This window comes from Gavia stellata, chromosome 2 (assembly GCF_030936135.1).
Source record: "Gavia stellata isolate bGavSte3 chromosome 2, bGavSte3.hap2, whole genome shotgun sequence".
In the NCBI taxonomy this organism is placed as follows: Eukaryota; Metazoa; Chordata; class Aves; order Gaviiformes; family Gaviidae; genus Gavia; species Gavia stellata.
The window spans coordinates 95619073-95740968 of NC_082595.1; the positions used below are offsets into that span (position 1 = coordinate 95619073).

At 39.1% G+C, this 121896-nt stretch overlaps 2 protein-coding genes across 2 annotated transcripts; one reads left to right on the forward strand and one right to left on the reverse strand.

Moving 5' to 3' along the window:
* Positions 1–5713: 5713 nt before the first annotated feature.
* ID2 (inhibitor of DNA binding 2) lies at positions 5714–7769 on the forward strand. Its single transcript, XM_059835001.1, has 3 exons — positions 5714–6118; positions 6390–6454; positions 7131–7769. Exons 1-2 carry the CDS (start codon positions 5771–5773, stop codon positions 6444–6446), a joined length of 405 nt encoding a protein of 134 aa, XP_059690984.1. The 5' UTR covers positions 5714–5770; the 3' UTR covers positions 6447–6454; positions 7131–7769.
* Positions 7770–30394: 22625 nt separating this feature from the next.
* Positions 30395–113591, reverse strand: KIDINS220 (kinase D interacting substrate 220). Its single transcript, XM_059828102.1, has 31 exons — positions 113551–113591; positions 105621–105768; positions 99891–99989; positions 98374–98472; positions 96435–96533; positions 95347–95448; positions 94779–94877; positions 93650–93847; positions 91444–91542; positions 88863–88961; positions 88132–88230; positions 87051–87228; positions 86351–86515; positions 84767–84946; positions 84242–84407; positions 81352–81503; positions 78461–78750; positions 76845–76985; positions 75886–76129; positions 75629–75717; positions 74491–74635; positions 70287–70449; positions 52684–52862; positions 51137–51363; positions 46409–46519; positions 45479–45535; positions 42020–42052; positions 38963–39109; positions 37641–37739; positions 36233–36481; positions 30395–32798 (listed from the first exon to the last, which is right to left on the reverse strand). Exons 2-31 carry the CDS (start codon positions 105726–105728, stop codon positions 31527–31529), a joined length of 5388 nt encoding a protein of 1795 aa, XP_059684085.1. The 5' UTR covers positions 105729–105768; positions 113551–113591; the 3' UTR covers positions 30395–31526.
* Between the last annotated feature and the right edge of the window lie 8305 nt (positions 113592–121896).

The window sequence follows — 121896 nt, forward strand, 5'->3', positions numbered from 1 at the left end:
CTTTTGGCCGAAAAGCAGACGTCTAGGAGAAATGAGGAAACATACATGTTTCCTCTCAATACTTCCCCAGCCTTCAACAACACGCAGCTTGGGAATGTAACAGCAGCAGATGAGGGATGTTTAGAAGCGGGGATGAAGGGAATGATATGGTGCAAAAGCAACATTATTCAAAAGCATAGTGGGGCGGAAAGGAAGAGAGATCTTACAGTTGGCATTTGCAAATACGGCCCAGAAAAGAAGGGAATTTGGAAACGGGACTCGGAGAAGGTGCATCCCTACGTTCCTTGAAGAAGAACAGAGAGGGGTTCAGAGCGGGGCGGGTGGCAGCAATGCGCCCTGCAGCCTCACGCCCAAGTGAGGTACCTGGAAGCAGGGGGGAGCAGTGCCGCCCTGAGAGGTGCTGCCGGCGGGACGTGCAGAGCCCTGCCGCGGGCAGCACGGGGGTGCCGGGAAGCAGGACTCGGGCTCTCCGCAGCGCGGCTGTTCACAGACCGCCGCGGGAGCAGGGAGATGGATGACACCCCGCTGCCCTTCCGGGGCTGCCCGGGCAGACGGGGCGCGCCAGGGCCCCGCTCCCCAGCCGGGGGTGCACAGCAGCGGCGTCCCACGGGCAGTTCCCCTCCCGCGGGACCGGGCCGGGGCCCGGAGAGCCACCGGCCGCCTTCGCACGCAGCAGCACGCGACGGGCGCGTGGCGGAGGGCTCGGGGCCGCGTCCCGGCGAGACGGCACTGCGGCGCTGGGGACGGGGGGGGGACAAGGAGGGCCTGCTGCTTGCCTGGCCCGGAGGTGAGCACTGAAGCAGGGGAGAGTAGAAATAAAATTAAAAAAAAAAAAAAAAATCCCTTCCCCCAAGGCAGCTGCAGAGCGCGATGAAACCCCCTTCTAGGCACAATCGGCCCCGAGCATCTGGGCAAGGATGAGGTGGGTGCAAAGTGCACGGGGAGGAAATGTGTCAGCTGCAGCAGCATCTGAGAGCAGCAGAGCAAACTCAAGACGGGAAATGAGCTTGCAAAGTGCACCCAACAAGATGATCGGGGGGATAAGTTGCTTCTATGGAAACTGCAGCCCGATGAACTAAAAAACAGTTTGATGGCAAAGTTTTCGCAGGAGCTGGCTCACGCCTGGTTTCGGCTACATTCCCCACCCCCTAAAGAAAAAAAAAAAAAAAAGCTGCACAATGTGTTTCTTGTTATGGACGAAAAAAAAAAAAAAAGAAATGGGGACACAGGTTTTTTCCTGTATGGGCTACATCATATTAAGCTGTAAGTTTAGTTCTGGACAAACAATCTCTTGTTGCATCTCTGGGATGGAGGTTAATGAATTCCCACAGATGATGTTGGCCAAACAGTGGTCGGCTTGTGACTTGATTTCCAGCATCATGATGTGAGGGGATCAGTATAGAAAAGCACTTTGAAGGGAAGAGGCTGCCTACAGCAGGATTGTTTCTACAAGCTAATTGTACTGAGTGCAGCTGCACAAAGCTGGATCAACAGTAATAGAAGGCGGCGCAGACTTCCTGACGCCAGCCCCGCAGAGCTCCCACCAACAGCCTGGCAATTCCAGATTGTTTTCCAGACCTTATCTCTCCCCCAAGTGTTTTTTTTTTTCCTTTCGCCTTTCTTTTTTTTTTTTTTTTTTTAAATTTTGTGACCGGAACAAAAGTAACAGGAAAATCCTTTGTGAAAGTAGAAAATGCTGTTACAGATCGGTGCCTTTCGCAGAAGTTGTAACTAAATATTTTGCATGCATTACTCTCTCCCTCCCGCTCAAAAGAAAAAAAGAAAAAAAAAAAAAGTCAAACCCCAAACTTCTAAAACTTCTTTCTTTGAATGAACTGGAAACGTGAGGCAAACAAAAGGGAGCGGGTAGTTAAAAGCAGCCGGGTTTAGCGAGATGTTTCACCTGGTACATTGAAAACTCCTGTATCAAAACCTATTTGGACGCCCCGCTTGGGTCGGCTGGATGGTGTCAATGACTTGGAAACGGGCCAGTTTTAACAGATTTTTTTTTTAGTCTGGTTTGATGGCTTAAATACGCGGCAATTAAAACCATTTACATTATTACTAGATGTTTTCGATAAATAAATTTCATTGGCGGTACGGGGCAGGGCGCGCGCAGGAACTTGCCGGTCCCTGACGGGGGGGGGGGGGGGGGGCAGCCCCACGGGCCCTGCCCGGCGCCCCCTCCGCCCTTCACACGCACCGGGAGCCCCGGCCCGAGGGATCGCGGCCTGACCCGGGGGCTGGCCTCAGGAGACCTTAAAAAGCGGGAGGAGAGGCAGCCTTCCTAAAAGGCGTGATTTTTCCTCATAGGAAATACATTGGGGGGGGCAGGACAGAATTTCCCCCCTCTCCCCCGCCACCCGCACCGCAGCCGGGGCAGCCCGGCGCGCTCCTTCCCGCCCGGGTCGCGGCGGGCCGGCCCCGCGGGGGGCGAGCGGCGCCGGGACCTCTCCCGCGGCCGCGCCCCCCCCGTCCGTGCGCGACTTTGCCCGGTTTACTCTTCTCTCTCCCCTTTCTGCGGCGTCCCCCCCCCCCCCCCAAACACGCTCCCCCGCCCCCCGCGGCATGGCGGGGCGTCCGGCGGCGGCCCCCGCTGCAGGTGCGCCCGGGAGGGGGAAGCGGGGCCGGGCCGCCGCCTGCCGCCGCCGCGGGCGCAGCCCCGGTCGCCATGGCAGCCGCCTGAGCGGCGCCGCCGGGCCCGGGCGGCGCGGGCGGGGGGGGCGGCGGCGAGAGGCTGATGTCACGGGGCTGGCGCCGCGCAGTCCGAGCCGGCCCCGGGCGCGGGGCGGCGGGGCGGGGCGGGGCGCGGCGCCCGGGGCCCGGGGCGGGGGGGGAGGGCGCCCCCGGGGGCGGTCGCGCAACCGCCGCCGCGCACCCCAGCGCCGCCGCGGGCTGGCGCCGGGGGCCCCCCACGGCGGGGCGGTCCGCGCCCTCCCCCCCCGAGCGGAGCCCCGGGTTTGCCCCTCCCGGGGGGTGGGGGGGGGGCGCGGGGGAGAAAGCGGCGCTTTGTGCGTTGCGAGCGGCGGCGGTTTCCTACCAGTGGTCTGCAGCAGCCTTCCGGGGCCGGGAACCGGCCGTAAAAACCCCGGCTGAACACGGGGGGCGGAGGCGGCTCCCGAGGCACCCGCCGCCACACGCGGGGCCCGTCCCCGCCTGGGCCGCGCCCTGAGGCCCTGGGGAAGAGCCCGCGAGGAGCAGCTCGCAGCCCCGCTGACTTCGGAGAGTCCCTCCGGAGCGTCGGTGTGTCCCGTCCCCCCCCCCGCCTCCCCGCCGGGGCACGGGTAGCGGGACTGCCGCAGCTGCTGAGAGCGCTCGTGTGACATGTGCGAGCGAGCAGGGAGCTTTCAGAGCCGGCCAGCCGCTGCCGGAGCTTTCAGGGTGGGAAGAGCAGAATTAAGGGAACGAAACGCTACGAACGGACGCCTCGGCCGCTTGCCTGGGGGAAGCGGGGCTTGCCGGCTCGCAGGCTCGACTTTCCGTGCGGAAAGCGCACATGACAGTCGTTTGATGACAGAGAGAATAACCAGGTTAGCCTCTCTCCGCACAACTTCTCAGTGTTTCGAAAAGCGTGCCAAGCCCTTAGTATGGAAAACCGAAACCACTTGCAAAGGGATCCTCTGCGGAGCCCGGACGGAGGTTACTGTAACACCGCTGCGCTGTCCAAGAATGACAAATAATGATGGGAGAAGCATGAACGTGCTTGTTTACGTTGGCTATTATTATACCAAAAATAGTGTCAAAATTTCTTCCACTGGTGCATTCATGAGACAGAAACACAAGCACGGTGAAGGGCTAAAACCTGTGGCCGCAGATCAAGTACCAGATACGCTCGAAATCGAGATTTGAGTGATGCAAAGGATTGAAGTCGCTCTAAGTGGCGATTTTAATCGAGTGGTTAACTGACGGGGTGTTTTTTATTACTATTTACTCTCTTTATCTGCGCTTGAACAACGTATTTGTCCTCCCATCAGATTGAATGTCGCGATTGACTTTCGCCCCTCGCATTTCAGAACGCGTTGAGCTGCGTTCCTGCCAGCCTCAGCACCGCCCGCAGCAAGCCCCGGGGCAGACACCCGGCCGCGACAGTCACCAAAACGTCCTGCTAGAGAATAGCCAACCACCAGCTCAGGAATGCCACGTTAATTGGAAAAAATACCGATCCAGCTCGCCGCAGCCTTGTCTCCAAGCGTCCGTAAGGCTCCTGCCCCGCAGCCCCAGCCCCTCCGGGGCAGCCCTGCGGCAGCAGCGCGGGGGAACCCGGCGCTCCGCCGCCTTTAACCGTTCCGACCGACAGCACAGCCCTCCCCGGTTCTGGGGATGGATGCCGCCGCTTCGGTTGTGTTCGCAATGAACGCCAACGTACTTTAAGCATCCGGGTGGTTATTGCAGAATTGCTGCGTTTTTTGTAGAGTTTCATCTCTATTAATTGGATATGTATGTCCCCGCTTTCCTAAGTTTAACTTCCCTCAGGTAGTACGTGAACAGGCGAGTGGAAGCTACGTCGGTATGTTATACAGCCGTTAGCGCAAGCAAAAAATAGAAAAATACAATGGAGCTAAACTTGATTAAAAAAAAAAAATCTAAGCCACTTCTCCAGCTAAACAAAAAACCCCCAACTTTTTCCTCTGGAATGTTTCTGGAAGATGTTTCATTGGCTGCAACCAAAAGCCGCAAAAAGTGCAGCGCCTAGTTAAGTATTTGCATTTGTCACCAGAAACAATCTATGCATTATTAATGACAGTACCGTGTCACAAGCACTGATAGGGTGCAGATAAGCAGCCTTTCAAGGGCAATACATGTAAATGCACTTCCAATATGCACATTTGCTTAATGATCTCCAATTAATAGCATCGTCTAAAATAGCCCTGTCCTCAGGAAGCAGCGAGCGAACAGTGCCGCCTGACTCTTCTCAGGGCTCTCGGTGTCCTGTTCTCATCAGGGCAGAAGCTGCAGTTGGCTTTATGGGTTTATTTATCTTTATTCTTGATGCTTACACCTCCTGCTTACAGCTGCAGCCTGCAGGGCTCTGCTGCTGACCCGACCCGTTGATCTACGCTGCCGTATTTTAGATAGGCACTTTCAAACACCGCTCGATGCTCTAAGGCACGGTGACTTTCGGGAAGGCTCACCCTGCGCCAGCCCCTCGCTACAGCGTGATCCGGTCGTCCCACGCTCCGCGCCCCCCGCTCCGGCACCGCCAGCCCTCACAGCTGCTGCGCGCTCACCCCCCACCTCAGTACCGGTCTTTCGACCCGCCGCGCTCCGTGCCCTTAGAGAGGGGAGCAGCGGGGGGGGGGCGCCCGCCACCGCCCCCAGGGGAGGGGGGGCGAGGACAGGAGCGCCAGGATGGCGCTCGGGCCTCCACCCAGCGCTGCCCACCCCCGAGGGCTGCGGGCCCCGCGCCTCTGCAGCAGGCCGGGCGCCAGCGGGACGGCTGCGGGCCGCGCACTATTTACTCCCTCAGCTGTGCGGCGCGGCCACGCCCCCTCCCGGGATTGGCTCTCCAGGCGGAAGGCCCGCGCAGCCCCCGCGCTGCCCGCCCCACCAGTGAGGGCGCCCCAGGGTGATGGACGTGCCGGCGGCCGCCAATGGCAGCGAGCGCGGGCTGGGCTCGGCGGCCGCGGCGGCGGCGGCGGTATAAGACGAGGCCGCGCAACCCCGCGCTTCAGTGCGAGCTCCGGCAGCGCGCAGAGCGGGAGGGCAGCGGCAGCGCTCCGCAGGCTTCCCCACCGTCCGCTGGAACCGCTCTCTCCGCCCGCCTTCCAGCATGAAAGCCTTCAGCCCGGTGCGGTCCGTCAGGAAAAACGGCCTCTCGGAGCACAACCTGGGCATCTCCCGGAGCAAAACCCCCGTGGATGACCCCATGAGCCTGCTGTACAACATGAACGACTGCTACTCCAAGCTGAAAGAGCTGGTGCCCAGCATCCCGCAGAACAAGAAAGTGAGCAAGATGGAAATCCTGCAGCACGTTATCGACTACATCCTGGACCTGCAGATCGCCTTGGACTCGCACCCCACCATCGTCAGCCTCCACCACCAGAGACCCGGGCAAAACCCTTCCTCCAGAACTCCTCTGACCACCCTAAACACAGACATCAGCATCCTCTCGCTACAGGTAAATGCCTTCCCCCGAGCGCCCCTCTGCCCGCCGGCTCCCCGCTGACCTAGATCGGGGCGCTGGAGTCGGCGTTAGAAACGCCGCTCGTGCGGGGCGCGGTGGTGGCCGAGGGGACGGTGCGGGGTGGCGGGGCCACCCCTCCCCGCTGGCGGGCTCGGTGGGCAGCGGCGCCGCGGCTGAGGCGCTTCGTCATGCCGGACAGCCTTCTCCCGCTTCCCCGAGTGCTCGGGCACCTCGCCCTTACCCTTGTGGTGTTTTCTCCTCGCAGGCGTCCGAGTTCCCCTCAGAGCTCATGTCGAGCGACAGCAAAGCACTTTGTGGCTGAATCAAACGGTGAGTGCAGCGCATCCTGTTTCTAAACTTCAGGTAAAAAGTGCCTCCCTGGGGAATGGGAGGTGCCATGGCGATTTCTGAACATCGGTCCTGAAAGTTGGTCGGGAGATGCCTTTATAATAATCAGTAAGAAATTAGACTAAAAACTGAGTCTTACAGTCCAAAGTGTATTTTGTTGCTAAGGTTCATTAAGCAGCACAGGCTGCTCTGATTCTACTTGCTGCTTAATGCAAATTCTCTCCTTATCTGTTCTGGGAGTCTTAACTTCCTGGGCCAAAGTGACTGATTAAGTTGGGAATCTTGGCACAATTCCTTAAATTCTGTGATGTGGGATTGTCTGCGCTATCAGTTAAATAAATGACTGCTTTTAATCAAATAATTGCTGTAAGAGGCAGACTGGCGCCTCTGAGCACTGCATTTACAGAGATCTAAATAGAGATTGGACTGAGAATCCTTTCTACGCTTTCCCTTGAGTGTATGTTATTTTAATGTTCAATTTGTGCTCTTGAGAGCGAGTGTGTGAGCGTGTATGTGTTGCATCTGGACGCCAGGGTTTGCCCAATCTCTGAGTGTTTGGTTAAATGTTCAAACTGTGGCTTCCTCTCTGGCGCCAGTCTGTCCGGATCTCTGCCCTGTTAGCATTCTCCTAAATATGCCTCTTTTCAATCTCTTGCAGGTGTTCCACTGATGAGATTTTTTTTTTTGCACAAGAAAATGTCTACAGGTTTTTTTTTTTGAGGTGCTGAATTTATTTTTCAGCTGTATCTGGAGGGGAAAAATCCACATCTAACTAAAAGGACCTTTTAAAATTAATAAAGAAGAAAAAGAAAAAATCAAGATTGATCTTTATCCCCACCCCATTCTTCAACTTGGACTGAACCTAGTTATTTATGAAGAGACTCTTAAATACCCTTTCCCTAGTTGGAAGGCTTCCTTTATATACTATTCCCAACGTGGGGAGCGAAACAAAAATCTCACAAGGAGTTGCCCATCTTAAAGCAGACTTTGCCTTTTTTTTCCAAAGGTGGAGCGTGAGTACCAGAAGGATCCAGTGTTCAGTTTTTTAGGAAAGTCTGTGGTCAGAAATTACCTTTTTGACACAAACCTAGGACTGAATGCTGTGTATATATTTATATATAAATATATATGAGTGAAAACTTGTGAACTCTTTAATTAGAGTTTTCTTGTATAGTGGCAGAAATTTACATTTCTGCAAAAAGTGTAATGATGTACTTAATCATGCTAAACTTTTTATAAAAGTTTAGTTGTAAACTTAACCCTTTTTATACAAAATAAATCAAGTGTGTTTATTGAACTGATTGCTTGCTTTATTCTTTGGGGACCAACTGTTTGCTGGCTTTGATTTGTGTTGTATTTTTGGGTTTTTTAAATACTTACACATTCTGTTATGACTTTACCAAGTAAAAATACAAATATGTAGAGAATATAAAGAATAAAATTACCTGAAGTGAATAATAATTCTTGTAACTTGGAAAATCTTATTTGAGTGTATATTCCAAACTTCTAAGTGATCTGCCTGTAAACAGTGTGAAAGGAACTAAAAAGGAATTTATTACAGAGGGGATGCTATTGACAAAGTGTTTAGAAACATTACAAAAGCAGTTAATCCTGAGACATTCCCATGGAGTATTGCCCCTCTTTTTTTTTTTTTCTCCCCCCCTATTGACGATTCCATTCTCAGTGGTAATGGCCCAGATCTGTTAATTTGTGTTTAGAATAATCACTCAGAATTAAGGGTTGTGGGTGGTTATTAGTCCCCCACCTATTAAATTTCTCTAAAATGGCTTTGAATGTGAGAGTTGGTGATGCGTTAACATGGGATCTAAAATGATGAAGTGACTGTTGCCTTTCCACACTGGAATTTTCATGCTTCCATGCAATATTTCAATGAAATGGGGTTTCTAATCAGTTGCAGCAGCTTCTCCGTATGACTAAGATACTGAGAATTGAGCTAAATCGCTGTTGTGGTACTGATTAAACTTTGGCTGCTCCTAAAGGGACTCTTTTCTCCATAAGAATTAAATTAAGTTTGAAATAGGAGTCTAAATTCTTGAAAGCCAGTAACAGTTTATTTCTTCTTTCTCTTTTGCCCTCAGAAGCTATGCAACATCCCTTACTTATTCAAAGGACAGTTATCATACCCTATGAATCCACTGTAACTATCACTGTTCAGTTGTTGTAAGACAGTGGATGTGGTAACTGTGCCTTAGCAGATGATTATCAGATGACATTCTAATTTAAGCTCACTTATAAACTTGCCTGAAATGGGAAGTTAAGTTTTGAGTCCTACAAATGAATTGAAGAGAATCACTCACAATAGGAATGAAGGGAACTTCACTGTGCTTGGGATAAGTACAGCGCTCTGGTAGGCACTGCATTTTGGGCCTGAGGAGGCATGTTTAGGGTTTCTGTGCTGTGGGGACTCTTAGAGTGAAAGGCAGGAGCCTCACCTGGGGCCAGTGACACTTTCACCGCTGAACGGGTGGGTGGTGCTCCGGGCTGCAGCAGCAGCTGCCTTTCCTTGCCCTTGACACTAAATCCATTCACGTAGGCTGGGAGAAAGCCAGCTCTGATCTCTTAATACAGAAGCTGCCCTGCCCAAGCAGAAGTGCACCCTCTCAGAGGATCAATGCAATCAGAAGACAAGAAGGGTTAGCAAAAGCTGGGACGGGGGGGCGAGGGGGGGACACACGGGACACACGAGCTGATCTACCGCTTCTCACCATGCCCCCCAAGCCAGCAGAGATTAAGGCTATCTATCTCCCCACGCAGCACACACCGGCTGTGCCTCCTGCGGCCAAACCTCGCTGCTGTCTCAACACCCAGAGCACACGGGTTGTTCCAACTTCGTGCAATGAACGTTCAACCCTGACAGCCCAGTAGTAAAACATTTCATCACCGCAAATCAGCATGCTTCAGTCCCTAAAATACTCCTTTTTGTGTATATTTTACCTAACTCTGAACAGTAGCAGATTAATCGCAGTATTCAGATCTTCGTCCTTCCAAACCAGTAACAATCATCTAAGGTAATCGCCACCCAACTTCTCCCTCAAAACTCATTTTTCACCCTATTGTTCACTGTAGGGTGAGATCACAGTAAGAGTCACTTTAAATCCACAGTTCAGTTTATGAAATTAAAAAGCTGCAACAGTCAGATCATTCTAATTATTTTAAGATCAACCCCTTTAGAAGCTAAGGCATTTGCACTTCGATATTTTTAAGCTACAGGATGATGAACACACTTGTAGGATGAAACCAATTTCCTTATCATGCATAGCCAAAAGAGAAATTCACAATTTACAAGGCGTGGGGAGCTGAGCAGGAAAACAAACAAACATGTTTTTAAAAATGTAAATTAAGGAAGGAAAAAAATTTTCCTCTTTCAGGATTAACTAATTCATCATCTTGACAATGCATTCCTGTGATCAGAACTAGGGGCTTAAGTTAGGTGCTCTACTTAGAGCGAGACCACTCATTGGTTTTGTTCATAAGATTTTGTCGTTCAAAGATAAACAGCAAGGTCAAAGCTGAGCACACAAAGCCTTAACATTAATTCTTGAAGTTTCCTTGAAGATGTGGGATTTCTTTGTTCTATAGCATTGTCATTGTCTCTGCAGAATACATTATAAAAATCTGTGACATTTTCAGCACTTTCCCTGGCCCATTTACTCTGTCTCTGAACACAGTTGTTGCCAACTGTCCCGTTAACCGACCAGCTGAACGCAGTAGAGCGAGAAGACCCATACTCAGCTATGTGACAGCAAAATAGTCACAGTCAGTCATATTTAAACTGTAAAATCTTTTTGATTAGGCCATGCCTGAAAGTTGCAAATGCACTATAGACACTGCCCTACAGGGAAAAAAAAAAAAAAGGATCCAACAAGAGATTGAAGAGGACTCTCCCCTCCAGAAGAGAGGTTTCCAGACCTGGCTTTGCTTGTGTATTGCCCTTAATAACACACGGACCAGCTCCTGATCTCGTCCCAAGCCACGAGCGTGCACCGAAATGTCTCATTTGGATTCTCAGGGAACATCTTTGTCTTATAAAGCATGTAACCCACTGCTGGTGATGTGTATTAGAGTGGTTGAGAAACGGCCCGTCTCGCACTCACGGGTGGTAGGAGTCCCTCCAGCCTGTCACCAGGTGAGGGAAACGCAGAGGGCTGGGTTTTGTTCGCTCTCCCCTGGGAAAAACCAGCATGGTGTCTACTGCACCAGAAATATTCGTGAGCCACCTAAAGAACCCGTTTTGACAAAGATGTCCGAGATGTCAAAGATGCCCGAGCGGGCAGAGCAGGTCCCCCTGAGCTGCCGCCCCGCAGGCCGGCCAGCCCGCGCGGGGCCGGGGCCGGGGCCGGGGCCGGGGCCACGCGTGGAGGGCCACTGCCACCCTCTGGCCCGGGCGGGGGCAGCAGGCGCCGCGCCGGCGCCCCGCTCCCGGCTGCTGCACGCCGAGCAGAGCCGGGTTTTTAACCGGGCAAAGCGCTCCGTTCTTCGCATCTTATGAACGACAGTCAGAGCACGCGTCTTCCACGGGTTATTTAAAAATCACGTTTCAGCACCTGGGACGTGACGTTTTAGCTAAGTCAGCTCTGCTAGCTGGGAATTTCACTCCGAAGAAGGAAAGTGGTTTGTAAAAATATGAAGAAAAAGTTGCATTAAAATAAGAAATACTCTGCTTACACTGTTACGGGAGAAGCACCATCTGATTAGCACTAGCTTGCATTCCACTCTGGAAAGTAAAACACGTTCTCTAAACAATCATCTTGTATGCGTTAAGGATTCTCCTATACAACAGCTTACAGTCTGGATCCATTCATGCGATGTGCAAAAGATATAAAATAATTTGCTAGTGAGAATTATGGTATTTGTGAGTAAGCATCCCTTCCTGTTTACTACTGTCCTTGCTTACTTACATGCAACAAGAAATTATTTACACTGGTTTTACTGGAAGCTGTAAGGAAGAGGGATAACAGAACGCAACTGTCGTGTGACAAAAGACTGAGTAAACTACATAAACGCGGGTATTGAATTTTGTTCAGAAAAAGGTTTTCACAAATGTACTCTTTAAAACTACTGTTTTGCAAAAGAATCAGTCTTCTCTGATTCTACAGATAAACAAAAATGTTTGATCTTTGAAAACCAATTTGTTTTATCCACATTCCCATTTTCCTCTCTAGAACAGCCATCTAAGTTACCATAATTCTAAAGTGTAAGAGCCAAATGCAAACACTATTTCAATAAAACAAAGCTTATATTGCATAGCAATAGTCACTGATTGTGTGAGCCGCTTGCTAAAGTAAATCACAGGAGGAAACACAAGAGGAAACAAGCAAATGCAATTACTTTTGGAGTCAATCATAGTAATGGAGAGGAATTCATATTTCAATTGGTTACTTGCCTTGAAAAAACATTAAAAATGAGGGGACATGGGGCAAAGACTGTAAATAGGGGCAAAATGAGAAAAATTAATTGTACAGAAAGTGCTGCAGTGGACTTACTGCTGCTAGCTGCCCTAGAAGATGGCCCTTTACTTGCTGTCCATCCTCACAAGAATGTGATGAATGAATAGATAATACATTATATGAAGTTACAGGACCTGCCCTTATTTGAAACAATGAAACTAACTACATTACTTGCCCAAAAGAGTACGTCGTTAGAATTTCCAGTAAATATCCCCACAAATTACACCATGTCTGTGGAGAACAGTTTTATGAATAGATCAGGTATTTCTACTTAAAACTAAGAGCTTGAGCCAGCTCTTAAGTTTTACTGCTGATGGCAGAACTTCAAAAGCTCGCACAAAGCTATTTTTTATTTTTTATTTTTAAACAGAACTGAACTGTAAATCTGCTGAATTTCTCTTTCATTTGGAAGAGAACAAATTATTTTGATACTTACCATCTTGCATTTGACCAGACACAGGACCAGCAGTATTGCCTCACTGAAGCCCACCTCGTGCAGCCCTCGCTGACAGCTGCAGCAGCCGATGCCTAGGGAAGAGCGTCAGACCAGTGTTAAGTGATACTTCCTCCATGTACTCTCAGCATCTTGTGTTCTCTGAGAACAGCCTTCCTGATATTTCTGGCATGCAGATTCACTCTGTTGTACTGTTTGTCAATACAGAACTTGAATATCCTACCTGAGTTACACCTGTCAGCTTATTTTTCCTCATCCTGAGAAGAGGCGTAGTGCTCTGAAGGGAAGAAGAGAGGGCAGGAAGAAAAGGGGAGGACAGAGATAATGTAAGACTAAGTATCTCCCGCCTATTAGACTGGGCAAGATCAAAGCAGCATATCTTGCCTTAAAAAAGCAATGAATGAGGTTGAGGTTTCAGTTGTGTTTTCAGTCTTGTGCAAGTTTCTTCCACCAGGACTACAGAGCCCAGCCTCCTGCCCAGACCGACCGTGTCACTCAAGCAGAGTTTCTTATACCACACAGAACTGAGTTGGTTTAGCTCAATCTGATACCAGCACCCCAGGGAAATGCAATGTACTAGACAACTTCTGCAAGTGTCTTTCAGCCATATTTCTGTAAACCTCACGCTCATCCACAAGCTCTATGATGTGATCTTTTAGAAATTTGTGCAGTACCTGAAGTGAAGGAATGTGATTACAATCTACTGGAAACCAATGTAGAGAGCAGAGAATACAGGAAATCTTGTGCTCACAAGGGACACTTGTGCCGAGATTTCTGCTATGTTCAGCTCCATACCCAGCTGTAACATATTAATGCACTCTAGAAAAGACATAAACTCATACAGCATGAGAAAGGCACAGCGACTTACCTCATTGGAAACGGAAGAAAATGTTACTCATGGACATCGTTATGCAGGAGGTTAACTACAAGAGATGTGGAAGATGACAGAAGATACCTATCTTCCATTTGTTAAGGGTAGAAGAGATCTGCTCCCAGAGCAAGAGTATGCAAAAAAAGACCAAGAATACAAACATGTAAGTATTTTTTTAAGTTCAGATTCAGTGTCAACATGAGTTAATATAAAGGAATAAAGTGATGTGAAGGCTATTTCAGAAAAACTGGTTAAGCTACATTTGACAGCTTCTTGGAAAAAGTATCCCACTTGTGCTTTTGTATTTCTGCTCATAAGTATATGAAAAAACTGTGCCACTGCTAGGGGTTTGCTTTTTTTAATTAAAAAGTTTGTGTAAAACACATTAAGTAAACCTCCCATTAGCACTTTTCAAAAGACGTAACAGTTAGAAGGCTGAGTAAATTACATGCCAAATCTATAAACTCAGTCTAGCTCTTGTTAAAAAGCTGTTTTACTGCACCCAATAGATTTTTGTTTCCACCCAATAGATTTGAAGTAAGGTGCTACACATGTGGACACATGCTGTTTACTAATCCTTACTGATTCCCATTTTGCTCAGATTATCCCATCATTGCTTTTACCACTCTTACAGAAAAAGCTGGAAGTGTTGGTTGGACCTCATCCTGTAAGTATTAAAACTTCAGAGTACCTGTAAAATTAAATTTCTCAATTCCACTGGAAATGTGCTTCGTCAGTCATTCAAAAATTGTAAGAGTTCCTTGGAGATTGAACTTTTCGACTGAATTCGTTTGATACATGCACCTACCTAAGGATCTTTCTATCCTTCCAATAGAAGTCTAATTTAGAAAAAAAGCCATGCTTAGAGGAAAAAAAGCTTAATTGTTTAGAAGTTTGGCCCTTTGTAAGAAATATATACATAAAAACTGCATATGTTATGTACACACCACATCCAACATGCAATTAGTTTATTGACAGCATGACAAAAATTCTCATCATCTGAAAATCTGAAACAGATTGTCACTAATATTGAATGGTACGTTATTTGTTGGCAGCTTTGAGTACTTACTATTATTTTTATTACTATTTTAGGGGGCTCTAAGGTCAGCAATATTGTCCAAAAAGATAAAACAAAGGTGGATGAACAGGACTTGCCAGGGAGAGATATCCAAAGGCAGAAACATATGTCTGGACTATGACAGACCTGGAGGAAAGCAGATTTGAGAGTTATGAGCCCAAAAATAACCAAAATTTTTCAAATGGAAAAAGAAACTCAGAAGCCAGGCATCAGAGTGAGAAAATGAAGCAGACACTTCAAGATTTATTGGAGGTCACTGGAAAATGTGAAGTGGCAACAACCTGTCACGAAACAATGGAAATGTGACTAAAAGTGGAAGAACGAGACAAGAGGGATGCACAGGACAGAAAGAATGAGTGATACTGTATTCCCCCCCACTCCATCCCCTGCCCAAAGAAAATCACCGTGACTCTGCCAGGGGAAGGGAAGAAAACCAGGTTGTATTGCAAAGAATCACAGGTAATGAAAAAGTGGAAAATACAATGAACGAGACAAAGAAGAACTGTCCAGTTAAGAAAGAGGCAGAACAGAAGAAAGTATTTTTACAATGTAGAAAGTGAGTGCAGTCACAAATTCTACAAGAAAAAAAATCAGAGATATTAGAACAAAGGTATGGAAAACTTACTTGCCCTATGAACTAAGGAAGGGGGTGGACAGATTTACCCACCAGCCTCACTGAAGAGTTTTAACAAAGAGCTAAAAAAAACTATTGTAATTCCACAGTATTTACAAATATAAAATGCTAGTTCCAGCTGGCCTTGAACCTCAATCAGAATGTAAATGATTTTTTTTTTTTCCATTTTGTAGATTAGTCACACTACATAACCTATGGAAGATAAACTGCGATTTTAGCCCTAGATTCTTATGCCTGCCATAACTGACCAAATTTAACATTTTTTAAAGGAAAAATAAGATAATTACCTGTAAAAGTATTTCTTAAAAACTTCCTTTTGCAGGTTCATTTGCTAGGAAAATTATGAATGAATCATCTTCAGTAACTCAATTCCTGCCAAGCATACTGTAACAACAAAATATTATCGTAGGAAGCATGTAATTTGCTTAAAATAGGGAGAGGAAAAAATAGGTCAACTTTGACAACTTATTTTTTTAGATTCCATACTCAGGTTCATTGAATAGAGTTATTTCTGATGAAATCATATGTATTTATAACATCCATGACCTCAGATATGATTTCAGGGGTTTACCAATAAATGTGTAAGTAAATAAGTAATCAGGAGATTTTTTTAATATTGTTTACATAAGGAATAAAAAGTGGGGGTTTTTTTCCCTTCAGATCTATATGCAGCAAAAGATAAAAAGGACTGTTATTATACCAAAAATAATAGACATGATAAGCAGAAGTCAGTAAATGACAGAGAGGAAAGGAGGACTGACACTAAAACCCAGAGTCCTGTGATCTAATTTTCTCCATCAATCAGATTTGCCAATGAAAGTCATTTACTAAGAAACAGTAACAGCAGGTTCTTTTGACATATAATTTTCAGGTTTACAAAGGAAAACCAACTCTATAAATGCTATTTTTGGGGGCATTAATTCATGCAGCAACCCAAAGGTTAGAGAGGGAGTGGATGTGAAGATGCAGCATTTTTCCAAAACTGAAAAAGGATACATCTGTTGTACAACTGGGAAGCATGACTGCAGTATGTGAAGATGAGCCTAAGCAAGCTTTCATCCTGTGAGGGTGGGTACCAACACCAGAGAAGATTGTCCAGTACAGACATCACTGTAGGAGACAGCCATGGAAAATATATAAGGCTGTACTGACATCTAAATCTTTGCAACCTGACTGCTCTTGATGCTTCAGACAGCTGGTTCAGTCATACTCATCTGTGTGAGCTGACCTAACACCATCAGACTACAATATAGACATACCCAAAAGCAAATGCCGGAGGGCTTCAGTGGTGGTATACTTGGAACTATTACTTCACATAATCAATTACTGGGTATCTGTCCTTATCTTTGAGACACTGTCACACTGAAATGTAGGATCTAAAGGTAAATGTAAGGTAACTGTGTGGCAATTTGATGTGAGTCATAACAGAAAAAGGTCTCAAAAACGAACACTTGCAAAGAGACCTTCAGATGGAGACGCTTCTTTAAGTACCTTTCACCAAGCAGGCATTTATAGACATTCTTCAGTTTCCTGGAGAGAAAAAAAAGCTTTATAAGTGTATTCAATTTCAAGTTTTAAAAGTACTAGTTTACTATCTCTTAAGTCTCTGAACTATTGCTGAAATGTATTTTTAAGTTTTTTGATCGACTGATGGCTTCCACACATTTCTTAAGCACTTAATTACAAGTCAGGAAAGAAAGTACATTTCATTTGATGCCTATAAAGTTGGTGAATGATTCAAAGTGTCCATGAAAACACTTAAAAGCTACAAACACTTCTTACCTTTCCCTTCAAAGTTCTGCTGTTTAAGCAGCTCAAACAAGTAATTTGTCACCTGTTGAAAGTGATGAAACAGGGCTTCACTGATGTGGGGGAAAATAACCATCTCATGGTTAAGACTTTGAACTGGGAATTATGAGACATAGCTCTTAGCCCCAGTTTCCCACAGACTTTGTATGTGACCGCTGCAAGTCATTGCACTCCTTCATGTTTTTATGCATCTGTGAAATTTAGGGGAATTCTTATGAACCAGCATGTCCGAAATGGTACAATACTGGGTTACCTTTGTAATACTAAACAATGGCAGCAACATTCTTGGGTATGAAAATCGGGCATTTATCACGTGAAATTGTACCTGCCACACGCTCAAACAATTGCCAGTCATGACTTGGAAGTTACATGGCCTAGAAGCCCCCCCAGAGTAGCCACTGCTTTGAGTATTATGTTTTAAAGAGAGAGTATCAGTATCAATAGGAAAGATTCCATCGCAACAGGCCAAAGAATGGTCCTTGTCCTGTTGGAAGAGTTAATGCAGATTCAAGCCCTAGTTTTGCTTATGTTACTAAGTAAAAAAGAGCCAGGGAGAAAGCATAAGCACTGGGCACCCACACATGTCCGTGTAAGAAAAAAGCTGTTTCTTTGGGCCCGAATATAGATCAGGTAGCATGACTTTATGTAGATTGCATTTTGTTTAAACAAGCACATTAGACAGACATTGTCTCTCCTTTTTTACCATCCTATAATAGTATAAAGATGATTTAAATTTAGCAGACCCTTGAGGAATGAAACAACATAATGTAAACAGTGAAGAGACAATTAAAACAAGAGCCTGAATGATACTGTGACAAAGGAGAGACAGGGCACTGAAGGACAAAATTGCTTAAGAAGTTAAAAAGTAAACAGCAAACCATTTTACTTGGATTCTTCCAAGATGCACACATTTAAATATCGATGTTAGTAACATGGTAACATGGAAGCAAAAACCCAACATGAAGATAGGTAAGGTCACTGTGCAAAATACAGGAATTACACTTGTGACTGGAAGCCTGGCCATCAAGGGGGTGATCAAGAAGCTGTTAATCCGATATGCAAAATACACTGGTTTCCTCCTCTGTTTGAGCTGGCAGCCACTGTATCCCATACAACTGGAATGGTCTGAGGTTTCCCCTGTTACTGTTGCCACTGCCTCTTTGCCTCCAACCAGCTTTGTGTCCCCTGGCACTTTCTATTTCACAGTACAGATTTAAAGTGTGACCATTTGCATTTGAACTTCTATTTCTGCCCTTCTGAGGGGGAATTTTGCAACTCTTGCTCCTTCACAGGTATTTACACCCAGGCCTAGTCCATCAGTGAATTTCCCAGGAAAACAAATGGTTTGGCACATGCTGTTTTTCCTTTGGGAGTCACATCAGTGGTGAAAGCAGTGACAGCTACTGCCTGAAACAAATTTCTGTGCATTATGCTACATAAAACCAACAAGTGCAAACCAGAGTGGCAGGAGGTCATCTTCTGATTCTTCTCGTTCACTTACATCACTCTCAAGCGCTCCCAGTGAATGAAATTCCACAACTTCCCTCGGTAACACTGATACTACTTTATTAGAAAGCTTTTATTTTCAGAATATTGGGTTTTTACACCACAAATTAAAAGCTGATAACTTTGTGCTCCACTGATAGAGCTTCTTATAATTTTTCTGTAACAATATTTTACATATCAAGAAATTATGTCCATTCAGCCTTCCTTCTTTTAAACTCAAGAAATCCAACCCTTTCAATATTACATAGCTGTAAGTCATGTTTTCTAACTGTTTTTGCTGTTCTCCTCCAGTTGCTTATTAAAGGTGCTCAGGTCTGGACACAGTACACCTTCAGTGACAGGGCATAACTCTCCTGGATTGTATGATATTCCTATTAATACACCCCTCAGAGATTTCCTTTTCTTCCCTCTACCTTCAACAGTATCACTTGTTAGCTTAGTACTGGTTTACTAGCCATGCTAAAAATCCATTGTCTTCTCCAGTATTTCAGTGGGTTATATTCCATTTTATATTTCTGCATTTGATTTCACTTTTGTAAGTGCCATACTTTATACTTGCCTTATTGAAAGACATGTTAATTTACAGTCCTCTATATATCAAGTAATTCTGTCCTTCAGGATAAGGCAGGATCGGAACATGAGTAAACTTTGAAATTCCACCAATAAGGTTGCTAATAAAAATACTGAATGAAAATGGACCAAACAGACCCTCACATGATCCTACTTTGACGTGAGAGAATTATGTGCTGGTTTTGGCTGGGGTAGAGTTAATTTTCTTCATAGTAGCTAGTATGGGTCTGTGTTTTGTATTTGTGCTGAAAACAGTGTTGATAGCACAGGGATGTTTTAGTTACTGCTGAGCAGTGCTTACACAGAGTCAAGGCCTTTTCTGCTTCTCACACAGTCCCACCAGCGAGTAGGCTGGGGGTGCACAAGAAGATGGGAGGGGACACAGCCGGGACAGCTGACCCCAACTGACCAAAGGGATATTCCATACCATACGACGTCATGCTCGGTATACAAACTGGGGGGAAAGCTGGCTGGGGGACCGCTGCTTGGGCTGGGCATCGGTCGGAGGGTGGTGAGCAATTGTTTTCATTTGCATCACTTGCCTTTCTTCTTTGTTGTTGCTGTTGTTGTTATTTTCATTTTCATTACAATTTTTATTATTATTTTATTTCATTTCACTTATTAAACTGTTCTTATCTCAACCCACAGGCTTTCTCACTTTCACTTTTCTGATTCTCTCCCCCATCCCACTGGGGCAGGGGGGGAGTAAGCGAGGGGCTGTGTGGTGCTTAGTTGCCAACTGGGCTTAAACCGCAACTGACAATCATTCCAAGTCTACCTTTTCAAGCAGTCTGCTTTCACTTTCATTGCATGATTTGCTTAAACTTCGATGATAAAAGTCTTACTGAAGTAAGGCTGTATCCATCTTCTGCAGGCCAGTTACTCAGCCAAAAGAGGAAATTAGAGCAATTTGATAAGGGTCATTCCTGAAAACTCCATATTGGCTTTCACATTTGAAGTTTAAACACCTGATGAATAATAAAAGCTTGATAAATAAAGTTCTTGCAGATATCAAAGTAAAAATGACTTGTAATTCCCCACGCCCTCCCTCTCCCTTTTTCCCGTAAATATGGTTCCAGGTAGACCTCTCCTGTCTTCTAATAGCTGTATCTCCATGATACAGCTGTGTTTCCTTTTCTGCAAGAAAACTGATCATGGTTTATGGATTATTTTGACTGGATCCTTAGCTTCAACAGGAAGCAGAGCCAGGCCATACTGACTTGAGCCAGTCAATGAAAGAAAAACAAATACGCCTAAATTACTATCTGGACAAAAAACTGTCGTTATGCTGGACAGGTCTAAGTGTTCAGAACCTCCTGTTTCTGATCTCAGAAGTTTCCTTTTTTTAGTAATTGTTCATTCCTTAGGATTACACAATTCCCCTGCATAATTTAGCTTTGTAAGATAATTGGAGAGAAGAAAAATATATTCAAAGGTAACCCCCTGGCGCTGTCCTTAAGCCAAATATTTATGTGGAGTCAGCTTATCTTGAATTATTTTTCTGTTTCTGCCTGGTTTTCTTCAGAGAGCATTAAACAGAAAACCTTACCATAGCTAAATGTGAATGCATTTTGATGGTGTTTTCTTAAGAGTACTTTCAAATCCAAATAATTCTAAGACATCTGAATCGAATAAATTTCAGTGCTTCATAGCATCAATTTGGAAGATTTTAATGACTACCTTCAGTAATTTTTTTTTCTGAAATCTCTTTTCTTTAGCAGTGCTTTACTTTCTTAGAAGTGTTGTTCATTTACATATTTATATTGTAATTGCACATGTTCCCAGGCAGTTTTATTTTCAACCTTTGCACTATCCATGGCATGTGTTCACACCATGTCCTCAGCTCATACTTGAGATATAGGTGCTGTGTCATCTCTGTCCTGGCTCCACTACAGAATTCCAGAGTTCCCAGAAAGATTTAACCTTCAGGGTAACCTATTGTGCTGGTTTTGGCTGGGATAGAGTTAATTTTCTTCAGGGTAGCTAGTATGGGGCTATGTTTTGGATTTGTGCTGGAAACAGTGTTGATAGCACAGGGATGTTTTAGTTACTGCTGAGCAGTGCTTACACAGAGTCAAGGCCTTTTCTGCTTCTCACCCCACCCCACCAGTGAGTAGGCTGGGGGTGCACAAGAAGTTGGGAGGGGACACAACCGGGACAGCTGACCCCAACTGACCAAAGGGATATTCCATACCATATGATGTCATGCTCAGCATATAAAAGCTGGGGGAAGAAGAAGGAAAGGGGGGACATTCAGAGTAACGGCGTTTGTCTTCCCAAGTAGCCCTTACGCGTGATGGAACCCTGCTTTCCTGGAGATGGCTGAACACCTGCCTGCCAATGGGAAGCGGTGAATGAATTCCTTGTTTTGCTTTGCTTGCCTGCGCGGCTTTTGCTTTACCTATTAAACTGTCTTTATCTCAACCCACGAGCTTTCTCACTTTTACTCTTCTGATTCTCTCCCCCATCCCACCTGGGGGGAGTGAGCGAGTGGCTGTGTGGTGCTTAGTTGCCAGCTGGGGTTAAACCACGACACCTATGAATAGTTTTCTTCTCCATTTTCAAATGCGTATTTAAACATCTGCATGCATTATTCTCAGTGACCTGGAAAGGTGTGTCCAAGTCCTCATACTAAGACTGCTAGATCAATCTTACAAGCTTAGTGTTAACTCCTAGATATCTGTGTGACAGCATAACTCTTGCTGGATGTCGGCTCAAAGTCTGCTGGCTCCGCTCTAAGCAGAGAAGAGCTTGACAACTATCTACATGGAGACTCTCCTCAAGGGTTGCCAGAGTTTTAATTAAGTGTGCCACTATAACTGTGCAGGTTCCACTGCAGACATGTCATATATCATGATTCTGTTTAGCAGTCTTTTCAGATAGCTTTGCTCAACTATTAACATGACCCTGACTTGATTCTGTGAAGACAAAAACACCCCCTCTTAACATCCTGCTCATGGAAGAATGGCCTAGGTATGGGAGGCTACATGAAAATTACATTCCCTAGTTAAAATAGAATCGCTTAGGAAGAGGGGAAGTTATAGGACTTCACGGACGCTTGATCCAAAAAAGTGGAAGCGGCAGAGAGCGCCCAAAGTGTGGATTTCACCTGCTCTCCTGAACAATGTTACAACCTGAAAAGAAACATGATCATGAAAGGCAATGTTGTAAAACTCCACTGAGGTTCTGTCCTGCAGTCCTAGTCCTGATCACTAGCCAGTTTGTTTCCGTTGGTCTTCCAAACTACAGTTTAATTAAACCTAGAGAACTTTTGAGAATACTGAATGAACACTGCGGTTGGTGCACCAAGATAACTTTGCCAAGTGAATGTGGAGCAACCTGTGGGATGGCTGAGATTCTTCAGCTCCAACAGAAAGTCCAAAGACTGGACCTTCAGCCAAGAGAAAGAACAGATAGAAGACTACATAGATAACTCTCACATAGAGCCCTTTCTGCTCTTAGTAAAGACCTCTCCCATAGCACAGGAACATCAGTACTCTAACATTGACAGACATCCAGTATTCACATCGAAATAGGAAGGTTGAGTGGACTAGGATAGGTAAAGAATTTTTCATCAGATCAGAGATCAGGAAGAGATGCTATTTTGAGATTTGTTACTGACAGAGAAAAAAATTCTGACAATGTGATGTGAGAAATCCCAGAAATGTGCATACTGAACTTCTGATCATAGACCTGGGAACATACTGAACAGGGATAAAGGTTAAGGACATCCTAGGAACAGAAAACTCTGCTTCTTACATTAAAGACAAAAAATATGTATTGAAATAAATCAGGATATATATATACACACATGCACACAAAATCGGGACAGAGAAATCAGGATCCTGTTCCCAATCATGACTCAAGTCATCTACCACATATTTAAAGCACTCAGGAGACGAATGGGCAGATGAATATAGTGCTTAACATATCAAAACCAAGGACTTCTGGACTGTGAGGAGTAGACCTTGTACCACGCTATACGTTGATACACTATGGTGTTGTCAATTGTCACCTGAACATGCCATCTCTGAATGTGAAAGAGAAATGCCCAGCATGTTTTTCAGACACAAGTTTTGAGACACTGATGAGCAGAACTTCCTCCTCTTCAGTCTGAGCAAGTCTCCAAGAAGTGATATGTTATGATCTTGTAAGGAAAACATGTAGAAAGAGACATCTTTTTGCATAAAGCGGCTGAGTTTTACGGTCATAGTCAGGGATTTCTCAACTTCTAGAAGTATGCCATGAGATTACACAGTTCACAGCTAGACCTCAAAATAGGTGCCAATAAGATATATTAAAAAAATAAAACAAAAAGCCCTAAGGTTGTTTTTCCAGGTATTACAGAAAGACTAGAAAGGAGCTTATCATACTAGGAAGATTAGTGTCCAACTACTTTATCCAACTTCTCACAGCCTGAAATGAATCCCGAGGAGAGAAAACTCTGACAGCTTTCTTCTCTCCCTGCCCTCCCTTGAACTCCGGGGGCTATTTAAACACAGGTGATTTTTTTTTTTTTTTGTCTACTGGCCCTTAAATAAAAAAAAAAATTAAAAAAATCGAAGAACAAGTAGTTCATAGATCCTGAGCAAACTGATCTTACAGTATGTTTTTAGAAGCCAGTCATTCAGGCAAAGGAGTCCTTCTCCATATCAGATAAGCCATCATCCCTGCTGGGCCTTTGCTAAAAGACAACTAGTCCAAATAAATGTAATTTGCATTTTTTTTTCTGAAAGTCCAAATATTTTCAAGGATAAGAATAACAGTCCCCTTCATATACTGGAAAAAACAGAAGTGGGACTACTTTCCTGAACTTGAATTTTAAGCCTAAATGCCTTCTCTTGCAAATCTAGGATGAATCACCATTGTACTTTCTGCTTGGTAGTAAAGTGTGTACTGTAAATGCAGAAAAATTAGTTCTGTGGGTCCCAGTATTGCAAAGAACCTACCAGGTGCTTAAAGAAATTACTGTACAGAAAGCCCTGAAAACTGAGGTGAAGACTATGGGACAAAAAAAAAAAAAGATTATTATTGAACACTGTAGCCATGGACTACAAAATTAGACTCTGGTTCATATCAGCATATAAAAAGATCTGATGAAGCTGAGCTAGTCTGCCATCAGATGGAAGAGAGGCAGAAGGTAGCACAGATGGTGAAGACAGAGGAAATTATTCATGGTTCCTCGCCACACCTTGAAAGGAGCTACTGAAAAGATGATGTTGAAAATTGAGACCAGAAGGCATTTAGAAACAACAAAATCTCTAAACCCTCCTTTATATTCCAAAGGCGTAAATATGTCCTGAAGTTAAATAGGCTTATGGTTTGAGGATTTGCCTTTTATAGAAAATGAAAAAAATCAAGATTTCTTTTTATCTTTCAGAGTAAAAATACCTGAACACCAAAGGCTGGCTCTTGAGTCTTTAAACAAATGTACAAGCTCATAAATACTGGCATACTAGATCAGCACTCATGGGCATAAGTCTTCAAAGTTTGTCTTTCTTCAGATTACTTCAAAGCAAGAGCTAAAATGTCTTGTACCTTACATTATTTGCAGTGCCATTCAGACCTGCAGCATCAAGCATAACTTACAGAAGTCCATGAGGAAAATTAATCTTTCCTGAGTGCAGCCCTAAAGTTCTTCTAGAATCTTAACAGACTACTTACAAAGCAGATGAGCTGACAACTGTACTTATCTTATGAGCAAGCTTTTCCTGATTATTTATCAGCAATAGTTGTAAGGAAACCAAGAAGCAGATTTTCCCCCTACTTCATAAAGTCTGAAGGTTCTTTCCATTGACAGATATAAACTAGTACACTTTTTTTTGATGTGTCCATTACTGTCCATGACAAAGATAACAGATAAAATATATTTTAAAACCAGTTTTGTGGACTGTGGGTATGTATATCCTGTGAATTTCCCAGGACATGAGGAAGAGGATGAAGAGAAGTGAGGAAAAAATTGATTGTAGAACCTAGACCCTACCTAGGTTGTAAAACCTTCCTAGGGTAAAAAACCTCAAACAAACAAAACATACCATCCAAACAAAAAACACTACCACCACTGCAGTAAAACAGGATTTTCTGCCATTGCTGAAGTGGGAAAAATTGCAGTGTACAGCAGTTCTGAGGTTAAGATGAAAAAGTTGAAGAGAAGGTAAGTTACACTGTCAGCAACTAAGCCCCAACTGTCAGTCAGGTGGTGAGGCAGAACTGAAACAGTTTCAAGTGTTCTACACGATGCACTCACGCACTGAACATGGTGAGCAGGCGCAAGACAGGGCATAAGCATGTCCGGTAAGAACATGGGAAAGCAAATTTACTTAGTCCCAAATGCCTGACATGCCAAAGACGTTCAGAGTTAGAATCTTAACTTTTTGCCAAAAGGAGAGGACCACAAACAGGCTGCAAGGTTTACAGTCAAATAGGAAACATAAAGAGGATGGAAAACAAAAAAGCTGAGTGATGACAGAAAGCTAACTTTATAGTAATCTTCAGTTTAGATTTCAGGAATTCTCATGGTTTAAATGAACATAAAATAAAGGGGGCCTCTGATATCAATAAAAATCCAATTTGACTGGCAGATGAAAGCTCAGGAGTCAATTCTTGACGCTCCTAGAAAATATATGTATTCTACCATTGCTGAAGTGGGAAAGGATTTTTCTGGCGTCCAAAATGAAGCTAGTAAAATTTTGCTGCCTCTCAAAGTACTATGACAAATTCAGAAAGATTTGAAGGTGCCGGGATATGTAAACAGATTCAACGGTATGTACTGTCTTTAGCCAAGCACAAACCATCACATTATTTCAGAGGAAAGAAATATTAAAAAACAAAAGTTAAATCTCTGCTGATTGCTTCCCTGTAGTTTAATTAGTGAGGAAAGGCAGTAAGGCATCACAGAATTTCCATTTTAGTTTTACTGTTCCCCACAGCCAGTATTTTATGCCTGCGTTTTTATTTCTAGGTTCCAGGGACACATACAAACCATTTAAACTTTGTTCTTTTATTTTCTATCATGAGAAATCCTGGACACAAATAAAATCTTATAATGGACCACTATTATTCCTCTCCTCCCCTTCTCTTTCATAAACAATAAACAGGTTGTACTGAAGTAATGATATACAGACACTCTGGTTTACTTACAAAGGTAATTCTGCAACCCAGGTTACTTCTGCAAGAAGCAATGAGGATACACGGTATCAGTACTCAGAAAGGAGACTTGAAATATGAAAGAACCCTGTACACTGTGCTATATAGTGGCAACACTGAGCATTCACATAACAAGAAGTATGCTTTGTTGCTAGAATCCCATCTTGAAATATACACTACCTCTCAAATACAACCTTTTGTTACACAAAACCTCACGGAACCTCTCACCTATTTTTTTTTTCCTCCAAAAGACCATGTTCTTCTAAAATATTCAAAAGGGTTTTTTTTCCTTCCACTTCAGAAGAAGGTGACCCTAAGATATGATAAACTAAGAGAAGGAAATTGGCCAACAACATTTCTTTTAGAAGTTTATCCAGTGTCACTATCGTAACAAAACATGCTTTGGGGAAAAAAAGAACACCTTTTAATGCTTTTTAAAGCCCAAACATTTGGTGTTGCAAGTATCAGTTTTATTAAGGAACTACAATCACTTATGACTGAGAAAACATTACTAAAAAACCTGTAGCTCTGAGTCTTTCTGGAAGACGGGGCATAAATCTCTAAACCAAAACTTAACTAAAATACTAAGTGCATCCCAGGAGTCAGACCCGCAAATGCAAATACAAATGTTAGACTCAAAGCTCAATAAAAGAAGAAAACCTCCTGTATCATTAGTCTGACGTTTTACCACAAAAGAACTGAATCATTACAGTGCCAGAAGCTGTGCTAAGCTGCAATGAATACACGCCTCCAACAGAAAATTCCATGTGAAAACTTTAACAAAGTAATCATAAGCAACACAAGCGTAAGTTCAATGAAATAAAACAAGAAACAAACTACAGCCAAAAAAAAAATATCAGCTTTTCATCAGCTTTAAATTGCATTTTGACTTCTATAACCTGCTTCCATTTGTTAACCAGAGGGCAGAACATACTGCATACTCAGCTTGCATGACAGACATCTTTAATGACACAGTTATCTGGATGTTAAATAGCTAAAATAATCTTTTTAACACAGTTTGATAGGTGTCCATGTGCCAATTACGCTTTAGAAAATTTTAGTTCTGTTGGAAACATGTTTTGATATTATACTTCATATTAAGCACCCACTTCCCTATTTTTTCTCCTTTTTGTTGAAATTCAGAAACCTGTGAGAACACATCAAACTCATGAAACTGTTCTGTATTCCCATGGAGAAAGATTCTAAGTAAAATTATCCCTACCCCACCCTTACACTGATGAAATGGGCCTTAATAAAAGATAACCAAATCTAGAAAATATAAAGCACAAGGCTAACAAAAAACAGTGCGTCAGGTTAGCACAGTCTTTCCAGTCTTCTCTGCTTAACTGGAATTTGAATTTTGCTTCAAGTTCTCTCCACTACAGCTATTATTTGGCACAGAAAAGACCAAAATCCGAACAGCAGGTTTTATCTTACACTAATTAGCACATTGTATTTCTCTCACATGTCTGAAAATTCATTACTAGGTATTAACACTTGTATTTTACCACAATTGTGGCTTTCAGTTAAGAGACCTCAAATATCCAGGTATTATTTTCTTTGGCAATTTCTTAGTAATGTATTTAGAAACTTAAATCTGTCACAGATGATAAAGCTATCTAGCGTCAAGGCCACAGGGAGCAATGTGCTGGACTACAGAGAGCAGATGCTATTGGGATTCTCTGCCTGTGTGTCTCGTGGCCATTCAAAGAACTTCCCATATTCTTGCTGTGAGGTCCAGAAAGCTTCCCACCAGAGCTGCAAAGGTAAAAGCAGGCTTTGAGGATTCTGTGGACAGAAGTGAACAGCCAAACCCCAGACCACAAGAGAAACCACCTATTTTCAGCGTACTGCATAAACCCATGCTAAGTGTGTCCCAGGAAAGTTTCCCAAAGATCATATAAAGAAAAAAATAAGAGAAGAAACAAAGTAACAGTATTTGGAAAGAAAACTTAAGAAAGCTAAGGACTGAAAACTTACTAACAGCACCTATCTATTCTGCTGCATGGGCAAAGTCATAGCGGGTGATCAGATATCCCAGACTGACTAGGACAGGCACAAAATGGAAACCTTTTTCCAGAATCGTGAATAATTTTACTAGATCATTATTTTGTTGCAAGTTTTACAACTGGGAGGTAAGAATTTCCCTCTCCTCCTTCCTCATAAACTGCAACCCTGGAAAAAGCTGGCAAATAGCCATAAGAGTCTCATATTAATCCCGGAACGTTACTTGCATCCAATTTTTCCTTTCAAAACCGATTTATTTTCACACTACCATGCAAACATATCCAGGCATCAGAACAAGAGGACAAGCCAAACTGTGCTCTTCAGATTCAGTTAGGCAAAGAAGTCATGGTTTCAAGTTCCTGTAGTGTTCAGTCATCCAAAATTAGAGTGGATACATAAACTATCATTACAAGAGTTCTGGAAAGTGGTGAGTACCAGAAATAAGTTTGCAGTTGTCTTATTGTTTTATACTCTTCATTCATTTCTATTCTCCATGGAACTCTTGGTTCCATGATTCCCACAAGTCACAGAGCTAACATTTAATATTTCAACACTGGAAATTGTTTATGGTTTCTTAACTCCAAGAACTGTGCAACAAACTAAGCAAGCTAGTAACCATAGCAACTGTGGTAGAGAAAAAACAAGTTTCAGCTATGAAAATGCAGTGTATTTTTAATTCTTGCAAATGCTATTCTTTCATATTCTACATGTGAAAAATTCATTAAATATGTACAGTAACTAACGTATGTATCTATTATGTACTAAAAGACACTGCTTACTACTGTGCTGTATTAAGTACTCCATTTCTCTCTCCTCTCTCTTTTCCTCTCTCCCTTTATCAGAGCACTCCACTTTCTTCTGCTTGCTTATGAACACCTGTATAAAAAAATTTAAAAGACACGTCAATGGTTAAGAAAAATGCACTCTGTCTAGTTATTTTTATGCAAGTAGATTCTAAGTGTCAGTTATCTCTCGTGTCCTATTAACAAACAGCTTTTGTAGCATGGTGTCCTTGAATTGGCCATGAAGCACTCATATTCTGCCCATTCTAGGAACTTTGCTCAGAAGGCATTAAATAACAAGCCCATGAACACATCTGATTATATAGTGTGCCTTACTATACAATGCAGTTAAAGGAAGCAGGACTGAACCACTGTTTGGAACTGAAATTATTTTAGGTACCCGCATCCCATGCGGGATATGGATCTACATACCCAAAGAGAGTATTACATTAAGCCCTGTACAATCTTACACAGACACTTCGCTTGCAACTATTGGTTCTTAGTGACGGCAAGCAATTACACTGGTATTAATGAATACAAGATAGAAACACTGAAAAGTTTTCCACTCAGCTATCTGTTCCATCTCAATTTTGGTATTTTATGAAGACTTGAGGGATAGAACTTTCAGGAAGAAAAAGATCTCAAAAAATTCATGAAAAAAATTCATGAAAATTTAAAATTCTTCCGTTTGGATTATTTGAGGACTTTAACAGACAAAATGATTTGAACTAACTGATATCTTTCATCAATACTTAGAATATGTCTAAATGAAGAAGACTAAACTTCTTGTCCTCTCTTACAAAACAATGCTTATAAGTATCTGCCTGTAAAAAGCTTTTACATCCCCAAAATTTCAGAAAGCAGAGTGATGCACTTTTTTTTTTTTTTAATAGGAAGAACCTAAACCAAAAAACTGTTCCCAAAGATTCGGCAAAATATCAGGAAGCTACACAGGTTTTGGGGGCTTCTTATTCTGTTTTAGGAGGCTTTTTGGTTAAACTAATAATCTTTCTAATAAAGATGTGTGCACACAAGTTTCCAGTACTTCAGTAACACTCTGGTAAGTAAATTTTAATTTACTAAAATAACACACCAATTTAACAGAATCCAAAAACATACAGATCACGCCTCCAGTTCTGTAAGCATGAGACATCCATGGAATGAAAAAATAAAGAGCCTAGATAAAGCCAGTTTTTCCTCTGTTGACTCTGTGATTTGGATAACAAAGGCCAGGACCACATGGTCCTGCTGGAGGCATCTGGTTGGAGATGCACGAGGACAGAAACAAAGCTGCGCAGAACTTCCAGCACATGCTAACTGCCACAAACAGCAGGATTACTGTTTTGGACTAGCGGGAGGTGGCCGCATCTCCACAACTCACAGCACTTCCTTTAGAAACGTCTGCTTTGGCAACTCCATTTATCAAATCTATTTTTGTACTTGATGTTTATTTAGTATTGTATTAATAACAATATTGTTTTAATGCATTCTTTTTCATTAAATCCGTGAAGTACTTTAACCAAAACAACATGGACGTAACATTTTTATCAAGTGAAGGAACAAAATACCACAATAAATAGAAATTTGGACACAAACCTAACATGCCAATTTATTTTTTATTCTCTTTGTACTACCAGAGCCTATTCTGAACAATTCTTCCTCAAAAACATGCAGATTTCACTGGACAGTACAAGTATTTGCTACAATAACATTCAGGTACATTACTTAGATGACATAAAAATCTTCAAACACTGTACTTCAGAAATAAAGAAACTGACATACAGCTTTGATGAGATTGCAAAATTATGCATTATTTTTAAAATGGCAAACACTGCTTATTTTTCTTTCCATAACCAAATGATAAACACTGTACCAAGGAAAGATCACGCACAGCAAGAGATACTCTGTAAGTTCAGACATCACATTCATACTTCATCCTTACAATATTTTAACGTAGTTCAGGAGGTTGCATCTATTTAGACCAGTGACTTGTAATATCCTGTACCTATAATAAATAATGGATCCACTAAATCAATGATAAGGTATTACCTTATAAATAACTGCCAATTCCAATGACACATCAAGACAATGTTCCTTACAAACCTTACCACCACTCTACCCAAAGTTCACAAAGTCAACAGCAATTACTGAACATACAGAGAGTAAAAGTGTACATACAGTCAAACAGGTATCTTAACACTCAAATTTCAACATATGTAATATATGTCGCACACATTAATCCACTAATTAACGCAAAGTTTGATAAGGGTGTCACAGGTTGTGATATTTAATCTTCTGGCATCTCTTAAATCAAATGGCGAAGATGCACAGTCTTAACTTTACTTGCAAGTATGCAGACTTAACTGGAATGTTTAGAAGGGATAAGCAATACATATCCCAACAGAAAAGTAAAATCACATCATAATTTTAATAATTAAACCGTATTTACTTCTGTAATATCTGCCCTGACCAAACCTTTGCACAGTGTCTTAAGAAATAACGGGTTTTCCATGCTGACAAGTACTGCTTTTATATGTGAGGAAGGTCTGAAGTAATTTGCTTCTTGCAAAAATTACTTCTTCTCTCCAAGAAAATGACTGAAAATACTCTAGACCTTCTATTACAATATTGAAAGCTTAAACTACAGAGCTTAATGTAACCACACACTGACAAAGAATTCCAAGCAAGCTACAATTCATGGGCATACTCTGTTTTAACCTGGCTGCTTTTTACAGGATACTCTCTCTTTCTTCTCCAAAACCAGCCCCTTCTGAGGCTGTAACAGTGTGGAGCTCTGATGAATCTTTTGAAAGCCTGGTATAACTTGAACGCTGGCTCCGCTTGTGAGCAACACTCTTCAGGTTCTCATTCTGAACTGCAGTTGAATTGGATCCTGAGCCAGGGTGCAGGATAATTGGAGGTGAATCTCTGATACCTTGTATTTCTTCAAAATTTTGATTAGCTCGATTATTTGGAGCACTGTTGTTATTTAAGGTTACTGTACTAGGGGTTCTATTTAAATTATAGACCTTCTGGCAAGCTGGCCAGTTCTCTTCTGGGCTACTTGCTATCAAGCTGCTTTCAGAAGGGCTTTTCTTATCTTCTGAGCAAATCGACATGCGAACCACAGCTGGATCTTGAAGGCCACTAAGGCTGTGTGGAATTCCTCTCTTTCCACTGTGACTGTCATCTTCAAGCTCGATGAGATTTGCCTTTTCAAGCTGTGAATCATCTGCTCCTTCATTATGGAGGGAATGATTTGGAGAACTTTCGTTGGATCTTACGCCGGAGTCAGACGAATCTTTTTTATCCAAAAGGGCATCTGTCAAATACTCCTTTGCTTTGATGAAGGTTCTAATAGGTTCAGATCCATGTTCTGGAGATTTGGGCTGCTTCTCTATTTTGCCATCTGTTTTCTTATCTTTACCTTCCTTAAGAAGTGGAGTATTATCTGATTCCTCAGTTCCTGACTCATCTTCATCACTTGGAAGTTTCTGATACCGGAGAGTAACTCCCTTAAGTTTTAAATCTGCAGCCTGGAAAATACTTGTTCTTTCCAAAGACTTCTTTCCTGGGAGAAGCTTGGAACCAGACTGATCAGATTTTTCATCTTCTTCAGTAATAGGATCCAAAGGAGATGCATCATTAGTAGAAACGCCTGAAGTACTGTAATCAGCAACATCATTCCTCTTCAGCAAGAAGGACTTTCTTCCATCATCTTGTTTCTGTTCACCATCTTTTCCTTTTTCCTGTTCTGCACTGGAATGCAAGGAACCCCCTGATGTACTCTGCCCCATATAGAAAGCACTTGAGCTGTGAGGGGAGGACCTACCACTTACTGTGGTAGAATTGGCACCTCCTTCTAACTGTGACATTTGAGCAATATACTCTCTATATGCATCTCTGTATTCTGCCTGTACCTTGTCAGTAAGCTTTGATATTTCAATACTAGAATCTTGAGAGTTAAGACTTGAAAGACTTGGAGTTCTACGAGTTTGTGACTGGGGAAAAAAAACAGAAAGAGAGAGAGATAACAGTTAAATGAACTATTTATTTTTACTTTTACTGATCTTTTTAAATTAAATCACTCATAGCATCAAGTATGTGCTTAAATGGGTTTTTTGTTGTTGTTGTTGCTATGAATAGATTATGCAAGTGGAATTGTCAACGCTATAATTAAAATATGCTTATTGTAATCATATATATGCAATCACACACATGTTCACTAAACTTACAAGTGTTCTTATTGTTGGTCCCCATAATAGAATATTTCGACAAAACAAGCATTTTATCCAGTGCATTTGAGGCTAACTCTTTTGAGTATATAACAATTGAATTTGTATGTAAAGATGGGCTTTTCTAATACATTTTTGTACATCTACAAAATTAGCATTTTGTATTAGAAAGACAGCAAGAGTTCATCTAAATGCTGAACATCTCTTAAAAACATTTTTAAAAGACCCCCATCCTGTGTACTTCAATATATCCTGGCAAAATTCCATTGCATATAGCTGATTTCAGAAAAATCAGTTCTTGGACAAACATATTCCTCTTTGCCCCTACCTCTGCTCTCTTCTAGTGTGCAGACAGAGCACTCCATAGGCATAGGATACCAGGCCATCTATTAAATGCTAGAACCAAGATCTAGCATAGAGCTGAACAAAGCAAAGGAGTGGATTGTGGCTGAACATACGGCTTTGTGTCGTGCATATAACGGGCTGCTTACTACCACCAAGAGGCCGCACCTCGAATACTGTGTTCAGTTTTGGGCCCCTCACTACAAGAAGGACATTGAGGTGCTGGAGCGTGTCCAGAGAAGGGCTACGAAGCTGGTGAGGGGTCTGGAACACAAGTCTTATGAGGAGCGGCTGAGGGAGCTGGGGTTGTTTAGCCTGGAGAAGAGGAGGCTGAGGGGAGACCTTATCGCTCTCTACAACTACCTGAAAGGGGGTTGCAGAGAGGTGGGTGTTGGTCTCTTCTCCCAAGTGACTAGTGACAGGACTAGAGGAAATGGCCTCAAGTTGCGACAGGGGAGGTTCAGGCTAGACATTAGGAAAAAGTTCTTCACTGAGAGAGTGGTGAAACACTGGAATAGGCTGCCCAGGGAGGTGGTAGAGTCACCCTCCCTGGAGGTATTCAAGGAGCGTGTGGATGTGGCATTGTGGGATGTAGCTTGATGGACATGGTGCTGTGTGGTGTTGGGTGGGTTGTGGCTTGTTATTGTTGTTGTGTGGCGTGGGTTTTGTGGTTGTTTTTTTTTTTTTTTTTTTGTGGGTTTTTTGATGTTGTGTGTGTTTTTTTTCTTTTTTTTTTTTTTTTTTTTTTTTCCCCAGGTTGGACTCGATGATCTTACAGGTCTTTTCCAACCGTACTGATTCTGTGATTCTGTGATTCTATGTATGGTGCCCAGTGCACTGGAGCTGAGGCACTGGCTTAAGCCGTAAGTACTTTAGGAAACCTACTCAACTTTGCAGTGCAAAGAGGTGAGATTTTGAAAGACTGTTGAGGTATTATGTCTTATTTGGGGCAACACTGAAAATTAACCACATTTCAAAAACCTACCTTTTACCAGAAAACACTATCAAAAAAAACCCTAAAAGGGCTTGGGTAATTTTAACAAGCTAAATATAAACAGGAAAACTAATGTGTGGATTCAAACACATGAATGAATTTAAGATTTAGAACAGAATTGCTTAATCATGTAGATACACCCTCTTGGTCCATCCTTCTCTTTCTCACCCTCTGTTTTTCTTTTCTCCTTCCCCCCACCTTCTTCCTGCTCTTAAATGCATCCTTCTTATCTTTCTTGTTTCTGTTCATCATCTTTTCCTTTTTCTTGTTCTGCACTGGAATGCAATGCAAACCAACATGTTTCTTTCCTTCTCAAAAGATGCTCATAATCCCCCCAGCAAGCAACATACACAATACCTGAAGGTTACCATTCCATTATTCTCCTCTACATTACTAAACAAGTATTACTGACAGCTTTTCATAAGATCAATAATGTTGTATATACACCAGAATACTGGGGAATAGCTAAACATGATTTACTAAAGGAAAATGGTGTTTAAATGACTTCTATCTGCCATGACTCCTAAGCAATTCAATGCCCAAAGCAGAATGCAAGAATCTCAGAAATGTTAATTCTTGATTTTTTTATGCATATTCACTACTATTCATCCATACTCACAGCAGCTACGGTTTCTCACCAAAAAGAGAAATATTGTATTTTGTTGTGCATTTCCAGCAGTACTCTTTCTTTTACAGAGAAGCAGCAATATTTTTAATCAGTATCAACTTTAAAAATTCCAACAGGTGAATTCTAATACCTTTCTCATTCTTTTGATTCAACTTCAGGTAATTATATGGGCATCAGAAGCACTATTTATTTAAACTCGAATTTTAAAGAGTGTTTTAAAAAAGATTTCCTTGTACTTCTTTCTGTGCTTCTGACACAAAAACAACATAACAAATGTAAGTCATGACACTTTGGTTTGGAAAAAACATACATTGATACTCCCTTGCCGGAAACAGGCAGTAAGGGTAATCAGGATCCTACAAACACACACAAGCGCATACGCGCACACACACACACAGAGAGGTATCTGGCATAGAAATCTATCTCTGGGATATATATCCCAAACCTCTTTTCAATGACAATTCTGAATATTAAAAATATCACCTATAGCTAGTAATTTGGGGTGTCATCCTATTTGATGCACCTTCAAGATTTTATAATTTAGACTTCCAGAGATGAAAAGGCTGCTAAATGTTTTGGTTTAGGGTTTGTTTTTCTTTTGTTTTTTAATTCTAATCACTATTTAGATACCAACTCATTTGTCTTATTTCTTAAAAAGGACAGAGGAAAATCACACACTTTGGGTGATTTTATAAGATACAGAAGAAAATTGACCATAACCTATGGCAGAAACTGTAGCTAGAGAAGGTTGTCAGCTCTGGAGTCTATGAATAGATTATGCATTGTCAGGACAAGGCTCTGATGTCACGGAGCACTGTAGTTGTCTGTTTAAAAAAAACCTAACAAATGTATCTGTAATCCTTTGAGTTGCGTAACATCTGGCTAGGACATAGCTAAAATATTTCATACACAAAGCCTGAATACTACGATAAACAGAAATTGTGCAGGATGCTGCCCTAAGCTAGATGAGAAAAGCACGATAGCTTTGATTTTTTTTTCTTGAAGAGTGATTACTGGAACAGTTGAATAGTTTTCAGATGGCAAAGAGTAAAGACTTTGACGCAGAGAGTGTGGTTAGAGTTTACATCTCTGCAAAACTGGTCTTTGCCAAGACGGAGAACTGAAAGTACCTGAACTGTCACAGTAGACTTATTTCTTGACCTGTCTATATCCAAGAATGGAAAAAACCCTTTACCATACAGGTAAGCAAGGAGAATACATTCCTCTATTAAATACCTGCCAACTTAAGTTACTATGGCGTGGAGGAGCTTCATCAAGACCAATTGTGTTGAGTTCTTCAAAGCTGAAGTTAAGTGTGTAGGGAGCTTGACCAGAAAGACCTGTAAGCTCAGTGTGAGGCAACTCAGTGTTATGCCCAGGACGACGAGTAAGTTCACTGTGAGGAATTGCAGTGGTAACATGCTCAGTTGTTCCACGAGGATCTTCCTGAACAGCCTGATTTTCTGAATTTCTCATTTCAAGTATCTTAACACACAAAAAGAGACAATATAAATGTAATTATATAATTAGAAGTTGTTCTCAAAATTGTTAAAGAAGTATTCTATTAAAAATAGGAACAAGGAATTCACAACTGTAAAACTGTACTTGCGTATGTGGTTGTGATCAGGGAAAAGTATGAAGAAAAATCTGTTCACAGATCTAGTGCATTTGTTGTCTTTACTGCAAATCACATTTTAATATTTAAGAATTTTTTTGTATTCACAAATTATTCTTATTACTGCTCAGACCCTTAAAAGAACTCATATGCTCCAAAACACTAAAGTTCTTGTAAAACTATGTAAGTGATAAATTACAGATTTAAAGCAAAACCAAACACTTCCATTTTATAGCTTAATCAACCTGAATCTAACAATAAATCTCCTCTTGTAATTCTCAGTGTTTTCAAGACTGATTTAGCAGTTGAGAGACATACTGTTTGTTATTTTCAGAAAGAAAACTGGCAATATACTAAAAATACTTAAGAGAAAACACAGTTCTCTCTGATGCATAACCCTCACTGTAAAACTGTCATTTACTCTCAGACCGGGAGGAGGGAAATGGGAGAAATTAGATATCTATATATATGCTTCAATAATAGTACGCAATACAGCATTCTCGCGTTATACAAGTATATGTCAATTGAATATTGTACATTTATCTCATTGGCTTGATTTTTAGCTTAAGTTTCTTTAAAAATTATGCTTACAGAATTGTGTGCCATGCATCTCTAACAGCCTGGCTGTCCAATTCCTCGCATTAGTATACTTTGAACTCCCTGATTAACTTTTAACGGAAGGACAGAGGCTTCAAAGAGAATTAAGTTCTGACAAGTTCATTAAACTAGGCAAATTTAAAACGGGAAAAGGGAACCCATACAGGAAAAACAGATCTTACAAAAAGAGGAGGCAAAGCTTCAGAGTTCACAATCAATTAAGATGCAAATCCATAGGCAACCAGTTCTTCATTAAAGTGCTCAAGACAAAAAGACAAAGTAACAAAATAGTAAATGCATGCATGTTTTAAGATGATACTGATCATCCTAAAGATGATGCTAACAAGAAAGCAACAGGAAAGAAAAAAAGATAAGGTTCACAATGAAAAAGACTAATTTATGATGACCTGAATACTGAAGAGAAAGTCCTACCATGCTCCTGAACAGGTGCCAGTCACCAAAATTCATATTCATTTCTTTTTTCAGTTCATCAATGTTGCACTGAGCCAAGACACGGCCATTTATATTTGCCTAAAACAATAAAACTAAATAATGTAAATTACCAATACAAGATTTACAGCATGGCAGTAACAGACTAAAAAGGTAATTAAAATTTGATATATTGATGGGGACTACTGGTGAAATTCCCCAACATCACTCTTAAGTCCAATCCTATATAATAAACACATGTTTTAATAAAAGAATATTTATTGATGATTGCTGATGAACAAGAACCACCTATGAGCCATGAAAAAAATGAAAATATTAAACCTATCAAAAATGCGCATATGAAAGGCAATATGATTGTGTTCTATAAACAGACATAAGGAAACAACACATCAGTGGTAGAAAATTTCACAGACAATAAACCACATTTATCTGCCTAGATTTCTCAGACTCAGAACACAAACAGACTGCAGACACCCGAGTATCTGAAGATAATCAGACAATTAAGTCCCAGGCATCATCTGACCCTTGGCTTGAGGCATCTAAGATCAAGCACTATGTCCATCAAGTTGCCTCCCTGCATAAATATAGGCTTATATTCCTCCCATCATCAGAAATATCCAGGGATAGAAGACTAGACTTCTTTCTAATTTTCATCATCATTCAGAGATCAACACAAAAGTGCATAAACACCATCTATATTCCAAGAAGGTGATTCCTTACGTTAGGCATGTTTATACTGTGCTTATCTTCCAACAGCACCAAATTCAAGAAATGGAACCATCTTCACCACTCACAACAGAAGAGATGTGCCAATTGAATTGTTCAAGGAACATGTGGACGTGGCATTGCGGAACATGGTTTAGTGGGCATCGTGGTGTTTGTTGGTTGATGGTTGGACTTGATGATCTTAAGGTCTTTTCCAACCTTAGTGATTCTGTGATTCTCGGGGTGGGGGGTAAAAAGGATGTTGCCACCTGGATATAGAACACATTTGCAAACCTATATATCTACACATGGCAATTTTGAAAACGTTTTTCTTGCTTCTTTTCTCAAAATAACCAGTCTCATCAGCATTTATATTTCTCAGTCTGTTTTTCCTTTTTGAGAGAGAGCATTTTCTCTGAAAAATATATGTTTGTATTAAAATGTCCTCCAAACTTGGCACACATAGAAGTTAGGATGTTGTTTTGACATTTGATGTGTTTCAATAAACATTTTCAAGAAAAGAAGCAACTAAGTATTTCCCTTTCCTTGTGTATCTCCATGTTTAGATACTAAATACATTAATGAAATTCAGCTGATACCTTTCTTATAGTTGCAGAGTACTGAGATAGCATGCTCTGGTCCAGACCATCTATCTGCTTTAGCTTCTCACATACAGCTTCCACACTCATTGTGCTCAGAGACACATGTGATACTCCTGTGGTCGATCCTGAGCCTGCTCCTGCTCCCTGTAAGAAGTGAGAAAATGTGCACATCAGATTTGTTCAAACACTCAAGTACACCCAGAATTCCACAATATACATTAACACAAATCAAGCTGTGTTCAACTACATTTTAAAATTAACAGATGAGAATAAGAATGCACGGGCATTTTTAATTACTGTCAGAATATCTATATATTGGGAAACATTTATTACAGGTATTTATATGAGAAAAAGCACAGCATCTTGAGTCCTGCCTATGTGAGAAAATAACTCTCTTAAATGTTGTTATTTAAGAAAAGCAACATAAAAATCAGAAGTATTAAGTAAGGGTTAATCAATTTCAAATGCACTTTTACTCAGAGTTTCCCCCTGATTCTAGCAGTCAGCTTGGTTTTAGGGTTGGTTTGTTGTTTTGTTTTAAATAACAGAGACACAACTTAGATTCTCCTGTCTTAAAAGCTCCTGATTTAGTATCAAAGATGACCTAAAATATAACTCCTCAATTACTTGGATTCATTGGGCAATTTTAGCAACATCTGTCCATTTTCCAGAGGTTCCTTCAGCTCCACGTATGCAAGATCAGCCAAGGGGCTGCATACCACAGTATGTCACTGCCCTCCAAGATACTATGAATCTGCTTCATGTATCTCCAACTTTGGCAAGACTTAGGTAGAAATTACTCACAACTCAGATCTGTAACATACTGTTAACGTTGCCAGCTTCTGGGAATTTCAAAGAAAGAGTGGAAAACCAAAACAAGTGCATCTGCAAGTAGTCAGTATACTAAGACACAGTATGTTCTCAAAAAAACCCACGTTCTCCCTGGATGGGGACCTATGCATTAAGTAGGAGCAAAGTGGAAAGCTCTAAACAGTTAGGCTAGTGATTCCAAATTCCTAAAAGCAAAATCAGAAGCAGTTCTATCAGCTATGAAATACCTGTATGCCCTCCTTCTGGGAGGGAGGCTGCACCCTCCCCATTTTTATGAATGCAAAGTTTTGGTTTCAGCACTGTAGATCATGCACCAAATGAAGCTCATTTTGGGAGGATGTAAAAGAGCTTCCAAAGTTTCAGAACTCATCATCACATGCATAAACCCTGGCATGTAAAAGTGCATTTTGACTATCCAGAGTTCAGTTAATCAAGTTTGACTATATTCCTCAAATTACCAATGAAGGCTGTTTTTATCGTCACAATACTTTTTTTCCCCATTTTTATTTAATTACATCAAAGTTATTTAATCTTTCAGAATTAATATAAATTAATAGATCCAAATATATTGGTTATGAAAACCAAGGATTATCACACAGAATGGCATTAACCACATCTGAATTATCTAAACCAAGATATTTAAGAAGAATTTATTCAACTATTAATTCCAAGGCAGCAATCCAAAACCCCATTATCTACTACCATTTAACCTCAGAGTTATTTCTAACTTACTGTTATCAAAGATACCCTGATCTGGGGAGGTAGGCACGCTCCCCACCTAAACTACTCTGAGTTTCAAAGTTTAGATGCTATTACATGTAATTCCCCCAAAGTTCTCTGCCAGATGTGCTTGAAATGGACTTAAAATTGGCGAACTATCAACTTCACTCAAGAACACTACAGGAGGTTACAGGGAATCTAAGCCCAGCAGTTCACACACTTGCCTGAAAAAAGAGCTGGGGCACTAATCTTTGTTCCTTTGACCATTTATAATTTTTTTTTGTGATGTCAAGTGGACACTAAACAAACAAAAGATATACACCAATTTCTGGATAGGTAGTCTACCTAAATTATTGCATAACAATTAAACATTGTAATTCCACTACAGTCTAGACACCTAATTTAGGGACTTGGTATTTCTTCTGAGGACAAGACAATTTTCAGATTCTGCAATGTCTCCTTAATCAGGTGCCTACAATACCTAATTAGTTATCATATTAGGCATCTAGAGGAGGAAACTCAGGTCTTAATCTAGTCTGATTTTTAGAACAGCTAAGAGCTTTATCACATTAAGGATATAAGCCAACCATTAAACTGATGAAGATGACAGGAAGAAGCTTCATCCATAAACTGTTTATCATATACTTCTTTTATGTACACCTCTATTTTTCCTCTTTAAAAAAATCACTTTGAGTTTTTCTTCAGAATACCAGTTTTGTCTATTATTTCCCCATAAACATACTATTTACTATTGGTATGAGTTAGATAATACATCAGTAAAGAAAAGGTATTAAGTTAATTCAAATCTTAAAATTTTTTTTGAAAGAAAGCTTATCAATTAAAATAAAAGAAACTGTTATAGCCAAAATTACATTGTGGCACTACTAAAATAAATGATCCCTTAGCAATGTGTGTAAGCAATTGCCTTTGTTCTCTGAATCTATTAAATACATTGTCTATCATATATCTACAAATAAATGAACTTTTAAACACTTCTAATTTAACAGTTCTCCTTCAGATCAAAATATTTTTTTTAACAATCAAGAACAAGTCATTCTTTCTGCATGCATTAAGAGTTAGTTTAGAAACTCTTTTTTCTGTGTATAAAAAAAATATGGAAAAGCGCCAAAACATTTATATTATTTTTGTTCAAGTGTGAACTGTTTGAAATAGATGCACATTAATCCAAATCACTCTTTATAAAAAGCACTCTCCAAAGAGTAAGTAATGTAATAGCTTTAGGGATACTGTCATCATGTAAGTGAATTAAAACTGTACTTAAACTGACACATTTTTCAGCCTTAGTGGTTTTGTTAGAGATGCTTAAAGAACATTAGTCTGAAAAGTATTTGCCATGCAAAAGCTAAAAGCAGCTTGTCAAAACAAACCTCAAGGCTAGTAATGAGCATTAGTTTACAGACAGCCCAGCATGAAGTGCCAGTATGATAGCTTCTGAAATGACTCTGAAATAAGTGAACAATAATTCACAGAAGGTGGCTGTACCTGTCTGTTTTTGTTTAACCCAGACTTACATGGCTTCGAGAAAAGGACAAAAAACAGAATGAAAACAAACAACAGCTTAAAGCGACATCAGAAAGGTTGAACATACAGATGACATGCTTTGAAGTAAACAGGAAATCAGTGTTAGGACAGAAACGGGATTATTTTCATAGTGTGATGAAACTTCTAAGATACACCTTCAGAATATACATTTAGTATATGCTATACAAATACTCTTTTCCTATGAGCAGACTACTCCATTTTGCACTTGTAAAAAAGTGACACTTGCTGTATTTTGTTTGCATAGAAGTTTTACATTATGTTTCTGATGGAGAATCCTGCTTTTAACCATTCTCCTGCCATTTCAAGATCACATTATACCACCAATGCATATCAAATAACTTTGAAAACTTGTATCTAAGCACACACACACCCCACACCCCCCAAAAAACCCAAACCACCACCCACAGAACTGAAAAGGTACTTCTTTTAAGAACAAATATTCAAAGTGCAAAAATGCCATATAAAAGCACCTGGAAAATCCATATAAGAAAACTCCCATGCCACACATTTTCATTCATGCTCAAACTTTTGAAAAGTACTTCCAGTTTCTTAAAGAATATTGTATGTTTATCTACACTACATGCTCCGGGCCATGTTAGTTCTCATTCAAAGCACACATACTACTTCTTAAGGTATTATATAGTCAATGCAGTATAAAAAAATGTATTTAAATAAAGTAATTATATTGCAACAAGCTGCATCCTAATTACAATTCACAATGCAAATTAAAGCACACAATTAAGTTTATGACATATAACCACTGCTAATGCTAGTTTGATTTCTAACATAACAGGGGATACTACGAACAGATATTGGTAACACTACAATCCAACGATGAACTCTTCAGAAGAGCACTCTAGAAGTTTTTGCAGTTCCTGTCACAAATAACCATTTGTATAGTAAAGTCAGCAGAAATGCATGTTTGCCTGCCATCATCGATGTGCGAAGGCTGACATCTTAAGTCAAGCCTATTTTCATTAGCGATTTAAGATGACACACTAAAATTTGCAAAGCACCTTCATGTTGATACAACTACATAGATGGTAATGGTAAACTTACCGTTTTGACATCTATGTTTGGTCCACTCAGTAAAGAATAGTAAACTACAGTCCGAGATAAACAAGTTTTTAGACAAGTTTTATCATCAGCAACAGAATCCGAACATAGAAGGTGGCAGAAGTCGAACTATTTATACAGGATGACTGCTGTCAAAATATTTCTGATTTCCGCTAAGCTCAGCTAACCTAGACTTACACTGATTTTACAAGACTAATGATTAGGATCTGAAATTTCAGAACTCTGTCAACTCCAGTGTCAGACTGACAACAATGGCAGGACATTAACTAGATCACGTAACATCCTTAACACGAGGAGCTCTGCCAACTCAGGCAGTGAGTAGCAATGATGATCTGTGTAAAAAAAATTGATACTGCCAAAGAAACTGGTTTTTACCCTGTAAGACTTAAAACATTCAAAATCATGATTATTCTCTATTTTACACAGAAGTAAAATTGCAACATTTCTGGCTCCTTGCCAGGTTTGCATGAAAGACAATTTTTATTCTACACGCTCCTCTTGTTTTCAGTCATCAAACCAGTTACACACCTTGGTGTCCATTAACTACTTTGTACAGTTTTTTAGTTTATTTCATTACTTTGCATGCACCATTCCATTTAATAAGTAAAAGCTGTATCATTTATATAGTGGCAATCAATTAAGAGCTACCTAAATAAATGGATGAAATTATTGCACCCATCACCTCTGGGTAATTGCAGTACCTAAACCAAGTATAATACTGTTTCCCTTCAAAGAAATTTCAATAGTCTACCAAAGACGTGTTTTTAGAATAGATGAAACCCTGATGAGGCATCCTGTCAGGCACACAGAATACCATACCCTGACTAAAAACAGTCTCGTAAACTACCCAAGAGATTGTCAAAAATTGAAAATTTTAGATTTACACTGTAGGTTAGATATTGCTAAGTCTTAAAAAGTGTATGATCTGATGCGCTGTACTACACAGATTCACAGTAGTATAAATTAAACTCAGAAATAGATCTAATAAACTCCTCCATTATTGTTATTTCAAACAAAGTTTCTTTTCAATATTCTAACTCCTGTATTTTCTTACCTACAGCCAATAGACAACATAACTTACACGAGCCTTTTAAATTGCTGTTTGAAACTGCAGCCTATGTGTGCTTAAGATACACACTCAGAGCAGCAAGCAGAAGAGCAACCAAGGTTTGCTGGTTTGCTGCTGGAGCTCATTCACTACTTTGCCCTGAGACTATATGCCACTTTTCCAGGCCTGTGTCCCTTCTCACAGTCATGGATACACAAATACTTCAGCCATCACTCTATTACTTCCTCAAAAGTCCTTAGTTTTTCTTCTTGCACTGACAAGCTGCAAAGGACTGGGAAGAGAACAGGATACTGACATAAGGAATCAAACACAGAGAAGGCATCGGTATCTCCAAAAATATACTACAAGAAAAACTTACCCCAAAGTCATCCTTCACACAAGGTAGCTAATGACCTGGGAGAGAGAACTTTAGGGTACATTTGCCATTGCGCCACCCATACATGGGTGCTCAGTGAAGGTTAATTGCAGTTAAACACAGTTCTGGAATTTGTGTGGGTTTTTTTTTCATTGCACAACAATGGAAAGACATTTTTGCAATGATTTACTAGAAGAAAAAATAACCGAGATCAAACTGTAACTGTTGGCAACAACTATCAGCAGCAAGTATTAAGAGAATGATGACAATCATATTAACCTCTTTGCTTTGGTAATAAATCACGATTTTCCATCGATTCCCACAATTAAGAGTTAAAACAGATACCCATAAAGACAACATCTTTGTGTGGATACTTAGGATAAAACAAAACAAGTCATGGAAAAGGTAGATGTTAGCATTCTGACTCAAAAATAAGCTTATGACCCACGATTTTTTTTTTTTTTTTAATTTCTATTGAAAGTTGCTTTATGCTGTGTTAGCTGCAATAGCTTTATGCCACCAACTAAAGAAGTAGGGATCAGGTGAGAGAGCTGACTAAAGCAGAAAAAACACAGTTACTTAATTCTAAAATCTAAGCGCTGAATGACCAGCTGTCCTTCACTCTGTTTAGCTACCACAACACTCTTTTTACTGGAAGCTCACCATAGCTACTAAGAAAGGCAGGGGGACAACTACAGGGGAAAAAATAATACATCTTATAAGTGAAATATTAGCCTTAAATTCATTCACGAACTACATTAGTTTTCAACTACTCTATTTGCCCACCAAAGCCACTGATGCAGTGTTAGTGAACTGCCATTATGATTAATGCAGACTCATTACTGCTGAAAAAGCAATGAGATGCCAAAATTTCCACACCACATGACTACTCATTTACCATTGAGGGGTCTGTGGGTGAAGGAAGCCCCTCATCAGCATCCTCCTTGATAACATCCTAACAACAACAAAATATGGTTTGGGTAAAATGATCAAGGGCTTAACAAAAAATATGAAGCAAACAGTAATGAGAATGATCTCATAATAATACACAATTCAACAGCAACACATTTGTTTTCCTTAAGTGATTAAAGATTTTACCACCTTTTAACAGTTTTGCTCATTGTATCAGTATCCTAGAAATAAACTGATTGACAAGTGAGGCTTTTACTTTTTTAGCTTTCCTTAGTTCTTAATTCCATTTGAACAGCCATCTGTCAGTAAAATAAATACTGTTAAATAGGAATTCTATTATTCTATAGGAAGCTAGAAAAGTCTGCTCGTTTTTCCTTTTCAATGGGTAAATAAAGTTGAATTATATGTACTTACAAAACTAAGCTACAACTGATGCATACTTAAGATAAAATGTATTTTGTTTTACTTAAATATTTAAAACATTCCTTTCAACTTTTTACTTTGGCCTTCCAATTTCTAGTATTCTCTACAATATTACAGGATGTCATTTTATCTTACAAAATTTGAAGATAAATTTACAAGTTCCACTCTTTTTTGTACAATATTACACTGTATCAATTTCTTTATTGTAGTACAGCTGGCATTTTCATTAAAATATCTTCCTGTCAATATTACAGATCATGCTACTCTAATATTTATACCTGGATGTCAGAACTGGTTTTCCTCTCTAAGTAATTTCTAAAGTTAAAACAAAATACATTTCACATTACATGTTAATAACACCTTTGCATAAACTATTTGTAATATAGAGCTTGTACTTTGTCTAATAGTGAATCATCATTAATAACCTTCATTTTCATTACTCACTATATTTATTGTCTAGGTTAGTATTTGAATTATCCTTCAAAATACTTACTAGGCCATTGTTCTGATCTCTGGACAAACTCGTTTTTAGTGGTGGACGTGAGATGAGATGAGAACTGCCAGGGTAATACCTTGGCATGTAAAGATATGGGGCAAAGAATGGCTATGGAAAAAAAAAATGTAACAAAAAAGGGACAAACAATTACACAAATCAAAATGTAATAATAAAATAAAACTTATTTCAACAAAACACATCCTCTAGTTGAGTTTAATAAAGTGAAAAATAGCAATTACTAATAGCTGTCTTTACTTTTTGCATTGAACAGAATTCAGTCAAAAGCTCTGGAGGAAGTTCTTCAAAACCCCCAGTGCCAATGGGTGCTCTGGCATGGTTTTCTGGAGGAACAGAGTTAGAGTAGTTTTAGTAGCTAGACTCTAACATCTGTTCGGAGTATGGGAAAAGGATCATTTAAGGATAATTCTGATAATTTCACTCTCTCAGACCTGCTAAGCTCAAAATTAGATGCTCTGTAAAACATATAGTGTTTCATAATACTGAAGACAACTGTACCAAAAGAAAAAAGTGAGATACATAATAGCATCACTAGAACTTCCCATATTTGTGGTAACCAATCTGAAGGCTTCCACAAATGCTAGATTTTATAAATCTATAAATAGATTTTTATAGCAGACAATATTTGAGCTTTGTTTTGTTGGAAATACGTCAATGCATGTTGTTCAATACAAATACCATTTTAAAGGACAATGTTAATTATCAAAAAACAAATATCATAAAAGTTTTTTTTTTAATAGAAATACTTTTTTTTTCCCCCTCCACAAATATCAGTTAACCCTAATCATGATTTTTATAACCAGGTTCCTTTTATTCCTTTTTACTAGCAAATTTCAAGAAAATAAACAGTATCCAAGTTTCAAAAAGTCTTCTCAGCACATCAGTGTAAAGGGTCCAAATGAGAACTCAGGCTTTTAATAAAGTAATTTCTAGAAGATATAGATATCTCAGAATTACAAATATACTTCCAACAGAGGACTCCATATGCTCCAATCTTTCAAGTTTTAAAATCAACTCTATAAACATGTTCCATGAAATTCACATGCTACCCACTGGCGTGCAACAAAACCTGTGTGTATGTATGCACGAGCTTGCATTTGAGAGCTATGAACCTTACAATTGGAAATGCAGCTAGGAAATACAAACTGCTTTTCCAGTATTGTCAAATTTTGTTTTGACCTACCTGTGAATTTCAGCTAGGTTTTGAAATAGAGTTTAATCTCCTTATCAATTCTCTTTTTAGGCAATGTAATGGAAAGCAATAGAGCCTTTAGACTTTAGGAAAGCAGAATTACAGTGCTCATTGCTTTCGATTCATTACCCAGTTCTTAAAAAAAATATACAGAAAACTCAAAATAATGGCTGTATTACAGATTTCTGATGTTTCTACACATAGCATTTAAAAAACTGTATTACCCAGCTATTTAACAAAACAGAACATACTATTTGGTTTGTGTTTCTGCACATGACAAGATTCTGACTAGTCTACTGCACCAAATTCAGCATACAGTAAACCATTTTATGACTCAATGGCCAATATATGAGGGAGGAGTAAAATTTGTTGAAGTATTCCACTTTGGATTTGTCTATAAAGACTAAAAAACCTCTGCATTCAGAAGCAGCTGTAAATGAACAGAGAAATTAAAGTTTAATTCCTGCATACATCAATTACTTAGATTGCACATGCTACAACTTTGAGTAATTTCTGGAAAATACAAATGGTTCCATATTCTTAGCTGCCAGAGGTAGCCTTTGCACACTCTTTCACACAATTACCACAAAAAGTTCATATGCTCTTCCAAAATATGAAGTGACATAATAGGCATTGTAACCATTTGCCTACATGTGGAAGTTTGCTTTGTTTAAATAGGCAGCAGAACCAATACCTAGCCTTTGCCGTACGTTTATTGGTTAGTGTAGGGTGATTCAGAAAATTCACTGATTTAAAATTATTTCACTGTCATAAGGCACAGATTCTATGGTATTTTCTGGAAATTAAACTCTCTTCAAAAAAAGTTCATGTTATTTCTAGAGTAATTAAATGCCTCAGTTTTCCATTAACAGCCTAAACCACACGGAAACTGCCCAAGCATGAAACGCTTAGTGATCACACCGCATTCAAGTGCCTAGGTCTCACTGCACAGACTATCCTCTGAAACACATAGTGAGCACCTGTTTGTTGGTTGTGAGTCATCAAACTACAAAGCAATGAAAAAAATGTGTCCAATAAGGCAATTATCCCACAATTCTTCCATAATTTCTAATTATGCCTTGAGCCCACTTCAGCTACTCCACTGCTTCCCAACCGTGGGAATAATTCTCCATTATAGGCTTGAACTCTACAGACTCAATCTTCATTTGAAGTATGGTGATACAGATACCGTGAAAACATGAGATGAATATAAATACATGTTGGGCATAAACCAGTGTCGAGCTGTTCTCCAAGTTTGCAAATAGCCTAGAAAGCATAAGTGTGGTGTTTATTGTTTTTCCAAGATATCAAAGAATTTGCTCCTCTTTTGCAAAAAAAGTCTTCACATACCATCATTTCTAGTTGCTACCCAGGAAATCCCAATTAGACTTGCCTACTGCTCTGACCTTCCCCATAAGAAACATGATCTCCACAATCTGATCCATGACAGCAGCGACTTTGAGAAGCTGAACTTGAATCCAACTTGTAGCCAGGCCATTAGACAGTGGAAAAATGCACACATCCAGCATAGTCCTATACTGAGAGCCAAAGTGCCAAATTGAAGAGCTGCTAAATGGGAATATAATCTTTCCTTTACGGCTACACAAAGGGAGAATGGGGTTTTAAACCGAAAATAAATAGATTATGTCACTGAAAGTTCAAGGTCCATAACACAGGAGCATCTAAAGAACAAAGCAGAAACATACATAATTAAAAAAAATTGTATTTCCTAAAAACAAACAGAGGTTTTTCCCCAACAGCTCAAAGGCTTTTTTCTTAAGCACAAATCAATGCTTAAAGACAGGAGGACAGGAACCATATACTGGTCAGAATAAGGCATCTATCCCCAGACCTTAGGGCGTTTTTGCATAAAATTCAGGCATTTCCACAGAAGCATCTGAACCCACTGTGTTGTGTCATTCAGGTATCCAAGACCTCTCTCAGAAACTTCTGCTGGAGAGAGCCTATTCTTCAGTTGCTGTTCTTTTTTTAAACATCATTCTTACAAAAACTTCTTGAGAAGTGAAATACGACTGAAAATGTTGAAGGAATGAGCCTTTCAGTCTAATTTTTCCACTATCATAAGGTCCTCATCACTTAACTCAGTATATGGTGTTCATGACAGCACCATTATGACTCCAAAGTAATGAATATAGCTCTTTGTCAATATCTGAAAGTGTGAAACACTAAAAACAATTATACCTTAGAAGAGCAGTATAAAATTCCAGAGGGAAAGGCCAAAACAGAAGTATTTTAGTCTTCAGCAGGCAAAAAAGTAAGCATGCCTGTAAGCATGTATATGCATTTAAAACAAATGAACAAATAAACTGATTGTAAGAACAGCTTATGACTCACCAATAATTGTTTTTGCAATGCTTATTAGAGCCAAAAAACCATACAAGTTTCAACTGTGTATCACCCCATCCTTTAAACCTTGTCATGTACAGTAACACAGACACAAAAACAGAGCTTCCAATTAAACACCTACTTTAACAAAGCTGAGCTAGTATCAGCACTAAGATTAATGTTAAGAAGCATTTATCAGTGTTGGACTGCTTCAAAGTATATGTCACCTTAAGTTATTTTCAACAAAACAGTGTATTGTCACTGTATTGAGGGTATACAAGAACAATTTTAGAACAGATAACTTAAAAAGTTTTGTGCTACATGTATTTTTTCTGCCTTGGTTAACAAACACTGATTTAGGAATAACTCAATTTTCTTTCCAGCTTATCAGCTTCACCATTTACCTATGGTCAAATCTACTTAAAGTTGAGGCCATTTCCTGTATACAGAAGTAAGCTATGACTTAAATCAGCTTTCTACTTTTTTTTTTCCTGATAGTACTGCAGAAAAAAAAGTAAAAAATAAAGTTTAAAAATACTGAATACATCCCACAAAAATAGAAAGTTTAGACTCGATCCAACTATACAGTAAAGCACTTCATTCAATTTTTAAGTGAGCCATGCCCAGGGCTATGTCTTCTGAGGCCCACAAATAGCTCAGAAATGTAGATTTTATGCAATTTATGTTGACTCCTTTAAACTAGTGCAACACCAGTTTAGGGAAAAGATCCCAGAATAACTTTTTAAAAGAGACAAAAGGGAAGACAGACATACATTCTTGTGATGTAGCTCCCCACTTGAGTTTCTGTATGTTTTAACCAAAGTCACCAAGAAAAAGCCGGGATCCCTTCCAATGTCTGTGAGCAAGTATGTGAACGATTGAGTGCAGTTTACCACACAAAAATAAAAAAACCCTGCAATATTGTCAATTGAGCAGTGTCTCAAAATGGTTTGACCTTTTTTCCCCTTGTGTAATTTATTTTTCTGATGCAATTTACCACTTTTCTCCCCCAGACTACTGTGACTGAATATTACTGTGAAGTTTACCAACTTTTGGACTTTTTTCCATTCCTAAATAAAACTTGCATGGGTCTTCTGATATTATCTAGACGACATCTGCAATATTACCAGATTAAATCAGAACAACGTAATTGGTTCTCGATTATTTACCCGATTGTAAAATGGATGCTGAGGTCCTGTCATACCACTATAGTAACTGCTATGAGGTTGTGGTGATAAAACTCCGCTATTGAAAGGTCCATTGAAAGAGGTTGTAGAAGAGCAAGCTGATGAAGGCTGACTGAACAGAGATGTTGCTCTAGCAGGTGCCTCATGTAAAGGCAATGTGGGATAAGGAAGTCCTCCAATATTCATTTGATCTCTTGCAGCACGAACATCTGAAATATAAAAAGAGATTTTGCTTGAAATATTTGAAAAAGTTTTGATTTGTTTGCCAATTCATTACAGTACATTTTTGTGTATTTAACTCCAATCAGAACTCATCAAGTAGAACATCAAAAGTCACTTTCAGCTGCATTCGGTTGATTTCTCTTGAGGATCACATATACACAGGAGTCTTTAGGAGAGTTAGAACAATTTATTGCATACATTTACACAGAATATTAAATGCCTCTCAACATTCTCTCTCAGAGAGAACAAGTTACAAATCCCAACCCAAATGGGAAGAAATGTAGGAATACATCATGCCAAGTATGTCTCTCATAGTCAGACCTATACTGTTTCTGAAGTGACTGTTTCTAATGAGACAGAGCTTGTGAACAAAGTTAGGCCAACCCACTGCAGCTATCAAGTGCAGACAAGGAAGTTGGAAAAAAGTAAGAACAAAAAGGATTCCAGTTGAAGACTGAAGAAAAGTGCCATGACAGAAAAGACAGGCAAAGAGAACTATTAATACCTGAATTCAGTTCCCACATAGACTACTGACTGTCATACCGAAGACTCCTAAGGATCCTATTTTCAATTTAAAGTTCTGGTTTTCTTCAAAGCTTTAGCATCTCTTAGCAGGTGGAAATGTTAGGATGCCTTAGCCTTACTCCAGAGCCAATGGCAATCCCTAAAACTGGACAAGAAGTGCCATACCACGCATCACATCAATCCACAGCAGCAGTGAGCAGTCAGAACATTTAATGCTGAGCAAAGTGGTTTTTTGTTAAACGGCAGAACATACCTGAACCTGACTGCATTTTTTGAGACTACAAGCAAGTAAAGATAACTGCTTAACAACCACTGCACAATAAACAACACTTACCCTAGGTTGAATATAAATATCATAGTGTAGCAGACTAAAAAGTAACTCACAGGTGCCAACTGCACAGGTATCTAGTGGGGTATACAAATGGAGACGTTTCACTTTGTTTCACTGGCTTCAGTTCTACAGGATCTTACTGATACTATTAAAAATCGTTAACAAAGATCGAGAAGTCAAATTGCATCTCTACTACTTAAATATCATTGTGTGTATTGGTTTCCTCCATCTGCTAAAGCAGTCTTCAAACCAAGAACAGTGGATTCCCCTTTCCAAAAGAGATGCTTTAGTCTAGTATGATCTAGCCTTTACAGCAAAACTACTAAGTGAAACTGAATGGCCTGTTACTGAAGAACAAATCAGGATTCTGCATAACATGCAAAGCAGTTCTACCTAAAATGAAAAGAAATAAAACAATTGTCATTTTCCAATTATTTGAAAGCATACTCACCTGCAATGATTTCTCGTAGCTTGGGATCTAAGTTTACAGTACATGGCAAAAAGGTTCTTACATCCCGTGCAACAAGAACAGGTGTTCGTGAAGATAAAAATACTTCAAAGTTCCGTATATCTCCATCAATTTCAAGTAGAGGTTCAACATCTTTAGTTGTAGGAATATTCTTTGAAATTCTGGGGGAAAAATAATTAGATAAATCATAAACCATGTTTATCACAGTATGACACCCATTTGCATAGTGATATTCTAGGGCGAAATACTAGTACACTTGCATCCATTCTCCCTGTTCTCCGGAAAATGAAAAGAACCCATAAAGCTGCACTGTCTGCAGAAAGAACAATCTAACATTTTATAATATGCAAAAAATCTCAAACTGCTAAGTAATCTGATCTAATTGTATGCTTCAGAGAAATCTCAAAGCCGCCATACAGAAGACTAAAATCAGGTCAGGAATTTATAGATCAGTAACATCAAACCTAAAGTAAGGGGAAGTTAACACAGAATCACAGAATTGTTTAGGTTGGAAAAGACCTTTAAGATCATCAAGTCCAACCATAAACCTAACACTGCCAAGTCCACCACTAAACCATGTCCCTAAGTGATTCATCCAGACACCTCTTAAAAACCTCCAGGGATGGTGACTCAACCACCTCCCTGGGCAGCCTGTTCCAATGCTTAATAACTCTTTCAGTGAAGAAGTTTTTCCTAATATCCAATCTAAACCTCCCCTGGTGCACCTTGAGGCTATTTCCTCTTGTCCTGTCACTCGTCACTTGGGAGAAGAGACCAACACCCACCTCTCTGCAACCCCCTTTCAGGTAGTTGTAGAGAGCGATAAGGTCTCCCCTCAGCCTCCTCTTCTCCAGACTGAACAACCCCAGTTGCCTCAGCCGCTCCTCATCAGACTTGTGCTCCAGACCCCTCACCAGCTTCGTCGCCCTTCTCTGGACACACTCCAGCACCTCAATGTCCTTCTTGTAGTGAGGGGCCCAAAACTGAACACAGCATTCAAGGTGCGGCCTCACCAGTGCCGAGTACAGACGGACAATCACTTCCCTAGTCCTGCTGGCCACAGTGTTTCTGATACAGGCCAGGATGCCTTCTTGGCCACCTGGGCACACTGCTGGTTCATATTCAGCCAGCTGTTGATCAAACATTTGTCAACATTAACCTCAAACATCCCTTCAAATTCTGGTACTCCAGTCAGAATTTCCATGGTTAAAAATCTCATTTTTAAACTAACATGTCTTGTAACAGGAACACTCAGGCATCTTAGACATTGATCAAAACCCAATTGTGCATGATTTCGTGATAGAAAGTGGAAAAATAACTGCCTGCTTTTGAGTAATTCACCTCCTAAGGCAAGAAGCCACAAACAGAAGAGAACAACAAAACAATGAGACATGATAAATGTAAGGGACTGTTGATGCATTATGACTATTGTCAAGCAATGGTAGGGGGTTTTTTTGTAAGCACTAGTACAAAGGACAGTTTTAGGAAGGAAGAAGGAGAAGGATTAAACGTTAGCCTTGTGAAGGTTTATGAAAAGCTCCTACAAATGCAAGCAAGTGATGGGGGCTGACATGATGGATCAGATGGACCTATCTTATTTGACATCTCATCTCATAGTATCACGACTGGTATCTCATCTGATACCAAATGAGAAATTATAATCTAAATTAAAGATTACTAAACTGAAAAAAATGTTTCTCACACCCAGTAAAAGAAGAATGGAAACAGTGAAAGAATGCACTGAGAATGGTTGATATGGTTATAGTAATGACTATAAAGTGACTGTGACATCACTCTATACGGATACCAGTAAAGTAACCACACTGTATTTAAAGTAAAAATAGAAAAAAGCTATGAGAAAAAAATATAAAGAAAGAACTGTATATAAATATAAAATTAATGATGCACCTCACTAGTTAATGGCTTTTCCCAAAGACATATTATGATCACAGTTCCATGAAAAGGAATTACTTAGCAAAGACATGTTGACTGCTCTGTGAGCTGCTGTAACTTGCTAAAAAGAAGTTAGCATAGCACCAAGAAAGCGTAAGAGTTTTCTCTGATTACTGGACAAGTAAACAGCTAAGGCAACTCCCAGTGCTGTCATGGGGGAAAGGAGGGCACTGATGCATGGATGGAAAGGGAGGAAGGAGCCCTCGTGTACACTCAGTAACCTATCAAAGTGCAACCAAGAATCTCTTACATTAAATTAATGCACACTCATGTGTCTATGAAGATGAAAGGAACATAACACCTTTAAAAAAAATCAGGTTGTAATTGAACTGTATTTTTAATACAGCTAATGAACTAAACCTATCATTAACTGAACAATCTTACCTTATTTCACAATTTGTTAGCTTTTTAAAAGCAATGATCTTCTTTTATCTTTTAGATCCTCCATAAAAAGTAGAATTTTATGTATCATGGGATTATTCCAGAGACAACAGTGGCAGATTTACACAGAATATTTAGCATTTAATGTTAAGAGAAATAAAAGAATTAAGGATACATGCTAGATGCTTGAAGTAAGTGCAACTCTTCTACATTAAGAATGTATTTTACCTGTGTGGTAATCTTTCAATCTGCTCTTTCAGGCTAGTCTTGCCCTATAGTAAAAGTAGAATTAACAAATTCCTATAGATTTTACCAGAAAACATCTGAATGGACCATGTACCTAACAGATGGAGGATACTGCCATACCGTGCTGTCATAAGCAGTGTCTACGAATAACTTTATTCACAGTGAGATGTTACTTCTACAGCAACAAGGAAAATGTAACAAATATAAAGCATAAAAGCAAGTGTAGCCTATTTTAACAAAGGTTCTGATCCTGTAAATCACTATGAGCAGTCGCCTGGATGGCAGTGGGATTATCCACTTCAGGGAAGTTCAATGCATGTAAGGCTTCATAGGCTCCAGCCTTAAGAGAGTAAAAAGTGGTGCTTCTGTAAGAGGAGAAACTTGGTTAGTTACAGTTTCAAAGAATGGAAACAGTTCATTCTGCAACAGTGTTTAAAGAAATCTAATAGGAGCTAAAAGCGGTCCTCACCTCAAGCAGTGAATGGTCAAAAGAAAAAAAAAGAACGTTGGCAGTATCAAAGCAAAACTTCTATACTCAACAGAATCTAAGAAGTGCGTATTTTACACTAATATTTAACTACCACCTTAGGTTCCTCTATTTTGCCTTATACAAAACTACGACTAAACTGACTGTAACTGTGTATGTTTTTATTCAAACATCAGAAATGTAAAAAAAATCAAAACCACCAATGCACCCTTTAGTTATACATATTTACTGTGAGTATTCTAGACAAGAGTTGAACACTGGCAAAATGAAAATTAAGTCACTTTTTAAGTCAGGGACTGAAGAGTTAAAGAGTGGCCTACTTCAATACTTAAATCTACAAACTAAAAAGTCAAAAGAGAATGTGACATAGATTTAAATAAAACACACAGCTGATGAATCACATGAAACAAATTAGCTGAATTTTAATGCCAGCTCTACTTAAGTCTGAATGTGAACAGTGTTCTGAATATGATGAACAAAGCTACTGTTCAGAAGCCAATAGCCCACTGCTGGTGTGCAGATTGAAGTCTCTATTCTAACCTCCTGAGCTCAGTGTCTTATACTACGCCTTTGAAAGAAATATTTATGTAAATGATAATCTTTTGGCAAAGAGCCACAGAAATCGCATGTGCCTGTGCTTCTCAGATAAAAAATAAAAGGTTAGCATGTAAAGCACTTTAGGAGTTACTTTTTCTAAAATATAAGCACACATATCTAAAAATAAAGCACTGTGAAAACCCTATGCTCATTTTGGGGGCTGGGTTTTCCTGAGGCAGAATTCTTCTTTAAATCAGAAACATCAAAAACTGTCAGTGTTAGAAAATGTCTGTTTCCACAAGAAACTACTTGAATTTAAAAGGAATGAGCCCAAAACAGAACATTACATTGATGAAAGAGAACCTTAAAAATTCATTCCACTGTTCCGCACGTGTCCTTTCCACGCACAGCTAGAATTAAAAGTGTGGATTAAGTTATATTCCAGCAATGATGGATTATCTCTGGCTTTTTCCTCAAATAAAAAATAATTTACTACAAGTACATATAGGTACGTCATCTCATCTTCCATTCAAGAGACTGTGAATTTGCTCCAAACTTTTTCTAGTTTATGTGCACCTTGCACTTCCATGACTGACTTGGAAAATAACCACATGGTCCAACAGTGGGTCCAGCACTGAATGTTGCCAGCATAGAATATATGCTAAGCTGTTGGGCTATGCATGACACAGCCTACCTATTCACCACCTACTGCAGGAGATGGTCACCACCACAGGATGTGGTCCCTTCACCACCCAACCAGGTGGTGGTAAAATGGCAGCAGCATCAACTACCTTCACCCACCCTGAAGGGTGTGCTGTGCCTACTTCCCTCTTTGGTTGGTTATGTCAGGCCCTGCAGTACGCCAACAGGCTCTACCACCTCTTCCCCCCCTCGCTCTGGCCAGGGGTTTCGCTGCCTGTGCTCAAGGCCAGCTCTGTGCAGCTGAGTAACCTGGGATCAGATTGCTGTGATAATAGCTGCAAGAAGCCTTATGGGAGGCCTCTCTTGTGCAATTCAAGAACTGCCTTCAAGCTCAGGCCTTTGCCCTTAGTCCTTGCCTGAGCTACATCTATATACCTTACTGGTCTTGACCTTGACTCACTGACTGGACTTCTGGCTTGACCTAAAACATGCCTCGTGGCTACAAACCACTGGGCTGTTTGCTGTCCCTGGTTACTGCCACTGATCTTCCTGTTTGGCTACTGTGGGACTGCACCCCTTGCTCATGAGGACAATGCCCTGCCTGCCTGTCTTGCTGTCCTCCTCAGCTCCCAGCTTGCCTTCTCTCGTGGAGCAGCTTGCCCTGCTCCTCCCAGACAGGTGGCAGGTTGACTTCTCTGCAAGCCCTCATACTCTGAAGGGCCATTCTCCCTGCTCTTTCCAAACCTCTCTCCCTGAAGGTGAAAACAAAGAAATTCTACAAGTTACTCTTTGCACACCTGAATTTTTTTTTTCTTCATATCTTTTAAAGGAGCAAGTAACTACATGGACAAGTGTCATTTAACTCCTGCACTCCATAAAAAACAACAGACCTAATTAATTGTTATTAAATAATAAATAGAGCAACAGAAGGCATGAGCATGAAGGCATGCCATGTTATCTATCATGTGCCTTTTAAATTTTTCTCTCAATACAGTTTAAGACAAAAATGTTGCTTAAAATAATGAAATAACTTCTCATTAAAAACGACAAAACCATATTTTTTCTAAAGGTTTGATACTGAGAAACAAGTGGGCCACTTTGGAACGCAATGTGAAATTTTGATGCTTAACAGTCTGCTAATTAGACATCTGATCTCTAATACCTAATAATATAATGGTTTGCTCTGAAGTTATTTATCCTATTCTTCTCATGTCTGGTCAGTATAGTGACAGTGTATCTTTATGCCTAAGGGTACATTTTTTGTGGATTAAGAGCTCTCACACAAAATGCTCCAGAAAATTTGCAGTACTATCAACATTTCAAGAATAGTGCTGCAAATACTGTTTCAAACTGAAATTTGCAACAGGTTATTTGGACACTGAAAAAACAGCATTTGCTCATATATACACTTGTATAAAGGCAGAAATAAAAAGTCATCACACACTCAATACTCAAACATAAGGGAATCAATGTTTTATCTTAATAAAGACCAAAAAAAGAAAGCTATAGTTTGATATATCATCTAGACAAAAATTATAAACCCCTCAGTGCATATTAAGCAGTACAGAGGCTTCACTGAACAGATGCAATAGCTATTTAAGAACTCCTATTACCATAGGTATTCAGGAAAGCTTGCTTTGCAAAACCAACTCTAACTATCCAATTCAACTAACAGTAGATAAAGCACCTCTTCTGAGTGTTCCTGCTTTTCATCATTTCAGAAAGAAAAAACATTTTGATCCTTAAAAGACTGATATTTATTAAACTAATCTCCCACAGCCAGTATCATGCACTGTCACTGAACCATATTAAAAAGGTCCATTTTTAATGTAACTTTCCAGAATACACCCTACACCGGCATTCTTTATAATTAAAAAAACTGTTAATACAGTTACAAATGCCGGGATGGATTCACAGCTTTGCATTGCTATTTGAATTCCTGAAGGCAAAAGAATTTTTAACAAATCAATATATTTATTACACAGATGGAAAAGCAGTGAAACAGAGTAGCACAGAAGAATCGTAAGACTGCTGAAAGCTGCTCTGTAAAGAAAAAAGTAGTTATGTCTCACTAACTGACAAGTCCAACAAGATCACTTACACAAGTGAAATACAAGAACACTGTATTAATCTGGTTTTGGTATTTTCATTACTGAACATCAGTTACAAAGCTACTTTATGGCTTTATGCAGGGATTCTCTTATTCAATACCTCCACCTGTAGGACTTCAGAAATTCAGCAAATATGTGCAGGTCCTCTAGCGTTAGAAATGGCCATAGTTCATCCTAGTCTCCAGCACAACATTCTTTTCTGGGGCTACGTTATGGTATACAGTTAAATCTCAGGACCAGGCAAAAGGATACTCCTCCTCCAGAAGTTCATGGCAAACACTTCACTCACAGAAGCATGAGTTCCACTTCTCAGAATAAGTCAAAGACTAATTCATCAATCTGTTGCAAATGATACCCAGAAATGGAAGGCAAAAAGGTACAATTGCTATACTACATTAATAGGTTAATAACCAAAATTCAAGTCAACCAGGACCAAAGACATTAATTCCTTTATACAGCATTTGGATTACCTGATCTGTTCCTTATCTTGCCCTTCTGAGGCAGCTTCTTATGACAGACTTTATCTAATGAGGCAAATTTATTCTATGGGCATATGAGCAAGTTGTTGCAAGGAATACTAGAGCGTCAGCTTCCAAAGAACTTGATATTCCATGCTATTGCTCAGTGGCATGCTTTTATAGCAATATGAGACACAAGTCTTTTCTGAATATGAAGCAAGTATTTTATCTCGTCTTTTTTCCTGAGAGATAGATTACATCACATTTATCGTGGGGTCAGAGCCAGGATATGGGCCACTAGCAGTATGTAGCTAAGAGATGCATCTCCAGCTTATCATCTGACCTCATAGTGTTTTCCCACATTCTCAGGTTTTGAATAAATATTCTACTTTTGACAAAATATTCAGCAGACACAAAAAGCCATCATCTCCCATTTTATTTCCCAACTTTACCAATTCCCCAAAAAGTATAGAAGTGTCATGAACTGAATTACACAGGTTAAAAATAGAAGTTTTCTTTCCTGGAATTGTTTATAGTGTTGCTAAAACTAAGGTTTCTGTGTTCTACCCTAAACTAGTATCAATCAGTGGTGCTTGGAGGGATTTGAAATATACACAGAAGCATTTTTGAGAGATGTCATTAATGCACATTAACTATACCGTAAAATTATCTGGAAAGTATTTTAGAAATATGACTTACTACTCTATATTACAAAGATAACTAAAAAAAAAAAAGCTAAAAATACTGCTCCGTCTTGTTCTGATTAGCTTTTGCTCCGAAATTTTTTCTCTCGGTATTACCTTTTCATCTAAACTTCCTTCTTACTTGTCATGTCCTCTGGTACTCTCTTTACTTCTCTTTTATGCCGTGCCTCATGAAGGTCTATTTAGTAGACAGTCTGGGCAACAACCACCTACTACTCAACTGGTATGTTGCCTTTTAACACTGAGACCACATTATTAGCACAGTAAGAAACAATAACTTTATGTGCCCTGTATTTTAAGTAGGAGGCAATAAAACGAAACTGAAAAAAAAAAAAGCAGGTTAAATATTTAGAAGTAATGCCTCACTGTGAGGTCTACAAGAATATTAAATTGTCTACTTAAAGGAAATTATTTATTTAAACCTGGCCTGGGTAAAAGACAATTGCAGAGAACATTATAACCAGGGTGATGAATTTGGCACCTTCCATAGCTTTTTCATTTTTTATTTCTATAACTGCTAAAAAGCTACACTTAAATTAATACATCAATAGATTTTACACAACTCGCAAATCCCTCAAAAGTTAATTTCACCCTTTTTATTAAAAAGTATTTAAACAGTGTCAAAACTGGAATTAACATAATAACCTTCCAGAAAAGTTACATTTCAAATGATCTTGCTCAATTTTAACATTGCTAGAGATTTGCTGAAAACATGTAACATACTTTTTTAAAAGAGTAATTTAATAGATACTTGTCTAAAGCACTGTAATGAAAAAGTAGACAGATAATGCTTATCTTCAGTTTTTATTTTACTTCTTTTCTTCTTACTTATGTATATTAACAAAAAACCCTCAAATGATTTAGACAAAAGCTTTTGGCTCAACACATAATTGCAACAAAATTACAATAATTGTACCAATTAAAATAATCCTGAATGAACAGTTTGTCATCTTAATGTTCCAATGGTTTATAGAAGGATCTACTTAATTAGCTGAAATTGCTTTCCAATGTTAGTATCAAATGTCGTTTGTTAAAAGTTGAACGATTTCGAAAATAATTTAACAAAGCAATTTTACAAACCACCAAGAACCAACATTTTCTTTTCAGCTGAATAAAGCAAGCAGATGTGTCATCAAATTGCTATAAAAATAAATGAGCCTTTATATGGGGAAAAATAAATTTTACTACTAGTGCTACAGAACACTATTTTCTGATTTTTTATGAAATCAATTTCTTTAATAAAATAATTTCATATCATTTGTATCTTGATGGTATTTTTAGTATGCTGTAAATACACTTTCTTAAATTGAAGTAGTAAACAATGAAGTAGAAATATTCAACTGTATGTGAAACAGAAAAATGTTTTAACCTGCCTAAGTGATTTCCTAATTTGATTCACATGGGCATATCACACAAAAGAGCTGAACTTATCAGTAAAACACAGCACCAATGAAACCACACTATAGAACTCCAAACCTACAGTAATCAACTGCTGTTCCACTTATAACTAGATTAGTTTTTACCAGTTTAATCTGAAGAAAAAAGGAAAAAAAGAGAAACAGAGGATGAGTTTTCTAATAACCTGAAATTAAGCATTTCTCTGTTTACCGTTACTAGAGGTAACTATTCCTGTGGTTGCCTCCAAAAAGAGGTAACATCAGCAAAAAAGGCTGGGAAAAAAGCAAGCAAAATCATGTACCAGTGCTGAAACTGGAAAGACAACATCTAGGACTGAAGAAATGAAGAAACACCAACACTTTCCATTACTGTTAAATCAGACAGAGCAGATGTCTTCCACAAATTATTCCTTAGAATGGTGTAAGAGTTGCAAAAGCATTAAAAGAAGTAATACATAAGCTATGGCTGGCTTAGGTCCTTTAGTACTACACACAAAAAAGAATCCTGAATAGAAGAAAGCTATTACGTTATTCTTCTAAATTTGGTGTGCTCTGCTTTAGCACATCAGTTTGCCATCCAATTTGACATCCATCATAGGTAGGCACGCATACATATGTGCACAAATACTTTATTGCAGAAGTTAAATGCAGCCCAAGTGATGGATGACTTATATGTTGCTAAGTTTTAAATAATAGTTAGTTACAACTCTGAGGAAAACACAACCATTTTCTCATCCTGGAAGATATGTATCTTTTTTCAAAATCAAACATTTAAGATTCTTGATTTCCATAGTTCCCTTCAGCTTCCCAAAAAGCGTGTTTTCAAGGAGATTAAGCAAGGGTGGAGATCCTAATCTGAACAGATGGCTCCTGAGAGCTGCTTCTATCCTGAGCCAAGCTCTCATGTTCTAATATTTTGAACGAATATATAAGAATAGTCACGTCACAGAAATTCAGGGACCAGCAACTATTTGCTGATATCCTCACAAAGAACTGATAAGCCCTGTCTTAATACCCCAGTTTGAGCAAAGCCTGGGCAAAGAACGATAGGTAGGACTGTCCCTCATGACATCAAGCACAACAAGCAGAGTAACATCAAAACCAGCCAGTAGGAAGTGCTTGAATGGAAGGTTGTGTAAATACCTGAACTCTGTATCATTAAACAAACTGTAAATTCAGTTCTGAGGACAAGCACTCTCTTCTCCCCAGTGAGTATCTTTAAGCACTGAGACAGTGAGTCATGGTCCCTCTTAGGACTATCTCCCTAGATACACCAGCCTTACATTTCTCACAGTTTCACCAGGTGATGGCTAGAACTATATTCAGAAAGATACGGAATCTAGATCCTAATCCCATGTGAGACAGGACAATATTTACCATGGATCTACCAAATTCCTGGGTGAATGTTCTACCCCAATGGTATCCAGACATGACCATAAGGAAATTCTCATGGATTATTATCGACTTTATACTGACTTGTTTTTCCAAGAGGCGCTCTGTAACAGGTAGGTCATTAAATTGTTCTGGTAGCCTGCAGTGTGTTCCTTACCATTTTCTTTTCAAGGGCCAACTGGAACTTTACTACAGTGCCCACGCCTGGTTGGACAACTCATCATGTTCACCAGGAACAGAAGGTTCCTGCAACTTGTCATACAGCCTGCCCCAGCACTTGGTATAACTAATTTAAACACATCTATCTTCAAATTAAAGTAGCCTTTGCTGCTGTGTTTTGTGCTAAACCTAATCTTTTCCTCCTGCTGCAGATATGCTCAGACCACATTTATTTGTCCAGGCTTTTTAAGGGCTTCAGCTACTGACTCTCAAGGATCCTGAATAGGCTCTAGATCTAAGGTAAGCACCACAAGACTCAGCTTAGGCCTTGCATTAATAATTCTGGTCATTCACACTAGCAGAACTGTAGATGTTGCAGGAACTTCAGGGGTAAAAATTCAGAGAGCCGTAGTTTTTCAAGTGTTTACAAGTTTAGTCAGTCACTTTCTGAATTGCATTCTTGAACTCAAGGAGCATATACATGCCTGAAGTTTTACTTTCAACTGTATAAACCTTAACACACAGAACAGACTTTATCAGCGAAGACAGCCCAGCTACTAATAGCTTTAAGTGGCAGGCTGGTAAATCTGCCGTATCTAAAAGAGAACTGGTTAGCTCATAGATGCAGAAACTCTCCCTAACACCTTCAGATTTCAGAAGGACAAAGGCCTACAGGTAAGAAGGTTACAAAATTACTTTAGAGACTTCTAGGAACATCTTCCGATAGACAAAGTACTGCAGACTTTGGTTTCTGCCGCGATAAGGATATAAACAGATAAAATGTGTTCAGCAGATTATCTCATTTAGTGAGTAAACTTAATGAGTAAAGATACTGAGTAGACATTCCCTCTCATACAATCAGCTTTAATAGCATGATTTTTAATCAACAAGGTGGCAGTATCAAATCACTGCCATCTACAGCCTTAAGCAGTAGAAAATATCAAGAAACAATGTACGATGACTAAAACTCAGAGCCTCAAACTGAAATGAAAAACTAAGGTCTTTGGGGAAAAGAAAGAAATGTCTCAAACATCTTAGTCTGAGGAAGACTTCAGAATCCAAAAAAGAGAGGAGAAGGTATTCAAGCAAAACCAGGACTCCTTACTGCATGGGAAATTAGACAGTGATGATATTCACAGCAACATTTGAAGTGAGACTAGGCCTCTCCTCATCCTCTTTAATATCTTTTCTACTTTGGTACAACCTTTTTGAAATGTGATGACTAGTATCTCATAGTTTTTAGAAATAAGATACATCACAGATTTGTATAACACAGTACCTTCCTTCTTTTCATTGCTTTGCTAATAACTCCTAAAGACACTGTTTCATTTTCTGACTGTTGCTGAGCATTGAACATTTTTTCAGCAAAATCAGCAATGATTTGTGAATTTATTTCCTCAATGCAGATTTACAACCCATTACTACGTTAGCAGGATTACAGATGAGATTATTTTCCCCAGTATGTTATGATACCTATAGCCACAATTACTTTGATCTGCAATTTACTCATAGCTACTTCCACAACCCTCTGTGAAACAGTTGTCCTGGTTATATCCCCACATTGCATCTTATCCCTCTGTCAGACCAATTACAGGTATATCAAAGAGCACAAGTATTATCTTTGGAAACTTTAGCTGCAAGTTTCTCACAAGACTCTTATCTTCCACTTCCTTCTTTTGTTTTCCTGAGGCAACCTTGCCTGTTATTACCTTAAATTTTAATACATTTAAATGTTCTTAGATCAAGATCTTGCTTAAAATTTCTTAAATTTCAAAATACTACCTTGCCTTCTTCACATGTTCATTGACTCTGTTAAGAATTCAGTTTCTTGAAACATATCTTCTCTCTACAAAAGCCACAGTGACTTTTCCCAGTATATCATTTATTTAGATCTGGCACTGACATTCATTCTGGTATCATCGATGTTTCATTTAGTCTTCACAAGAGAGCATATTCCCACAGCTGGCTAATTTACAAGTCTGAGGAGTATCAGTTGCAAACATTCAACAGAAACTTGCTTTAATCTGACAACTTAATTCTCTTACAACTTCATTTACAGAAAGCCCACGTATTTTATTCCACTTCAGGGCTTTAAAAATTTGCTTTTTGCAACTTCTGCAAACCATTTTGGCATTACACAAAACTGGCATTAGAAAGACTCTTTACAGCAACATGGAGGAGAACGCAGCAGAACATAAACGTAGAAGAATATTAACTGTATGTCACAATTACAAATGAAAAGGTAAAAAAAAATTGAAGTAGACCAGGATGAAGAGGTGGGTAATGACAATAGTGGGCTTGACCACAGAACAACCTAAAACATGAAAGGGGAAGGAGAACACAATAGACAAGAAATCAGACTTAGGAGCTTAACCTGGCAAGAAGAGAGACTACATGAAAACCCTGACGATGAGAGATGACTTGAAAAGGCAACATATAAACCCAAAGGAGTAAATACTGGTACTAGTAAGTATACCAACGGGAAAGCTAAACCAAGCAAAGATCCAGACCAGCAAAGAGAGAGGCTGGAAGTGGGAGGACAGAAGTGAGATGATACAGCAAGTCAGTTTAAGGAAGTAAAAAGAGTAAAGACATTTTTCTCCAGAATCTGGACCGAAAGCCAACAATGCAGACTCAGCATTTTTTAATTTTCAAAATTTGACACAATTACAAAGCATGGGCTTGTTCCCCTCTACAAAAGAATTACAACATAGCTTCTCTACCTGTTACTGAAAGAGAAGTCTAAGTGACTCCAGTCCATAAAGATTGTTCACAGAGATGTGCCTGTGCCATGAATTGAAGCCCAATTTTGGTTTTTGCGTTTTTTTAAGACCCTGGGAAAATGTTGTCAATAACATTCAATAGGTTTTCCCACCTCTGCACAGTATGATAGAGTAAAGATACACTACTCCTGACAGAACTGGTTTCATACTCATCAATATAGTCTTCCCTATTCATCATAGTACCTATAGAAAAGCACTCATAAATTTACTTTCCCCAACAATCCTTCACAGTAAGAATATATTAGTTAGCTTTTTTTTGTTGTTGTTTTTAATAACAAATTGAAGCACAGAGATATAGGTATATTTATTTAGCAAACAAATTGAGATATCCAGGCTTTTTAAGAGCGCTCTACCTACTGAAAGCAGAGCTCCCACCACCTTCAGATACAGCTCTGAACACTAAACACTTACTAACATCAGCCTACAGAAACATAAGCTGTATACCACCTCCCAACGGAGGCACAAATATTGTCCAAGTGTAAGTTATGACAGAGGTGACTAGTCCAGCATCACACAAACTCTGATGAAGAGTTCTAGAGCAGCTTCCAGTTGTCTTAGTTTAGTTTTCCTATTGCATTCTTTTCAACTCCAACAGTTAGCACTGAAATGTAACAGAAAATGGCCCTCCCCTTTACTACGGAGCCTGTCTATACAGTTTGCAAAATTAAATTCTGGACATTACAAGACAGGAATCTTATGGGGGCAGAATACTATATAATCATATAAATCATCTATCATAATGCATACATAGAGGGGAATTAACTGCAGACTATTTTTATTCTTTCATTTCTTAATGCTTGACTACTTGATTCTTTTCGTTGGACTGTATTTTTTGTAGGTTGTGAAAGTACTGCTTATTCTTCCAAATACTGAAAAACAAAGCAGCTAGTGAAAAAGACGGCAAACGTTAGACACGGATACAGAACACGCTAAGCCGAAGAAGCGAACAGAAGCCGTCAGGGCTACGCGGGAGAGGCAGTCGCTCTGCTGGCGCCACCTGCCGGCCCAGCACCCGCACACACAGAGGCACCGCGCAACCTTGCGCCGAATCACTGCCCACAGCACCGGCGGTATTGATGGTCAAGAGCTGGTTATCATCTGCCTCCAAAGACACAGCGGTAAAACAACACGGGTTTTACTACCACTTGTCATACCCTCAGCGCACACACAAACTACCCACTGTAACTCTTCAGCTGAAGGTGCCTGTAACAGATCAACCCGTTATGTTAACCCTCTGCCCCGCACAGTCAGCAGCTAAGAGGAAGGCAAAGGCGAGTTCTCACTGCAACGGAATCCCGGTGACTCCCAAGCTTTTTAACACATGATATTTGAAAAGCTGGAAAAGTAACTATAAGGTCAAAGCATTCTCCTTACATGCAGAATGAGATCAAGTGTGGAACTCTTACACTTCACACAGAACCTACAAGATTACTTTCACCCAAGGGAGATGTCCAAGTAGACCCCTCTTCCCACACACTTACAGTTCAGAAATGCAGCAAAACTGAAGAAGAATTTGCACTGTCACAATAGTTTGACACAAACTATTCAATACTAGGAAAATTATATTCTCCCTCCTGTTCTAAAGTACCAAAATATTAAAAAAAAAAAAACAACCCTTGCAGAATAAAAGGCAGGGAAGAAGTAACACAAACTCAGTACAGGAACAGAAGCTATGAAGTATCAAAATCTGGTATCTATTCATGAAACTCCAAATGGGAAAGCTGCTTCATGAAGTAGAAAACCTTAGAAAACAGAAACTGAAGTTTTAAAAGAGGAACTAAAGTAAATACTCTACTTTGAACTACAGAGAAACAGATATTCAAGCCAAGTGACTTCAAAAAATTGTAGATGAAAAGAATAACAATGACACAGAAAGGATTATTTTGGATAAAACAGAATTTTTAGAGCATTAGATAACCCCAGAGTAGAGTTCACAGACCTTTTCATATTCAGCATACAGTAAAGATGATCACCCAAATCACCAGACAGATGACATCTCACCTTTGTTACTAAATCAGTAGAGTTATATATTTAGTTCCTTACGGAGGTTCAACAGAAGTGGCTAAGACAGACATCAACTCTCTTCCTGAGCATGTGGCAATGTTATTATTATGAACATTATTTTTTATGGTTTAGTCAAAGAAACTCAGTCTTGTAGCTTTATCATTTTCATATGAAATAATCCTGGTAGTATTTTTTGCTAAAGCAAGAATCCTCAATGTTGGTCCTCTTTTCCTTTTCCTTGTTTTCCTGGTATCGCAGGTAGAATACAAACAGCTTTACTTAAAAGAAGATCATCACCTTCCCTTTTCCAATGCACGGTACAGGGTTCTTCACTGCTTCTTCACATTACGGATCCTAGTTTTATACACTATAAATTTATTTATATGTCTGTAACTGTCAATTATGAATTGGCACTCTACTCAAGTGGCTATATTACTTCCAAACACAACCTGCATAACAAGGGGCAAAACAGCATAGCAGGAGTCATGAATCTCCTCCACACCCGAACTAATAAATCCTGACACACTCCAGCTGGCACTGAATATCAACAGTTCAAGTGCCTGTACTAACAACAAATAATCCAGAATCCAAATAAGTCATTCACGTTCAGTTGTGACTGTCCTTTCCTTCTCCTCACGTTGGTTTACTACAGATTTAACGTTAGCTTATACTGGAATTACTAGCACCCATTTATGAGAACTATTCAGGTCTCTAATATCTCCCTTGGTTTATCAGGAAACATAAACACTGTTACGTCTTGAAGACAGCTTTGGACTTTGATCACTCCAAAGCGATTTATTACTGCTGATGCTAATAATCAAAAGACTGTAATAAGTTTGCTGGATAAATACTGAAAATATAAAATTATGAGACATGCCATATGGCAAATCTAAATAAAGGTAAGCTAGAAATACCTAGAGCAAGAGTACTGGAAAGCATGACAGGAGATGGAGTCCCTGATGATTCTGAATTATTGTACTTAACCGATCACATAAACATTTGTGACACAGGTTGCGTGAACCTGCAATGGAGAGGTGGGTTCCCATTACTTTATCTATGATTTCACAGGTATCTTATACTCACAGAGGAAATGCAAAACCCAGAAACTGGATTGATTCTCTCGAGGAAAGTGTTTTCTAATCACACACTTACTTACCTCTGAAGTTTGATACTTCAACAACAACCCCTCAACTTGAAGCCACTCCAGTCTACTACTTGCCCTCTTTATCTATCTTCAATCCTCAGCCTCGTCATGCCCAGTCCACCCTTGTCCCTCTACCTTCTGTTCTCTGTGTTCAGATCTTAACCCTCACTTTGACTTTCCTTTCCTAATACAACCCACTCCAGTTGTCTTTCCCAATCAATCCTAAATTCCATTCTCAACACTTCAACCATTTCCAGCCCATCCCAGACCCTCATCCAGTTCATCTTCTCCCATTCCTTGACTTTCAGTGCAGGGCACCTTTCCAAAATTTTCTGTCCAAGTTCATTCTCCTCTCTATTCTTTCCCTGGACCCTGCAAAGTCTCTAGATTTTCTGGCAACTTGTTCAATCAATCCCAGTCTTCCCTCTTTACCTCAGCTGTTCTTTTCATCTGATCTCAGTCATTTCTTACACAAGTCAAACCCTTCTTTCCTCTCACTGACTTTCATTCTCCGATTCTGCTTTTTTCCTATAGGCCCAACTACCAGTCACATTCTTTCTCTTCCATTCCTCCCTCTGTCATCAGGTCACCTGTCACAATCCACAAGTCCTTTCTCACACGGAGCCAGGTTCTGGAGAGGCATGTTCACTGGCAACACAGGGACCATTCACTCAGTTGCAGTATCTAGACAGCTCTGTTGGACAGCAACTTTTATCAGCAATGGAGAAAGTCACGCTTCACTTTTGTATTCCTTAACTGCAGCACAAGGCACTGCTGTAGCCTCAAGCACACTTGCTAAGCACCAAACCTTCAGAGATCTTTGCCAGTAAAGGCAGTTTTTGCAGAACTCATTTCAGATTTCTAACTAGGGGAAAAAAACCCCTTCTAGCTTGGCCAAGGTAGAGATGAAAATTTATCAAGAGACAGAAGCACAGCTAGCTGACTGTGAAAGACTTCCAGAATAATTCTCTTTGGATTTAACAGAAAGCACACATTCATACATGGTGCATTAAATTGCAATGAAAGTAATTTAAAAAGTTTCCAAATTTAACAGAAGAGAGTAAGATTGTAGGAATTTTAGATTACAACTTGGTAGCTATTTGAAAGCCATGTTATTCTAATAATCATTAATAATGATCACTATTTTAATCATTGAAAGTGCACACTATTACCAGACTAACACCTACCTCTCATAGATGGTTTTTAAAGTCAGCTGATCTGGAATGCCTTCAGTCTCTTCAAGATGCAGGATGAGCCATGACGTTCTATACGGCCACTGCTCTGTGAGATTGATCCAACTAGCCAGTCTATCCCAATTGAATGTGATCTGATTAGCTCTCAATAAACGACCTAATATAACAGGGAAGGAGGGAAGAAACACAGGGGATTTCTTTTTCCCTTTTGAAAGATACTTCTTTTTCCTCAAAGTAACAGCTGTGTAAGTCCTTTAACCTGATCTGTGAACTTTCTGGCATTGTATTTTCAGCTCAGTAAGCCTCAAATCATCTCAAGTCGCATCTAAAAGCATCATTTGACAACCTAATAAAAATTCTTGCAAATACTGGTCAGAACATGAGACTCTAGAAAACTGTCAACTTCAGCTCCAAGTTAAACACTAATTACTATCATTCTGTTACAGGTGAATCTTAAGTTACTTTAACAAAACTCAACAGAGAATCTCACATAGCATTAATTTCTCAATCTAAACACAAAAGTCATGCTAATACTCTGAAAGATCTTCTGTGCATTGGCATATGAAATATGGCCAAAACAAGTTACAAGTCAAGCATACAACTGCCACTTTCAATAGCCAATAAAGTAAAATTCAAAGCTATAAACAAAAGACTGTAAGTTGATAAGGCAAGGTATGAATTACAAATAAAGTTAATTTTAAAAAAAGAGAAAAAGTTAATGCTATAGTTTATGCATTTCAAGTTTTAGCAAGTTTTCTACAATTGCATTATTAATATTGGTGATGACGTATCACTTACAGCCTGAAGGCTCTGCTCATGAAGCTGTTCCTGAAATCATCACGTATAACCACAGATAGCACACTTAAAAGTGTTCTTGCAGGGTTTTTTTGTTTGTTTGTTTTTACAACGAACAGTTTGTGATTTTGTTATATTTTCACATCTGCACTATAATTTGCGAAAACCAGACATTTTATGCTACAAATTAATGACCATGCTAAGAGACTGCACATTTATTTAAAAGATTAGCTCAGAATTTTAGGTCTGTTGTCACATGCGAATGATCACTAGAAAAGGGAAAAAGCAGGGGAAAAATGGGGAAAATAACATATTAACACTCTTCTATTAATTATACTAGTGTTAAGTTAATGGAATAGAAAATAAGCCATGGGTTATTTTACTTAATTTAGAACAGCATTTACACTGAATTCTTCATAACCTGAGTGAAGGTAAATTAGGACAGTCCAAACTATGCAAGCACTGGGAATGGAATTGAAGAGACAGCCAACCCCTCTGTGCTAACCATGTTTGTTCGACAGAGCTGAATCTCAGCTCAGTGCTGTGCAACTGTGTCCTTGTATCACACTTCCTACTGAGATTATCACCTCAGCACTGTACCAGACCTGAACCAGTTCCACCTACTTGTGACATGCTGGAAATAAGTACTCCCAAATGCAATGTTCAGTTGGGCAGTGAATGCAGCATTGATACTGCTGCAGCCGGTTTCTGCAACCAAATGGATCAGCAGGAATCAGTTCAGTTTTGGCCTGTATTATTACTCTGTGCATCTATTGGTAAAGCAAACACCCTAAGTGAGACCTGAGATAGTTGCAGCAGGTTTCTTAGCTCCAGCTATGTGGTGTGCAATAGAGACAGGCTGATTTCTAAACTGCACCCAGTGTAGGCAATACGGCTACAATGACCTGACGCAGAACTTAATGCCAAATCTGTTGAACCCATCCTTGATACACCTGCAGGCAACTGTGATATTTCTGTATCTGGGAAAGTTTTCTTCCTAAAATTCTCTCTCTCAAATGATCCAGCTCTCATTAGAAAATTAAGAAGATTTTTTATTTAAGCGTTAAATGTTATCGTATAAAGGCATAGGTCACATTTCTAGAAATGACAAAGGTCATTTAACATAACCTTTTATTGTAAGTATTATTGGTAGAATTGTATTGTCTTCTTCCTAGCAGTCAAATTTTATTAGGCTTACTGAAATCAGAAGTTTTAGAAATTCTATTTTATTGACATAACCCAGAGCTTGTGATAATCTGATTAATGTTGAAATAACTAAAAAACAAAAGAACTCTTTTCCTTCAAAACACAGTAATATTCACTTTGTTCTCCATTTGTACAGTGTAGTACTGCTCGTCATTTAGTGAGATCCTTTATCATAAAACGAGGAACTCGGATTAAAAGAGTTGAAGTGGCATAAAAACAAGCAATCCATTTTATTCAGGGGAAGAGGTCTACAGCACAGGAGCTGTAAAGAATAGGATTAACGTCATCTTCCAAGATCCTCCTTAAAATGTAATGTAGGAAGCTGTAACTAGGATCAATTTGTTAGGGAAGAGCTCAAAGGTGCACTGCTTCTTCTTAAAGACACCACTGATATCTAATGGGTCAATGGGAAAGCTACAATTGCATGCAAGACTAGATACAAAGAAAAGAAACAAAACAAAAGCAGAAATATCTGTCTAGTAGATGCAACGTTTCTTCAACTAGCTATTTCACATTTTAAAAGCACTATTTGTCTTCTCCTCAACCCAGCCGTAGGTAGAGGAACAACTGTTCACTGTCTCTTCAATCATTACACTACTCGTTATTTTATGAGCCAAAACCTTGCTTACCAGTGGCAAGAAGTTCTCCTGAATCAACCTTTCTGTTTCCATCCTATCTTATCTAATAAACCTAACTTAATATACTAAATATGCATGCTAAACAGTACTAAAATATTTTAAGTGTTAAAAGACAATACATTTGTCATATCTGTGAATTCCTTACATTTTCCAGTTAGTCCTAGAAACTGTTAATATTGTTTCACAGAATCACGGAATGGTTGAGGTTGGGAGGGACCTCTGGAGGTCATCTGGTCCAACGCCCCCTGCTCAAGCAGGGCCACCCAGAGCCAGCTGCCCAGGACCGTGTCCAGAGGGCTTCTGAATACTTCCAAGGATGGAGACTCCATAACATCCCTGGGCAACCTGTTTCAGTGCTTAGTCACCCTCATAGTAAAAAAAGTGTTTCACTAGCACCTGGTGAATAATGGCAGTTTTCTACAAGGGTCCACATCCTAATCATAAACATTCAGAATATACAAAGCCTGGAACAGAGAAAACATGACATTTGATCCTTCTGAAAAAGCTGGAATTGGCTTTCACATCAACACAAAAATGAGTTAAGAATACTGAAATTAAGCTCAAGCTTTTTCCGGGATTTTTTTTTTTATGGTTAAAGATCAAGCCAATTCTGAGTTAAGGTCCAAGTTGCCCAGAAGCTTCATGCTGTACAATAGCAAATGGTTCTGTAAAACCTTCAGAACCTGGGGAAAAATAATATTCTCTTTTGTTATTCCAGCCCCTGGTGATTTGTGGTTCATTGCTTGCTTTCTGTTAGCACTTGATTAATTTTACTTTTCAGGTATTTAATTGTTTCTGAATCCGTGCAAGATTCCCGCATCCATATGATACTGTTGCAGAGTTATGCACTTAACTATATACAGTGTGAAAAGTAACTCAATTTGTATGTTTTGAACCAGTTAGCTGTAAGGGTATTCAGTGCCTTTTAGTGTCTGTAATAGAAAAGACAGTAAGTAATCATTCCCCATTCACTTACTACATGAAACATGATTTTATTACAGTTCCATAAGTCCTTTTCCAGTTGTTTCCACTTTTTAAACCTCAAAGATACCAATATCTTGATTGTGTTTTGTTGCAGGAAAACAGGTCATATAATGCTTTCATCAGCCCCAGACAACCATTTAGGGAAAAAGGACTCTGAATATCCATAGCAAAAATGTAAAGGATACATACCTGGTTTTGCCTTGCAGTTTACCTTTTAAGATACCAGCACTACAAACTTTGTTCACATTATAGTATTACAAAATTGAAAAATGTATTTTATTATCCCACTTCAAAATTTAAAAATATAAAACTTCCTAAAAATGTAGACTAGAATCATTTGCCTCCCAACTAAAGCCAATGAATCAACAAACAAGTATTATTTAATTTCTATTAATTCTATATAGAATAGTCTATAATCTTTGCTTGCACTCTAGAAGAGCTTGCTTCAGAATGATTTTCAAAATCAACACATGGACTGACTTGTTAAATTTAGTTTACACACTAAAAAGTCTGAGTGTAACTACAAGCAACCAAAACACAATACTGTTTACTGTACACAAACATGCCATGCTTACCTGTCACTGAAACAATATTTAGCAATCTTCTCATGGTCTGAGGACTGATATCACTGAACCAATCCTCTGTAACCAACAGCTTGGTCAAATCAAAAGACATTTGGCGGGTAATGGTACGTTGCATCTGGCGTCTTCGGTAAGTATCCTTATAATGAAACAAAAAAGCAAGGAATACTGGTTAGCATCAAAAACTTTTATGTATTTGAAATACTTCAGTTTTACTTGATTACCAAGTTAGAACCTTTGCGAATATGTCTATGAGGCTGACATGAAATACCATAAAAATATTTACCAGAATTTAATTCTGATTTAGCTGTGTAATATTTGAACATGATTCCTGTATAAGCCAAGAACTGGTAAAGAGTTACACATTTTACTTCCATGCCAATTCTGAGAGGGCAAAATAGAGTGACACAGTGAGATATTTTGTAAAAAGATTACTAATTTCAGCATTGCCATCATCGTTTCCTACTGTCTCTACAAAAAGTTAATGCCATCCATTTACTAATTACATTTTAAAATTAAAGTGAACATTAGGTTCCTCTGCTACAAAACTCCCCAAGTATCTCTCTATGGCAGCTCAAAAACCTCAGAATCCTCAGACTCTGTGTTGCTTTTCACTACTTCCTAGATACCTTTTATTCAACCACTTTCTGATTTTACGTAAAGACAGGAAAACAGAGCAAAAAGCAGGGAAGAAAGTGTGGTGGACATGTTGCAGTAAAAGACTAGTACTATAATATTCTAAATTCCTTGCTATGCTCAATTACTGCCCCTTGTTGCAACATCCTGCGACCAAGCGATACCGGGCTTATACACAAAAATCCAAAATATACATACATACATAGATCATAGCTACTACCAGTATGCTGTATCATCTCAGCATTCACAGAGAGCTGAATTTAAGTATTTGTGGAAAAGAACACTTTAGTGAGCAAGCAAACTTTTTCCTCTTTGATAGAGCACCAGTCTACTGATTTAAGAATGTACTTTTCCTACTTGGATTATTTACAGTAATTTCATAAGAATGGCTTGGTAAGTCTTCCAAGTTTACATCATTAAAAATGTGAAAGAAAAAAGAAAAGAACAGAAAAAAGGTATTACCAGTATCTCCATTTAGTCTAAAAATCTTTCTCACCCGCCTATTGAGAGCAGTTTTGCTACCAAGCTTGGTCATGTCTCCTAGACTGTTCTGAGAAACTCTCCTGTCAACCTCTTCATGCAGTCCTATGGAAAAGAAAACAAAAGGCAGGCATTTTCTCCATTCATATACATTTGACTGATCTATAAAATAACACTAATGATCTGCCATTTATTTAAATAGTTTGTTCCAAAAACCAGATTCCTGGAACACTGGTTTTGTACCTTTCACATCATCCTCCTGCACAACCTTACCTGCATTATCTGTGTAAGGAATATCCCCATTGGTTGTTGAAGCTACCATCAGTTTTTTTGCATTACTAAGCCCTCGGCTATTCAGAAAAACTGGCAAATGGACTATATTTCGCATGTAATCATGTCCATTTATGTTTGAATCACGTAGAACACTGTTGAGATTCTGGTTAATAGCCTTTATAATAATGTGTGGGTCACTTGCAAAAATAGCAATAAATGGGCCTTTTGAAAACAAGACTCGCACCTGGAAAAAAGTAGATGGTACACCTTGTTAATAGTAATTAATAATTAATAGCAACTGTAGATCATTTGAACATCTGACTCAAGATTTCATATTCATTCTGTTTGAGTTATAAACTTGAGAGGACAAGAGATGTAGAGATGTCAGTTTCTTCAATATGAGATATCTAACGTTAGGAACTTACCCACAATTAGAAATAAGCATAGTTGACAAATTAGCAGTAGTAGCTACAGTGGGAGTCATCACCAAGAATATATCATGCAGTAATGTCCCAGCCCCCCAAATCATAGAATCACAGAATCACTAAGGTTGGAAAAGACCTGTAAGATCATCAAGTCCAACCATTTAGCATTTAAGTATTTTTCATCTGAAGTACTTCAAGTACTTCAAAAGTAAGTATGAAAAACTCCAAACATTTTAAGTTTCTTTCAACAGGATATTAATTTTCAATAATTTACATCTGATTATTTAAAAACTTTTCACAAGTATTAAGATGTACAGTCCTACTAGGATTTAATTTTTAACTTTTAAAACCCATCGCTCTTACTATTACAGTTATGCCAGTGTACACAAATGTTAGAAGACTACGACACACAGACACTGTATACACGCCCTCTTTCTACAGAAAATACTCAATAACTGTATATATCTGAGCTCATCTATGGAAGAGATCATCCAGACGATCCAGAGATCATCTTTATAAAATGATCCAACTCACAGTATCAAGCATCTGTAAAACTTTGTCCTGTTCACAAGCATCCAATCCATCAATAATTACAACAAGCCTTGTCTGGTTCTGAGTGAAGCTGTCAATGGTTTTTGCCATTTTGGCCATCAGTTCCACTTCACATTTCAAAACCTATAAAAATGAAAAGCAAAGAAGGAAAAGACATTTCTGTAATACTTAAAACTCACAAAAATGCATGTAATTCCTTTTGCAGATTGCTACTTGTCCCCAAAATACTTCAAAGATTACAAAAATAAACACTTATAAATATCCAAAGTGAAAGTCCTAAAATGTCACTTCCAAAATTTTAATCTCCTACTTGCACAAAAATGTACAACAGAAATGCATATTCCACTTCAATGTAACATACTATCCTTATTTAAATTACATTAAAATGTTATTCCACTTCAATGTAACATACTATCCTTATTTAAATTACATTAAAATGTTATTTAAAAATAAAGTAATATTTATGCACTGTAAATCAGTATGTCAAGAGTAAACAAAAGAGTATTTGTGGCATCAGCTAATCCTCAAGAATTGCTTTGCATAAAATGTACACTAAAATCTTCTGTCTGCCTTCCTGCCAAACAAATTATGCTATTACTCTAATGCTCAGCCATTCCTATTCAGGATACGCGATCTGAAGATTTTTTAAGTTTTTCAACATTAAGTTACACATTTAACAACTACCCTTAATATAGAAACAAAGGTGGAATTCACCTCCCCTAATTTCAGCAAATAACAGACATTAAAATCTGATCTATTCACCACTAGATTAATCTTGAATGTGCACATTAAGACGACATAAGTCATATGAATAACTGTCCGGAAATACACATTTCTCTCCTTTGATTGCAAAGGGTGAACCTAGCTCCTAAATGGCTGAAGATATGCCAGATAAATACCAATCAAAAAACAATTGTCAAGAAACACAGTAGTAAGACACAGACAAGGTCTTCTGTGCTACAAAAATACTTGCACAACATAATGTTGTACAATGTATTAGTTGTAATCTACAGATGTAACGATCATGATGCTGAAGTTTATTTTCAAATAGGAGCATATAGGATATTTGATGACAGCCTGATGGGTACGTTTTTTATCAGTTTAGATACAACCCAGGAAAGCAACAGTATTTTCTATCATATTTCATGAAAAATGTGAACTGTTTTGCATTGTTCTTTCAGTGCTATCATTCCTTTCTTAGTAAAAAGGTCATGCAGACAGCCAAAGTTGGGCTTGGTTTTTCACCTTTAGAATATTTTAAAAGTTATTCTTTCTAATCTTATGATCTGAAGTAAGCTTTTACTAAATACTGATCATGTAGAACAAGTGTTTCCCTAGTACCTTCCTCCCAGCAAAAGTAAAATTAGAAACTGAAAACTTAATCCAAATTTAACATTCCTGGTTGAGCAGACAGATCTCATACACTAAGCATAATTACTAGTGGAACAGAAGCGTTCCCTTCAGTAAAAGCTCACCAAAACTCATGCTAATGTTGCGAGACTTGGCCTGATTAAATAAATGGTGCCCTATCTTAAGAAGGCTACAGGTTTGGGGTTTTGTTTCAATTCTTTTAATGGCCAATTCATGCAAATGCTTACCTTCATGAACCCCTCGCTTTTCAACTTGTGAAGCTTGGAGGCAGCATTGTGAAGACGTTTTCTTTGAGAATTCAAAACTGAATCCATCACTTGCCACCATGTGCGACAATTCAAGATAAAGGCCAAACCAACAACACAGGTAACTGATATAAGAATAACGTTCACTGTCATGTTGGCTGGTTCTACATTAAAAATCGCCAACAAGGCAATCGCAGAAACAACGCAAGACAGTATGAACAGGAAAATCACAAAGGATGGGAGACAGCAAGTTTTCTTCCATTTCTTTTTACCTAGGAAACAAGTACTTGCTGTTAAAATAAATGTAAAATGTAATTACAGGTGAATACAAAATCTATTACCTTGCATACTTATAAAACACTAACTTGCACAAAAGGTTACTGCAGTGCTACCATCCAGTCACAAACGTGGAAAAAAAAAAGTCTAAATTTGCCAAAATTCTTAGAAATTATGAAGCAGAGATACTCCTTTAATCTTCATTTTATTTCCATTGTTTCAAGAAATCCACACTAGATGGAAATGATCTTTATGAAACAGATTTCACACCAGTGGTATCATCCCTTTTGTGACATCTCTCAGTTAAGTGTATTTATGCCAGTAAATCCTAAGAAAACAGTATGGTAACTGCTCAGTTCTAAACAGAAACATGATACTTAAATAATCTAATACTAATGGTGCCACTGGAGAACTAAATCAAAATTGCAAGCTACAACCTGAGACCATCCTTTCTTGCATGCTAAAACATACACAAACAACAGAGGACTGCAGTATGTAAGGTTCGGACAGATCACAAGGGCCTCAGAAGAGAATATAGACCTGATTTCAGTTGGATTAATAAGGAAGAGACAAAGAATTATTGAAGTTGGAGGTTAGCACAGCTAAAGCAGTGATCAAAGAAATAGCTTTTTTCCAAAGTAGCAGCCTCTGCCTTTGGATCTGTACACATCTAGTGGTGTATACATCTGGAAGATTCACATCTTTTGTACACATTTGTTGATAACAAAGAACAGAACATAGCAATAATTTGATGCAAAATGACGACGGCTAAAAATCAATATTTGAACTGGAACAGAAAAATCAGATTTTCAATATGCTACATGGAAAGCATATCCAAGGTTTATACACAGCCCATGTATGATATTCTGGACTGGGGTATAAGCTAGAAAGGTCTTTCACATTACTGACATATGTGACAGATAGGATTGTGATGCAGGACAGAGCAACGGAAATGCATAATGAAAGGAATGAGAGGCAAGAAGAGAAGAATAACAGTTCAGTTATAATTCCATTCAGTTCTAGACATTTTGAAATAGGGATGTAAGCTTCCTCTAGTTAGAAAGCAATGAACAAAAATTAAAGATACAGGAGACTAGAAAGAAACCTATATGGAATTTCTGTGAACTTCTAGAGACAAGAAACCTATGACCCTAGACCTACAAACACCTGGAGACAAGGAGAAGATGTGCAAGATCATCAAATAGATAAAATAATAAAAAAATCATCAATTAGATAATTAGGAAGAGCACAGAAGGGCAAGACAGCCAAGGAATACAAGAGAAAAATAAGATTACAATGAAAGGGAGATGATTACTGCAAATACAGACTCACAGAATCACTAAGGTTGGAAAAGACCTGCAAGATCATCAAGTCCAACCATCAACCCAACACCACCATGCCCATTAAACCATGTCCCACAATGCCTCGTCCACACGTTCCTTGAACACCTCCAGTGATGGGGACTCCACCACCTCCCTGGGCAGTCTATTCCAGTGTCTCACCACTCTCTCAGTAAAGAAATTTTTCCTAATATCCAGCCTGAACCTGCCCTGGCACAACTTGAGGCCATTTCCTCTTGTCCTGTCAATAAAATAATCGCAAGAAGCCAGCCCTACACTGCCATTCTCAAGTCAATTTTGGGAGAAATTACAGCATCATGAAAGCTGTTTCACTGAGGTTAAGGAGAAGAACTGCAGAACGTCTAATATGGAAATAAGGGTGAAAAACTCCACATATCACTTTCATATAGAATATTCAGTGAATTTGAGAAAAAACAATAAAGAGTAAGCTGTGTTCAAGCGCATAGCACGTTTTGTTCCACCCTCCCTCTGCAAGACAGGAGAGTCTTAACATTTCACTTTGTGAGAGGAGACAACATCTAACAGATTCCTCAAATTGTGGTCAAAGTCAAAATGAAATGAGAAGTAACTGACTAAAACCAAATTCAAAGTAGAAATAAGTCCTCTATGAATTAAAAGTTACCCTCAAGAACTCCCTTTCTTCACAATATCATACCCTGTTCTGCTTATTTTTTTCAGAAATCTACAGATGGGACAGAACAAAAAAGTTTGTTCCATTTGGATCAAGTAGGAATATTTCATCCCATCTTACTAGCACTAATCACAGCAATTTATGGCTTTGGACCAACATTTTCTATACATTTATTATTTCCCACAATAAGTAGTGGTCACTCATAAAAGCTCTGAATTAAAATCTAATAAACTAAACAGAAACTTCTCTTAGCAATACACAAAAGTATACATTTCCCTCTATCTGACTTGGACACAGTGACTTAATTGCTATGGAAAAATACCATGCTGCATCTGAAAGGATGCAATATAAACATACGTTTCCACTGACACTTCTGAAAACTATACTTCACAGAAGATATTCCTTTATGATATTAATAAAATCACGATCAGCAAAGAAAACAGGGCATTTTTCTCTCCAAAACAATACAGAGAGGTTTCCACTTCTGTATGAATATCTGCACGGCTACAACAGTTTCTAAAAAGAGCTTATAATGTGAAAAGCAGAACCCTGATAACAGTGCACTGAAATGGAATAATCGGAAATGTCATTCAGGTAATAAAAACCTTGTGTATCTTCTGTCTTGAAAACTCGAAATAGCCTTGTTGCTAAGAAACCAAATTCCCTTTCACATGCATCAGAGAGGGTAGCAATCATCTCCGCCAGTGAAGTTTCTCCACCTACACTGGACAGTCTATTGTAGTCCGTAAACAAAAATCTGAAAGAGAAAAAACATGTATTTTGTATATTTTAAAAAGCTTTAAATATTTTTTGGCAACCAAAACAAAAATATTCCTGCACCTCTGCAGCTGACAGTTTCTTCAAGAAGCACAAAATGCAAAATACTTAAATACTTTTTTTTTTAAAACTCTACATGGAATTTAAGTTATTTATTTCTTTATTTGTTCTCCTGTTATCAACCTCTTCTTTGCCTCACTTGTATTTTAAAACTTGATTTGTTAAAAAGATAAAAATGATCACATCACTAGCAGCACCTCGAATGGCAGTAAAAGCATAAAAATATCTTTATGATGCCAAAACATAATATAGACAAGTATTTTTAAAATTGCATTCTGAGCTATTTCCAAATATTTATGGAGGATTAAAAAAAAAAAAAACCAACAGAAAAGCAAGATCACATAAAAGCACCATGAGGCTAAAATACCAGTCTCTAAACAATAGGAGTAAACAAAACTATAAAACACATGGCATGAATTTTCTTGCTTTCAGGTAAACTAGAAGCTTTAAGCAGTGTGATGCTCTACTTACAGGGAAAGAAAAGGAAAAGGAAAGAAAAAAAAAAAAAGACCTCAACAGAAGTAATCAGTGAAACAAGCACATACACAGTAAGCTATACCAGAAAAATAAATTCTTATTTTGTCTGTTACAAACTTTTATTAGTATGATAGTCACAGAATCACAGAACCACTAAGGTTGGAAAAGACCTGTAAGATCATCAAGTCCAACCATCAACCCAACACCACCATGCCCATTAAACCATGTCCCGCAATGCCATGTCCACATGTTCCTTGAACACCTCCAGTGATGGTGACTCCACCACCTCCCTGGGCAGCCTGTTCCAGTGTCTCACCACTCTCTCAGTAAAGAAATTTTTCCTAATATCCAGCCTGAACCTCCCCTGGCACAACTTGAGGCCATTTCCTCTTGTCCTGTTGCTAGTCACTTGGGAGAAGAGGCCAACACCCACCTCTCTGCAACCCCGTCAGGTAACTGTACAGAGCGAGAAGGTCTCCCCTCAGCCTCCTCTTCTCCAGACTGAACAACCCCAGTTCCCTCAGCCACTCCTCATAAGACTTGTGCTCCAGACCTCTCACCAGCTTCGTCGCCCTTCTCTGGACACGCTCCAGCACCTCAATGTCCTTCTTGTAGTGAGGGGCCCAAAACTGAACACAGTAGTCGAGGTGCAGCCTCACCAGTGCCAAGTACAGGGGCACGATCACCTCCGTAGTCCTGCTGGCCACACTATTTCTGATACAGGCCAGGATGCCGTTGGCCTTCTTGGCCACCTGGGCACACTGCTGGCTCATCTTCAGCCGGCTGTCAGTCAACACCCCCAGGTCCTTTTCTGCCGGGCAGCTTTCCAGCCACTCGTCCCCAAGACTGTAGCATTGCATGGGGTTGTTGTGACCCAAGTGCAGGACCCGGCACTTGGCCTTGTTGAACTTCATCCAATTGGCCTGGGCCCATTGATCCAGCCTGTCCAGATCCCTCTGCAGAGCCTTCCTACCCTCCAGCACATCAACACTCCCACCCAACTTGGTACTGTCTGCAAACTTGCTGAGGGAGCACTCAATCCCCTCATCCAGATCGTCGATAAAGATATTAAAGACCGGCCCCAAAACTGAGCCCTGGGGGACTCCACTTGTGACCGGCCGCCAACTGGATTTCACCCCATTCACCACAACTCTCTGGGCTCGGCCATCCAGCCAGTTTTTTACCCAGCAAAGAGTGCACCTGCCTAAGCCACGAGTCGCCAGCTTCTCTAGGAGAATGCTGTGGGAGACAGTGTCGAAGGCTTTACTAAAGTCCAGGCAGACAACATCCACAGCCTTCCCCTCATCCACTAGGCAGGTCACCTGGTCATAGAAGGAGATCAGGTTGGTCAAGCAGGACCTGCCTTTCATGAACCCGTGCTGGCTGGGCCTCATCCCTTGGTTGTCCTGCACGTGCCCTGTGAGCGCCCTCAAGAGGAACCTCTCCATAATCTTCCCCGGCACCGAGGTCAGGCTGACAGGCCTGTAGTTCCCCGGATCCTCTTTCTGGCCCTTCTTGGAGATGGGCATCACGTTGGCAAGCCTCCAGTCTTCCGGGACCTCCCCTGTTAACCAGGACTGTTGATAAATGATGGAGAGTGGCTTGGCAAGTGGATCCCATCAGGCCCCACAGACTTGAGTGTCCAGGTGATGTAGCAGGTCGTTAACTGCTTCCTCCTGTATTATGGGGAGTTTATTCTGCTCTCCATCCTTGTCTTCCAGCTCACGAAGCTGGCTACCCTGAGGATATACCTGGTGTGGCTATTAAAGACTGAGGCAAAGAAGGCATTAAGTACCTCAGCCTTTTCCTCATCCTTGGTGATGATGTTCCCCCCCCCCCCGCATCCAGTAAAGGATGGAGATTCTCCTTGGCTCTCTTTTTTTTGTTAATGTATTTGTAAAAACATTTTTTATTATCCCTACGACTGTGGCCAGGTCAAAACCCCTAATACTAAAAAGCAGTAACTCTCACTGACTTTGGCACAGTTTTTCTTGAAAACACTACTACCTTCGTCACACTGAAAAATTCAACCACGTGATTTTGTAGGGCTCCTGTTTTTCAAACAGGAATCTCAACAGCTTTTCATAGGAAGATAAACATGCACATTAATACGGACAGTCTGAAAAGTATCAGAGTGAACCCGAATTATTCATTCCAGAGTAAATAAATGAAATAACTAACCTGACAGGTAGAGCTTTAGTGGTTTGCTCTGGTAATTCTGGTGGGTTCACAAACATGAGTTTGAGAAGCAACTCTAAATATCCAATATGCCTTGCCAATCTTGCACTTAACACCCAGGCCCAGTTCCAGCTCTCACCTTCTCTTCGGCCACCAAAGTAAATTACAGCTAAAATATTAAAAAAGATGTTATGGTTGTATTTTAGTCAACGTTCACAACTGAAAGAACCATGAAGTTTGAACAGATAAGGCATGGAGTTGTGCAAAAGGAGTGGAATGAATTTTTAACAGTTATGGCTAAAAATGAGAATGGTTAAGAGTAACGCCATGAAGTTCGTATAAAAAAATTCTTTGTTTTCCAGAATGCCCTCTCACAAATTACATGCAAAACACAAGGAAAGGGTACAAAGGGGCCCTATTTTCTACAAAAACATTTAGTATTTTTCTGAATCACAAAGTACGTCTACAAGAATACTGAATTCCAAAAATAGATAAACCTTCACAAACTCTATATAAAATAACACTTACTAAAGAAAATGTAGAGAACTGCTAATAAGCTGAGTGACACCGCTATTCCAAGCTTTGCATCCACTGTGAAAGCAAGCAATAAACCCAAACCTCCGCACAGCAAAAGAGTGAGGAATACAATAAGCCAAGAGAACTGAAACAGAGGTTCAATCTGCTGTCCTGCAAAAGTCTTCATTTCATCTGAAACAAAAAGACAAAGACCAGTTAACACGTTAAATCATTCTAGAACAGAAAGAAAAAAATTATAATGATCATCTTTGAAAAGAAACATTTTTTCATTAGACTGTATAACTTTTCCCTATTATTGGTCCAAAAAAGACAATAATGCTTGAATTCTTCTCCAAACATTAGTGCAAAACCCAAAGTTTTCATCCATGAAATGAATGGAACTATTTAAATACATAATACTTGCACTGTTTGCTGCAGATTTTCTACTTTAAAAGGCATATTAAAAGCCATGTCATTTCCTATCCTCCTTTAAAAGTTTAAAACATATTTCATGACACCAAGAAAACTAAATCCACCGTATCTGTCAAAAAAACCCCAACCCCCAAAACCTCCATCATTGAAATCTGGACCACGTTCCTCAAATAGTCAGATATAACAGTACAATGTAAAGGCTTCAGTATTTATTTCTGTTTGTTGATTCATATTTACTAAAACAGGAATTCCTGAAGACACTTATTTAGGATCTGTTGAATAAGAAACACTAAATACACAATCCAGAATAAAAAGATGAATGAGGAACAGGAAGAGAATACTGAAAGAGTAAAAACATATGAGCTCATCAACAATAAACATCACAGTCAAAAATGCACACTGTTTTTTGTTTATGACATGGAGCATGAGGTGAACAAAATGAACGCAAAGACCCCATTTTGCCTAATATAGAAGCTTTTAAAGAATAGAAAATCACAGAAAGAAAGAAACACCAAGACTGGTAAAAGTATTTTGAATTATACTGAAACATGTCACAAAAACATCCGTAGTTAGAAAGAGCTAAACTGTAAATAAGATGCCTATTTCCACTGTGAAAAATATTGACTCTCTTCATATATTGCATTTGCCTTCCTCTGTCATTTCAGAAAGTTCAAAAAGCTCAATGTAAATAAGGGGAAAGGGGAAGAAAACTAGACACAGAGAAAATACACTACAGAGAAAAAAATATTAATAGCCCGGGATTTGTTCTTAAACTAAAAAAAAAAAAAAAAATGACACATAGGAGGCACAATAAATAAATACTGCAGCAAAAGAGGTCTGAACCTGATTTGACGCACAAACACCCCCAGCAAGCCAAATTTCAGGAGCCATACTTTCAGCAGTACCTAAAGGGTAGATGCACTGCTGCAGAAAACCCACAGGACAACAGACAGCAACAGTTAAAGACTGTCTTGACATTGTATAAATGAACAAAGCAACCTATGGATGAACTGACCACACTAAAATTTAAATTATTTCATTACAGAAACAGGGACTGGGTACAACATTACATGGACCAACAGCTGTCGCAAAGACTAGTAACTCCCACGTGACGCTTTTCATAGATAGATTTGAACCTACAGAAAAGGCTAAATCAACTTTTACCTTCCAGCTTCTTGAGCAGGAAAGATTTTCCACTTCCCCACTGTGCATATAAGCCTACACAGATAGGTGGTTGCATGGTTGGTTCACTCAGAATATCAGCCAAAGCACTGCTGTACAGATCGTAACCCAGCATGTCACCGTCAGATTCCGTGGGAGACAAGTGTCCTGTAATACGAATACTATGTTACAGAACTTTGCTTTACAAAATCTCTTCAATATGACAATTTCCATACATAAAATCATGACAGGTTCACCTATATTTGCATATATACTCCTCCCATATAATAGCTGTTATTATTGATACATTCTTGTTCCAAGGGATTTTAAATCATCCACATAGATGTTATATAATTATCAGAACCATCAGAGCTTACCACAAAAGACTCAAACAAAATCCCAAATCACAGCAAGTCAAAGAAAATAATTCCTATACAAGCAAGAGCTAAGTAAAAACAAAACGATCAGCAGAAGTCACACAGTATCCAACGTCAAAAGTCAAACATAAAAGGTACATTTGACCTTTGTTAGGCTTTTAGAATGATGAATTTTTTTGCCAACTAATTTTTTTTTTTAAAGCTCCCCCATTAGTTGCAACATTAAAAAAACTAATCGTTACCACCTTTCAATACAGAATTGAATAAACTGGATTCTCAATATACAAGTGATTTAAAAATATATAAAATTAAATACTTATACTTACTGGCTCCAAATATCTGTGTTAAAATACTCTTCTGGTGGCTACAGTCAATATTGTAAGGTGTTTCTCCTGTTTTGTTGGGTCTATAAAGCAATCTACCATCTTTTGGATTTCTTAAGAGTAATTCAGCAAGTTTACGGCTTCTTCCACGAATGGCTATATGAAGTGGAGTATCTCCTTTCTGCAATTAAGTGAAAAACTAGTAGTATCTAACATGAATTCCTAAGATTATGAACAGACCATGTGTTCCACATCATTTCAGATGTGTTATTTACTTGAAATACACCTTAAGGTATTCCTAACAGCATTAAAGCCTTACAGCAAGCATTTCTTCCCCTCGAAAAAGTATTACAAAAGTTTCAGAAAAGACATGTGAAAAGGCAGTTCTTATAATGCTAAACCTAAGGCACTGTCTTCTTTCTTAAACACTTATAATAATACCTTAAGGTTCATGAAAACTGTAATCTCTATTTAGAAACAAGTGTCTACTAGCAAATTCAGAGACTTGTTTGGAACAAGAGATAGTGCTTGTTAGAATTATTTCAATGCTCAGACTTCTCCTAAAAGTTTTCCAGTAAAAGTTTCCTTGTTACATTAAATCAACACTATTACTTATTTGCCCTAAGTATAATACTAGAAGGTTAAAAAAGTATCATATCAATGTTCTTGTATTTAAAAGGTTTACAGTCAAAGTAGGTAACGCGTAAGAGGACAGCAACAAACCGTTGTATTTGTTCTTGGCATTGCTTAGTTTAATGACTACTAATCAAAACCAAACATCAGTGACAAGTAACAACCACTCTCTATGCTCTTTTTCAAGCGTATTAAGAATTAGTATTCTTATCTGTGAAATTTTTATTCCTGACCTGGAATTTTTTCTTTCATGTTACTAAAAGCACCCTAATACAAACAAAAAACCCAATATATTAATGGTGGGAATTAATTTATATTTAAGTATTCTTATCTATTTAATTATTAAGCATCTAGGAAACTCTCTTTCTGTATTAGCCTTGACAGCTCACTACAAAATTCTGCTGCAAAACTATAATGATTAAACATGCTAAAGTAAACAAATATTCTTTACCTTGTCTACAGCAGAGACCTTAGCTCCTTTATCCAGAAGAAGCTCTACTATTTCAATATTTCTCATCTTGGTTGCCTTTATAAGCGGTGTTTCTCCATCCTAAAAGGGAAAAGTAGGCCTAATAAAAAGATCTTCTCTGTATACTCAAAACCAAGAAAAAACTAGTGATAGCATAACAAATTAAATCCCAAACTTTTAAGAGAATTTTTTAATTACATATGTTACTGTACAAGTAACAAGACTTTAGCACATATGTTATTGAAAAAGTATCACAGACTCTGTATTCTAGATTGATTAGAATCACAGAACAAAATACATTTCTGTTAATAACAGTGTCAAACTGAGAACAACAACACTCAAGATATCTGATAAGAGACTCATGGAAGAGGTAATTCACTGCTGTTCATACTACTTCCTCTATTTTTTTCATCCCTGCACATGCAGTAAAGGGTGGTCTGAACTTTCATGCTTAGTAATATCAGAAACCTTCCTCCTCAGTTTCCAGTAGCACCTGCTCTCTACTCCTTATTGCTGGTCATGTCAATGATGCTGAGGTAAAGTATCCACACTTTCCCTGCTATCGAGTTTTAGTAGAAGGTGTTTATCAACGAAGGGAACATTACCATTGCTGAAAATAAATTCCATATTTCAGAAGAAATTTAATGTCACATAGGAGTTGAGAAAAGAACAGATGTTAAACAAAGCAATGCAATTAAAATTCTAATCATTACCTTTGTACATGTTTCAGTATCAGGGTTGCATTGCAAGATATCCCTCACCATTGTAGCATTTCCTTTCTCAACTGCCCAATATAAAGCAGTTTTATTATCCTGAAAAAAGAGAGTATTAAATGTTAACAGTACTTTCATTCAGTTGGATTAATTTCAAAAACTGTATATAAAGTACAACCACTATATTGAGAACAGCACATAGTATGGCAAATTTTAGCACAGCTCAGAGCAAAGGGAAACGCCACCAAATCTAATCAGCACGCCAGTAGAACTTTGTGAGGAAATGGAAATATGGCTAGAGAACACAAGTCTATTTTAAAAACCTGTGCAAAATATATTAAGAGCTTTAACAATCCAAGTAGATTCAACCTGTCTTGAAACAGTTTCCAAAACTATAAATAAGTAGTCAGTTTTAACTCAAATATGCAAGTTTTCTAATGAAATAAAACAACTTTTTCCAGTGTTTTACCCCTATTATGTAAGCCATGTTTCTCTGCAGCTTTTGGGTTTTGTGTTTTTTTTTAAAAAATATTTCTCTCCTATTAGAGCACGGAAGTGCTAACCACTTCCAGGCCTTTAAAAAAAATTCCATTTTGTTCTCAATTTTACAGTATAGCCTAATAAAACTGTTGAACTGGTAGGCTGGCCTAAAAACAGGCCATGCAAGCTGGAAAGCTGTAAAAGTAGCTGGCATGAAAGTCAATACAAAGTCCCAGAATGCAGATCCATTGTATCACTGAATGAGGGAGAATGGCTGATAGTTGCAAATCTGCTTGTATCATCTTCTTTTTCCCAGCAATGTGTGCTATCCCAGGAAGCCTTCATGCCTGCAATCTTTTTGTAGCCTAGTGACTGCACCATGACTCTCTGATGCACTCTTGTGTAGAGACATTCTTCTGTCAAAGTCCCCTTTGCAGCCTTCTCCCTTGCTTGCTTCTTTCATCTCCAGCTCTTCTTCTCCCACTCGCGGACTTCACAGCAAACTGAGTTTAAAGCCTTTCTCGACAGTTTAACAAGCCTGGTCACTAAGATTTCTTTCCTCTCTGGTCACCTGGCTTTCATGTCCTCTGTCCTTCAGTCAGGTGGCTTCCAACAAGACACCAGCCTGAGGAAGCTGATTCCTTACTAGCAACATGAGCTGCACAGTCAGGCATTGGTCTGCCAGATGCTCCTAGCTGGGCCCTTCCCCCTTACCTGAAGGGCTGAGAGGAACACCACCTGAGCCCCACCACTGTTCCAACACTCACTCCCAGAGCCCTATAGTCACATTTTATCTGCTCAAGGTCTCCCCTGACTAGTGTCCGTATGAATGAATGAGCAGCAAGGAACACAGTTGCTGGAAGGCTGGACAAGCCTCAGCAATCTTTCTGGAACATCACAGATTTGGGCAGGCAGCAAATCTCCCCAGAACAGGTCTGGCTGGTGGACAGGTGCTGCAGTGGCGAACAGCAGGGGAGCTGCTGAACGCTAGCGCTCATCACCAATTTTGATACTGCTGGTCCTAATATGAAGATCTGAAGTGCACAGCCAGAATCTTCCTCTGATGGTACTCACTCCTGCTGTGTCAACAAGGTCACAAACGTATTCTCTAGATTACGACTGCACATAGCTACACAGACACCCTCACATGGCCAGAAATCACAAGCTTCCCCACCCCTGAGGAGTTTGGGTGCTCTTGCTGTTTCTGTATTGCCTTGGTCATACGAAGACATTGAAAAGTTCCAGATTTTCAGACCCATGACAGCAAGAAGCTGAGACACACAATTCCAGGTTTCCAATGGCAGGTTAGAGAAAAAGATCCAAACACTACCTTTTCTCCAAACTACAATTTTCTTGGCTTCTCCAAGAGGCTCTGCATCAATAGCAGGCACTGAGAGTTGCAACTCTCTACTTAGTTTCTTGTTCAAACTTGGCAGACTGTATGTGCCTGCGAGCAGAGTGATTTGAATAGCTTCAAGCAAAAGAAAGCAAGTTGAATGTAACAATAAAAACAAGTACCATACTGAGTAAGAGAGCTTTCAGCAGAAGAATAAAAACAATACCTTAATCAAAGGACAAAAAAAGGAAAGAAGGGGTAGGTAGAAAACACGGAAATCACTGACAACACTGCTTAACGCAAGGAAGTTAGTGACGGAGACAAGAACCAACCAAGCATAATGACTCAACTCCACTGACAACACATATAATCTAAGGTGTACCGTATTTTAATATACTGATATTAAATTTAAAATATTGAGTACTAAAATAATATTAAGGAGTTTTTTAAGTATTTCATTATTTTAAATCTGTTCAGTAGTGCAGATGAACTAAGTTCAATTTACATCTTTTGCTTTTCAACCCCCATACAAATTAACTGAAAAAAATGCTGCTTAACAAGTCATTACAATTACATGTATCTTACAGCTCAAAAACTGCACAGCAATATGATGTATTTTTAATGTTTGATGGGAATCTGAGTTTCCTACAGAGTAGACCGAGCAAGTTCTCAAAGACCCGTTTTTAGAAACACGGTATAATTGTTTGGTATTCAAATTCACATCCTATTTAAGAACTACTTTAACATTTACATTGTCGTACTTACCTGACCTCGGATGTCTATATCAGCATATTTATGGAGCAGGGCCCTCACAATTTCAACATGACCTCCTCTAACAGCCCCAATCAGCACTGTATCTCCACTCTAGAGAAATTGTGAAAGAATATTGAAGAAGAATTAATACTACTTAGAAATGCAATGCAGAATAAATTATAGCCTCAAAATATTGAAGAATTAATACTATTTAGCAATAAGAAATGCAACGCAGAATAAATTATAGCCTCAAAATATATATTATACCTATTTACATTAAGAAATCTGCACTCATTTTAAAGAAAGATACAAAAAATAGTTCTAGCTGCAAAAAACGGGCATATAGAAGAAAAAATTCTGGATTCAACTTTTAAATATTTTTTTTGCTAAGAGATGAAATATTATATATTTATGGCAAAACAAACACCACAAAAATAGGTCCAACTTAAACCACTATCCTAAAAAATAACAGCAGAAATTAACAATCAATATGAAAAAATCCAGCTGTTCTCTATGTTCATAGGAAGACCAACCACTCACAGTAATAACCTCTTTACAATCAGACAAGAACATTGGCTGTCTCCTTTAGATGTTTCACAGCTGACAAAAGATCTCCAAGAATTTTAAAGAATTTTATCTCTTTTTTTGGTGCAGATTTGACTGCGATCCTGTTTACATACACTATACTGTTATAAAGAAAAGAAGCAAAAGGCTGATTTTATCTCAAATTGATCAAAAGAAAAAATATTTTGCTGTGATAAATGGAGTTGTATATATGTAAAACAAAGTTACAATTCTGCTTAAGGCTTCTGATTTTAACATGCTTAAGGCTATGTCAGAATTTCAGAAAATGAAATCCTGAAATTACCTAATACTTCTTTTATGATGAAACAGGAAGAATAAATAAAAGTATAGCTAAATCACACGTGTGGAATTTAGTTAGAAAGCTCAGTAGTAGTAGAACCCCTATCAATCACAGTCATTACATTCCTGGCTGCAAATGAAGACATTTTCCCTAACAAAACCTACTCTAGCATCTGAAACTAAGACTACTCATAGTTTGATGTATTTTTGGAATACAGTCAGCTGTACTGAAAGCTGTAATTTATCCTTCTTAAAAGCACAGGAATGCAGACAGTTGTAGAATTTTGTGACAGAAGAGGTGGGAAGAGAGATTGCAATGTATTTTCTTAAATATTTAAAGTTTTGCTTCAATATGTGCCTGAGATCAAATTTGCTGTCACATGCAACACTTCAGCTCAGTACACAACCATCTAAGAAACGCACTAAGCCAACACTTGAAATACAGGAAAATGCATCCAAAAATCCTTTTAAAATTATGAGGCAAATATTAGGAGGTTTTCCTCTCTTCTCTGCAACCCCAAGCAATTCAATTTAGGGATTGAGAATTCAGCCTCAAAACCGTATTACTGCTCTGAACTAAAACACTGATCTTGACAGAGGCCCCTAAGTTTAGGTATCTAACCACCTATAGCGCCAAGGCTGCAGTGCTTGGCCTGCCTCTGACACTTCAGAAAAACCTGACCGTCAAAAGGACACTGCAGACAGTCCAAGGCACCTATCTAAGCAACCAAATAAATCCCCGAGTGGCTAGCAAGCAGATTCACACTCTGGTCACTGCCCGTACTGCATGCCTCTACTGAACAATGCAATCACAGCTCAGGTTCACAGCGCACCTTTCAACAGTTACATTTACATGTCTTAACCCAGAGCTGAAGTCTTCCTCTAATATATGCAAGTTTCCTAATAAAAAGTTTCATTGTAAAAGATAAAGGTAGACGCTGAATGAAATATATTCTTTTTTATAATAGCCATTGTTTTACAATTTTAACAGCACTACCACGTGTATTAATACACAAAAAACCCACCCCAAACCTGCAAGTTAGTTCAGTATTAGTTCTATGTTACATATATGACAAATACACCACCATAAATCATTTCTGTGCCCTATGGAAACACACAATTGAAGAATCTCAAAGAAAAAGAGTAGTTTTGTAAGTTTATCCTTCACCTTCACACAGCAACATTTGCCACTTAACATACTTGTAAAATAGCAATACATAAAAATACCCCTAGGTGGCAGAAAAATTAGAAAACCAGAAAAATCATGTACCCACAAATTTGTTTACACTGGTATTTAAATATATATTATCGTTACATATATATAAAACCACAATTATGATGAAAATTTACTCACTCTATCAGGAATGTTCACATAAGTTCCAGCATCAAGAAGATCCTGCACAATTTCAGTATGTCCCTCCTTTGAAGCAATCATCAAAGCTGTATTTCCATCTTTATCTGTTAAGTTTACATTTGGGTTCCTTTTCAGTATCTCTTTTACTGAGTCAGTATAGCCACCCTTCACTGCTACAATAAGTGCAGTCATAGAATTCTTTAAACAAAAACAACAGATTTTATTGCACAATAGATATAGAAATCATTGTATCAGCAGTTTAAATAACAAAAGAACACTCACTGACATTACTTTCTTAACCATCCAAATGTTACTTCAGTTTTATGTTTTAAAGTGCACTTGCTATGTCTTTTTAAAACATAAATAAACTAAGTTCTATAGTAGAGAACACTTCAAATGCAAACAGTAAAGCTCAGATCAGTTTATTCTAACTCTTGAATGTCAGAGGCATGGTAAAATAATTTTCTTGTCATATGGGAACATAGTATCATCAGAGCACCCACGTCTGCCAATACCGCTCACAAAGAGGTTTTTTGAAGATCTTCAGAAATAATCATATGAATAACAAAAGTCGTCCTAATTTTCCACTTAACTTTACTGATTTTTTTTTTTTATTTTGACAAATATTTTAAGTGTCTTACACAACAACAACAAAAAAATCTGTTTTATTTAAAAACAATATGCAGCTTAAAGCTTCTAAAAAATTTGCAACTTCCAAAGAGGCACAACAGCCATTACTATGTTCAAGATACTTTGTGTTCGATTTACTTTTAAAATAGCACTGAGGAGTAAGTTGTTTGACATATCAGGCTTGGGTACAGAATGAATTTTGATAGTGTTAACCTTCAAAGAACAATAACCTAAATTCATTTATGTTCATTAAAATTTACACTTTACTTAACAGTGTGTCAACTGTCAATATGACTCCTGAGTTACATAATATTTTTATGAAAAGGCACAAAGAAGTTTAAATGATCCTCACACGTAGTTTGCAAATAGCTGGAAAGTAATATACTCCAACATCAACATTTCATCTTGCTTCATGCTTGGTGTTTGTATTATAAAATAAAACAGGACACACAGATGTACGTACCCACACCTTATCACTGGAAAATGAACAGTTACTTACAGCTCCTTCTTGATCAACATCAGCTCCCATCTGCAGCAAGTATTTCACACACTCCAAATGACCTTTCCTCGCTGCCCAAACCAATGGGGTGGTTCCATACTGCAAAAACATTTATAAGATTTTATCATATTGCTCTCTGTATTTAGTATCCCCTACAATCTAGTACTCATCCTACACTTCATTGCTTTAGTTTTTACAAAGATGTAATTTGGTCTTGTGAATTAACACGAGCATTTGAAAAAACATTCTGACTTTTTCTTTGTAGATGATAGCTGTAAGAATTATTTTTCTATGCAATGTAGGATAGCAAGGTTTCCAATAGCTTAGAAAACAGGAATATGCTCCACTGAACTAAATGTTCACAATCACCTTCAGCATACTATGGAAAAACCTCTTGCAAGTATAATGACTTACTCTAGCACACTAATTCTAATCTCATAGGCAAAATATAATAGCGGGTGTTTTTCCAATCAAAAATTTATAGTTTTTAATTTTTTTAATAAAACTTACTTTTACAGGAAATGTATCAAGCATTAAAGAAAATAAATATTATATTAATATAACTTACTTTGTCAGAGCAGTTCACTTTAGCTCCATGTTGCAGTAAGAGATGTACTATATCTGAGTGGCCCCGTCCTGCTGCCCAAATAATTGGATAAACACTGTATTGCTTAGAATTAAAACAAACAAAAACACATATGAAATAAAATCATAGTCTTAATTATTTTCCTGAACAATATTGACCACAATGCTCCAATAGACAATAAACCCACAGAAGGAGGAATATACAGAAATAAATATAACAACATATCAATAACTGTTGGCAAGTACATTGTCTAGATGATATCTAGGAAGATGTCTACTGTTTTGAATCAATTTTGTTTTGTAACTCCTTAAACAAGGTTTAAAAATTCACATCCATCCTCACCTTAATATAAACATTTGTAATGTAAGAGAGAAGCAACAAGCAGCTATGCAATGTCCCTAACCAATCAGGACTGCAGATAGTCATGTCATGCATGCAGAAGCTGCATATGCAAACCAGATAAAATCAACAATCAGAAAGGTAAGTCATCAGTGTTATTTCTTGATTGTTCACTGTTACCTCAACACCAGAGAGCTGACACTATAAACAAATTGTTCATTCAAGTTTCCACATGCCTATACTTTTATAGAAAATGCTTATAAAATGAATTAAATCTCAAAAATCTTAGTTTTTTAATTCTCTCTCACATGTATGGTACATATTTATATAATCTAGCCCATTTGGTAACTATTATGCAACAATTAAAACAAATTATTGTTTTTAAATTGTACATATTAGTTACTCCATTAACTTCTACAGACGGAGAAAAATGACAATTGTTATACAAGTACCATTAGACACACTACTTACCTTTTCTATTATTTCCCCTCCTGCTAATTTGAAACTTATTAAAAGCTATACACTCATTTGCTTTAATTAAAAAAATTTAAAATTAATGAAAAAACAGTGGCTGTCATACAGATGACTAAAGCAATCCCTTTATAAATAAAGTATAGTGATTAATGTTATATTACAAAAAAAGCAAAATGTTTAATCAAGATAATAAGATGAGTATACAATTCAGGACTTTAAACATTTGCAAGGAGGGGGCATTTAAGACTAAAACTTACCATTCCTGTGATGTTTGGATTTGCTCCTTTCTCAAGCAGCAGCTTAGCTACTTCGGTACGGCCTTTATATGATGCCCACATCAGGGCAGTCCATCCTCCCTGGCAAGAACAATTCAAAGAAATGTAAAATCTGGAAAATACTCTTTAGAAACCTAATTAGTGACTTTCATTTTGGTTTTGTCCTAAGACTGTTTTGAAAGTCCAAAACATAGTAAGGATTGACTACACAACCTTATAATCCTACTTACGCAGGATAAATAATAAGCACACATATGAAAGTATTAATTTCCTGCTGTATGCAAAACTTGGGAGAATATCGTGTCCCAAATGTTCTGGAATTTGCAGTAAACAATTCAGATTTCAGGTGCATACAAATCCGATCACTGGATAAACAAACCAAGAAGAAAGCACTATCTTAAAACAAGTCTAGAATCCAAATCAATTAACAGAGGGTTTACTTTTGATTTGTGTAACAGTCAGCTGGCCTTCATAAAGTAACTATGTAATGATTTACTTCTTCATGAAAAAGAAAAAAATCATGTCTCCTCTTAAGGGAGTAATAAGAGCAATTAATTTCAAACTGCATTGATGTGTTCATTTAAGTTTGTAAACTAGGAGACAAAAAGGTTTCGCTACCTAAGGCATTTGACAGGTCAGGTAACCAAAATTAATTTTAAAATAACAGTATGCCTCTGATAACTGTAAGCATAATTTTTATTTAGTTGTTTATAACACACTTTTGGGGAGGTAAAAGATCCCTCACAGACTGACACAGGCCTAGAAATCAACCACTGGCCATGTGGATGTGCTTAACATTACACTTATGAAAAAGCTAGATTAGTAGGACACGGCAAGATGCCTCAGCCTTCAGACAGAGTTTAACTTCAGTTAAAGGAAGCACTTGAACTCTCCCCTAGTGCTTTTCCGTACTCTAACTTAAGCAGAACAAAATTATTCCTTGCAGGTACCTAATTCCCTCTTCAGTCACAGAATCACAGAATGACAGGGGTTGCAAAGGACCTCTGGAGATCATCTAGTCCAACCCCCCCACCAGAGCAGGTTCACCTACAGCAGATTGCACAGGAATGTGTCCAGGCGAGTTTTGAGTATTTCCAGAGAAGGAGACTCCACAACCTCTCTGGGCAGCCTGTTCCAGGGCTCTGCCACCCTCAAAGGAAAGAAGTTCCTCCTCATGTTTAGATGGAACTTCCTATGACCAAGTTTGTGGGGCACCACTGACAAAAGACTGGCCCCATCCTCCTGGCACCCGCCCCTTAAGGATTTGTAAGCATTGATAAGATCCCCCCTCAGTCTTCACTTCTCCAAAGACCCAAGTCCCTCAGCCTCAGTCAATGGAGTCAAGTCTATAGCTCTTCAGAAGCATCTAACCTTCTAATCATGTAAGCAACTTCTGTAATTCTTTAGGTGGACTGGACTATAGCACCCACTTTCACATACAAAAAATTTGGCAAGATGAATGAAAACAAATTCCAGGACATCGAGAACAAGGACTGCTATATAAATAATCACAGTTGCCCAGAGAAAAAGTAAATATGGACAGGTGTCTTCTTGGAAAAGTTAACATTTATTTTAGCAGAATACTTTAAAAAAAGCCACCACCACAAAAAAAACCCAACAACAAACCACCCTCCCCCCAAAAAAACCCTAGATACACAAAACACACCCAAAAATCAAACTGTTCTTCAGTTTAGCTTTTTACCAAAGCAAATTAAGAGGAAAAAAGCAGCCCTAGAAAACAAGTTGCCTTTATTAACACTGAAGCAACTATTTTACGTCTGTAAAAACAATATTTAAATATATGTTCTTTCCCATTTTAACAGCACTAAGCACATAATTTAAGAATAAAAGATCTTTGATTTGTATTACAGAACTGAAAAACTCTTAAGCTATTTTATTTTTACACTAGGACAACACATACCAAATCTCGATGCTCCAAACTGACATTATAATTGAGTAGCTCTGCTACAATAGCCACGTGTCCTTCTTTAGCTGCTGAAATAAGAGCTGTCCAGTTATCCTAGTAAAAGGAAAAAACATTTTTAAGTGATATTCAATATTTCAATACAATTACCTTCTTTTTCAAGTGTTTAACCCTCAACAGTAAATGCACAACCCCTTAAAAAAGCTGCCCTTTGGAAAAAAAAAAGTAATAAACTCACAGACTACATGCCAGTTATACACATGAAAATAAAGACCAACAACTACTCCAAATCTCCCCTCCAATTATCTCCTCTCCTACCCAATATCCATCACTCTCCACTCCTCAGTTCACTGCAGGTTAACTTCTTAAAAATTGCATGGAGGAAGCAACACCTACAAAGGATTAGGGAATGACATCAAGACACTGAGAACTGCTGGGTGGGGATGAGATGGCAATGAAGACCACAGAAAATGGTGGTGGTCTGTCTCCACATACAGTGCGTGACAGCACCCAAGGGGCTAATATGCAGAGGAATTTGGATCACAGCTTCATAGATTTATGATCACTTCAGGAGATACATTTCCTCTTGCATTACACTTCCATCCACTGCTCAAACCATGTCCAGGTGTGGACTACTGTTTTATATGCTATACACAAATATAGCAACAGTTTATATGGTAACTGTTCTTCCTATAATTATAGGAACTGTAACATTTACAGCAAATGTAATAAAATGTCTCCAAAAATCGAGGTGGTTTTTAGGTTTTTTTTTTAAATGACAGATTTCATACCAGACCTTTCCTGGACGTCTACACTGCTACAATTAAACTAAGTGCAGAAGAAAAAAAAACACAAGCAACATCCTTTTCCTGTCTATCACTCTTCATTGGAATATCCAGACCTTTCAAAACTTTTTAACAAAACCTCTGTCCTATTCACCCTTCCTGGGCATCTTTCACCTAGAGTCAACCTCTTCGCAAAGGCAGGAAGACAATTCATAAATTTGAAACCCTTCTCTACCACTGTTATGGCTTTCACTTGAAATAATCCCTTAACCTAAACTCTCCCTCAGTATTTATTGAAAAACGCCAAAACCAAGCAAAAAAAAATAAATAATCCCAACTTACTGCAACATCACTGAGATGAGCAAAATCACTTGGGCCTGATCTTTGATGCTGTATTTCTCTATTCTGCCTATTTTTTTATGTCAAGTACTGCCAATCCTATTATTATAGCTTGCTAGTACTAATTTCCCAGAAGAAACAGCAGCAGCATTCAGCAGAGACCCTCAGACATTTAAAACATCTTAAATATTCCTATTCTTTATGAGAAATCGAATCAGAGGAATACAGAGCCAAGCAATTTTGGATAAAATTTCTCTTCTATGTCATAATTTTTCACCTTTTTTTTTTCCCTCCCCTCAACACTAACCTAAATTCCTTTTCTTTGCCTGCCTCTTGAAATTTCTTCTTCTTCTACTGTCAGGTACTATCACATAAAGCACTAATACTTACTGCATCTTCCAAGTTGCAATTAGCTCCCTTCTTGAGAAGTTCCTGGACAATTTCTAAATTGCCTTGCTCAGCAGCCAACATGAGTGGAGTCTGGCCATTCTGAAATCAAAATGATAAGAAAAGTGATGCTTTGGGAAGTGATACAAATGACGCACATACGCTTACAACAAAAGGCCAAAAACTACAGAGAAACGTTTCCAGTTTTTAATTGCCAGTGAGAAGCAGTGAGAAGCACTGGTTTTCAAACCACGCAGTAAACTTGCAATAAAAAAGGAGAACATGATATTAAAACCTGTCCCATAAGAGATAAAAAAAAACCCAAACAAAAAAAACATTTCAGACATTAAAAATGGCTACCAAAAAAAAAATTACATTGTTAAATATCTTTCTTTCTGAATGATTTGCCCATTGAAGACATCTCTAATACAGCCTGTTACATCTTTACATATTGAAGTAACTCAGTCACATTGTTTAGAAATGAGTAAGTCAGTCAGTCTAGCCTAGGAACCACAAGGGCCATTAAAACATGCACACTGATTCAGAGTAACAGCAAGATTTCTTGCTGAAGTCTTGGAAAAAATAGTCAAGTTATATACCACACTTTCATCTGACAGTATACCAAATACAGACATCATTCCTGTCCTGTGCAACACAGGTTCTTAACAGACAGCCTCATCTCAGGGAAGATGAAAGATGGAAAAGCTGGCTTATTTGCCTTCAAGGATGTTATAAAAGTCAGTTATAATCTGTCACCCTTCCATCAGCCTAGTTCTGTGTCAGCAAACTTCTGATACACAACTGCTCTGCATGATGAAAAGTAAAATTTACTGAATCTGACAGTAAATTTGTTAATTTCCACAAGCTTAATAAGCAAAGAGAATTTTTTCCTGACTTCTCTTCTGTCTTTTCTCTATACCATATAGAAAAACTCAAATTATCTGGTCTCTAAATAAAGCAAAAGCTACATATTAGGAGTTATATACCAGCAATTTCCCTGAAAAGAATAAAAATCAATGCAGAATCAGAATACAGTAAGATGACTAATATTCATTAGTAAAACAGTTAACAGCAAGATTAATAAAGATACTTGATCAGTTCTTTCTGCTCTTTACATAAAAAAAAAATAAAAAAATCACAGAAATGCACTGATTATTTCAAAAAAAGCTAACTGGTCCATCAGCTGTTCCCTAACCAGTCTTCACAGAATCTTCCCCATGACATTATGGATAACCAACAGTATTGCTCGTGACAGGATATAACATAATATCTAACAGTGCAATTTTTTACAGGGAGAAATTATGCCCTCATACAAGTTTATGTTGTCATAACTATACATTGTATACATTCAAAATTGTATCTTTGCTTTTAGATCCTAAAGTATATTTTGTGTCAACAAGCAGTAGTACTTAGGTCTGGTCATAAAAAAAAATTAAAATGCTCAAAAGGAGGAAGGAAAATACTACTTTTCTAGAAGAGAACAGCTCTCTTCGGAGGAGAGAACAGTCATAACTTTTGCTCTTTGAGATGAGTTCTTTATAAGCAAGTTAATATTTTGGGAATACACATGCCAAGTGCTTTGGGAAATCATGCCTGACCAATCTGTCCGCCTTCTGTGATGACATCACTGGCTTCGGTGGACGAAGAGCTGAGACACTGTTTATCCTGTCTCTAGCAAAGATTTTGACACTGTCTCCCACAACATCCACACGGACAAACTAATGAAGTACAGACTAGACAAATGGACAGTGAGGTGGATTGAAACTGGCTGAACTGCTGGGCTCAGAGGGTTGTGATCAGCGGCACAACATCCAGCTGGCAGTGTCACTAGGGCAGTACCACAGGGGCCAACACTGGGGTCCTGTTTAACCCCTTCATTAAGGACCTGGGCAATGGGACAGACTGCACCCTCAGCACGTTCACAGCCGATACGAAGTTGGAAGGAGTGGCTGATGCACACCAGATGCTTTTGCTGCCATCCAGAGGGACGCTGACAGGCTGGAGAAATGGGCAGACAGGAACCTCACTGTACTGAGCATAGGTGTCCAGGTTTTGGTATCGGGGGAGCTGCACAGGGTCTCTGTGAAGAGAGGCTGGGACTGCCCTGTGCCGGACACAGCCAATTCCAGCTAGCTCCAACCAACCCACCTCAGGACACAGGACTAGATCATCTCCAGAGGTCCCTTCCAAGCAGTGCTTTAGCAATACATACAAAACCCCCTATTTTAGCACGAGCATTCTTCTTACCTCTTTCTGAACGGTTAATATTGTTATCACCATGATCGTCTTCCACAGGTGGGTAACACAAACTGAACAAAAGTATCTCTGGACAAGAGGAGGTTGTGGATGGGAAAAAGATCCCCTCCTGTAAGAAGTGTCATACAGTTGTAGACTGGCTCACAGCTAAGTCTAAGTATTGGAATATCCAAATTATAAAGGGGCACACCTGTACCTTTTTAGGGAAATCATTCAGTGGTGTTACCTTACACACTCTCTCACAGTCCATGAGAGAAAAAAACATTCAGAATTCAAGATGCAGAAGGTCCTTCAGTATCAAGAGCAGAAAGAAAGGCACATCAAAGGAGAGTGGAGTCTGTTAGGATCAAAGTGTATCACACAAGGCAAGCACCTCTTATTAGCTGTTAAGTAATCAATTTATCTGGTATGAGAGAACAGAATGCGCACAGGCAAAGTATGCGCAGGGAAAAGGCAGACACTGAGACTTGCTCCACTTAACTGAAACCGCTGGTGTTAACCCAAAGAACCTATCCATAGGTTCTATCCTATCCAACTGACTGGAACATCCCAGTTTTTCTGGCAACGGATCACAGTCAAGATATAAAGGGTTGGTAACAATGTGGGAGATCGTACCATTGGACAAGTCACTGCAGCCTGGGAGGTCCTGGCACCAGCAAACCTTCGCTTGCCAGCAATCTTTTTAAACCTACTCTGCTGGCACTCCCATTTTGGTATTTTGTTTTTACCCAAGAAGAAAAGACATCTTGGCAGGTCCAAAACTGGAAACAGAATTGCACTCAATGCCACTGAATTCCAACGAAGAGCTAGCACTTAAACACAACTCCTGTCTTTGATACATATGAACAGCCCCCACCCCCATGGGTTTAAAACTGATGCAAACCATACTTGTCTCCAGAAATTACCTTCTCCAACGCAATATATCAGAACACTGAAAAAATTAGGTATTAGGGAAATGATCTCTGAAAAAAAGTCAGTTACTGAAACCCAGGAGTGCACTTAGTGCCATCGAGACGAAAAATTTAGAAAAGAAGGTGAAGGCAGTGACACTGTTGTCTGATTTTGGCCATGTTGTTGAGAGGAATTGCCAGCAGAGGGAACAGACTATTCCTCTTCTCAGATACACAGCATGCCAGATGGTGAAGTTCATGTGTATGCTCTGAAACTTAAAAATTCTCCCATCTCAAAGATCTCAGCATATACACATACACCGCATGAAACGAATGTGCCAACAATGAAAGAAAACTGTCTTAACTGAAACCAGATCTAACTACAGTAAGGCTAAATTCTGTACATTGTTTTCACATTTGCATGGTGCTTTTTGGTTTTGAATAATATATGCCATTTGACTTTTTTCCAAAAATATTCTTTCCATCTTACGCGGGTTTAAAAAAATAATGCAACAGAACATGCATTTTCCAAGACTGACTTTAAAGAAAAAAAGATATTAATTTGAAAGCCAGTCTTCCATACACTATAAGGTGAGTAAAAAAATTGCCTGGACTGTCAGACTCAATGGGTAATGGTCAACTATTCAAAGTAACTGGTGCCCGGTTGGGAGGGTTTGATTTGCGGCTAACATTGTAGCAGCTTCATCAACACCCAAAACCATGAAACAGAAAGCACTCTCAGCAAGTTTATGGACTGCCTCAAGCTACGGAGAGCAGCTGATACGCCAGAGGGCAGGGATGCCAGTCAAGAGGAAATTCAAGAGGCTGGAGAAATGGGCTGACAACCCCTCTGCAGTTCAACAAAGGCAAACGCAGAGACTGGAACAGACCAACCCCATGCAACAGTATTGGCTAGGGACTACCTGCCCAGGGAACCATGCTGCAGAAACGGGCATGGGGTCCCGATGGACCAGAGGGCTGTGAGTCAGCAGTGCACCCCTGCAGCAACAAAGGCAAATCATAAACTGGGCTGCATTAACAAGAGCACAGCTAGCCCTCTGCTCGACACTGATGAGGCTGAATCCAGAACACAATGCCCCATTTTGGGCTCCCAATAGTGAGACTCCCAGTAACAGGGAGATCTACAGACTGCAGAGTCCAGCAGTGTGGTCACTCAGATGGTTACTAGACTGGAGCATAATACATGCAAGCAGAAACCGAGAGCTAGGTTTGTTCAGTCTGGAAAACAGAAGAGTAAGGGGGCATCAACATCCGTCTTACACTACCTAGATCAAACGGAAATCTTAGAAAACAAAGGCAGATTCTTCTCAGAGACACACAAGAAAACAAGAAGCAATAGTCACAAGATGCAGCAAAGGATATTCCAATAAAACCTAAGGAAAATGTTTTTAAACAAAAAGTGGTTAAGCACTGGAGCATTGCCCAGAGATGCTGCAGGTTGTCCATCCTTTTGAGGACTTTCAAATTTTTCGTGTTAAGTCCTTGAGCAACCTGATGTAACAATGAAGTTAGTCCTGCAATTAGGAAGAGATTGATTCCAGTGACCTCCAGAGGTCACTTCTAGCCTGAATTATCCTGTGAATCCGATTCTCTGAATATGCTACATAAGTCGACAAGGTTCCAGTTCTACAACACTATTTAGGAAACCAGAACTAAAATAAAAATTGATGATATAAGCAATACATCCAGATGAAGGAAAAGTCCAGATGCTTACAAACCAGAAAATCTACTACAGAAGATGAAATAAATTAGTCAAATCTTCTAAACTTATTTGGAAAACAGACAGAAGACTTCATAGTGCATCAAGATAACCTGAACTTTAAACATCATGCAAAACAATGTAAACAGTCACTAGCAACAGACAGTTGCATGAATCAAACCTCTCAAGAAACTCTCAGCAATTTTTAGTGCAGTATAATGAAACCGCAGCACATTCACTTAAATTGCTGGTGGTGATATGCAGAAGCTAACAATTATCACACTGTCCCAGGATTCCAAATAATCCACTTTCAAAGTCCCAACTGCGTATCAAGACTTCCTGTGTAATCCTGGTAAAGTCATTTAATCCTCCTGGTTACATCTAGACTTACTTTTTGGATACATATCTTTTCATCCAGATGTGCATCTGCTCCGAGTAAATTGCGATATATGCTCCTATTTGGATTACATAACAAAGTTTCTCTTGCCTGGAAACCAGGATGTGGGGGAAGAGTTGTTACCCCCCAGGTTTCACCCAAAAATGGACAGGGCAAGAATGCACATGCAGCTGGATCTGTGAACTAAGAAACAACTCCTAGCCACAGAAATACAGGTATAATCTCCATACTCAAAGTAAGGATGCAGCCGCAGTTTCCAGCTCAGAAGAACACTCAGAAAACAAACACAGTGAAAGATGCTGAGGTGCTGGCAGAGACTGAATACTGTGTGTTCAGTCTGTGCAAAGGTAAGCAATCACTTGAAAGTGAAACTGAATTTTGTATACTAAATAACCACTGTGATCTCACTAATTATTCATTCTGTAACTAATAAGCTGCAGTATCAAACGGACCTTTCAAAAAAATCTTACCTCATTTCTCTCATCTACATCCCTGCATTTCTCAAGAAGCGCTTTCAGAGCAGGAACATTTCCTTCTTCTACGTAGGTCAACAGACTCTGACTCATCAGACTTGCCATCTTCTCACAGTATTTAAAATGCTTTTATAACAAAGCGTATCTGTATTTCAAGAAAGGAAAAAAAAAGCAAAGAGTAAGTAAAGACTATGAGAGTTATATTTGACATTAGAAAGCATGAATTGTACATGCTAGTAAGTTATTGGTTGGGTACGAATACCTGCCGTTCTCCTTAACAAAATGCTGTGGTGACACGCGCATTGAAATGCACCACATTTCAATGAAAAGCCAATTGCTTAATCTTTCTAGTTCTTAGAAAATTACAGAAATTATTCTAATTTTTAGGTATTGTCTAAATATGTATTTTGAATGCACAGTATTCAATGAACCCGGTGAGGGGTCTGGAGCACAAGTCTTATGAGGAGCAGCTGAAGGAACTGGGGTTGTTCAGTCTGCAGAAGAGGAGGCTGAGGGGAGACCTCATCGCTCTCTACAACTACCTGAAAGGGGGTTGCAGAGAGGCAGGTGTCGGTCTCTTCTCCCAAGTGACTAGTGATAGGACAAGAGGAAATGGCCTCAAGTTGTGCCAGGGGAGGTTTAGGCTGGATATTGGGAAAAATTTCTTTACTGAGGGAGCAGTGAAGCATTGGAACAGGCTGCCCAGGGAGGTGGTGGAGTCACCATGACTGGAAGTGTTCAAGGAACATGTGGACATGGCATTGTGGGACATGGTTTAGTGGGCATTGTGGTGTTGGGTTGATGGTTGGACTTACAGGTCTTTTCCATCCTTAATGATTCTGTGCGATTCTGTGATCTGCATAAATTTTTCTGCATATATAACATTATAGGAATACCTGTATATGTCACATACTTTATATACGCTAGTTATTTACAATATAATCCTTACCCTTTATGTACATAAGCAGAACATCGAGACTACTCAGCATTATGAAATACAGCGATAATATCTAAATTGCAGCCACAGGGAACTCTGAGAAACACCATTTATTAAATCAGTTATGACCAACTTTATCTAGACATGCTCTGCATGCGATGGCATGTTGTTAACTTGCTAGTCAAACTTAGCATAGCTTCTGTTGACCCATTATATGTTTTTAACCTCGAATGTGTAAAACAGAAAAGGTTTTAAGAACCTTAAGAACCATTTAGGACTTCCTAAAAAGCTGTGGGCTAATAAGTTCAGAGAACCAGTAGTATTACCATGCCAAATTTATACGCATACAGCTCCAGAAGCTGAAATATACATTGCACCTAAATTAAGTTTCACTGGATGAAGAACAAGTCCTGGGGCTAAACACGAGACTCCACCCACATCCACACACCCCCCACCTTTCTGCTCACCAGCGGATGACATGATTGCTCTCTCTCTGGCTTCTTCTTGCATGACAGCAGTATAACAGCAGAGAAAAAACTCCAGTTTAGTGTTAGCTAAAGCCTACTGGTTAGGCTATTCTCTACCAGGCAGAAGCCAAAGACCAATGGCTTTCCCAGGGAAATGGTCTAACTTCTATTCTCACATAAAAGCAGCTAGTGAGTTTTTCTGCACTTCCAACTGAAGCAGAACATTAGCCAAAAAGAGACGCGAGGAAGCCAGCAAGAACTTCACTGCACTTAGCATGGAGAAGTTAATTTAGATTTCGAGATTTAAATCAAACAATCCAGCTCCGCTTTAAATTGCTTACGTGGACTGTAACAGTATCGCACCATCCTTTCTCCTTTAGCAAGCAAGTATATACAGATAAACACTTGTCAGGGTATGTCAGACAAAACCTGAGCTCACCTACAGCACCGCAGCCATCAGATGACCCACATATAGAAATGCCTTGTTCACAAAAATGGCAGCAAAGAAGCCAACACGCCCAGTTCAGTTAAGACGACAGCAGCTCTGGGTACATGCAGAAGAACTTTAGGCGCACACGAATGTCTAGTGACAAAAGAAACTATAAACTACATACATTTTAGGTATGCAGACAGAAGAACACGAGAGGGAGAAGAGAGGAAAAGGAGGGACTGTGACTCCCCTGTTAAATTTGGGGTTAAAATCACAGTTGCAGTTTAATGGACAAATTCCAAAGAGGATTTAGGCATCTGAACTCTCCATACTCTGAATGTCCACATACCACATAAAAATACACAGATCAAATTGTATCATTCAGACATCATTTAAAACCCAAACCTAAAATCAGTTAAAAAAAAATAATCTAGATTTGACATACAAAGCCTAGCAACAGTTTTACTAGGCACTGCACAAATAGCCAGTCTCTCCCACAAGAAAGTTATAAATAAATAAGAACGCAAAAGTTCTGTCACGTTCACTGTACAGTTACAGTACCATCAAGCAAAGGGGGGTTGAGCAATACAACAGTGGTGTCATACAATTGTCTTTATTTTTTTTCAGTAGGAGGAAGAGCTAATTGAGAGGTTGCAAACTTAAAAAAAACTAAACCACACCAAAAATGAAAGGTTGAAAAGAAACAGTGATTGTAGTGACTCAGTACCCACACACAGGCTCCCACTATCATTTCAGACACAAAAATACCAGAAAAACCAGTCCAGAACAGTTTGGACTGTTACAGCCTGAGCCAGTATCTTAAAGCCCTATGCAGATGTCTTAGATATTCTCAGGCATCTAAAATGCCGTTAAATGTTCACATGCAGGCACCTGAATTCCTCCCATCTTTTTTTACGTATTTCAACAGAAATTCATGAAACATGACTTGCCACTCACTACCTCCACTGCTACCACAGACAACTGCTGATTTCCCTGTGCAGTGTCCCAGCTTCTCTCCTGTAGCTTCACCTTAAATCCCCATGCTATTTTCCATACCAAATACCATATGGAAAACTATATTAAAAATCATCAGCAAAATGTGACTACAATGTGTCGCCAAGTGAATTATACTCTGCACTTGCTATCAAAATTTCGCCAATTAGCTCTTAGCTAGTGTGAAAAGGAAAAAAAAGTATTCAGCATTGCTTCCTCCTCAAAGAAGGATTCTTCCCTTGATGTTCCCTACTGCCATATTTCAAAAAGGCAAAGGCAGCCCTGCTGCTCTGTAGATAAGTATCCCGCTTCAGAAATCATTACTTGAACTCCCAGTTACCAAGACAGCGCAGCCTTAATGTAGACCTGAATCCTCAGAGGCAACTTAAATCTTTGACTAACAGCAAAATACCTGATGCTAAAGAACATATCTAGAGCTGCATTTACAAACTCCATGTTAATATTACTTTTTTAAAATTATAAAAGCTTTGTAGGGATGAACCATCTCCAAAAATACTAACATTCTTTGTCACCTATGCTTCACCATCACATAATACTCCCTTCTTAGAATTAACAGTCTATTTTATAAGAACAAAAAAGTCAAATATTATAATTATGATATATCCTCATGCTTTTATTTGCTACTTTTCAGGCACGCTTCTCAGAGCATCGAAAAGATTACCATCACTGGAGGGCTTTAGGAAGCACTGTTTAGGGAGTCAGTAACAGAAATTTCCATTTAAAATGCAACCTGAATTCACCAGGTTAATCTATGCGTTAGTATTCTTCTCATCCTTAAATAAATCCTGCAAAACAGAGCGGGGGGAAAAAAAAAGAAAAAAAGCCCAAACAAACAAAAAATCAAACCAAACAAAAAACACCATTCAAAAACCAAATACACATAGGCTGGTGTTAAGATTTTCAAAAGCTTTATTCCTCCCCCCCTGCCCCCCCAAGAATAAACATGCCTGAAATTAGACTGAATTCATTCATGATATTTTCACTCGTGACAGCAAGTCAATATAAATTAAGCACAGCCACAGTCCACCTATTTATTAAAGAAGATTTATGTTATTACATTACGAAAATTAAATACTGTACTCAAAGTCTGTATGGGTGCTGGACACTGAGGTGTGATTTCTTCCAATGCTTAAGATTTCTTTTAAATTATCATAAATGCTTCCAACCAAGGCTCTGAGGTACAGTCTCTAGCTAGGCAAGTAACTCTATTCTGACCCCTCCAATGGAAAAAGCTTCTGAAATATATATTCATACATTTTTCAAAACAAACAACCCTAGAACAAAAAAAAAACCTCAATAGCTTATTCTTTATCAAAATAGAGGATGAGAACTTAATCCCTGCCAAATTTCATAAATCTAGTGCAAAACCAGTACCATTCAAGAGCATCCAATACATACATGGTCCTTAATTGCTCAATTAACAGTATTCACTTTGTTCTTTGACACAGCAGAAGTATTTTCACAATCTATAACAAAACTTTCAATTAAAACCAGGAACCCATTTGGAAATTGACCCCCTTTCCAATAAGGATCAATGTTGTTATTTTTTTCTCCCACCAAAGCAAGGCAATTCCCAGCCCACGAACCAGGTCTTCATTCACAATCCAAACTTCCAAGCTTGGAGATCTCACAATGCAGCAAATCCTAGTATTTTATAAGACTAAGAACACACCAAGGACTATGAAAAGGTACATTGAGAGCACAAATACTCAGGCGAAGGTAATGTTTGCGTAAGGATTAACGTGTTTTTGTAAGGCGCTTACATCCTGAGCTGAAGCAGATGTTATCACTGTTTTGGAAAGATTGCAAAAATTTGCTGATTTACAAAAATTTAGTTTCTCTCAACTGCACCAATACTGACTGCAGAGGTCCTGAAAACTCAAATCTGCAGATATTTCATGTACTCTCAGAATCTTATATCCATTTCTAGCTACAGAAAAAAATATTATTACACACTAAATTTTCCAAATCTCACCACCTTTTTCATAGCTCTCCCCCGTATTTTTTTTATTGTGTGAGCTGTGATCATTTATGAATAAATAACAAAATCGGTCAACGACCACTAGCGTTATTGAGAAGACTTTCTTTTCTTGTTTTGTTTTCAATAGGTAAAGATCATAGTGACTTACATAAAACTCATACTTTTCACCATACGATGAAAAAAATTGTTGCTTTCTTTTCAACATGTTTCCTTCTATTTCCAGATACAAAAGCTACCTTCCCAACATGCAACACTGTGGCAGATCTTTCAGTTAACTGTAAAAGGAAATAATTACAGTACTGCTGAAATCTGGGCATGTACAAATCAGATACGAAAAATTGCAGTATTTTGCCCTTAAGAACTGGAAATGCCATCTTTCCAGATTAGAATTTTAAAAAATGTGGAATACAGAAGAATTGTACATTTAAAATTTATTATAAAAGATTAACATAAGTCGGTTTCATATTCTAACGCATTTTTATACTTTATGATGGCATAAAAAATGAAAAACATGTTGGAACATCACCTTTACTCATGCTGCAGAGAATCTTGCTAATACAAGCACTACCCTCCTCTATGACAGCTTATTGTAATCACTTGCTAAATGGACATACTTCATAAACGTTAAGAGATCGCAAGTCAAGCATCACATGAAGCAGTAAGTATTTTTAATTATTCTTTCTATAGGGACTGAGTCAACCAGGATTCTGTTTAAAGAAACAAATTTTCAAAACAGTTGAAATGAGTCTCTAAAATATTAATTACTGTTATTCAGAGGTGGAAAGAAATACCAAATCTAAGTTTCCATATAGTCTCCACTCACACCTCTTCTCCAATGCCTGAAGTTCCAGTATGACTAATGACCTTATGCTGTTTTTCAGCTTTTCCTTATTTATTTGGAAACATTTATTCTACTTCTTTTAGCCACACTCCTGTTATCCAGTTGAGAAACATTTTAATAGATTACCTTATCTTTTTTTACTTTATATCAAAGAACAAATAGTGTAATTAGAAAATAGTAAAAGACACAAAAAGATAACTAAAGATAGAGACACAGACATTCTTATTTTGAAACCCATAACCAATAGAACTAAAAAAAGTTTGCACAAAAGGAGGTCCCTATAGTTGTAACCATTATTAAAGTACACAGTAGGAAATACAGGAAACCAGAGATAAGCAAATCATTATTTTCCACCTTAGGCACTGAAGGTAATGGCCATTTCCAAATATTGTAGTGATGGATTTTATTTTTTTTTTTTAATAAAACAATTAAGACTGGGGATTACATCCAAAAGACTGGAAAGATGCAAATACATATTTAAACAAGAAGTCACCACTGTCATCTGATAGCAACTGTCAGATACATCTATGTTCTATCCTGGTTAAAAAGACCAGTTAAAAGAAAGGGTTTATGAAGTATCTGATAATGGGATTTAAAACTTACCAGAGAAACGAGTTTACCCTTAAGACCGTATTTAAATATGGTCAATGAACAATAAAGGTATTGCTAAGAACACCTGAATTCTAAAAGAAAATTCAATTCCTCTACAAAATACAAAATGCTTAGTCCTACAAAACACTATTTCAGGTTTTAAATACTTCAAGTAAAAGAAAGTAAACAGAAACAGGTACCAATATTAAGTTTTTTAAAAAATTACACCAACCGATATAAATCAATTCTGTCAAAACCCATACAAAACATACACAAACACAGCAAGAAAGTCTATAACATGGTCTTACACGGTCTCATAAAGTCAACACATTTTTCTGTATCATCAAATCCAGAGTCTGTTAGTCACAGACACAAGTTTTATGACAAAAAACTAACTTTTAGAGTATTTTCACCTAAGGAAAAAGTCGGTTGTGATGGAAATATTCCTGTTAAATATACTTTTAAATTAATATAGCCACATTTCATAAGCTGTGGTCGCACAGGATTTCAAGTAGATTTGAATTTCTTAATAACCAAGTTACTTCAAATAACCAACATCACAGAATAAAGAATAAATGCCTATCCAACAACTACATGGGTTTTCTTACACATTCTGATCTGATTAAAAAAATCCTTTTTATCTTTCCATTTCTTTACTATTTGACTGGGGGAGGAGGGGGGGGGGGCGGGTTCAGGTCATTAATCCCTGATTCATATGCTTTTCCAGCAAAAGACATGTTCCTGTATTATTCCCTCCATCAACACTTTTTCAACAATTACAAACGGGAAATCACTTTTCCCAACCAATTTTTAAGCATATACGAGAAGTGGCAAAGCCCTACCCTTGCAAGACTTTGATACTTAACTTCTTCAGTGGTGCCCAGCGGCAGGACCAGAGGCAATGGGCACAAACCGAAACGCAGGAGGTGCCGCCCGAACATCAGGAAACACTGCGTTACTGTGAGGGCAACCAAGCACTGGCACAGACTGCCCGGGGAAGCTGTGGAGTCTCCATCCTTGGAGATACACAAAAGCCCTCTGGACACGGTCCTGGGCGACCAGCTCTGGGAGGCCCTGCTTGAGCAGGGGGGGTTGGACGAGATGACCTGCGGAGCTCCCTCCCAACCTCAACCATTCTGTGACTCTTTACCCTGGAAATCAGATGCCAGACTTTGCTAACAGGTCGAGCTCGTATTTGTTTTTCCGAGCTAACAAAAGGAGAGGAAAACGGTACAAGAGGCCCCACCACCCCCGGGGGCGGAGCTGACAGCGCTACCCGGCCGTGCCTGCGGCACCCCGCGGGCCGTCCTGCCTCCGGTAAGATGCCCCCGCCACCCACAAGAGAGGACCCTGTCCGTCCGTCGCACGCAGCGCTGCCGGAGCGGCCCAGGCGCCGCCGCCGCCACCCCCGGCCCCGCGGCCCTCCAGCCCGCTCCGGGGCGGGGCGGGGGCTAGGCCCACGCGCCCATCGCACCCGTTAATCCGCCTCCCCAGCGAGTCCCCAGCGGCCCCGCCGCTGCGAGGGGGCGCCGGGGGCGGCGGCGAGGATGGGCCCCGCGGCGCCCTTTGTTTGGCAGCCCGGAGCGCCCCCTCCCCCGTGCCCTTCCTCTGCCCTTCCGCGCCGGCCTGCGCTGTCCCCGCTCTCCAGCCTCCTCTCCCCACTCACCCCACAGCCGGAGGGACTCGGCCCCTGCGGGCGGCTCCCCGGGCCCAGCCGGAGACTGACAGGGAGGCAGCGGCCCCGAGCGCGCCTCACTTGCCCCCGGCAGCGGCGGCCATCTTTCCTCGCTCTGCCCGCCTCCCCCCGACAGGGATGGTCACGTGGGCTGGGGGGCGGCCCCGCCCGCCGCCCTGAGGGCGAGCGCTCGCTGCCCGGCTCCTCTCGCCCCTGCCCGGGGGGCAGCCCGGGGAAGGGCGCGGCGCACGCAGCAGGCGCCTCTCGTGGAAGAGCCGCCGCAGGGCTGGCGCGCTAATGACCGTGTATGAGCAGCTAATAACGGGGACCCGAAAAAAGCCTGCCCGGGAGCCCCGACGGCAGTGAGTCACCCCGCTCCGCGGCGTCCCCCCCGCCCCAGCGGTAGCGGCGGGAGGAGGCGCTGACTGACGGGGCTCAGGCGCGGGCGGAGCGGAGCTCTGCGCCCCGCAGGGTGCGCGTCCCCGAGAGGCGGCGCCGCCCTGGGGGGTGCCTGGAGCAGGGCGACCGCCTTCGCATTCACCGCCGGGCTGCTTGCTGAAAGGAAAAGGGGGGAAAAAAATGTTTTCGGTCACAACTGCCGTCTGATACATAAGCTAACGAAAGCGGGGGGGTCAACGTGACCGTGGGGACTGCCGCGCCGGTAAACAGAGGAAAAAAAACCCTTACCACACCGCGAACCTCGATGTTCACCTCCCCCGCGGCACAGGCGCCCAGCAGCTTCGCGGGCATCTTGGAAATTCACCTCAGGGCCCCGGCGGGGCCGTCAGGCCGGAGCTGCACGCCAGGCTGTGGCCTGCCACTTCCAGAGTGTTTACGACCGCACTAATGACAATTCTTTAGTCTGTACTTCGATAAAATGGATCGGTCACTGGAAAAGGTCACCTCCACCTTCAACACAGATGCTTCTTTGTTTAATTCATTTGGACAACTGGATGAGAGATGATCTCTAATGACTACAGCAGTAACTTCTTCACCAGAGATGGCGGAACCCAGCTTAAACCTGGGATGGCAACAAACCAGCAATGGAAAAGAGTATAGCCCCCATACTCCTGCTTATTTCTAAGGTTACTGATTCCCAAGGGTCAAAGCATTGATTTAAAATCTTCACAACACTAAAATCTTCCATGTCTCTGAAGAGCCATCACTGTTAGCTTCTTACAGAAACATCCGACAGTGCTTCCTGTGTATCCCAAATACTTACAACCAGAAAGTGTGCTGCAAGTGCTCACTTTAAGTATGATTTGTCCTATTACCTGAAGAAATTCTTCACAAGCAGATAAACCACTTCCTTACACACACAAAAATTGTTAATACAAGGTAAAAGAGCAAGCTGTGAAAATCAAAAGTTAAATACACTTAGACCTTGCACCAAAACATTGCTTTTGGCTGAAAGGGCATAAAGCACATTCTTACTTACACAACCTGCAATGTGAACAGATGGAGCATGAATGAATCCCTGCAGTTACTGATGAGCTGTAAAGTGCTCACTCTGTGCTACCTCAATGTATGCATACGGCCACTACTCAAGGATGAACGGTCCTGATGTTTCCCGCATCCATATAATCTTATGTACGTAAGAGAAAGTGTAGTCTGGTCAGACACTGCTTATATTAGCCTCCTGAGATTTATGGATTTTCAAATGCTTTCAAAATATTACTGTTTCTCAGAGTTTATACCAAAATGTATATTAATCTCTCACTTCATGACCTCCGCATCACCCAAATCCTTATTCCAGTATCATAGCTTTCCACCCATCAGGTGTTAGCTGTGTTCTCACCCCACAGCTGCAAATTGATCAGGCAGAGACAGTAGCTCCTTTGCTCCTGCGTACAAGGGAACTGTTAACACACTCTGGGATGTATAGAGGCAGGGAAGGCATAGTTTTCTGTATGGTTCTTCACTTTCTTCCTCTCTTGCTACTGATCGATCCAACTCCTGATATCCTTGTGCCATCTGATCTCAGTTAGGGAGGAAAGGCAAGACACAGTCTTGTGCTCTTCTACTTGTACCCTGCTTTTACATTAGGAACAACATTTTCCCACCAGTGATTAAGTCACACAGACAATGAAATACGGTCCCACTGAAGGGTTGAAATTGGAATGTAGTAGAGTTAGGATTTCACACAAAGCATTCCACTTCTCATCAAATACTTTTTTTTTTTAATTGGTAAGGCATATAAATTATATCTTAACAGTTGTCCCCAAAAACTTTTGTCATATCATTAATATAGTTTAAGTAACATTTAACTCAGAGTAGAAATTTTCCAGAGCCTGTAAAGTGTAGAAATACTTGCTTTTTATGATGCATTTTAAAAAGGTAATAAACACTGATGTTTGTAAGCTGCTGCAGTAGAGCATATAATCCTACAAAATAAAAAATTTCTTCAAAGCAATTTTCTTTTCTCTTCCAGCTTTTCCCATCTCCTACAGTACTTCACAGAATCACAGAACGCTTGAGATTGGAAGGGACCTCTGGAGGTCCCTCGTTTGCAGCAAGGGCACATCACTGGCTCATGTTCAACTTGATGTCCACCAGGACCCCCACATTCTTCTCTGCAAAGCTGCTTTCCAGCTGGGTGGCCACCAGAACATACTGGTGCATGGGGTTACCCCTCCCCAGTTGGCAGGACTTTGCACTTCCCCTTGTTGAACTTCACAAGGTTCCTGTCAGCCCATTTCTCCAGCCCACTGAGGTCCCTCTGGGTAGCTTCATGACCCTCTGGCACATCAGCCATTCCTCCCAGCTTAGTGTCATCAGCAAACTTGCTGAGGGTACACTCTGCCCTACCCAGATCATTAACAAAGATGTTAAAGAGGATCAGACCCAGTATCAACCCCTGAGGTACGTTACTAGTTACTGGCCTCCGACTTGACTTCACACCACGGATCACCACTCGCTGGTCCCAGCCATTCAGCCTGTTTTCAGTCCGCCTCGTTGTCTGCTCATCCAGCCCATACATCAGCAGGTTCTCTATCAGGATCTTACAGGTGCCAGTGTCAAAAGCCTTGCTGGAGTCCAGGCAGACAGTATTCATGCTCTCCCCTCATCTACCAAGACAGTCGTTTCATTATGTAAGTTTATCAAGTTGGTTAAGTATGACTTCCCCTTGGTGAATCCATGCTGGCTATTTCCAATTACTTTCTCGTCCTTCAAGTGCCTGGAAATAGTTTCCAGGATTAGTTGATATTCAACACTCCAAAATCATGGATAAAATTCAGCAAGACTCACAAAAAAAAACCACCAAAAAGATTAAGTGCATTTTTAAAGTAATTCTTAACCTTTCTGTTTAACCTTTCTCATAATAGATGTATGATTTTTAATCTTTTGATTTTTAACAACTGAGAAGTTTAACTGTCACAGTAACCAAGCTTGTCACAGGCACAAAATTGCCCCACTATTTCAGATTTCAACATCTACCCAATACAAACATAAATTAAGTTATTGCTGTGCTTTAATAATTAAGAAGCTTATTATTCTGATTATAATTACTATAATACTTAAAACTGTTCTTTCCTTCCTCCAATTTTCTCAACTTAAATTGATAAAAATCATGACATGTAACATGCATATTTTTGCCATCTGACAAAAGGCATTAATATGGGAAGAGGCTATTATGGGGTAGAGTACGTGGGCAGCCATGTTACTCATTGTGTAACAACCCAAATGGTGAAGTAGGCAATGGAGGGCAAACCGGGAGGATTTGACACAAAGACCAACATATTCCAAACAAAAAGAAAGCTGGCATGGAATTCTCCCCCATGAAAGACGTTATCAATTGTCAATCAAGTAATTTAGGTATCCCATCAGGAAACCATTGGGAAAACACTGCTTTAAGCATGTGTAATACAGGAGTGTTTTGGTTTTTATCTCATGTTTGATTTGTATTTAAGTGTTTTTCTTATGACAGCAGAATAACTACAATAAAAGTGTGGGGAGTCCTTTTACTGCCATAGTTTATTAGTTTGGAAAGATGAGTAGCCCACACGGAAATAATTCTTTCGCTACTACAGATGACCATCCTAGGAAGGTCTGCAAGATGTACTGGCAAACGTTGCTGAGGGTACAGGTCCGCCAATTCTAATCTAGTAAGTCAGTTGAAAACATCTTCCCCTAGAACTACTTCTGTATTCTATACCGAAACATCCTGCATGTTATCAGGAAGTTACTCAGCTGGAATTAAGTTATTTATAGGCCCAGGAAAATATCTGCTGGGTCCAGGATGTTCTTAATCAGGACTCTTTCTGTTCAGTACCCTAAAAGAGCAGAATTAAAAATTTCCATCATAAGAATAATCAGATTCACCAACAAGTCTTAGCATCCTGAAGTAGTAGCAGAAAGTTGTGTTTTACCTTACTCTGTTCAAACGAGTTTTTCCCTAAATGCAGTAATAAATGTTTAGTTCACGAAGATACTTTTCATACTCCTGACCGGCTCCATTGTGAATGCATATTTGAGAAGGCAATTTCCATTGTGGTCTCTAATTTCTGGTTGAAAGGACAAAAATCACCAGAGCTTCTAAAAATGGTATCTGTAGTCCTTTGTGTTGAAACGGCAAGTATTTTTATCTCCCACAATACAGCTTGCTAAAAGAGAATTCTAAACACACAAGGCTGAAAAATATCATTACTACAGTAGGGCCTTTCAAGAGACCAACACACACATTCCAGTATTCCTCTAGGGTGGGACCACTTCCAGAAACAGATCTTTGCAAAGGTGTCTTCACAAAGTTATATTGGCTTTACAAGGTTTGTACTGAAGCGGAATTAATACCTGATCAGAGAGAAAATGATTCCGTATGAGACAGGAAGTGATGGAAACAGCCCTTTTTAGTAGTGGCATATAATATCCTTTCTTTTCTATAACAATCTAAATGTAGGTCAAGAAGTCTCAGCCTGCTTTAACATACTGTCATCAGCCAAACAGAAATTATCATAGTGGAGTCCTAGTAGTCAAGTTACAAAAAGCAAAAAAAAGCGCATGTATGGTACACATTTATTCCTGCTTCTTTCCAATCATCAATTAAAGCAGCAGGTTGTTCAAAACATTGATTTGGATTCGTGAGTTATGAGGTTTCAATTTTTCAAGCTAAAAATACCTGAGTTGTCATATTCAGAAGTAGTGCACATGAGGTAGCAATATGGTTTGAGATGCAGGGTTTAAAGTTGCGTAAGTGCCTTTCCCAAGTAACAAGAGGCTAGACTTGAAATTCTATTTACCAGCTCTACTGGAAAATAATTATATACATATATTTGTAGATAAGGTCTAGAAAACGAATGAAATAAAAGCAATTTTGAAGCAGAACACTCGAAATAACACTGTAAATGCATGCATTGTAATGTTTAGTAATCTAAAAGGAGAAACTGTATTAAAAGAATTTTGTTCTTTAGCACTCACTAAAGACAGACAGGCACAAAAGAATTTAGAAAAACAAGTTCAACTTTTTTTAAACTACAGTTTAATCAGATTTAAAGACACAAATTAGAAAAAAAACATTTATAGGCAAGTTAAAAACACCTTTAAAACATAACAGCATGCTGCTTCTGCAGCACTGCTGCGACAAATTAGAAATAAGTAATTATTAAAGTATCACAATCACAGTGTAACTAACAGTGGTATTTTAATTTTACCATACACCAACACTTAGTTTATGGATCTGTTGAAAAATAACACTTTTTAAAAAATATATATTTTGGAATAATAAAAATGAAATTCACCGACAATGCATTATAATCTGAACCAGGAAAGGCAAATTTAGGAATACTGTAGCTATCCACTTTTAGGGGTGCTTTCTCACCTTAACATATGGGTAGTTGGAGGCATAACTACTTCTGCATTGAGGTAAAACTATTCCCTTGAATGTGTAACCAAGGCAGGAAAGAACAAAGTTCCATATTTTAAATTCTTAAATTGAATAACTTATTACAACATCTTTGAATAATGCTATATTTACCCATCTTACACTATTTTTCATTCAATACATTTTGAATGTTCTCTTCTAACTGGTCTAGAACACATCTGAGGTCTGGGATTTAAGAATAACTACTAATTACTATCGTATCATTTTGACACCTTTGTCACAGTAAGACACATCAGAAGATTCTTCATAGAAATAGTCAACACCACTGGACAAAAAAAAGGTACAAAGAAAAGATGTAAAGAGAACTGATAAACACATAGAAAGGCAAAATATGCATAGGCAAATACTTCTTAACTTATTGTGACAAAAGATTGTTGCACCTTTAATATGTAGCGTTGCACTATTCTGATTACCAGTCTCTAGGCACCCTGTTTCTCTATTTTTTGTTTCAGATTATATCGTCACAGTTTGGACGCCTAATCCAACTAGAGCATGGACCACAGCTATCTGGCCATATGACATATTGTAGTGAAACCGAAATGAAAATCCAGCTTGGGGTATTTCTCCCTCAGAGAACAAAGGGAAGGAAGAAGATTATGCAGAGCTCTTCTTTGCCAAGAGGTTCATTCGGAATAAGGTGCTGGACTGAGTCACTATTCTTAAAAAAAGTTTCCTCCGAAAGTGGCCCTAACTCAGATTTCAGTCACATATCTGAAGTCAAATTTTGTATTCATAGCCTGCAGCAGAATATCCTGTAAGGGTTGGGTTTGCAACAGAGTGAAAGAACCCTTTACTTTCCACTTAAAGTGTAACAAACAGATTCTATTTTCACTTCAGGAAGCAGAAAGCTTAGTACTCTGAGAACGGACCCCAACAGCCTTCAGCAGATGTAGCGTACAGCTAGAGGGCTCAACACTAGCCTCACTTAAATATTGATATGGCCCATTTTAAGCATATTTATGCACATTATATGTTCCTACAGTTTGTCAATTCATAAAGTTTACACAATGTTTATATGGCTATACACATAGATTTAGGAAAACTGAGAACGTCTAAAACAAAAACCAGGCCTAAGTCACTGGACACACAGTTAATGCACAGAAGATGAAGTGGCAAAATTTGCTTTTGCACATTTGTATACCTAAAATGATCAAAATTAGATTTTAAAAATTTAATGGGATGAAAAGTGATACAGTTGATGGTTAGGTTTTGCAAAAAACATACAAAAAGCTCATCTCAAAACAAGTTTTTAATTTTTTTTTTCCATTTAGTTTTGACGATAGTAAGCAACTGTTGCAGTATTTGCAGTTGTAACCTTGCAGGGTGACTTTCTGGATGCCTGGATTTCATGGTGTTTGCAAAATGTCTAGGTTAAGACAGCAAACACATGAAAAATACAGGTAGATGCAGCACAGAACAGCTGCAGACGGGTCACAAGCAAGTAGATCCTTTGTCAAGCTCTGCATGTAGGGTTAGATCCCCCACGAACTCTGGCAAACTCTCCCAGCCACTGACGGGACACGTTCTTGCAAGAGGCTTCTTCACAGCCAGCTTTTCCACAATGTCTATGAAGAAGATCAAGACCAACAGTGCAAACTAGCTTAGATCCAGACAGATCTGGTAATCTGATGAGAGTAGGCTCAGTTCACTAGAGTATCTGCTTAGATACTTACTCAGCATGGCACTTAAATACTTGTTTAAGTATTTATAGCCAATTGATTTTTTAACAGGAAATTTAAAATTACTCCCAAGTGCTGTTCAGAGTATTACTGGACATAAATAAATACAAAAAGGCTAATCATGTAGTGAAATGTTGTGATCAATGAGCACAGAACCAATGTCTGCTTTTTTAATATGTAGAGTCTGCATCATTAAAATCCTTAAATTTATTTCCATCTGTTTTTCTGATACTGATCACTTTTCAACATGAATGGCAATATTTCCAAATTTTCATTGAAATGAAAAATTCTCAAACCTGATTTCAGAATTCAGTGAGAATTACAAAGTGAAAGATTTAAGGATAAGGGAAATGAAAGCCTAAATTATTGTAACTTGTGCTTTTAAATTTCTTTATCATTCAAAGCCAACTTATAAAGTTGAGCATGTAAAAGTTTACATGTAAGCAACAGTGATACATTTGCAGGCAAACATGAGGACACATGTGACCATGTATTTAAACAAATTGTCGACAATTTGTTTGCAAAGCTTCTGAAAGAAAAATCCAGACTCTGTTAAAATCACTTTTGATATGAATTTGACAGGAGGTGAGGATCTCATAAAAGGTCTCCTCTGCATCAGGGGACATTTTACCACCAACCAAATCAATGCCATCAAAAGAGGCACAACTACCTAGTGTGTATCCTGTCATACAAGCATAGCATTTATATTCATATTACTTATTCCCATAGGGGAAACAGAACAAGTTATTTAAGTGTAAAATTCTTCTAATAAATAACATA

What these genes read in the sequence shown, in the direction of transcription:
- KIDINS220 (XM_059828102.1), bottom strand. Translation starts at nt 105,728, where the DNA reads ATGGCAAGTCTGATGAGTCAGAGTCTGTTGACCTACGTAGAAGAAGGA. An exon ending in CAAGACAGAAGATACACAAG is followed by an intron (nt 78,751 to 81,351) that starts GTTTTTATTACC and finishes CTTGTTTCCTAG; the next exon opens with GTAAAAAGAAATGGAAGAAA. An exon ending in AAATATTGTTTCAGTGACAG is followed by an intron (nt 70,450 to 74,490) that starts GTAAGCATGGCA and finishes CTGTTATATTAG; the next exon opens with GTCGTTTATTGAGAGCTAAT.
- ID2 (XM_059835001.1), top strand. Translation starts at nt 5,771, where the DNA reads ATGAAAGCCTTCAGCCCGGTGCGGTCCGTCAGGAAAAACGGCCTCTCG. An exon ending in TCAGCATCCTCTCGCTACAG is followed by an intron (nt 6,119 to 6,389) that starts GTAAATGCCTTC and finishes TTCTCCTCGCAG; the next exon opens with GCGTCCGAGTTCCCCTCAGA.